Source organism: Chiloscyllium punctatum, chromosome 25 (genome assembly GCF_047496795.1).
Source record: "Chiloscyllium punctatum isolate Juve2018m chromosome 25, sChiPun1.3, whole genome shotgun sequence".
In the NCBI taxonomy this organism is placed as follows: Eukaryota; Metazoa; Chordata; class Chondrichthyes; order Orectolobiformes; family Hemiscylliidae; genus Chiloscyllium; species Chiloscyllium punctatum.
The window spans coordinates 25,341,038-25,466,502 of NC_092763.1; the positions used below are offsets into that span (position 1 = coordinate 25,341,038).

At 42.8% G+C, this 125,465-nt stretch overlaps 1 protein-coding gene and 1 pseudogene across 1 annotated transcript; one reads left to right on the forward strand and one right to left on the reverse strand.

Annotated features, from left to right (window-relative positions):
* Positions 1-3,439: 3,439 nt before the first annotated feature.
* Positions 3,440-25,261, forward strand: LOC140495764 (interferon-inducible GTPase 5-like). The gene is made up of 2 exons (XM_072594853.1): positions 3,440-3,547; positions 20,904-25,261. Exon 2 carries the CDS (start codon positions 20,911-20,913, stop codon positions 22,105-22,107), a length of 1,197 nt encoding a protein of 398 aa, XP_072450954.1. The 5' UTR covers positions 3,440-3,547; positions 20,904-20,910; the 3' UTR covers positions 22,108-25,261.
* A 16,356-nt stretch (positions 25,262-41,617) lies between these two features.
* On the reverse strand, positions 41,618-111,774 carry LOC140495628 (sodium- and chloride-dependent neutral and basic amino acid transporter B(0+)-like; annotated as a pseudogene).
* Between the last annotated feature and the right edge of the window lie 13,691 nt (positions 111,775-125,465).

Genomic DNA, 125,465 nt, shown 5'->3' on the forward strand with positions numbered 1-125,465 from the left:
CTGACAGAATTTGTTAAAAAGTATCATTCAGGGAAATTTATAGCTCTGAGTAATTAAACCAAAAGTGAAGGCGGAATAAACATGGGGAGATTTTTATCTTGCTGAATCTGGGGCATTTTCAGTGAGTTTGCTGTCTCTGCATTGTTGGTAATTCTCACTTGCCTGCAGGCAATCTGCACATCCTGCGTTTGATAAACACCACATCCTCTGATAAACACCACTCCCTTATCAAATAAACACCACATCCTCTTCTGATACACTCAGGGCCTTTAACATTTTGTCAATAGGCGCTTCCTGCAGCTTGTTCCCGTGAGAGGTTTGTTTTCAGCCAGAATAAAACTCCACACTACTCGAAACGAGTCTCTGAGCGCAGCCAGAACTTGAAGTAGAAAAGATGTAGGCAATGAAGGAAAATTTTAAAAAGAGGCTAAAGAAACATTCATGGATGCAGGGCACATAAATAAGTTTCAGTTAAAGTTTGAAGAACCTTCATTGGCTCTAATTGAGCTTTCTTAATGAAATAAATCACTTCTGGCTGACTGTGCTCTGTCCATAAAATATTGTTCAGACATGACATTGAGAAACAGACTGAGATCCCATTGCTAAGACCAGACCCCTCCCCACACCCAGCTGGCATCCGCTTTTCCACAGTAAACTCCACCTGCTCATCTGGAACCACATCTGGAACGTAACTCTGTCCATGTCACCTTCTCCGCCACTTCCCTGTTCAATTACTCCAGCATGGACTATGGTCACCAGCAACGTTGCGGCTCTCATGGTAACTGACACTGGCGGATGGGAGACCATAGACCTCACTCCCCTTCCTCACCCTCCACAGACTAGGAAGGTCATGGCTGTGAGTAAAAGAGGTGTTTTCACTCCTGACCTTTTTTAATTGGCAGGAATAGGCAGGTGCAGGTCTCCTTGGACCTTTCAAAATAAAACATTTGTCGTTCAACAGCTTATCCACACAACTCTATATGCACACACACACAACTCCACCCACACAAATACATACACACTCAGGATAAGATTTTAAAGGTAGCAGGTACTTATGTCCTTATGATTTGAAGATTCCTTTCTAATACATTCCCCAGGGGTGCAGGATTAAAGCAGTATTGTAAATTCTGGTCTGCTGAGGGAAAGCGAGTCCTTTAGGAGGGTAGATTCTCTCTAGTTTAACCTTCTTAGGAGCTGATTTCTGTTATCACCTAGTCAAGACATAATTGTGGATCCTGATACAGTTCTTCAGTGGAGAGTTCAAGCCCAGCTCACATCTCTGGCTACATGCTGCTGGGGAGGAGATCTTGCGGTGGGGTCTTTGCTCTTCATTGAGAGAGATAGTTCTAATGGTCTGACTAGATCATGCCTTATTCAGACCGTGAAAGCAAACCTTGACCCAGAGCTCCAGCTAGCTATAGATCAGCCATTCTCCAATACAAACGTACAGGAACTCCTTGGAATCCTCATGAATTCACCATGAAGTAATTGCCATTATCCTATGTCCAGAATTCTATGAAATGTCTCTAACCCTGACTTGGAGTCAGGGACTTCTGAAGCTTCCAACTCACTCACTTGGCTAGTTACCAAGGAAACCGGGTTTGGTTGCTAACTTTTCCCTGGGAAACTACAAAATTGACCTTAACCCTTTCCCAATCTAATAACACCAGACCTCTAAATTCTTCCAACTCCCTGTCCTGGCCCTTAAACCTTTCCAGCCCTCCAATACCTTCCCTTACCCTCAACCCCCCTCTAACTCTTACCCTCTTAGTCCTCTGAAGCTGCTCAGAACTTCCAACCATTCTCCTGACCCTCCAACACATGCTCTTAATCCTCTCACTCTACGTAACCCTCACAAAGTCAAAAAGTGTGGGACTGGAAAAGTGTGGGAGTGCCAGTCAAGCAGCATCCAAGGAGCAGGAGAGTCGACGCTTTGAGCATAAGCCCTTCATGAAGAAACGTTGCATTATGAGCTTATGTTCGAAATATCACATTCCTGATGAAGGGCTTATATCACTTTTAAGTCATGCCACATGAGTTTTAAAAATATCCTGGCTACAATCTATGGAACAATTTACAGCTGAAGTGCGCATGTTAAGTAGTCTATTGATACAATGTTGTCAGATATAGTAATACATGGGAAGAATATGTAAAGACACATTTAACTAACTACAGTTAGCTTAGTAATAAATCTCATGAAGAGCGTAGTCATGGAAAGAGAGAAACGTGTTTAGGGCAGGGGCAGTTTTGCACAAATTAGTGAAAATAAAGCTTCTGTTTCGACTGCCTCTGCCTAATCAAAACATAGTTCCTGAGATTTCTGGAAGAATATGTTTTGACAGAACATCGAGCCGAATTTCAGTGCGAAAGCTGTACCACTAACAGATTTCCTACAGAAACAGACGAACATGATATCCTTATCAGCATGCATTCTTTAAGAGAGCTAAAAACAGTTTTATTAAATGATCAGGTGTTTGTCAACTCTGACTTTAAAATAAACCTTTCAAATAAAAATTGATGCTCGTGACTTTGGGGTACATGCAATCTTATTATAAACTAATGAAACAAGGTTAGGGGAGCTAGTTAGGCTTTTCCAAGAAATTAAACTAATATCAGAAGAGATTCTCTGCAGTGGTAGAAGCAGCTTTGGGATTATTATTAGTTCAGCATTTTGGAATCTATACCCATGACGGTTACAAAGAAATTCAAAATGTCTCTCATCTAATAATCTTGTAGAGACAACGTAAGACTTAAAATATGAGATTATCCTGATGGAGCTTTTCAGGACAACTAAATGTAAAAATTGTTCATATTGCTGGGAATGGAAATACTTTAACTGAATCATTATCAAGAAACTGATTGTGCTTAAATTATTTAAGATTTTGGAAAGTAATTGACAAGAAGTTGTTTACATGCTGCATCAGGCACGAGTAATGGTGAATGAATGGAGTTTTCTTGTATTGTTCTGTACTTGTTTGTGTATCCTGGTGGATACATACCAGGATACATGAACATCAACTAGCCACAAAACGACATGACCCTCTCTCATTGGTATCCTTATATACAGATGAAGAAGGACACCACTTCGACTGGGACAACATGTCCTCCCTAGGACAGGCCAAACAGAGGAACACAAGAATTCCTAAAAGCATGACATTCCAACCGGCTCCACTTTAACACTTTACCTACCATGATGCCGAAACATCCGAACATCCCAGCTCAGTGAGCAAACCTACGTCCAGAACTACAAATCTTCTCAAAACTCACTATCACTGATTCTTTTTTCTGATGATAATAAACCCACAATACGGAGGTCAGAGAATCACAAACTATAAAACTATAATCTAACCAGCAACAAGTGAGCATCCACTGTGTGTGATTCCTATTGGACAGTGTACAGTAGTCAGCTGACTGAGTGCAACAGTTTCTGCTCTGTGACCGTCGGTGAGAGAGAGAGTGAAGCAGCAGGAGCAGTCTCTCTGCGTTAAGGTGCTGACAGTGGGAGAACTTCACTGATAGACTCTCCTCCTTCAAGGAAGCAGCACAGGTAAGGATCAAGGATCAAACAACAAACTGGCGGGAGATGTCAGTGAAATGAGGAATCCATCAGTGGGTTGTGAGCATCACTAGTAAGACCAGAATATATTGACTGTGTTAAAATGTCCAGAGGGCAGTAAGGGTCAACTTTCCCTTTGCTTTCCTCTTTGTAGGGGTCGACAGCAAGGGGCAGGGTTTTCAGGCCAGGAGTAGGCTCTTTAGCTGATTTGAGGAAATTTCTCTTCACCTTGGAGCTGGTGGGTATCTGGAAATCACTACTTAAAAGGGTAGAGGTAAAAAGAAGCTGGAACCATATGCCATTTTGAAACTATTGAGATGAAACACCGTGGGATGCAAGGTTATGGACCAAGTGCTGGAAACTAGGATTGGAATGGATAGATGCTTTTACTAGTAGAGACACGATAGATCGAAGGGACATTTTCTATGCTGTATAGATTCCTGAACTGGGAGAACTGGCCACACTCCTTCCAGTGTTAAACTAGACGTTTCAGCATCTCTGCCTTTACAACCTCGTAAAAAAAACTAAAGGACGAAATAATTTTTTAAAGTGACAGCTTCGTCTCACATACATACGCACACAAACATTACATACCAGAGATACTATACACATGCACAGATATCACACGAATGCATACACTCACATATACTCACACCGTCATGATTTCCAATCTCAGACACCTTCCTCTCCTTACTGACAAATAACACTCTTTCTGTAAATGTGCATGAAGCACCTATCCCTGACTGTGAAAGATGTTCTATAACTTTCTCCCTCTTTACCCTCTGAAATAGTTATTGTAAACCTTTCTTGCTGTCTCTGCAACACATTCCTTCCCGATGTAGGGAGTCACTAGCAACATAAATCGAGAAGACTCCCAGGGTCGGTCTGTCTCTGTCTCTCTCCCCTCCTAGTTAGAGGCAGTAGATTCAGTAGTAATATCTCTTCTCACTATCCAGCAATGATGGCTCAGTTCCAATTGCCTGTTGAAAGATAGAACTGGAAATATTTACATTTCACACTTTACATATGTATGCTGTCTGCCTGAAGGGAAGTATTTGGCTTATTATCTGATAATGTTTTATGGTCTTCAACTGTTTCATTAAATGACATACCCAGCACAATGTCAAAAATGGTGATGTTTGCTGATAATTGCACAATGGTCAGCACCATTTGCGAATCCTCAGGGGATTGAAGCAACCTATGTTCAAATGCATCAAGAACTGGACAGTATCCAGGCTTGGGCTGACAAGTGACAGACTATATCTGTGCTACCCAATTGCAGGCAATGATCATCTCTAAACAGAGAGAATCTAATTATTGCCTCCTTATTTTCAATGATCTAACTAATATTGAATCCCCCCATTATCAACGCTTGGGTTACCATTGACCAGAAACTGAACTGGTCTGGCTAAACACAGTGCTACAAAAGCAGTTCAGAGGCTAGGAATACTGTAGGAAGTAACTCATCTCCTGATATCGACAAGGCATAAGACAAGAGCAATGGATTATTCCCACTGGACTGGATGAGGTCAGCTCCAACAATATTCAAGAAGCTTGACACCATCTAGGACAAAGTGGACCATTGATTGGCACTGCATCCTCAAAGGTCTACTCCAATAATGCTTAGGAGCAGCAGTGTATAGCATCTGAATGATGCGCTGCAGAAACTTAGCAAGGCTTCCCAGAAAGGGGTCAAGTCTGCAGTGTTCAATGAATACGGTACATTTGTCTTGACTAAGGAAAGAGATGTAGCACAAGGAGCATTCAGGGAGCAGGAAATTCTGTCAGTAGAAGTGTTCAACATTGCAAAGGAAAACACATTGAATAGATTCTTGGTGCAGTTGGTTCTGATATAACATGATAGTTCCGTTCTTGTGAAATCTCGCATTTTAAGAAACAGCTGCACTATTTAAACTAATGGGGCTGGAATCACATTATAGCCAACAGGTAAGGAAAAGTTTGCCATCTACAAATAACGGTCTAAATTCTTCAATTGTATGAAAGCCAATTCACCGTTGAAGAAACATGTGTTACAGCAGAACTGACTGTAAATAAAATTGACAAGGCACTGGTCCAGATGAGGTGTATCTAAATATATTGAAGGAAGTGAGTGTGGAATTGCAGGGACACTGACTATCAACTTTCAGTCTTTGCTATACCTGGGGAGTTCGTAGAAGACAGAAACCTTGCAAACATCATGGCCTTGTTCAAGAAAGCTGCCGGGCATAAAACAGCAAATTACAGACCATTCAGTACACTCACTCTCTCAGCGGAGCAGGTAACGGCTGTCTGGGTGGTGTTTTTGTAAGTCACGGTATAGTCCAGTTATTGTTTTTTTAACGGCTAAAATTTAAAGTTTTTTAAGCGCCTAGCGGACCCGGAAGCTGGTGTTGCGCTAGCTTACCTGGGAAGGCTTTTTTCTTATAAAAGCACGCAGGCTACATAGGTAGGAAGAGGGGTGAGGATGTTAGACAGGCTTTCAGGGAGCTAGGTTGGAAGCTCAGAGCTAGAACGAAAAGAGTCGTTGTCTCTGGTTTGTTACCCGTGCCACATGATAGAGAGTCGAGGAGTAGGGAGAGAGAAGAGTTAAATGCGTGGCTACAGGGATGGTGCAGGAGGGAGGGATTCCGGTTTCTGGACAACTGGGGTTCTTTCTGGGGAAGGTAGGACCTCTATAAACAGGATGGTCTACACCTGAACCTGAGGGGCACCAGTATCCTTGGGGGGAGGTTTGTTAGTGCTCTTTGGGAGGGTTTAAACTAACTCTGCAGGGGCATGGGAACCTGGACTGTAGCTTTAGGGTACAGGACCTTGAGTGTAGTGAGGTTAGGAACATGGCATCGATCTCGAAGGAGGGTGCCTGTAAACAGGAAGGTGGCTTGAAGTGTGTATACTTCAATGCCAGAAGTATAAGAAATAAGGTAGGTGAGCTTGCAGCATGGGTTGGTACCTGGGACTTCGATGTTGTGGCCATTACAGAGACGTGGGTAGAACAGGGACAGGAATGGCTGTTGCAGGTTCCAGGGTTTAAATGTTTTAGTAGGGTCAGAGATGGGGGTAAAAGAGGGGGAGGTATGGCATTGCTTGTCAAGGATAGTATTACAGCAGTAGAAAGGGTGATGGAGGAAGACTTGCCATCTGAGGTAGTGTGGGCGGAGGTTAGAAATAGGAAAGGTGAGGTCACCCTGTTAGGAGTTTTCTACAGGCCTCCTAATAGTCCGAGAGAAGTAGAGGAAAGTATTGCGAGGATGATTCAGGAGAAGACTGAAAGTAACAGGGTGGTTGTTATGGGGGACTTTAACTTCCCAGATATTGACTCGAGTTCGTTAGATGGGTCGGTGTTTGTCCAATGTGTGCAGGAGGGTTTCCTGACACAATATGTAGACAGGCCAACAAGAGGTGAGGCTATACTGGATTTGGTTCTAGGTAATGAACCAGGCCAGGTGTTAGACTTGGAGGTAGGTGAGCACTTCGGGGGCAGTGACCACAACTCGGTGACTTTTACTCTAGTGATGGAGAGGGATAAATGTGCACTGCAGGGCAACATTCATAGCTGGGGGCAGGGAAATTATGATGCTGTGAGGCATGACTTAGGATGCGTGGATTGGAAAAATAGGCTTCAAGGGAAGAACACAAATGATATGTGGAGATTGTTCAAGGAACAGCTAATGGGTGTCCTTGATAAGTATGTACCAGTCAGGCAGGGAGTAAAGGGTCTTGTGAGGGAGCCATGGTTTAATAAGGAATTGGAATCCCTTGTGAAAGGGAAGAGGGCGGCTTATGTAAAGATGAGGCGTGAAGGTTCAGTTGGGGCGATTGAGAGTTATAAGGTAGCCAGGAAGGATCTAAAGAGAGAGCTAAGAGCAGCGAGAAGGGGACATGAAAAATCCTTAGTTGGTAGGATTAGGGAAAACCCAAAGACCTTCTATAAGTATGTCAGGAATAAAAGGATGACTAGGGTAGGTATCGGTCCAGTCAAGGATAGTAGTGGGAAGTTGTGTGTGGAGGCGGAGGAGATTGGTGAGACACTAAATCAATACTTTTCGTCAGTATTCACTCAGGAACAGGACACTGTTGCTGATGTGAATATTGAGTCACAAGTGATTAGAATGGATGGCCTTGAGGTACGTAGGGAAGAGGTCTGGGGAATACTGGAAAGGATGAAAATAGATAAGTCCCCTGGGCCTGATGGCATTTATCCTAGGATCCTCTGGGAAGCTAGGGAGGAGATAGCGGAGCCATTGGCCTTGATTTTTAGGTCGTCGTTGTCTTCGGGAACAGTGCCAGAAGACTGGAGGATAGCGAATGTGGTCCCCTTGTTCAAGAAGGGGAGCAGGGATAGCCCGAGTAACTATAGGCCAGTGAGTCTCACTTCTGTTGTGGGCAAAGTCTTTAGAGAGAATTGTAAGGGATAGGATTTATGAACATCTGGATAGGAATAATGTGATCAAGGATAGTCAGCATGGTTTTGTGAAGGGCAGGTCATGCCTCACAAACCTTATTGAATTCTTTGAGAAGGTGACCAAGGACGTGGACGAGGGTAAAGCAGTAGATGTGGTGTATATGGATTTTAGCAAGGCGTTCGATAAGGTACCCCATGGCAGGCTAATGCAAAAACTACGGAGGTATGGCATTGAGGGTGCATTAGAGGTTTGGATTAGGAATTGGCTGGCTGGAAGGAGACAGAGGGTAGTAGTTGATGATATAGGTTCATCTTGGAGCGCAGTTACTAGCGGTGTTCCACAAGGATCTGTTTTGGGACCATTGCTGTTTGTCATTTTTATAAATGACCTGGAGGAGGGGCTTGAAGGCTGGGTGAGCAAGTTTGCGGATGACACGAAAGTCGGTGGAGTTGTGGACAGTGAAGAAGGATGTGGCAGGTTACAGCGGGATATAGATAAGTTGCAGAGCTGGGCAGTAAGGTGGCAAATGGAATTCAATGTAGCTAAGTGTGAAGTCATTCACTTTGGTAGGAGTAACAAGAAGATGGATTACTGGGCTAATGGTAGACTACTTGGTAGTGTGGATGAGCAGAGGGATCTTGGTGTCCATGTACACAGATCTTTGAAAGTTGCCACCCAGGTAAATAGTGCTGTGAAGAAGGCATATGGTGTACTGGGCTTTATTGGTAGAGGAATTGAGTTCCAGAGTCCTGAGGTCATGTTGCAGTTGTATAAGACTCTGGTGCGGCCTCATCTGGAGTATTGTGTGCAGGTTTGGTTGCCATACTACAGGAAGGATATGGAGGCATTGGAACGAGTGCAGAGGAGGTTTACCAGGATGTTGCCTGGCATGGTAGGAAGATCATATGAGGAAAGGCTGAGGCACTTGGGGCTGTTCTCATTGGAGAAAAGAAGGTTTAGGGGCGATTTGATAGAGGTGTACAAGATGATTAGGGGTTTAGATAGGGTTGACAGTGAGAACCTTTGTCTGCGTATGGAGTCAGCTGTTACTAGGGGACACAGCTTTAAATTAAGGGGAGGTTGGTATAGGACAGATGTTAGGGGTAGATTTTTTACTCAGCGGGTTGTGAGTTCATGGAATGCCCTGCCAGTAGCAGTGGTGGACTCTCCCTCTTTATGGTCATTTAAGCGGGCATTGGACAAGCATATGTAGGTTATTGGGCTAGTGTGGGTTAGGTAGGCTTCGGTCGGCACAACATCGAGGGCTGAAGGGCCTGTACTGCGCTGTATTGTTCTATGTTCTATGTTCTATGTACACAATAAAAAATAAATGTCTGCAGTTTGTTCTTTTTAGATTAGATTACTTACTTACAGGTGGAAACAGGTCCTTCAGCCCAACAAATCCACACCGACCCGCCGAAGCATAATCCACCCAGACCCACTCCCCTACATTACCTAACACTACAGGCAATTTAGCTTGGCCAATTCACCTGGCCTGCACATTTTTGGATTGTGAGAGGAAACCGGAGCACCCGGAGGAAACCCACGCAGACACGGGGAGAATGTGCAAACTCCACACACAGAGTTGCCTGAGGCGGGAATTGAACCCGGGTCTCTGGTGCTGGAAAGATGGATGAACTTAGTTCTAAATACTAGCCAAAGCTCTATGTCATTATTGCGATTACGGAGACCAGGTGAATTGGCCAAGCTACGGAGACCTGACTGGATAAAGGACAGGACTGGCAGCTGAATGCCCTAGGATATAGATATTTCAGGAATGATAGAAAGGGGTGGGGAAATTGCATTATTGGTAAAGGAGCATTTTACAGCTGTACCAAGAGAGGGTACATCAGAAATAGGAAAAGTGAAACCACAATTCTGGGGGTATACTACAGTCCTCCCAACAACCAGCTGGAGTCAGAGGTGGGAATATGGACTGTGATTATGGAAAGATAGCTTTGTGAGTGGGTGATCATGCCTCACAAATTTGTTTAAGTTCTTTAATGAAGTGATCAGGAAGGTTGATGAGGGCAGGGCGATAGACGTAGTTTATACAGATTTCAGTAAGGCCTTTGATAAGGTTCCACATGGTAGACTGCACTGGAAGGTTAGATCTAATAGAATCCATAGCGAGTTGGTAAATTGGATATAAAATTGTCTGATAGCAGGAAGCAAAGGGTGGTCATAGTGGAAGGATGTTTGTCAGACTGGAGACCTGTGACTAGTGGAGTGCCTCAGGGATCGGTGCTGGGCCCATTGCAGTTGGTTATCAATATCAATGAATATGGAGGAGAATGCACAAGGCATGATTAGTAAGTTTGCTGATGACACTAAAATAGATGGTATCTTGGACAATGAGGAATATTATCAGAAATTACAGCAGGACCTTGATCAGCTGGGGAAGAGGGCCAAGAAATGGCAAATGGAGTTTAATATAGATAAGTGTGAGGTCTTGCATTTTGGAAAGTCAAATCAAGGGAGGAGTTTCATGGTGAATGGTCAGGCCTTAAGTTTAGTGGAACAGAGGGACCTTGGAGTTAAGCTTCATAGCTCTCTGAAAGTGGAGTCACAGGTAGACTGGGCAGTGAAGGAGGCTTTACACACATTGGCCTTCATTAGTCAGGGCATTGAATATAGAAGATGGGAAGTTATGTTGTAGTTATACAGGATATTGGTGAAGCTGCACTTGGGAGTATTGTGTTCAGTTTTGGTCACCTTGTTAAAGGAAGGATGATATTAAACTGGAAAGAATGGAGAAGAAACTTACAAGGAAGTTGCCAGGACTCAATGGTCAGAGTTATAGGGAGAGATTGGACAAGCGAGGACTTTTTTCTTTAACGTGTAGGAGACCGAGGGGGGGATCTTGCACAAGTATATAAGATCATGAGAGGCATGGATAGGGTGAATGCACTCAGTCTTTTTCCCAGAGTTGGGGAATCAAGAACTAAAAGACATCAGTTTAATGTTAGAGTGGAAAGAAGAAAAGGGAACCTGAGGTGTAGCTTTTTAACACAGAGGTGGTACACATATGGAATGAGCTGGCAGCAGAAGTGGTTGAGGTGGGTACACTAACAACATTTAAAAGGTATTTGGACAAATATATGGATATGAAAGCATTATGGAGTCATAGAGATGTATAGCACGGAAATAGACCCTTCAGTCCAACTCATCGATCTGACCAGATATCCTAACCTAATCTAGTCCCATTTGCCAGCACTTGACCCATAACCTGTTAAACCCTTCCTAATCATATACCCGTTCAGATGCCTTTTAAATGCTGCAATAGTACCTGCCTCCACCATTTCCTCTGGCAGCTCATTCCATACATGCACCTCCCTCTGCGTGAAAAAGTTGCCCCTTTAGCTCCCTTTTGGGCCAAGTGCAGGGAAATGGGATTAGAGTTGATGGATGTTTTGTTTGGCATGGACCAGTTTGCCTCCATGCTGTTGGACTGTATGACTCTTTGTAAAAACAGCAGGGGTGTTGTGGTGAGTGATTTTTACTTCCTGTACAATGACTGGGACTCACTACGTGCTAGTGGCTTGGATGGGGCTGAATTTATAAGGGGATTACAGGTAGGATTTTTGACACATTATGTAAACAGTCCTACCAGGTAAGAAGTTATACCAGACCTGACTTTGGGAAATGAGCCCAGCCAGGTTAATGAAGTTTCAGTGGGGAAGCATTTTGAGAGTAATGGCCATAATACCGTGATCTTTAAGATACTCATGGATAGAGACAACAGCAGTATTCGGGTGAAGGTGTTAAATTGAGGAAAGGTGAACTCCAAAAATATTAGACAGGAACTGGAGAATTTTGATTGGAGGCAGCTGTTAGAGGGTAAATCTGAATCAACATAATTCAAACTGCAATTGATAAGACTTCAGGAGTGGCATGATCCTGCAAGAATAAATGGATAGGTATGGCTTATCATGTGAATCCTGGATGGGCAGCGATGTCATGACCTTGGTTAGAAGGAAAAATAAATCATACGTAAGGTCTAGGAGGATGGGAACTGACAAAGCCCTTGAAATAATAACAAAAGTAGGAAAGAACCTATGCAAGGATTTGGAAGGGCTAATGAAAGTGTCATAAAAAGGCATTAGCAAACAGGATTAAAAGAGAATCCCAAGGCTTTTTATACATTAATAAAAGCAAAGAGGTGGCCAGGGAAAGGGTTGGCCCACTCAAGGACAGGGAGGGACTTTATGTCTGGAACCAGAAAAGGTAGGTGAGATTCTAAATGAATACTGTGTTTCGGTAATCACCAAATAGAAGGTAATGTTGGAGGATGATCTCAGGGAAGGGCGCGTCGAATTTCCAAGCCAAGTTGTGATTAAAAAGGAAGAATTGTTGTGCGTGTTACAACGTATTAAGGTAGGTAAGTCCCTGGGTCCAGATAATACTCGCAATAGATCCTAAGGGAAACAAGAGGACAAATTGCTGGAGCGTTGACAGACATTTTTCTATCCTGTTTCGCCAGGATTAGTTCAGCCACATTTGGAATATTGTGTACAGTTCTGGTCACCATCCTACCAGAAGGATGTGAATGCTTTGGAGAGAGTAGAGAATAGGTTTACCAGGATGTTGGCTGGTATTGGGGATTTTAGCTGTGAAGGAAGGTTGGATAGAGGAGTGGTTGTTTTCACTGGAATGCAGGAGGTTGAGGGGCAGGCGAATAGAAGTTTATAAGATTGTGAATGACCATGGATAGATTGGAAAGTATGAGGTTTCTTCCCAGGGTGGAGGGGTCAATTACTAGGGGACGCAGGTTCAAGGTGCAAGGGGAGACGTTTAAAAGAGATGTGTAAGGCACGTTTTTGATGGAAAAATTGTTGAGTTCTTGGGACACGCTACCAGAGGTGGTAGTGGAAGCAAGCACAATAGCAACATTCAAGAAGCACCTGGACGAATACATGAATAAGAAGGATTTGAGGGATATGGATCTTGTAAGTGAAGACAGTTTAAATGTGGAAGGCCAAAATGTGGCAATGCAGGCTTGAAGGGGCAAACAGCCTTTTTCTTTTTTTTATAGATATTTTTATCAGAAATTTAACATTTTTACAAGTTTACAAAAATAAACAAAACTCTCAAATACAAACATTGATATACAATTAAATCAAATATACAATAGCCAAAAGTTATCAAAAGAAAAAATATCGAGAAAGAAAGAAAAACAAAACTCAACTGTCTACTAATCTAACCTACAACTAACCAGAGTGTATATTTAAGGCTCTTACATGTGTTAACATCAAATGTAATAAAACTCGTATTCGTGCGGGATTCCTCTCCTAAGGGGCCCCGGACCAGCCAGGTTTGTAATCTCAATTAAATAAAAGCCCTTGTTAGGATAGCCGAAATATCTGTATTTATGTAATTCAAAAAGGGCTGCCATATTTTATAAAATAATTCGGTCTTTTGGTGCACCATATTGTAAGGAAGTCAAGGGGAATACATTCCATAATTAATCTGTGCCAATTTGAAAGTCCAGGGGGGCCATCAGCCACCCGGTTTACCAAAATATTTTTCCTTGCACAGAAAGAGAGAATAGAAAATAATCTCTTCCCGTGCATATCCAGGGAGGGAAAGTTCAAAAAGCCAAAAGGAGAGATACAGGGTCCTCTTTAATTTCCATTCCTAAAATTTCTGTCAGGGTACTTGCTACTTTAGTCCAATATCTATGGATCTTATGACAGGTCCATAGGCAATGTACAAGAGTGCCCACCTCTATTTTACATTTGGGACACATTGGAGATGCTCCTGCCTTAAATTTTGCCAATCGAACCGGTGCTATATGGGCCCTATGAAGTATCTTCAGCTGGATAGCCTGGGTTCTGTTACAGATAGTAATTCTTCTAGCGTTTTCCCAAATATCATTCCATGTTTCTATAGAGATTTCTAGTCCCAAATCCTGATCCCATGTTTTAAACAGATTATCCATATCTCCTGATACTTCATCATGTAGTAAATGATAAATAGTACTAACGGAAGATACCCCCACTGGTCGTAGGACACTACATTCTCTATCTGATTTATAAAGACTATCTAATAACGTAGTCTTCTTCTGTATATAATCTCGAATTTGGAAGTATCGAAAGAGGTCTCCATTAGGTAATTCGAATTTCTGACGCAGCTGTTCAAAAGACATCAAGACCCCATCTTTAAATAGGTCCCCTAGACATGAGATACCCCTGGATCCCCAGAGTTTAAAAGTGGCATCTGTAAACCCCGGTTGGAATCCCCATGCTCCCACTATCGGTGCATAGGGGGATGTTTTATGTGAATTACCTTCATTTTGCCGCATTATATTCCAAGCCTTAATTGTGTTTAGTATTATAGGGTTTTTACAGTGATCTGTAATGATTTTCCTCTTGTCTGAAAATAAAAGGTTAATAAGTGGGTATTTTACTTGAGAAGCCTCGATGTCCAGCCAGATTGGGTCTTGTCTGATCCACAATCAATCAGCTATGTAACTTAACAGGGAACTTAACTGATATTTCCTAAAATCTGGGAAGTCCAATCCTCCCCTTGCCTATGGAAGCTGTAGCTTCTTCAGCTTAATAAGGGGCCATCAATGATTCCAGATAATGGAACCCAGCCAGCCATATAATTTATGTAGAGCCAGCCTCGGCAGCATCACCGGAAGCATTCTCATAGGATATAGGAGACGGGGCAGGACATTCATTTTAATTAGTGCTATTCTACCCAGCCAGGAAATTGGAAGGTCTCCCCATCGCTGGAGATCCTGCCTTATCCTTTCCAGTAAATGCACAAAGTTAGCCTTATACAACTGACCAAATACTGGGGTAATAAAAATGCCTAAATATAAGAAGCCCTCCAGGGACCAACGAAAGGGTAAAAGAGGATCCGTCCACTAAGTGGGGTATCATAGCAAGGCCACCCATTGACATAGCCTCCGATTTTGAAAAATTAATTTTATAGCCTGAGAATGCGCTAAATGTATTAATAACTTGGATTAAGCGAGGTACGGACATCAGAGGATTACTGAGGAATAGAAGAACATCATCTCCATAAAGGGTAATTTTATGTTTACCTGTACCAATCCTTGGGGCCGTTATATTAGGATCAGCCCATATAGCTTCTGCTAGTGGTTCAATTATTAGCGTAAATAACAATGGCGAGAGAGGACATCCCTGGCGGCAGCCCCTACCCACACTGAAGCTATCCAAACCTAATCCATTGGTAACCACAACTGCTTTGGGATCACTATACAATGTTGAGACCCATTTGGTAAACACCTTTCCAATGCCAAACCTTTCCAATGTGTAAAACAAATATGACCATTCAACCCTATCGAATGCCTTTTCCGCGCTAATGAGACTACTAACCCTGGTATCTTTCCCTGATGGCAGGCTTGAATCATATTCAAAACCCTTCTAATATTAGTGGATGATCCACAGCCCTTAATAAACCCTGTCTGATCCTCCTTTATGATATGTGGCAGTACCCTTTCTAGTCTCAATGCTAACGTTTTAGAAAGGATTTAAAAATCTACATTTAGCAAGGATATTGGTCTGTATGACGTACAATCTTCTGGATCCTTTCCTTTTTTAAGGATAAGAGAGATATTTGCCTCTTTCAGCGAAGGCGGGAGACAGCCTTGACTATATGCATAGTTATACATGTCCATAAGTGGACCAGCCAATATTTCTGTAAATTCTTTATAGAATTCAGCTTGAAAACCATCTGGGCCCGGTGCCTTACCGCTCTGAAGTTGCCTAATTGCATCAAGTATTTCTTGGACTGTTAGAGGAGCATTTAGGACCGATACCTGTTCCAGAGTTAGGCCCGAAAAGGTCAAATTTTTTAAAAATGACAGCATCTTCCTAGTCCTGTCTTCACAATCCTGTGATTTATATAACTCAGAATAAAATTCTCTAAAGATCGCATTAATCTTTTTATGATCATGAGTCAAAATACCCGTACTTTTCTTGATAGACGTAATAGTCTGAGGGGCCTTTTCTTTTCTTTGCAAGAAATGCTAAGTATCTACCCGGTTTGTCGCCATATTCATATAACCTTTGTTTTGCAAATAATATTTCCCTCTTAGCCAATTGGGTAGGCGTAGTGTTTAGAGCTGTCCTAAGAGCCATAATCCTTTGCAATTTAATAATAGAAGGTCTATCAGCGTATGCTGTTTCAGCTGCTTTTAAGCGAGCTTCAAGCAGACGCTGTTGTTCTCCCCTCAATTTTTTCTGGGTCACTGAGTAGGAGATGATCAACCCTTGTGTGTAAGCTTTGATGGTCTCCCACATCATTGATGGGTTGCTAGCCATATCTGAATTAATTTCTAAAAAAAGTTTTAAATTCTTGAGAGAAGTACTTTACAAATTTAGTATCTTTCATTCGGAAGGGGTCCATACACCAATGCCAAGGGGATGTTCCATTGTTCCTCGCCTTAGTTTCCATATATACAGCAGCGTGGTCGGAAATTGCTATACTACCTATTTTACAGGATGATATGGAATTTTTAAAAATTGAGGGGGCAAAAAACATATCAATTCTGGTATGGCATTTATGTGGATTGGAGTGGAAAGAAAAATCTCTGCCCTGTGGATGAAGACATCGCCATACATCTACTGATCCTAATTCTTTGTTCAGATCCACCAATTGTCTAGATCTGGGAGATACTCCTGCAGTACTCTTGGGAATCCTATCTGTTTCCGGATCCATAATACAATTAAAGTCTCTCCTTTTAATTGTATGACGGGCACCAAAAGCCATCAATTTTGAAAAGGCTTCCGTTATAAATTTAAAGGGGTGTGCTGGGGGGCAGTACAAATTTAAAATCCCATATTCCTCTCCATTTATAAGGGCATTAATCAAAATATATCGTCCAGATTCGTCTTTTATCTGATTTAGGATTTTGAAAGTGAAATTCTTCCGAACAAGAATAACAACTCCCCTGCTTTTTGAGCTAAAAGAAGAAAAAAGGCCTGATCAAATCCACCCTGTTGTAATTTCAAGTGTTCTTTATCCGACAGGTGTGTCTCCTGTAGGAGAGTTATATCAACTCTTTCTTTCTTAAGATTTGATAATATTTTCTTCCTTTTGACTGGCGAATTACTCCCCTTGACATTCCAGGTGCACCACTTAACCGACTGATCAACCATAATCATCTGGGCATATCCGAGACCCCTCGTGAGGGGAAACCCTATCCAGAACATCCCGAGCATAGACCAAATAAAATTTACAAAAATAAAGGCTCTCTAATACACTCACAACAGTATAACAAAAAGCTATTTCTAAATTTTAAAAAATGTATTTAAATGGAGATTTTCCCCCTTGTTCCCAGAGGGTATCACTTCCTTTCCAAAGGTCCAGCGTATCCTCTCCCAATCAATGCCCCACCCTTGACCCAGACGCTCCTCAATAAAATGAGGAGAATTCAGATATAATACAAAGCTAGAGTTAACAGTGAGCACCCTACCCCCACCCTCCCCCCACCCACACCCACACCCACACCTGGATATATTTGGTAATGTTAATACCATATATAAATGTATAACTATAAAATTACAACCTCAACAAATAATAATTAAATATAATAATACAAAATAACAAGGGAAAAACAACCCCGCTCCTAAAGACAGTGGTAAAATAGAATAAGGTAACCACCTTCCCCCACCAACATTAACCAAACCCCCCGGCTTACATATATATATACATACATACATACATACATACATATATATATGTCTACACACATATACATACATACCCACATATATACATAGAATAATAAAAGAAAACAACCCCAAGGCGGGGGAGAAAATCAAATCCCTCTCCCCACCCCCCATGATAATATTAAACAGTAAGGTAAGAAAAAAGAAAAAAAGGGGGGGATATAAACCAAAGCGAGGGGGAAAGGCAAACCAACATCCATTATCTCTTACAGTTTATCTAAGAGAGTCCAAGAATTCCTTAGCCTTTTCTGGTGATCCGAAGTTATACACGGATCCTTCATGGTTAAAGCGTAGTGTCGCTGGGTAGTGTAAGGAGTACTGAATATTTAAGTCCCTTAAACGCTTCTTCGCCTCGTCGAATGCCTTCCTCTTTCGGATCAGAGCCAGGGAAAAGTCCTGGAATAACATGATCTTGGAACCTTTATAGATCATAGCTTGGTGGTCTTTTCCAAGATTTCTAGAAGCTTCTAGGAGTATCTGCCTCTCCCTATAGCTCTGCAGCCGGAACAGGACCGGGCGTGGGCGCTGGTTCGTGCCGGGCCCGCGTATTGCGACCCGGTAGGCCCATTCCACCCTTACCTGGCCTGATCCAGCTTCCAGATTTAAAAGCTGTGGCAGCCACTGCTCCAGGAATGCTGTAAGCTGGCCTTCCTCTTCCTGTTCGGGAAGGCCCAGCAAACAAATATTTTTTCGACGACCTCGATTATCGAGGTCATAAATGTGATTCTCTTAAGGTCCGGACTTGCTGTTCGAGAGTCCGGACCTGATCCACGGCCGATTGCGCTGTAGTTTCGGAGGTCGCGGCCTTTAACTCCGCCCCTCCAACTCGGCGCTCGATTTCCTGGATGTCTCGGTCGTGCTTCTGCAGCGTGGTCGAGAGTGAGTCCCATCGATTTCGGGATTCTTCGATAAAAGCGTCGATTTTCGCATCCAGTTAGGAGATCATTTCCACAAGGCTTGCCACTGTAGGTAAGTCCCCCGAGGCAGCTGTGGACACCACTGCTGCAGCTGGAGAGGGTGGGGGAGGGGGTCCTGCTTGCTGAGAGCTGCGGGCTCCCTTCCCTTTAGTCATTTTTACTAAATATTAGACTGTTTAAATTTAATACTAAGCAACTAATTAAATAAAACAGCTATTATAAATGATTTGGTGAGTGTGGTGGGGGTGGGTGACCCACTTTACCCAAGTCTTGGGAGGAGCACTATAGACTCAGACTTGCTGGGTCGCCGCCATCTTGGATCCCCCAAACAGCCTGTTTCTATGCTGTATTGTTCTTCTTGTTCTTTGAAATCTGAAAGCTGGAGAAACTCAACAGGTCTGGAAGCGTCTGTGGAGAGAAGGTTCTGAAAAAGAGTCAGTGGCCCAAAACATTGATTCTCCTATCACTCTACAGATGCTGCTAGACCAGCTAAGAATCACCAGCAATTTCAGATTTTGTTTCACTTGACTATCAGTGATGGGAAAATATCTAGAAACCATCATTTAGGCCAGAATTACTGTTTATATGCAACCATATGGGTTGATTTGGAAAAGTCAGCCTGGATTTGAAAGGGGAAATCATGTCTCACTAACTTGTTGGGGTGTTCTGAAGCAGCAGCAGAAAGGCTCCACGAAGATAATGCTGTTGGTGTGGAAAACATAGATTTCCAAAAGGTGTTCGATACAGTGCTTGACAACACACATATAAGCAATGTTATGCCATGGTATAAAAGGGTCAGTAGCAATATAGATACAAAATAGGCTGAGAGATAGGAAACAGAATGTAATGGTCAATGGATATTTTTTGAATTTGGAGGAAGGTTTGTAGTGGGGTTCCCAAGGGGTCAGTATTGGGATCTTAGCTTTTCTTGATTACCTTGATGTGCAGAGGACAATTTCAAAGTTTGAACTTAGACATGTTGCGAACTGCACGGAGGATCATGTGGAAGTTCAAATGGGCATAAATAAATTTGGGAGAGTGATGCACTTTGGTTGGAGGAGCATTGAAGAGCAACATAAAAGAGAGGGTAAAATTTTAAAGGGGCTGCAGGAGCAAAGGGACCTGGGTGAATATGGGCACAGATCATTGAAGGTGGAAAAACTGGAGAAAGCAGTAAGCAACACTTTCCGTATCCTGGGCGTTATTGATAGGAGCATAGAGTACAAGAACAATGAGGTGAAGTTGAGTTTGTGTAAGACACTTGTTAGACCTCCACTGGAATAGTAGGAAGGAGGTGAACAGATTGGACAGAGCACAGAAGAGATTCACAAGTACGTTTGCATGGAGGAGTAACTTCAGTTACGAGGATTGTTCGAGAGGTGAGGACTGTTCTCCTTGGAGAGAAGGGGATGAAAATGAGACCTGATTGTCATTTTTAAAATAATGACAGAGCTGAATAGTGTAGATAGGGAGAAACTGTTGCCATTCAGAAAAGGGTCCAAATGCAAGAATTTTCAAGAGAAGCGAGTGTGATGTGAAAAAAACATTTTTACAGCATGAACAGATTGATTCCTGAGTGCACTGCATTGAGGTATAATGGAGGTATAATACAGCAATAATCAGATGATTGTTTGATCAGAAGCAATATGAATAGGCAAAAATCAAGTGACTTACACTAGTTCGTGATGCTCAGTTGAAGAAGTGGTCCAGACACAATGTTCTGAATGGCTGAAACATTTCTGTGAGTTAGTAGATTGATCTTATTGAATATAAAACTATATTACATGATACAAAAAGAAAGGTTGGAAAGTTTTCATTTTAGACGCCGGAATAGAACACTATCCCTTCTTTCCCAGTAATAACCCTGGAAGTACTCAAACCTCTGTCATTGGGCCTGTTGCTAAACAACAACAAATCATTTTATTCTTTGCTATTTTTTAATGCACTGAACAGTTCAACTCAAGTGTTTAAAATATCATTAAAATACACCTTAAAGAAAAGAGATCTCCTGTCTACTTGGCATCAGTGTACAAACTCACAAATTAAATTCAAAAGATGAGAAACCAGGTTTTCCCCTTGTTAACCTATTAAATGCGAAATGTAATTTCAATCTTAAGTCATAAATTGGTCTTAATACCAGTCGCTTTATCGTTGAACTCTATGAATCTTTTGGCTGTTGTGAGTGAGTTGTGGCAGTCCCAAGGATTTCAGGTTTAGATCAATAAATTCTGATTGTAGTTTTTCTTCAATGTTTGACTAAAGATGCACACAAATTTAGAGAAATTATGCACAATGTGATTATATTTGTTTCTTTCCACAGAGATTAGATGGCTCAGTCTTCAAACTCTGCATTTTTCAATTTGAAGGAACTCAAAGATCTCAAGGCTGCTTATGAAACAGATGGGCTAAGTGCTGCTGTGCCTCTGATACAGAAGAAGGTAAATGATCTGACAAACACAGAACTACATATTGCAGTGACAGGAGAAACAGGGTCAGGGAAATCCACCTTCATCAATGTGATGAGAGGACTTCGGGATGGTGATAAGGGAGCAGCTAAAACTGGGCCCACAGAAACCACAATGAAGCCAACCTCTTACCCACACCCTAACCTGCCGACTGTTATATTTTGGGACCTGCCAGGAATTGGGACGACAAAATTTCCAGCTAATACATATGTAAAGGAAATGAACCTTGATAAGTATGATTTCTTCCTCATTCTGTCAGACTGCCGTTTTCGAGAAAATGATGCTCGACTTGCCAAAGAAATTAAAAAGCTAAGGAAGAAATTCTACTTCATTCGATCTAAAATTGATAATGATCGTGACTCTTTTCATAAGCAAAATAAACATTTTGACAAAGATAAAGAGCTGGACAAAATCAGGAAATATTGTATCAACAGCTTGAAAGAGCAAGGAATTATATCACCTGTTTTCCTGATCTCACATTTTGAAACAAATGAGTTTGATTTTCCAGAATTAAATGATGCCATCAAAAGTAATCTTGATGACATAAAGAAGCATGTTTTCTTGTTGTCCCTTCCAAACATAACACTGAAGATAATAGAAGAGAAGAGAAAAGACCTGAAGAATCGAATCTGGATGTTGGCCACACTTTCTGGTGCAATAGGAGCTGTTCCGCTTCCTGGCCTGTCCTTTGTTTGTGACATCGGGATACTGGTTACTGCAATTATAGATTTCCGTATTTATCTGGGTCTGGATGATGTCTCCCTTCAAAGGTTGGCAAACACAACAGGCAAACCTGTCAGTCAGCTGAAAGCTGTGGTGAAAACTCCCCTAGTGGGGGAAATAAATGAACAATTTGTGAAAAAATTGTTGGCAAGTACAACCTATTTCACCGTTTCAGCAATTGAGCTGAGTCTTGATTTTGTACCAATCTTTGGATCCATTTTTGGAGCAGCTTCATCATTTCTCATGACCTACAAATTTTTGCATGGTGTACTGGATGATCTTACAGAAAATGCAAAGAGAGTGGTACAGGTTGCATTTGACTCGGATCTTCATTGAGTTTCCAATAAATCAATCAAATACCAAAAGAAATAGAACCTTTTGTTTATGGCATTGTCCACATCCTAGGACATTCCAAATTGTTCCACAGTCAATTAATTTCATTTAAAGGGTAATCACTGATATGACCAAGAAAAACAAAACAGTTTGTTGGATTACAGCAAAATCCCAGAAGAAATTGAGATAACTGGTCAACTATTGTATTTTTACCGACTCTGGTTGAGGGATACTTATTTCCCAGGAAGCTCAGAGACCTTCCCTGCTCTTTATCAAATAATTCCAGGGATGGTTCATACTAAAAGGAACAAGCACATTCTTTTGGAAGACATCATATCAATATCGATGCAGTGGGCACTACACTATGTACCTGCCAAGATCATGTGTTCAATTCTCTGGAAAAAGTTAGGATAAATTGGAAAACTGAAGCACGTCCAGTCGTCATACAATTTGCTGATCTTTCCATTTTACTCTCCGGAATGTTCCTCATCTCTTCTTGATTTCTCTGATCAACACACTTATTTCAGAAACATGACCGATTCCTCGGTATATAGGAATTTCCCGACAGCCATACCAACACAGAAGAGGTTGCTGTGTGTAAAACAGCCTTTGTGTTCTCAACTTTCTGTATTGCTTGTCTTCATGTGGATAGCGTAGCTGCAATACTCTTGACCTTTGTCATTGAATATCAGATAAATACTCACTTAAAGATTTGAATATGTGTTGAACTCAGTGACAAATGAACAGCTAATCCAGGAGCGACTAAGTTTCAAGTTGAAGCCTTTCCTGAATAGGATACACCATTGAAAACCAAGGAAAATAAGAAGGTCTACAGAAATATGAAGGCCGACAAAAAGCCGCATGAATGAGTACATTTGTGCTACTCACTGATAGCCATGACGAATGTGGATTCTTCAGCACAGTTAGGATCATCTACGGCCCAAGTGCGCTAACAACCAGTTCATTGAGTGGTACAAATGGAGTGGTGCTCATCAAGGACAGAGAAAGATCAGTGCTCATTGGAAGCAGCTCTTCCAGGACTCAGTACTCAATGCGAGTATCCTTGAGCACAGCTTGCTACCCATCACTGTCTCAGCACAGCTCCAGCTCAACATGAGGTTGACAAGGCCATCTGGCAACTGAGAACCAAAAGGTCACCAGCTCAGATGGAATCCCGCCAAAATACTGAAATGCTGTAGTGAAACACCTTAATCACTGGCATGTGGTGTCATCACGCTCATGTGGAAGAAGGGAGCACACCAGCAGATCTGATATGTTGTAATTGTGACCATCTTCATGGAAGGAGACAAGATGGATTGTATGAATGACATGGCTTTCCTTCTGTCCTTTTAGCGCTGGAGAAGGTCCGACTGGAGTCACAATGTCAACTCTATCTATCAAGAGGCATGGTGAAGCAAGTGCAGGCAGCACCACAACTTTCAAACATGGCCTTCTTCAACCTCACAAAGGCCTGTAACTCTGTCAACATAGAGGGACAATGAAGCATCCTGCTCAGGTTTGGCTGCCCATGGAAATTTGTTACTATTCTCCATCAGCTGCACAACAGCATGCAGCAATGATCCTTACCAATGGATCCAGCACTTACTCAATACCTGTGCACAGTGGGTGAAATAAGGCTGTCATCTCACCAATACTGTTCCCCATCTTTCTGGTTATGACACTGCATCTTGTATCTAGAAAGCTTTCTGATGGAGTGCAGCATCTCAACAGCTTCAGCAGCAAACCAACAACATGAGCCACTTGCAGTCCAGAACCAAGACCACTCCAGCCTCTGTCATGAAGCAGCTGCAATTATGCATTTGGGAGCACACAGATTTACCGGCTGAGCCCTAGTCCATTGCTGATGCAGTCACAGGTTTATATGTGAGAATGAGCCATTGGTTAAACATTTGGAAGACCAAGACTTTTACCAGTCTGTCCCCAATGTACAAGGTTGTCAATGATTACCAAGATCCATTGTGAGCAACGGGATAATGTGGATCAATTCTTATGCACAGGCAACCTCCTCCCATGAGGGCAGGAATTGAAAATGAAATGTAACATTGCCCACAATGTAGCTGTCAGAGGAACAGAGTCTTTGATGACAAAGACCTCAAACCTAGCATCAAGTACTGCTACCTGCTACATGGACAATGTACAGCAGATATTTCAAATTCCTCAGGAAATATCACAGTAATGCTGTCACAAAAAAACCTGCAAATAAGCTGGAAGGATAGATTCTCTAGTAAACCTGTTCCCTCTTAAAATGCAAAACTCTCACTGGCTCATGGGAAACTCTTACCCAAGATCAACCAAAGTAGAGAAGCAACATCTACAAAGGTTCAAACTGTTTCGACCATCTCTGACAGACCTAGCTGGAGGTCAAACACAAAGATTGGAAGAAGCTACTGAGCATCCTCTCCCCTCACCCTTTCAAATACTACCTGCCCCACCTGCAGCAGGGTGTGCAGGACCATCATCATACTGTTTAGTTAAGTCAGGACCCACAACTTCAGCATGGGAGATAGTCATCCTCAGTATCTGACTATGGAGGTGAAAATACTGGGTGTCAGATTTAGCTTAAATCTGATTCACTCCAATTGCAGTCTATATTTCAAAATATATAATTGGTCCTTTTTTTTGGGATTGCTATGTTTTCCATTTCATCTGCTGTTGAAGAGCAGTGAAAACCCAAGTATAAATTGCCAACACTATGTTTGAAATTCTCTGAGATTTTACAAAGATCGAGTAAATTAATTGGAGAAGTGCTCATGGAAATTTAGGCCCCATGCCTATATTCTTTAAAAGTATCAAGCTCACTCATATCATCCTACAGTACAGCCAATCGCACTGTAATGCAATTTTATAGTCAATTGCTGTAGAGATAGAGAGTGGATTATATTTAATTGACTCTATTACTGGATAATATTAGAGTATTATCCACTAATACAGAGGTGATTGCAATGTAATCTAACCGATTAGAGGCAATTAGTTAGAGACAGACAGACTGCAGATGCTGGAATCCGAAGTAGATAGGCAGGAGGCTGGAAGAGCATAGCAGGCCAGGCAGCATCAGGAGGTGGAAAAGTCTGACGTTTCAGGGGTAACCCTTCTTCAGGAATGGAAGTGGGGGTACAGGGAGTTGCAGATAAAGAGGTGGAGGGAGGGTTACGGGTGGGAAGAGGGGTGTAGAGGTGAGGTGGTGATAGGCAAGGGGGAAGGTTATTTGACATTGGAACCCAAGCTATGCCACGACTCCTTTTCTAGCCCTACCTCCTCCCTTCCATCCCTCCAACCAACCCCTCTTTTTAGCTACCAACTGGATTAATTCCTCCTATCGAACAAACAGGTTATACCCATCACCTGTATTCACCTATCACCACCTCACTCTGTCCCCCCTCCCCACCCATACCCCTTCCCAACCCTCTCTTTATCTTCAACTCCCTCTTTCCCATCCCCATTCCTGAAGAAGTGTTGTTATACCTGAAACATTGGACTTCTCCACCTCCATATGCTGCCTGGGCTCACTGTGTACTTCCAGACTCCTGCTTGTTTTGAGACAATTGCCATGTAATCCAATAGTATACAGTCAATTGCATTACATTTCGATAATAGAGTCAATCTCTGATTAATATAATGATCTAGAGACAACAGCCTTACATTCCAATAGTACAGAGCCAATTGCTGTGTAATGATCCAGAGTCAATTACCTTGCATTCCAATAGTATAGTCAATTGCTGTTTAATCTAAGGATATAGAATCATTTGCTTTATATTCCAATAGTGTAGAGCCAACTGCTATGTAATCTGATGATATAGAATCACATGCTTTACATTCCAATAGTAGAGTCAATTGCAGTGTAATGTACTGATATAGTCAATTGCTTTATGTTCACTAGTATAGGCCCAATTGCTGTGTAGTGGATATAGGTGCAATTGCACCATTTACAAGACATTTAGGTACATGAATAAGAATGCTTTGGAGGGCTGTGGGCCAGGAGCAGGGAGGCAGGACTAGTTTAGTTTGGGATGATGTTTGCCATGCACTGGTTGGACTGAAGGGTGCTGTGTGACTCGATGACTTTATAGAGTCAAGAGTAAGGAGTGTGGTAATGTGGCAGGTGGGTGTAGGGGTACAGGTGGTAAGTAATTCAGGGAAAGATGTGATCTGTAGGAAAGGAGGTAAGATGTCTGATGAAAATGGAGATAGGTTGGCAGCACAGCGAGGGTGTATGTGTATCAAATAACTGTGTCAGACTGTCGATTGGACTGGGTAACTGGAGAAAGGGCAGGTCAGCTTGGGTATCTTTGGGGAGGTGTTCATGACCCATTGAGGGTGTGACATGGCCTCAAAAGCAGGGAGTGTCAGACATTTAAAGGAGGGTAGAGATAGTCAGTGTGAGTGATTGTGAGGACAGTGTTGAGTTGCAGAGCTGGCAATAGGTGAGTGGGAGTTGAGGTTTGGGGTGGTGGTAGTGGTTAGAGGACTTGGTGATGGGGAAAAGCTTGCTAGCCATGAGTTGTAACGATTTTAATCCCTCCAATTTTTCCTGCATTGTTCTACATACATGTAGATTAAATCTCCGACTCTAAGACTTGGTTGAAAAGATCCAGGCATGAGGTAACTACCTGTTAGCTATTTGAGCCAAGTGGGTCATTTACTGCATAGTCATTGCAATGGGACTTCCAAGATATGTCAAGACATTAACTGTCAGAAACTTGGAGATCTGAGCCCAACGGTCAGGCTCATTTCTGCTTGCTAACAATGATATTGGTCCAATTGCAGGAACCTGGTTTTTCCAATAAAAGTAATAGATTCAAGCCCTCTGTCTCCTGGTAATTACCTGGGGTCTGAAGGAGCCTACCCTTTCTCCTGCCTTAGCCTACATAAGTTCACTTTCCAACCAATAGGTTCCCCTTTCTCCTACAGTATAATAGATTGTTGATATTTTGAAATTTGGCATTTGTTCAGATGAATGTAAGAAGAAAAGCTTTAGCAACATGCCTCTCTTTTATGCAATATTAAAATGTCAATTGTAGTATAATATAAGTGCTAATAAAATACAAATGAGTTTGTGTGACTGCCATTGTAAGTTTGCATTTCTTGTTATGTTTTCAATAATTGTATTGAGCATTATTTTATTGGTCAATAATAATCCAAAATTATTGATATTGCACTGTGCCCTGCCCAGTTAAAGTATAACTTACAATGTCATGGCATATTGTAAATACTTCAAGATGTTCTGAATGCTTGACAGACAAAAAGGGTGTTTTCATCATTCTCTATTACACTCTCCTGATGTCAGAAACACAACAGTCAATTTTCACACAGTAAGCTCCCATAAGTGGAAATGTAATACTGACCAGCCATCTCTTTTCAGTGGTCAAGGTTGAGAATTACTTCACATCTGTCCTTTAGTATGATGCTTCCAACAATACACAGTCCTACAAGAGACAGTAGGGCAGTACTCCCTCAATCCAAATTCAGAGGCAAGTGTATTACCAACTGTATCACAGTTTATAATATCTATCCTGTAGACTGCTGAATGGTGATCCTATGAGTACTGTGCTGTCCTTTGCTGCTCGTGTTGTGCCAGCTTAAATCAAATAGAAATAATTAGAAGAATTTCTACATCATGGAATTTAAATTTCACCATCTCTCCTGTTTATAAACACAGATCCTATTCAATTTGTCCCAACGTTTTTAATATTCCACAAAACAAAATCTCACTCAGATAATCTGTGTTTCAGAGTGGGCCTGAGGATCTCAATGTGTCTCAGTGCAGTCAGGCATCATCCCCACAACACTGAGTGTTCTCTTTCTATTCTCCCATCAAACTTTCTATCTCATCCGACACAGACCACATACTTTACAGTCCCAAATAGTCCAGCATAATTTGGGAGTAATGCATCACCATATAGTCCTGACATAAAGTCTGAGTATGCTGCATACAGATTGAACAGGACTGTTGAAGTTAACCTGACAAAATGAACAGGAGTGAGACTGAAACAGTCATTATAGTTGGTTTGCATAAAGATTTTTTGGACTTTTCTTTGAAGTGAATGGGAAATAATTTAAACTCCAAGAACAGACCATATAAGGTGTGGTTAAAGCTGGAATGTGACCAATTGAAGGCATTCTGGTCTCATTGGAGGTCAAAGGCCAGTCTCAGTCTACTCAGGGTGGTAAATTCTGAGTGAACTGGGGCCTGACATTTCATCACCAACAGAATGAGTCAGGAAATCTAAATTCAGAGCTCTTGAATGATCAATCAAAGGAATAAAAATGTCTATGAACGAATGTAGGAACTTAGAGGTTCATGGGAGGTGTACTGCCAGTGAGCACAAGGGAGCTGAAGCAAAAGCAGACATTGCTGAAGAAACACAACAAGTCTGGCAACAACCATGGAGAGAAAGCAGAGAAAATGTAGCAGAAATAACTCCACAGAGGCTCGTATTCCGTCATCTTTTCCCACGTGGAAAGTCCTTGACTCTGACCCAACTTCCTCAGAGCCACCTGTCAGAGTAAACAGAATGACTGACAGTTCCTATTTATTTTTTAAAAATGTTATTAACCAGTACAAATTACAAACAAAAAAACAGCAATTTACAAGGGAAAGGGGCATCAAAGCTGAAAATGTGTTGCTGGAAAAGCGCAGCAGGTCAGGCAGCATCCAAGGAGCAGGAGAATCGATGTTTCGGGCATAAGCCCTTCTATGAAAATTGGGTAAGTACATGAAAGTTTTTGGTACTTACTGTCTTTAATTTCCGATATGGCTAGGAAGAACTGTTTGTTTAGTGTATGGATTCTTCTGTGGATGAAGAACAGTAGAGGTCCTTTGCAGGTCTGTGAGAGTGTTGTCCTGAGCTGGGGTAGGTCTAATTGCAGGGAATGTAGGTAGCGGCGCATGGCTGCAAGCGTGGAGCAAAGGATCCGGAAGGAGGTCTGTTGCTGGAAGCTTTGGATTTGTTGTAGGTACTGGTTGTCCTGGTTGGGTCCAAATTTTGTTGGTCGGAATGTAGTCCGGAGTCCGTGCGGGATCAGTCGGTTCCGTAGGCAGGTGCTGAGGAAGGAGATGTGGCTGTGGTAGCGAGTCTGTTTGAGAACGTGGCTGAAGAGCTTCTGTGCAGAGGAGAAGACCTGGGGTGTGCAGTGACAGAGGGACTCACTGAAACCCTTGCAGAGGGAGGAAGAGAGCTTCTTCAAGGAAGGCATCCTTGTAAGAGGACTAGCAGTAGGTTAAAATCTTCGAGGAGAAAGTGAGGACTGCAGATGCTGGAGATCAGAGCTGAAAATGTGTTGCTGGAAAAGCGCAGCAGGTCAGGCAGCATCCAAGGAACAGGAGAATCAACATTTTGGGCATAAGCTTATGCCCGAAACGTCAATTCTCCTGTTCCAAAGGGGCATCAAAGCCAGACCCCCAAATCCCACCATATAACCAGTTCACAGGGAAAAGTGGACAAACCTCAAATCCCACCTTATTATGTCAAAAAGGAAACGGTAAACACAATCACATACAGAGAATCCAAGAAACCAAAGAATGAACGCATAAAGGTGGATAAATCCCCAAGATCTGATCAGGTGTAACCTCGAACTCTGTGGAAAGCTAGGGAAGTGATTGCTGGGCCCCATGCTGAGATATTTGTATCATCACAAGTGAGGAGCCAGAAGATTGAAGGTTGGCTAACACTGGTGCCACTATTTAAGAACATTGGTAAGGAAAAGCCAGGGAATTACAGATGTTGAGCCTGCCGTTGGTGGTGGGCAAGTTGTTGGAGGGAATCCTGAGGGACAGGATGGACATGTATTTGGAAAGGCAAGAACTGATTAGGGATAGTCAACATGGCTTTGTGCATGGGAAATCATGTCTCACAAACTTGATTGAGTTTTTTGAAGAAGCAACAAAGTAACTGTGACGTCCAGGAATGTGAGTTTATTGTCAGTTTCTTCCTCCTTGGTGAACTTTATGTCTGTGAGCGTGTTGTTGATGATGTTAAATGTCTCTTCTATCTTGTTTCGTTTTGTGATGACAAAGGTGTCATCTACGTAGCGGACCCAGATTTTTGGTTTGAAGGTTGGGAGGATTGTTTGTTCTAGTCTTTGCATTACCGCTTCTGCTATGAATCCTGATAGCGGAGATCCCATGGATGTCACAATTGAAAGAACGGACAACGGAGAACTCCAAACCTGTATATTCAAAAAACCGACAAACACTGACCAAATACTTAACTACACCAGGAACCATCCCAACACATACAAATGAAGCTGTATCAGAACACTATTCCAACAAGCCACCACACACTGCAGCACAGACGAACTTTGGAAAATAGAGGAGAACCACCTATACAACGTATTCAAGAAGAACGGATACTCAAAAAAATACAGTCCGCAGATTCCTCAAGAACAAACCACGACAAGCAGACCAAACACAGCCAGAAACCCTAACCACCTTACCATACATCAAAGAAGTTTCAGAAATGACAGCCAGACTACTAAGACCCCTCAGAATCCTAGTAGCACACAAACCCACCAACACTCTCAAACAAAAACTAACAAACTTAAAAGACCCAGTACAACCCATGGACAAAACCAACGTCATCTACAAAATTCCATGCAAGAATTGCCACAAACACTATGTAGGACAAACAGGAAGAAAGTTAGCCACCAGGATACACGAAAACCAGCTAGCCACAAAAAGACACGACCCTCACTCCCTCATAGCCCTACACACGGAGGAAAAAAAACACCATTTCGACTGGGATAGGCTAAGCAAAGGCATGCCAGAGAATTCCTAGAGGCCTGGCACTCGAACCACAACGCCATAAACAAACACATAGATCTAGATACCATCTATCAACCCCTCAGAAAACGAACAGAAAATGACATCACCACAAACCCCAGGAACCCCATCCAGGAGAAAGATATAAATAGAAAGCAGGAGACAACAGCTTCGCTTCACTTGGAGGTCACCACTGATGATGTTACCTAGCCAGGTAATGAAACATCTGGATATCAAACCTACAACTCAGTGAGCAAACCTACACCCTAAATCTGTATGACTGTATAAAACAGTGCATATATCTCAGCCACCTATGGCAACCCAGCAATCCACCCATCACTCCCACCTTCCAGCCACTCAAAGGCAGCCCACCCCATGACATTTCCAGATCTCGGTCTGCACTGACAGACCTTCTGGACACCTCTGGAATAGCCCATCCACTTTTCATAACCAACATCCCCCCCCCCAGGGTGACAGCGACCAGGATGACCTACCCACATTTTGTCTTCCCTAAGCCATCTCTTAGACAGGCCACCCCGGGGTGACAGCGTTGAGGACGGCCTACCTGCCTTCCGGCTCTCAGTCTTCCCCTATGTACCATCTGGCACTCGCCCACCCCAATGAACCATCCAGCCTGTGGGCTGCGCTGATAAACATCCGGGCCATGTCTAAAAAGCTCGGTACACCCCCCCACCCTTCCTGGGACAACAGCGCACAGGGCATCCTACAAGCCATCTGGATGTTGGTGTGCCCCTACACATCTTCCGACTCTCAGCCACTCTGACAAACGTGATGGCCACCTCTAGGATAGTCCGCCCTGATTACCTCTTCGCGGGATGACAGCACTCAGAATGGCCTACCCACCTTCCGGTTGTCAGGGTGACTGGCATCAAGCCCACCTTCCAGCTCTCAGGGCAGCCTGCCCATCTCCCAGTTCTCAAGACGGCCTATCCAACCACCGGCTCTTGAGTAGAGTCCACTCTTGAAGGCAGCAAATGCATACCCCACAGCACACACACAGGTGTTCCAGTCACTGCAGAGGCCTTTGTCCACAGAGGACCAGGTACACTCTCAGGAACACAGTACATTTGATTAGATTAGATTCCCAAGTGCGAAATCAGGCCCTTCGGCCCAACAAGTCCACACCGACCCTCCAAAGAGTAACCCACCCAGCCCCATTTCCCTTTGACTAATGCACCTAACACTGTGGGCAACTTAGTGTGGCCAATTCACCTGACCTGCACATCTTTGGACTGTGGGAGAAACCGGTATACGTGGAGGAAACCCACACAGACACGGGGAGAATGTGCAAACTCCACACAGACAGTCACCTAAGGCTGGAATTGAACCTGGGACACTGGTGCTCTGAGGCAGCAGTGCTAACCACTGAGCCACCCGAAAGGTACAGTTAACTCACAGGGGTTTGGTCCACTCCTGAAGCCAGAGCCCACTCCAGGATGCAGCAAATGCTCACCTCCCAGCACACACAGAGGTATTCAGACTTTACAGAGGCCTAGTCTACCCACAGAGGGATAGTTCATCCGGAAAGGAGCAATATCTCACAGGAGCTCAGTCCAACACCAAAAAAATGAAGATACGTGAAAAAAACAAAGAAAACCAGAATGCAAGGGCTATGCCCTGCCACAAAATCAACATAGTCCTTTTCTCAAGAAAAAGAGTAACAGACAGACTGTAACCTTGCAACAACAATCCCCTAATGAGAACTGAATTACTCATTGACTGTGTAGAGTAGCCAGTTTAGAAAGCAATCCTCAATAAAAAGGAATACCAGTTAACAAACTGACTATATAATTCAGCCAGTTTCAGAATCAGGTTCCCAAAAAAAACCAGAGACCAACAGCAACTGGACGTGAGCAGCCAGCTCAGAGTCAGTCCCCTGACATGAATGGAGAGTTCACTGATCCAGCTCCCTCAGAGCCTGCTGTCAGAGTGAACAGAATGACTGACACTTCTTTTATATTTTCATTTTATTAAACTGTACAAAATACGGTTAATAATAAACAGAAAGCAGCAGTTCACAAAAAAAACTACATACAGGGGAAAGAGCAACAAAGCCAAACCCTATTTCTCACCGTTCAGCCAGTTTTCAGGGCAGTGAGGACAAACCTCAAATCCCGCTTCCATTCATCACAAAGAAAACAGTCACAAACACAGACAGGACAGAGCAATCAAATCAGAAACAGTGCATAGAACACAGACCCAATATAGCCACAAAAAAAACACCCGACACCCAACCGCTCAACACAGGCAGGCCGGGCATCGATGGGGAGGCTGAGGTAGGTGGCTGACTGGGGGAGGACCGGTCAGTAGGCAGGGAGGCTGGGAGCCAGACACCCGATGGCCGGTCTGTAGGAACGCTGACCAGGAGAAAGGGTCAGTGAGTACACAGGGTGGCCGGGTGCTGGAAGGCCAACAACCTGACGGTAGGAAAGCAGGTCGGGGGTGGTTTGGATCGTACATGGGGTGACCGGGAGCCAGAGAGTGGGCTGGGGAGGGTCAGTCAGCACACAGGACGGCCAGAGACCGGAAGGCTAGCCAAGGATGGTCTGATTGGTATGTTGAGCGGATGGGTGTCGGGTGATTTTTTTTTGTGGCTATATTGGGTCTGTGTTCTATGCACTGTTTCTGATTTGATTGCACTTCCCTGTCTGTGTTTGTTACTGTTATCTTTGTGATGAGTGAAAGTGGGATTTGAGGTTTGTCCTCTACGTCCTGAAAACTGGCTGAATGGTGGGAAATGGGGTTTGACTTTGGCTGTTCTTTCCCCTGTATATAGCGTTTTTTGTGAACTGCTGCTTTCTGTTTATTGTCAACTGTATTTTGTACTGTTTAACAAAATTAAAAAGGAATAGCCTCTATTTTGATTTCATCCCTAACCCCTCTTCACTTTTTTGATCACACAGCGTTGCCCTTTGATGTGAAGGGCACTGCTTGTCACTGGCCACTCGGGTGTTTCCTTTCTTCCTGGTGGTGGAAACTGAATAAAGATTTAAACACCCTTTGTCAAAACAAAAGAATACCGCTTAACAAACTGGCGATATAATTCAGAGAGTTTAGGAATCAGGTTTCCCCCAAAAGCAAAACAGAAACCAACAGCATCAGTACACACTGAATGTGAGCAGCCAGTTCAGAGTCACTTCCCTGACAAGTGAGTCCTTGACACTGATCCAGTTCCCTCAGAGACAGCTGTCAGAGTGAACAGAATGACCGACATTCCTATTAACCAGTACAAATTTCAAAACAGTTAACATTAACAGCTGTATATAAGAAACAACAATATACGGGGGAAAGGGATAGCAAAGTCAGATCCCAAATGCCACCGTACAATCAGTTCACAGAGAAACAAGGATGAACCTCGAATCCCACCTTACATCAAAGAGGAAACAGTAAAATGCAATCACGTACAAACATTTTAATAAACTGAGCAACAAAACTGGTGCATATAACAGACATTCCTGGCAACCCAGCAAACCACTCTTTCCTCCCACCTTCCAGCCACTCAAAGGCAGCCTGTCCCTACACCCCTTCCAGCTCTCCGTCCGCCCTGACACAACTTCTGGCCACCCCTGGGACAGCCCATCCCAATTACCTCTTGTCAGGACAACAGTGCTCAGAACTGCCTACCACCTGACAGTTGCCCCGAGAGCCAGAATCGGGATGGACTACCCACCTTCAGGTTCACAGGTTGGCCTACCCACCCCCCGGCCCTCAGGGTGACAGCTTTCGAGATGACCTGAGCCTCCCAGCTCACAGCAAGGCCTGCCAGACCCAGGGATACACAAGACAGTGCAGGTGATAACCCACCAACTAACAAGACACAGTCAATTACCAGCAGAGTCCTTTCTGGTGCACAGAGTCCATTACCATAAATAGTTCTCTTCAAGATGCAGAGTCCATTTCCAGGAACAGAATCCACTCCAGTATGCAGAATGCATTGTCAGCGATAGAGTCCACAACCAAAGACAGAATCCATGCTGTTATGCAGAGTCCACTCCTGAAGTCAATAAATAATACCCCACAGCGCACACACAAGAGTTCATGTCTCCATGGAGGCCTGGTTTAACCACAGAGAACCAGGTCCATTCACAGGAACACAGTACATTGTGAAGGTGCAGTTAACTCACATGGGTTTGGTCCACTCCCGCATTCCAGGACACGGCAATTTTAGAAATCAGCCCTCAATAAAAAGGAATGCCAGTTAACAAACTGGCTATATGATTCAGCCAGTTTAGGAATCAGGTTTCTCGCAAAAACAAATAAAAACCAACAGCATTAGTACACACTGACTGTGGCCCAGCCAGCTCAGAGTCAGTCCTCTGACATGAATGGAGAGACCTTGGTACTTATCCAGCTCCCTCTCAGAGCCAGCTGTCAGTGACTAGAATGACTGCCATCTCAAATTTTAGGAAATAGTACAGTTTACAAAACAGTTGACATTAACAGCTGTATACAATGAAACAGCAATTTTACAAGGGTGAGGAGTGGCAAAGCTAGGCCCCAAACTCCACCGTTCAAACTGTCTTCAGGGAAATGAGGACTAACCTCAAATCCCAGTTTCAGTCACCACAAAACAGTAACACTAGCAAATACATATAAGACAGTCCAATTAGATAAAACAGTGCATAGAATACAGATCCGCACCCCATCCCCCCCCTCCACCCCAGAGACATATTGACAGGGTAGATGAAGCAGTTTAGAAATCAGTCCTTAATAAAAAACAATACCAGTTAACAAACCAGCTTCATAATTCAGCCAGTTCAGGAATCAGGTATCCACCCAAACAAAAGCAGAAACCAGCAGCCACAGTAACACGCTGACTGTGGCCCAGCCAGCACAGAGTCAGTCCCCTAAACTGAGAAGACTCTAAATCTCCTGTTTTTTAAATTTTTTTTTCCATTCAACAATACACAGTTTACAAAACAATTAACATGAACAGCTATATACAAAGAAAGAGCAGTTTTACAAAGGAAAGGAATAGCAAAGCTAGGCCCCACACCCCACTGTTCAACCAGTTTTCAGAGAAATGAGGACAAACCTCAAATCTCAGTTTCAATCATTACTAAACAGTAACAATCAGATTTGTACATAGGACAGTCCAATTACATTTTTTAAAAGTGCATTAAATACAGAGCCCCAGCAACTCAGCAAGCCACCAGTCCCTTCCATCTTCCGGCCGCTCTAAGGCAGCCCACCCCTATGCCTCTTCCAGCTCTCCTTCCACCCTGACACCTTCCGATCACCTCTAGGACAGCCCGTCCTGCTTCCCCAACCTTAATAAGAATAACAAAGAGCAGTGGTCCCAGAACTGATCCATGCAGAACACACTAGTCACCAAGCTCCAGGCTGAATGCCTTCCATCTACTACCGCCCTCTGTCTTCTCTGGGCCAGCCAATTCTGTATCTAGACAGCCAGGCTTCCTGACATTCTGAATGAGCCTACCATGCAGAACTTTACCAAATGCCTTGCTAAAATCCATGTACACCACATCCACTGCTCTGCCTTCATCCATGTTGTTTTGTCACATCCTCAAAGAATTCAATAAGACATACCCCTCACAAAGCCATGCTGACTATTTCTAATCAAGCTATAGTTTTCTAAGTAATCATAAATCCTGCCACTCAAACTTCCCTCCAATAATTTGCCCACCACAAATGTAAGACTGACTGGTTTGTATTTCTCAGGATTATTCCTATACCCTTTCTTGGACAAGGGGATCCAACTTACCACCCTCCAATTATCTGGCACTACTCCAGTGGACAGTGAAGATGCAAAGGTCATCACCAAAGGCACAGCAATCTCTTCCTCAGCTACCTTCGCTAATGAGGAAAGCTGGAACTGGAGAAAGTAAGAGTTAAAGAAGAAGAAGACCAGACCAGCCATTGATCCAGAGCCAGTCCAAATTTTCAATCCCAATTGAGAACCAGCCCCAGTTTTCGTTCAGAGGAGGATCCTGGATGCTGTCCCGGAATACTATCCCTCTTGACGCCTCTTCCTCAGGAATTGAAGCATAGCTGGCCCCACCAATTATGGCCAGTATAGACAGGGCATCAGTGTGTAGCAGCCCTAAAGTGAAAAGGATGGTTAGGGAATGTCCACCCAACAAAGTGTCCTATGTGGTGGCTTCATCCCAGAGACACGAACAACAGGGGAAGGCAATGGTCTAATGGTATTATTGCTGTAGTGTTAATCCAGAAAGCAAGGTAATGTTCTGGGGACCTGGGTACAAATCCCACTGCAACAGATGGTGGAATTTGAAATCAATAGATATCTGGAATTAAGAGTCTAATGATGACCATGAATCCATTGTTGATTATCTGAAAAAACCCATCTGTTTCACTAATGTCCTTTAAGGAAGGAAACTGTGATCCTTAACGGGTTGGGCCTACATACCCACAGCAATGTGGTTGACTCTTAACAATTAGGGATTGGCAATCAGTGCTCATCGAGCCATTGATGCCATCATCCCGTGAATGAACCTTTAAAAATCCCTTTACGAAGGCAGTCATTCCAATGCTCCCACCATGACAAGTTGGAGGAGCAAGTCCCAGATAGCTAGAGCCTCCCCCCCGGCAGGGGACGCAATCCACTTGTACACACGTACACCCGCACGCATGTTTATGCAGACAGAGACTCAGACACAGACAGACAGACATGGGCACGCACACCCCAACCTGGTGCTCCATTAATCCATCATGTTTGTAGAGGAATATTACCATAAACCTCTCATAGCCCTGTAGCCTCAATCTGTCAGTCTATTGTGATCACACAGGGCTACAGAACCATACCGTACAAAAGACAGCCATCATTTTTGTCTTTGGCCATTGTCCATCGTGTCATTGAAATTTTAATCATCTGAACCTCTGACTATGCCAACATACTGACCCGTTTCTGACCCCAAACAACCCCCAACACATACACCCTCCCGACTCCCTCCCCCCAACTAATCTGCCCCCATTTGGATGAACAAATATCAGGTCTGAGCTGAGGCTTGGCATAGACACACAATGAAATCTACTCCTGACCCTCCATTCTGGTTTAAACCAATGTCAAGCCTGGGATAGGGCCTGACACACGTGCAGTCAACTGATAAAAATAATTGAGTGCCAGCTAATACTAGATAGAGTTAGAAAATATCTCCTCAGGTGGAGAAGAGTGGAGAGGTATCTAAGCTTGGTTTTTATATATATTAGGATAATAACAGATGCCTCTTTGATCCATTCTCCAGGATGATGAGATGCAGCCTGTTGGTCGACACCATTACCTGGATTGTCAGGATGCCAACAATGGAAGCACTACTTCAGCAAGATTACAAATCTCCCAGCTCTCTGTGGTCTGCCCCCACTGAAGGCAAGAAAGTGTGAGGATGGTGTTTTGTGGGTCCATCCCAAGAAATCCATGATGGTTGGGTGTGACAACCAGCAGGCTGTGCTGCATCTGTGGCCAGGGGATGAGCAAATCAGTTGAGGGAGAACATTGGGCAGGCCAAGCCGGACCCATCATGGATCCGCAATGAACGGACAGAACACTTATTCCACAGGAAGCATTGTCCCAATATTTCACATAGTCAATTATGGCAATTGACCACGATTTGGTTTAGTGATGATTTCGGGAGATCCAGGAAAGGCCGTGGTGATGGTACTGAAGATCCCAATCATTACACCAAATCAAAATCGGCTACAAGTCTTTGAGGTGGGAAATGGCGGCATTATCTGAGAGGGTGCAGGGTTAGAATACAATGGCATTCTTCTGTAAAAGAATGAGAAAGAAACAAGGCTCATAGGTACCACTTTGGATAAATGCCAGCAAACAAAAGAAGGAAATGTGTGCCATCATCTCGTATATTTAAATAAACATGCCCTGCACGGTTTTCAGATGAACACTCTTCTATACTGTACTGTAGAGATCCAGAGCCTGTACACTGGGTTAGTGGAGAGAAGAGGAGGAGAACACTGAATCACAAATTCACTGTCAGGACAGGACCTTCACATATAACATCCAAAGCACCACCTTTTGTATTAGACCACAAATGACAGCCAGGATAGGCCTAATCGAGCTCATAGGCATCCACAGGAGGATTAAGACCTTTGTCAATGTCAGTGGTGAACTTAGGCAAACATTAGGGGATTATTGGGAAAAGTACCAGACATTGAACTCTGACCAGACCAATTACAGCAGGTCTAGTCAGAATTGGCAAATGCACAGAAATTGTTTACTCCTGTTAGTTAGCAGACAGAACAAATTTAAAAGGGTATCAGGGAAATCAAAGTGGTTAATTAATGGTAAGACTTCTGGCTCTGGGGCTGAAATGTGCAGATACACCAGTGGTTACAAGTCCTATCACAAATGGCTGTGTTGAACATCCAGTTTGCTTTGATCAACCTGACCATTTTTACTGTTCAATTCATCCGTGTAAGCAAAGATTCATCCAGAAACCAGCAATGGACTCAATGGATCTACAACAGGAGCCAAGAAATTAATGAACCCAGACTCCATCGGGAATGGACTATGTTAATTGATGCATGGTATGTATATTATTCTATCGAGTACTACTAATCACCAAAGAGGCTTGAGGATGAGTCAATGTATGTAAATAGTGGCTAATTCTCCTTTGATATCTCTTATGGACCAGGCCAGACTCCCTCAAAGTATTTCAGGAAGCTAGTCCAGACCCTAACTTTTTCTTATTTTAAAAGCAGATGCATAGTGGATATCCCAGCTGTGATGCAGTTTGTCAAACCACTTGGCTTTGAGCAAAACAGAATTTATTTAAACACAACAGTTGAAAGACAAACAAAAGAAAACAGAATTTAGAATAACTAAACTATTTGAAGACTCAACTGACTCGATACCGCAATTTAACTAAGGAGCTGTAAAGATGTTACAGTTCCTGTAACACCCCATAAACGCACCCCTTGGAAAAGGTAAATTCAAACACAGCTTCTTACAGACAGGAGAGACTTCAGAGAGGAACATCAGCCAGGAAGCATCTGCTGAAGCATGGAACCTTTCATTTCTGCAGCTACTTTCAAAGAGATTTCAGAGAGAAAGCCAGTCAGGAACCATCTGCTGAAGCTTGGAACCTTTTTCCAGTGCAAGCAACCTCTCATTGTTACAGCTACCAAAGTAGAAAAATAAACTGAATTGAGAGAACTAGCCTCTCTTCTGCCATTGTTAAACTAGGCTCTTTCTGAGACATTTCAGCACCTCTGCCTTTACGAACTCTCTTAAAAAAAAATCAAGTACAAACTAACCTTGTTAAAGTGACAGCATCATCATATGTATTTGGGAATTTGAATATAGAGTTGTGAAGCTTATTATTGTGAGTAGGATGATAACTTCCGTATAGGGTATGGTTGCATTGTACAATGGAGAATTCAGACAATCAGGGAGTTAGGGTATCTCTATCAGAGATTTAGTATGTTGCTGCATGAGAGTGTGTTATGAACCTCTGATCCTATTTCTGTGAGACACTTCAAGGGATCATCAGGAGATACTGTGGACCATGCATCTAAAATGGGATATTCTAAATTGACCCACAGCTGGAGAAATCAGGCCTAACAGAAAATTAGCCAAAGTAAATTAAACAGCAGCCTGCAGCTATTAACTACAGAGAACTGTGGCAACCAAGGTCAAAGAGGTCACAAAGATTAAGGGGGAACCAAATACAAACATCCTGAGGATGGTGTACTGCAGAAGTATCAATCAGACGTTCTGGCACCTTGACTTCCAGCTGGTGCCTGAGGATGTGCACTTTACGTTTCCCTGGAATGGCAACAGTGAAGGGTGTGGGTGTGAATCATTTGGATCCTTTGAACACAGCTCATGACCCTATTGACCAAAGGCCACAGAACATTCTGTAAGATCTGGGGCAACGAGGGATAAGAACAGACATGGTCACCTCCCCTCAGTGAAGACTCACAGTGAAGATTCTCAGGGAAGTTTTGCAGTGAAGACTCATGACAGAAGATCATGCAGCAGCCCATGAAGACCCAGAAGAAAATTGCCCCTGACGTGAAAAACCCACCTTCATGGAAAAGAGCTAGCCATACGTCAGAGAGAAAGGATATTCCAATAGCACAGCTCAAACACATGGATCATTGTGGGCAATATCCTGTCTCAGATGGATGGAAGTTGACAAAGCATAAATATTATGGGAATTTGGGAAATGCTAACATTGTATTTTAATAAGGAATATTTTGTTAATAAGATCAAATTGAACTGCAAACTGAATTCTGTTTCTCTGTGTCGATCTCAGTGTCAAGGGCAAATGAGTATAGTATTTTTAAGATGTGTTTCTGAACAAAGAGTCCAAAGCATGGACAAAACCACCACCTGCAAGTTCCTCTCCAAGCCACTCACATTCTGACCATATTGCCCACTGTTCATTCAGAGTCACCAGCTCAATGCCCTGGAACTCAGTTGTGAATGGCATTGTGGGTCTATGAACAGCACATGGACTGTAGCAGTTCAAGGCAGCGCCATCTTCTCAAGGGCAACTAGGGATGGGCAATAAATGCGGGCACATCCAGTGACACTCATATCTTGTGAATTAATTTAAAAAAAACAGTATTGGGACACGCAACGGGGTGTACGTTTCAAAGTCAATGTTGGGTTGTACCAAACTATCATGGAGTCCCTCACTGCCCCTGATTGTTGTGGATTTTCTAAATGAGCAAGTGAGGTGAAGGCTCATTTTTATACTTGACAGGACACTGAGCTATAGAGCAGAGGTGATCATAATATCAATAGGTATCTGAACAAGAAGAGAAAAGCACATGAAGGTCAGCAGATCAAAGACCCAAGTTATGGACTGTCATTTGAGCCTATGGAAAGGGATGAGAATGAAGCTGGAAAGATTACGGTTGAAGATTTGGGAAAAGTGAATAATTTTAAGTTTCATGGTTCATGAATGGCAGAGGATAGATGCATGAAAGTGGAACTTAGGGAATGGATTGGCTTTGATTGGACAACTTTTATTTTAAGGTGGATTTTGTTATTTAATGTAGAAACTTGGGCAACATTAGGGAGAGAGGAACAGTCACTGGAATCCCATATATTAGCACAAGGTCTTAGGCAGGAGCCTCAGCTCATGTCAAAGAACTCATGATACAGGAAACGTAATGCTCAGTAATTCCACCACACTCCACCCTGCTCCAAATTAATGCCCATGTTTGCTGTTGACAGAGGAGATGCCAGCTGGTGTTACACCTGACTGAGTTTCTGAACATCCTTCCTGGAGTTACAGTGGTGTGCATCATCACAACAATAAAATTTCAGATCCATTGTTTACAAATCAAACAGAAATATCCCCATAAACGTTCACATCTCTGGTGTGGCCAGAAGTTGCACAGAGTTTGAGAGTTGGGCAGAATCAGCTCTGTCTCCGTATCTTTCCCCTTTATGTTGTTTCAAGAATGGACCCCAATCAGGAGCTGATGTGCAAGCGGCAGAAAGTTTCTGTGAAAATAACAAAGAAATGTTGAAGAAATCCTTCCTGATTTTAAACAAAATTTAACCAGGTTAATGCCTGATTTTATTGAGATTTTCCTTTAACACAGAGCATTTCATATTGTATTGAAAATATATTTAACCTGCGTATATATTCTGGAGATTACACTCCTGTGTGTAAACTCTAAATTCTTAAGCAGTGAAGTACACTGAAGGAATGGCTTATCACTAATAGTTTACTGTGAGCACTGTCACATTAACTGAAGCAGTGTTACTGAGCCATTAATTTCATCTCATTGATAGCTAAGGCTTCTTGATGTAGGATACATCACCAATTGACTTTCGGTAGCTTAAATATATCCCCTGACCATTCATTCCAGAGACATGGTGTGTGCTGAGGACACTGTGAGAGCACATTCACAAGGCGTGTTACAATGGTTCAGGAAGAGGCTTCACTAGAACTGATTGAAGAGTGAACAGGAATAGACAACAAAATGTCAAACACTGCAGCAACACCAACATTCCGACAGCATTTTTAATCTTTGCCTGCTCTGGGATGCAATTAATGTCTCTTGTCAGGAAAGCCATGTTGCTAATGAAAAAACAATGCATTCACATCTTTATAACAGTAAGATGGTTCTGGATGATTAGCAAGAGCGTGAACATATATTGTTGATAGTAAGAAATAAAAGGAAACATGAGAATGGATGACCAAAATCTTTGAAACTTTTAAGGCACTTTGGAAAGAAGAGAGAGGGGGAGAGGTAAAGATGTTCATGGAGGTAATTGCAGAGCTCAGAGCTCAGAAACAGTAATGAATAGTGAAGAGATCATAATCAGGTTTGAGCCAGATACAGAATTGGAGAAGCATAGTGACGTTGGAGTGTTGTGTGACAAGTGGAGGTCACACACAGAGTGAGGAATAAGGCCATGAAGAGATCTGAAACCAGAATATGAATATGTAATTGAAATATTGCCAGACTGGGAGCCAGCAGAGGTCAGTGAGCTCAGGAGTTATTCATGAACATGACTTTGTGCCAGTGTGAATACTTGCAGCAGAGTTTCAGATGAACTCCCGTTGACAGGGGATGATAGATAGAGGCCAGCCAGTGAGCAGTGGGATAATCAAAACTACAAGTGGCCCATTGTCAGTTTCCATCATGCAACCAGACAGACCCCAGCATCTCCTCCTCAACAGCAGCACCCACTCAAAACAGACAGACTGCTTCACAGACAAACTGTACTGTATGAGCACACACTTGCTCCAAATTACTGCTGGGATGACTGAAAATATTCTCTTCAGGATCCCACCATGAACTTCATATTCCTAGATACCAATTGTATCCCTCTCCCTGGAAACCAGACAGTTCAGAACCTTGGTGCCAGATTTGATTGGCCCTGGATTGATCTTCCAATCACATAACTGCAACATCACTATGTCTCCTATTTCACCCCCATGTCACCCAAATCTGCCCCACCTCAGTTTACCCAGTGTGAAAGCCTCCATCCATATCTGTGTGAGCGATAGACTCACCAGGATGTGGCTGTGTGGCTAGAGTTCCCACAAGCAGGAAATGTGGCCTCAAGGCTGACCAATTGATGGGATGTGAAATTGCTATTTCCTAATCAGGAGTTGAGATGGAGCGATACACGCAGGGGTATGTTTGTGGTGGGTCAAAATGCCCCACAGGCCTTTGGGAGGTTCCTCCTTGTTACACATTTGTGTGCCCTGAAGATTCTTCCATGAGAAACCGTTTTAATAAAGTGCTACCAAGGTGGCCATGTTAGTGGAGGATGAGCTACCTGCACATCCCGTGTAAGGGTTGTGTGCATTAATAAACGGTGTCCAATTGTGTAGAAGGTCAGTGGTTTGCCTTGTTGTACCTCCCTAGTCAGACTCCCTCTGGTCTGGTAACCTCGTGGTCCAGTACCTGCAGAATTTCTGGTTTTCCAAAGATCAGTTTTTGAAAATCCCACTATTTTTAGACGATACTTTCAAGGTATTTAATGCTTGTAAAGGCAGATTAAAGTGCAGCAAGCATTTGAAAAGAGTATAATGTCAAGGATATGATTTGGACACTAGCTCATGCCTGGCTAACAAAGTTACACCTGAGGACTGTCTTGACTGTCATTCATTTCAGAGGAAGTGGTCAGGTCTATGTCCACGACACAAAGGCAAATCATTAAAAAAAAGACCAGAACACATGAGACAAACCAAGCCACAAGACTGACTCAAGAGGATAGATGAGGTAGTCACCAGCCCTCTATAAGAACCTGTATAAGTGTGATGAACACACATTTGAATAGCCCTCCAAGAATTTCCAACAGAATCTTTTTCAAGGGAAATGCCATTCTCCAAGTCAATATCTTTGGGATAGTACAAGACAAGTGCGGAATGAAGACGGGATGATTGAAAATTTCTTTGCCGACCCTGATACAGTACCTCCTATGATTTGACACATTCTGTGGTTCTTTTAAGGCCCAGTCCAAAGGCTTCTGGGTAAGGGAAGGAAGCAGGCGAATGCATCCATATGTGTCACTGGTAACTGTGATTGGGAGATGAGGATGAAATAGTGTGGAATGGAGGGGTTAGGGAAATGGAGGTATAGATGCAGGAAGGGCCTGACTCCTGTGGGGGAGGGGTTGGTGAAAAGTCAAAGTAAGAAAATCCGCAACTGAAAAGGGCGGTGTCAGAATTGTGCAAATTCGTCTCTGTGCGTTGTTTGGCAGAGTACTTACAGGAATTTGAACTCAGCCACAACATTTCATCCACCGTGACTGAGAACAACCTGAAGGAGAAAGTGAGGACTGCAGATGCTGGAGATCAGAGCTGAAAAATGTGTTGCTGGAAAAGTGCAGCAGGTCAGGCAGCATCCAAGGGACAGGAGAATCGACGTTTCGGGCATAAGCCCTTCTTCAGGAATGAGGAAGGTGTGCCAAGCAGGATGGAGGATCGAGGATGGAGGATGCGATAGGTGGAAGGAAGTTAAGGTGAGGGTGATAGGCCGGGGAGGGAGTGGGGGCGGAGAGGTCAGGAAGAAGATTGCAGGTCAAGAAGGTGGTGCTAAGTCCGAGGTTTGGGACTGAGGTGGAGGATGAGATACCTGCACATCCCGTGTAAGGGTTGTGTGCATTAATAAATGGTGTCCAGTTGTGTAGAAGGTCAGTGGTTTGCCTTGTTGTACCTCCCTAATCAGACTCCCTCTGTCTGGTAACCTTGTGGTCCCCCTACAACCATAAGGGATGAATGTAGATTTCTTCAGCTTCCTCATTTCCCCTCTCCCCACCTTTTCTCAGTCCCAACCCTGGGACTCAGCACCGCCTTCTTGACCTGCAATCATCTTCCCGACCTCTCCGCCCCCACCCCCTCTCTGGCCTATCACCCTCACCTTAACCTCCTTCCACCTATCGCATTCCCAATGCCCCTCCCCCAAGTCCCCCCTCCCTACCTTTTATGTTAGCCTGTTTGGCACACCTTCCTCATTCCTGAAGAAGGGCTTATGCCCGAAACGTCGATTCTCCTGCTCCTTGGATGCTGCTTGACTTGCTGCGCTTTTCCAGAAACACATTTTTCAGCTGAGAACAACCTGAGACAATATCCATTCCAAAGAATAGAAGAGGGGCCCTGCCAAGCTGAGCCTGCAACTGCAGCTGTGTCCCACTGAGCAGTGAGTACAACACTGGACACTAACACCAACATTCAGGAAAGAATCAACACAAGACACAACATCGTTTCTTCCACACAAAAAGGGAAGTGTCCCTTAATCTCTGCCAAGCATGAGGCATGTGAGTACACTTAACTCTCTTGGCAAGATGGGATCAACAAATAATGATGATGAACACATGAAGAATTTGAAACCTATTCAATGTGAAATTTAACTTTGACAAACAGCCCAATTACCTGTCTGCTCTCTGCTCCCTGGCTTTCAGTGACTGGAGGTGAAAGAGTTGGAGAGGAAAGTTCTGGATGTGTTACAGACCCTCCCTGTTTGACCAAGAGATTCTCTAGTTGGCCGCCTGTAGATGCAGCATCATCACCTGATGTTGGGTTTTGTGGGATATACGTAAAGCAGTGTTACTTCTGCAACGATAGTTGCTTATGCAAGGTAAATGAACTCACACCAGTGTATAATTGTTTCAACCAAGAGCTGAGTCAACAAGAATGAAAACTATATGAAGGAAATATATAATTGTTTTTGCATTCGCGAAAATATGCATACAAGAATGAAATGTGCTTGCAAACAAAGGTAGATATTACAGACAAATAGATAAGGTGCTGTGAGGGGAGGGGGTTAAGCTAGATATGCTTGTACAAACATTAGTTATAAGCATCTATTTCCTGCTTCTGCAAAAGCAAAAACAAATCACAATCAAGCGGTCATAAGGGTCAGTATGGATGAAGAATGGGAGGAAATGTTGCTTTAGCAAAGAGCAGATGGCAGTGAAGGAGGATATACCTAACAATGGACCACAGCAGGATGTGGTGAAATGGCCAAGCAAAACTTGTACTTTGTTATGCACAAGGCTGGATAAGGCAAAGGATAAACAAGAGTAATGGGCACCAGCTTTAGAGAAGTGGGAGATGTAAACAGGGGAGGAGCAATGGAATAACTGGGGAGGAGTAAAAGAAAAATGAATTGTATATAAGATTTGTACTTGCTAAACTCTGTGTGCTTATTTTAGACACCACACTTGCAAGCATATAATAAACGATACTGCTGCTTCAGATCTTGTCTTGGACTGAAATTATCGAAGTGAGTGGGTTCTATTTCCCACAATTTTACCAATGAAAAGCTTACTGCTGTTAACTTTAACATTTTTGCATGCACGCCATTGGCATTTGGAAAGATAATTATACTCAGGCGGGAAAAGGGAAAAACAGAGAAAGTGGAGGTGGGGAACAGTGCAGTTACAATGTCAGGAATAACACACTATTGACAAGCTCCCAGCTGGTGAAGCTCCCACACTCGTGGCTGGTCTCCCACAGTGTGCCCCAAGGGAAGTTGACTGCTGGCTATATTTGGGGTGGCACGGTGGCACAGTGGTCACAGCGCCAGAGACCCGGGTTCAATTCCTGACTCAGGCGACTGACTGTGTGGAGTTTACACATTCTCCCTGTGTCTGCGTGGGTTTCCTCCGGGTGCTCTGGTTTCCTCCCACAGTCCAAAAATGTGCAGGTCAGGTGAATTGGCCATGCTAAATTGCCTGTAGTGTGGGGTAAATGTAGGGGAATGGGTGGCTTGTGCTTCGGCGGGTCGGCGTGGACTTGTTGGGCTGAAGGGTCTGTTTCCACACTGTAAGTAATCTAATCTTATTTGTACTCATGGCAAGTTCCTTTTCCAAACACCCCAGTGCTCACTGACCAAAATGGTCACATGGTCAAACAACATCTGGTCTTTAAATTCACATTGTTATTTTCAAATCTCTCCATGTCCTCATCTTTCACTCCCTATGAAACTTCCTCCATTTCTCTCACCTGGATATCTCTGGTTTGTTACCTGTGCCACGTGATAGTGAGGCAAGGAATAGGGAGAGATATCAGCTGAACATGTGGCTGCAGGGATGGTGCAGGAGGGAGAGTTTCAGGTACCTGGATAATTGGGGCTCATTCTGGGGAAGGTGGGACCTCTACAAACAGGACGGTCTACACTTGAACCAGAGGGGTACTAATATCCTGGGTGGGAAATTTACTGGTGCTAGCTCAGCAGCGGGATGGGAACCTGAGGTATAGTTCCAGTGCACAGGAGGATGAGAGTAGGGAGGACATGGTCAGGATTTCATGGTCACAGGAATGTGCTGGCAGACAGCAAGCTGATTTGAAGTGTCTCTACTTCAACGCCAGAAGTATCCAAAATAAGGTTGCTTAGCTTGCAGCATGGATGGGACTTTGATGTTGTGGCCATTTTGGAGACATGGGAGTAGGGCCAGGAATGGATGTTGCAGGTTCCAGGGTTTAGATCTTTCATGAAGAACAGGGAAGGTGGTAAAAGAGGGGGAAGGTGTGGCCTTGTTCGTCAAGGACAGTATAACGGTCGCTGAAAGAACTTTTGATGAGGACTCGTCTGCTGAGGTAGTATGGGCTGAGGTTAGAAACAGGAGAGGAGAGGTCACACTGCTCGGAGTTTTTTATACGCCTCCACAGAATTCCAGGGATGTGGAGGAGAGGATCAGAAAAACGATTGTGGGCAGGAGTGAAAGGAACAGGGTGTTATTTTGGGGGACTTTTAACTTCCCCAACATTGACTGGAAATGTTATAACTCTAGTATGTTGGATAGACCAATTTTGTCCAATGTGCGCAGGAGGGTTTCCTGACACACTACGTTGAAGGGCTGACAACAGGGGAGGCCACACTGGATTTGGAGCTTGGTAATAAACCAGGCCAGATGTTTGAGTTAGTTGTAGGTGAGCACTTTGGAGAGAGTGACCATAATTTAGTTAAGTTTAATTTAGCGATGGAAAGGGATAGGTACATGCCACAGGTCAAGGCTTATCAATGGGACAAGGGCAATTGTAATGCGATTAGGCAAGACTTAGGATGCATAGAATGGGGTAGCAAAATGCGGAGGATTTGAAATGTGGAGCTGGTTTAAGGAACAGATATTGCATGTCCTTGATAGGTATGTCCCTGTTAGACAGGGAGGAGGTGATAGGGTAAGGGAACCATGGTTTACTCTGGAAATTGCATCTCTTCTTAAGCGGAGGAAGGAGGCTTATATGACAATGAGACAAAATGGTTCAGATGAGGAGATGGAGAGTTAAAGATTTGCTGGGAAGGATTTAAAGGGAGAGTTAAGAAGAGCAAAGAGAGGACATGAGCAGAATTCAGCAGGTAGAATAAGTATGTGAGGAATAAAAGGATGACGAGGGTAGGAATAGGGCCAGTCAAATACAGAAGTGAGAAATTGTGTTTGGACCCTGTGGAGATCAGAGAGGTGCTAAACAAATAATTCTCATTGGTTTTCACTCTGAAAGAGGAGAATAATGTAGAGGAGAAGAATGAGGTACGAGATATTAGACTAGAAAGGATTGGGGTTAGTAAGGAAGAGGTGTTATAAATTCTAGAAGGAGTTAAAGTAGACAAGTCCCCTGATCTGGATGGGATTTATCCGAAGATTCTCTGGGAGACTAGGGAGGAGGTGTTGGAACTTTTGGCTTTGATCACTGAGTCGCCATTGTTTAGAACCAGAGGACTGGATGATAGCAAATGTTGTGTCCTTGTTCAAGAAGGGCAGTAGAGACGACCCAGGTAATTGTAGGCCAGTGAGCTATATGTCTGATGTAGGAAAAGGTTTGGAAAGGATTATAAAAGATAGAATTTATAATCATCTAGCAAGCAACAATTTGATTGGAGATAGTTAACACGGTTTCGTCAGGGGCAGGTCGTGTCTCACAAACCTCATTGAGCTTTTTGAGAAGGTGACCAAGCATGTGGATGAGGGTAGGGCAGTTGACGTGGTGTACATGGACTTCAGTAAAACCTTTGAGAAGGTTCCACATGGTAGGCTGTTGGAGAAAATGCAGAAGCATGGAATTGAGAAGTTTGGATTAGAAACTGGCTTTCTGTAAGAAGGCAGCGAGTGGTGGTTGATGGAAAATATTCAGACTGGAGTCTCGTTTCTTGTGGTTTGCCACAAGGATCTGTTTTGGGGCTGTTGGTCATTTTTATAAATGGATGGGTTAGTAAGTTTGCAGATGATACTAAAGTCGGTGGAGTAGTGGACAGTGTGGAAGAATGTTGCAGTGGGACTTGGATAAACTGCAGAATTGGGCTGAGAGGTGGCAAATGGAGTTCAATGCAGATAAATATGAGGTGATGCACTTTGGGAAGAATAACAGGAAGGCAGAGTACTGGGTCAATGTAAAGATTCTGGGTAGTGTGTACAGAGGGATCTTGTTGTCCATGTACTTAGATCCCTGAAAATTGCCACCCAGGTTGATAGTGCTGTTAAGAAGGCAAACAGTATGTTAGGTTTTATTGGTAAAGGGAGAGAATTCCGGAGCCATAATGTCATGCTGCAACTATACAAAATGCTGGTGTGGTCGCACTTGGAATATTGTGTACAGTTCTGGTCGCCCCATTAGAGGAAGGATGTGGAAGTATTGGAAAAGGTGCAGAGGAGATTTACCAGGATGATGCCTGGTCTGGAGGGAAGGTCTTATGAGGAAAGGCTGAGAGATTTGGACCTGTGCTCATTGGAAAGAAGAAGGCTAAGAGGAGATTTGACAGAGACATACAAGATGATCAGAGGATTAGATAGGGTATAGTCATCCTTTTTCCTAGGATGATGACTTCAGCTTGTATGAGGGGGCATCGCTACACACTGAGGGGTGATAGATTTAAGACAGATGCCAGAGGCTGGTTCTTTACTCGGAGAATAATCAGGGGGTGGAATGCCCTGCCTGCCAATGTAGTTATCTCAGCCACATTAGAGAGATTTAAACAATCCTTAGACAAGCACATGGATGATGATGGGATAGTGTTGGGTGATGGGCTTAGATTAGTTCACAGTTTGGCGCAACATCAAGAGCTGAAGAGCCTGTTCAGCTCTTTATTGTTCTATGTTTTATCTCCCTACTCTAATTATGTGCTCCTCACAATCTCTAATTTTTTGTCCTGCGACTGCCAAAACTTTGCACTCTTGAACTGCGCTCCAAATTGCTTTACCTGTCCTCTTCCATTTTGATCTTCATTAAAAGCAAACATTTATTTATATGATTTGCATCTCTTTATGGAAGCATGTGAAATTGTGCTGTGAAAGATGACTGCAAATTTCTTTTGGATGTTTGATGATATTTGCATTGCTGTATGAAAACATTTAATTGTTGTCAAACAGAGCGATTTGGAGGACATCACAGAAATTCTGCTCTTCAATTGTTGAAAGGTATCAAGGAGTTACCTGCCATAAGGTGGAGCCCTCAGCTTGAACAACTCTCACAATGACCACAATGGGAATCCACACAATACAGAAGGTGGTCATACACCAGCCCAGTGCTATTGCCCAGACAGGGAATTCAACTGGTCCATATCTTGGGGGAGCATATGTTACTAAGGACCAGAGCAAGATGATCTGAAATGAAGTGAAAGCACAAAACAATTTCTCAAAAAGGCTGAACAACTATAGCAGCAGTTATTGGCCATTGAGCCCCATTGATTCAATGACATCATGACTTACCTTTGACCTTACTCCATATGCCTGGTTTTGGCACAATATCCCTCGACATCTTTGCTAAACATAATTTTAAATCTGAGAAAGATAATTTTAACAACTGATTCAGTATCCACTGCTGTTGTGAGAGAGTATTCCAAACATAGACCATATTTCATGTATAGAAGTGTTTCCTCACACCCCTCCTGAATGGTCTGTCCCAAACTTTATACAATACCCCTAATTCTAGATTCCCAAACCAGGAGGAATAATTTATCTTTACCCATCATGTGTTGTGTTAATATCTTGAAAACTTTGAACAGATCAACCCTCCCCCTTCTAGAGTTTAGAGAAAACAGGCTTACATGGTATAATCTCTCTTTATAAGTTAACCCCTGCAATCCAGATATTGCTCTTGTGAACCTACAGTATGTTGTAACCCTTCCAAGACCAATGTATCCTTCCGAAGGTGTATGGTCCCCAGATCTGCCCACAGTACTTCAACGAGAATGTAACCCGCCTATCTGGAGTTTGATCATTGTCACTTTAGATCATTAAAATGTGTAACGTCTCCTTACTGCCAACAAACACGGAGAGATCAAAAGCCAACAGACTCTCCACCACAGCCAGAAGAGCCAAGTCCTTTCCCCAATCATGATCTCAATGTCCTTGATGAATCTGTTTGCCCCTGTGAACAACAAGAAAGCAGAATACAATCATATTGTCCATCCCGCACTGTCTGTATCTAATGAGCAGGTTCAACCAGGGAAGAGATCACTCAGGATTGCAAACAGGGTGAATAAACTGTTCCCAATCACCAAGGTGATTATCTGTAGGAGGAACTGTAAACAGACTGATGGAGAATTTGTTCTGTTTTTCCACAACTGCAGTGGGAGAAAATGCTGACTGACTGAGTCAAATGGCAAATAACTGTTGGATAAGGCTGAAGATGACTGGAACTGATAAGAGGCTTTACAATGGGCTGTTATGTGATCGGAATTATGATGAGTCATTCAGGTCTGCTAAGAGCTAAGGTTGGAGGACATCAGTAACTGCTGTCTCTGCCAAATAAGGACAAGACATTCAAGATTGGTCACTTGCACAGATAATTCCAAATGAGGCATACAATTGGCACAGAATCCTGTGTATAGAGAAACCTGAGAAAATGCTTTTGTCAGCAGAACTTCAAAGATTAACTTTGCAGGAGGTCCCCTATGTCAAGAGGCATGGTGAAGATACCGAGAAGAGTTCCAATCTGGGAAGCTGCCAACACTCCTGGGAAATAATGTTCGGGGTTAATCACAGAACACAGGGTAGTGAAAGAGCGATAGAGATATCTCTAGTACCTAAACATGTGTGAGATTCATTGAAGTTCTCAATAAATTAATTGAGTTTTCTAGAGTTCGAAGTATTTCTGCTGTATCTTGAACTATGTAGAGACAGTTGTCTGTCAGAGATGGGCAACAGAATTTGGCATTCCTGGTTGGGCATTGATAAGAAGTTGCTTTCAGTTACTCTGATGCTGGACATCGTACTGTCTGATTTTTCCAAAGCCCCAATGGAGAAAGTGAGTGCGGGAAGGAGAAGGTGGAAATTTGATTTTGAGAAAGACAGAAAAAGAACAGTGGACACATTAAAGAAGTTAGCGCTAACAGCAAGTGATGATTCAAGGGCACTCTAATTGGATGGGATTTCAGCAACATGGCTGGGAAACAGTTGAAGTAGTGTAAGTATAACGGTAGGATTGGTACAGGAATGAAAACACATGGGGATACTCTCTGGAGTTTGCCAGAAGAGAGTATGAGAGAAAGGTACTTTAAGAAAGTGCATAAATCTGTTGCAGTCGGTTGTGTGGTGCAAGTCTGGGCAGGAAGCCAGCACTGAGAGCTGAAGCTGCAAACAGAGGGAGCTCAGATTAGAGAAAAGATAAAGAGATTGACTGAGAAGATCAGGAATTTACAAAGCCACAGAGATTCAGACCTCATGCATAGGAACCCGTTTCATACGCACTGTGAGAAATTGATGAGGGAAAAGGTGAAAAGTGAAAAAGAAACGAAAGGGGCTCATGTGCAGACAGAAGGATTAAAGAAACAGTTTAGTGTATAAAATGGTTATGAATGTACTACATATGTCAACACAGGTCCCTTAGTGTAAGGGACCTCAGACAAACATGCAAAGTGTATGAAGCAGATAGAGACATTATAGGAGAGAACAGGCAGGAGGGCAACACCCATATTCCCCACCAACCCTCCAGATATTACAAGTACCACTCCTTATGATGTTCAGGGATACAGCCAAGTGTATGAGAGATTGTCAACCTGGGGATAATCCCTGGGAGCTAATCCAAGCTATCCACAAGCAACGAACCACACATGGGTTCGATAATGAGGAGGAGGAAATCACAAATACTGATCCCATTATTCAGTCAGCTTGGCCCAAGTCACAAAATTTGGGAGGGGGAGCATTAGATGTGTTATAGGAGGCTGTACTGATGGCTGTGGGAGCTAATAGAGGGCACCCAGTGGAAGCCCTGACTGAGTGTAGACACAGGAAAGGGGAGCACTGAACTATGTTTGCTGCCAGACTGTGACTAGTGTTCCAGAGTGTCTCCGACCCAGGGCTAGACTAGTGACATTGAGATGAACCTTTTAACAATCGGTGGGTGCATACAATGGTGTCCCATTGCACAGAGAAGTTGTGAAAGGTGTGTGATGTGTTTAACCCTCCAACAACCCACACATTGAGGCGGGAGTGTTGAGGAAAATGGCAGAATTTGGGAGGAGAAGACCAGGGGACGTAAGGCTCAGGGGGGATGAATGGCACCCCTTAGAGATCAAGGGGCAGCATGGAGAAATGAAGGAAAGGGACCAGTCCCAAGGGGACCACCACTGCCCTCTCAAATGGTAGGAAGGGGATGCAGGCATGAACGAGAAGACCCGGCTGTGGTCACAGAGAGTGATCAGATCCCCATGAAAGTGTTTTAATTGCAGTGAAGAAGGACACAATGCCAGAGATTGTCCAAACTCCCGGAGAGGTGGGATGAATCAGATGCAAGTCCAGCCCTTGCCATTAGAGGGACATCAGCCAGTGCCACATATGTCATCAACTGAGGCAACAAGTGGGTTGTTGGACTAACCCAACACGATGGTCTCAGGCCTCTCCAATATAAATGGGTAATACAAAACAGGATGGGATAGAGAGACAACTGTTTGCAATTGCTAAAGGGGCTTGAGTCAAAAGTGAATTCTCGGAAGACTCAAATAATAAGGTCTGTTAAGTGAGTTATTTAGGAGGAGTGTTAACTCGACGAAAAAGAAAGATAGACAAACAACAATTTAAAACAGCAACTAGACTTCCCATCCTGTGAGAGGTAATTTCGGTTTGCAACTTTAAGATGTGCCTAGACCACAGACTGATCTATAATAAAAGATAAAACTTTTGCTTCTTTTCTAAAACATTAGACTTTTGCTTTCTTAAAACATTTTGTATACTCAAAAGTAGAATGGTTTACAATTGTGCATGCAGTTTGTGAGCAGAGTGACTTCTTTTCTAAAAACATTAGACTTTTGCTTTCTTAAAACATTTTGTATACTCAAAAGTAGAATAGTTTAAAATAGTGCATGCAGTTTGTGAGCAGAGTAAAACAAGCAGGCCCTTGATTGATGAAACCATAAACACAGGCAGGGAAGGATGAGTCCTTGACTGATAAAGACTGCAGGACAGGGAAACGACTCGAGAGACATCTGCTACAGATTGATACAGAGACATCTGCTACAGCACAGACAGAGAAGAATAAGTCTTTGACTGATAAGACTACAGGGAGAGAAAAATAACACCTCTAGGGTCTGGAGGCATGAAGGGGAGGGTCTGAAGACATTTGTTGCAGACTTTATGATAAGGATGCAAGTTGGAGAATAATGATGTTTTTAAGAATGTGAACCTCATGGCTCGTTAAGAGCCAGGAAGGGGAGGGTCTGGAGACATTTGTTGCAGACTTTATGATAAGGATGCAAGTTGGAGAATAATGATGTTTTTAAGAATGTGAACCTCATGGCTCGTTAGAACCAAGGAGGGGAGGGACTTGTACTGTATATAATGAGAAACTTTGTAAGCCTCAGCGCGCCTTTTACTCAGAAGGCTGCCCAACTCTGCAGACTTGCTAATAAAACTTTGTTTTCCTGAATTTGTCTAGAGCGATTATTAAGAAGCGATTTTCATTTCTAACACATCCCCACAGATGTGAAGGGATTCAGATTTGTTTTAGACTTGACTGGGTATTGCAGAGACCATATTGATGGTTTTGCTACAAAGTCAACACCACTAATGATGTTAGTAAAGAAAGATGCCCCATGGGAATGGAGGGCAGAACACACACAAGCAATAGTAGTTTAAACCAGTGATTGGTGAGTGCTCCTGCCCTGAAAAACCCCAAACCCAGCTGAACCATTCTCCTTGGAGATGGTTACAACAGACTCTACAATATCGGCGGTCTTATTCCTAGAGGTGCATGCTCAGTTGAGGCCAGTAGCCTGTGCCTCGAACATGCTCACGCCAGTAGAGCAGGGATCCTGGGCATGTGAAAGGTATTTATTGGCAGCGTTCTGGGAATTACAAAATTTCATCTACATTGTAGGGTTGAACTCGATGACAATTTTGACAAAACAAATACCCATTCAGATGCTGCTGGATAGACATATTAATGTTGGCAGAGTGAGCCAAAACAGAATTGCGAGATGGACACGATGATTACAAGGATGAAACAGAGAGGTAAAAAGGGTTAAAACAAACTACCATGTTAGCAAATAACCTAATTTACCAGGGAACACCCCATGACTGTCAGGTGGTGATAGCAAATGAACCCAAGGGATTATTTCTATCAAAACAAAGAGGAGGGAATACTGGTCAAGAGATCACAGGGAATAGCCAAGACAAGAGACGGACAAACAGAAATAGGAGAACAGGAAGAGAATGTCAAATAATCCTTACATTTTTGTTGATGACTCTTCATCTGTAGAGGATGGAGAATGGAGAACTGGCTGTGGGATCTATATGGAAGGTGAACAAGGATGGGAGATGGATAGTATAGTCCTCAAAATGCCAAAGACCAGGAGTGCTCAAGCAGCTGAGTTGGCAGCAGTGATTGGTGAATGTTCCTGCCCTGAAAAAACCCAGCTGAACCCTTCTCCTTGGAGATGGCTACAACAGACTCTACAATATCGGCGGTCTTACTCCAAGAGGTGCATGCTCAGTTGAGGCCGGTAGCCTGTGCCTCGAACATGCTCACGCCAGTAGAGCAGGGATCCTTGCCATGTGAAAGGTATTTATTGGCAGCATTCTGGGAATTACAAAATTTCATCTACATTGTAGGGTTGAACTCGTTGACAATTTTGACAAAACAAATACCCATTCAGATGCTGCTGGATAGACATATTAACGTTGGCAGAGTGAGCCAAAACAGAATTGCGAGATGGACACGATGATTACAAGGATGAAACAGAGAGGTAAAAAGGGTTAAACAAACTACCACGTTAGCAAATAACCAAATTTACCAGAATCTACGATGTATTCAGACAGGATGTACCTGTGAAACAGTCCGACAGAACACCTCCCCTGATGGGAGGCGAGAGGCTTTGTGTCAGCAGATAGAAAGGTCCTACAATTTGCCCCATTGCTGAGGTACATCTTTGATCAGCGAAAGGGAAAGAATATGAAGTGATGAAAGTGAAAGCTCATTCGAAGTTATCACAAGAGAGAAATAGAAAAGCAGATGAATTAGCAAAATGAGGGGCAACAGCTGGAGAAGAATGGCAGCTGTAGATCACGGAAACAGGAGCACCCAAAGAGAAAGAAGTGGGCTCAACTGATCTAGCAGGAGAACAAAAAGGAATTCTTAAAAGTCTTGTAAGCGAAGGAAGCAGAGGAATACAATGAATAAAAAGGCATGTACGTGAAAGAGGCTGTGATACTGTGCGAAAGGGAATGTGTCGTACCAGGGAAAGAAAAGAATCTGACGATTTATTTGTCCCATAACATATATGGACACTAAGAGTTGGAAAACACCTTAAAAAGTTTAAGGAAGTATGTTGGCGGCCACAATTAAAAGGGCATGTCCGAACATTTCGTGAAAAATTGTTCGAAATGTGACCATATTAACCCTGACACACAAGATCAGTCGAAGTGGCCTGGATAAATCTACAAATTAACTGGCAATCAGCAATATTCCTTTCAACTGAACCATTCTCCACCAAATTCTGTTCAAGCCAGAACCTGGTGAAAAACTGCACATAACTCTATCTGTCCACCCAAATGATATAGAAGAGTATTTCCAGTGTTTCATAGTGATGGAACTTCCATCTATTCTACATTTCACTGAAGAATGGAAGAAGATTATTTCTGAGGCAAAGGAGGTTCTCTATAAATGGCTATAGACGAGAAGGAGATTAAAACCCACGCAGAAGTGACAGATAGGGACATACAGGCTCCAAGGTCTGGCAGTAAAATTTGGAACTGGGGACTGAATACTCAGGTCCATCCATGGATCAGAATCGTGTCGCACATGATTGTTGTACTGCCCCTTTTAAACCCAAGCTCCCGAAATGAGAATATAAATGGGTGAAGGTAATTTGAATTCCCATCAGTATCAGAGGAGAAGGATGAGGAATATCATTTCACCCAAAGTGTTATCATGCAGTTTTGAAGACACTGGAAGATTCACACAAGCCTTTCTGAATTTAATTATTTTATTTTATTTCAGTCTTGTTCCTGTTCTACTTACCGTAGATCCAGCTGAGACTGATCAGTTCGACCAGACCTATTGAAATGAGAAGCCATCCTGAACAGAAATGATCCATCAAATTTAGCCAGTAAATCCCAGCCTAAAATTAAATGGGAAGTCAGAAACTGTTACATCAGAATGTTAGAAAACTCTGACATTCAAAACAAGAGAATATTGGGTCATGAAGATTTTCCTTATCTAAATGACAGAACATCCAACACTAATCGGTCTACTCATTCCTTTACAGTGTGGAGTCAGTTTTGCTGATTTCCGTTCCCTCTTTTGAAATAAATAGACCAAAATTCAAATTAGTACACCACATGTGAATTCACAAAGTTTAAATATCCCATTGGATTTAATATGGATTCCTTTGAGTATCTCAATATCCTGTTTTCTGTTTTAACTGCCTGGTAACATTATGCTGTACAAAATTCTGATGCGGCCGCGCTTGGAATATTGCACACAGTTCTGGTCACCGCATTATAGGAAGGATGTGGAAGCTTTGGAAAGGGTGAGGTGGAAATTTACAAGGATGTTGCCTGGTATGGAGGGAAGGTCTTATGAGGAAAGGCTGAGGGACTTGAGGCTGTTTCATTAGAGAGAAGAAGGCTGAGAGGTGACTTAATTGAGACATCGAAGATAATCAGAGGATTAGATAGGGTGGACAGTGAGAGCCTTTTTCCTTGGATGGTGATGGTTTGCATGAGGGGACATAGCTTTAAATTGAGGGGTGATCAAAATAGGACAGATGTCAGAGGTAGCTTTTTTACTCTGAGAGTAATAGGGACATGGAGCGTACTGCCTGCAACAGTAGAAGACTTGCCAACATTCAGGACATTTAAATGGCCATTGGATCGACATATGGACGAAAATGGAACAGTGTCGGTTAGATGGTCTTCAGATTGATTTCACAGGTCAGTACAACATCGAGGGATGAAGGGCCTGTACTGCACTGTAATAGTCTATGTTCCATGATGCTAATAGTATTGATAAATTCATCAAAACAGGAACAGCTTACATTCAGAGAGAAATTTAATGTAATGAAATGCACAAAACAGCTTCAAACTCCCATGATCTCTCTCCCCTCCCATGACCTCAATCTACCATAGCCCCCTTTAAAGTATATTTCACATCTACCTTCCATCTGCTGACTCTCACAACGTTACATTTACCTTTATTAAATTATTTCTGTCATTTCTGATCCAATTTAAATATATTTCCGTGTGTTACATGAGTAACTGCACCAACCAATGTCGAGATTATAGCATTTTTGTGAATGACAAGGCTGTTTAGTCTATCTTTATTTCGCCGATAATCGTTTATTAACGTCCTAATGTTGTAGGGTCCTGAAATATCACCCCTAACGCCCCCATTATCCCTTCAGTGATTGCCTTTCGGAGATCACTCTTTGTCTCCCGTGAAGCCCAAAGCCAGCATGGTCCCTCTTCTTTCTGCAAGAGGTCACTGTCTGAGAATTAGGAGAGTACATCCTGATGATCCATCAGGTCCAATCACTTGATGCCTGTGTGTGTGGAACAGCCTTGCTTTACTGTCAGCCCCACTCTCAATCCACTTCCTGTCAGACCACAGATTCTCACATGTACTTCCCTAATTCAGGAGGGAAAATAACATCCAGAGAAACTGCACAGAACGTAGCAGCTGGGAGAATCTGACTGAAAATTCCAACTCTTTTAAGGCCCCAAAGGCTTCTGCTTAAAGCTAAAACTAAAAACTAAAGCTAAATGCTAAAGAAAAACTCAAGAACCTGGTCGGTGAGAGCTGGCTATACCCAGGCTCCTTCCATTGGTCCAACTTTAAAAATCACCCCAAGGCCTCATTAAATGGGTACTTTCACAGAGACAGCTCGGCACCTCTGCCTTACAACCTCTTTTCAAAAGAAAAGGACAAAATAATCTCTTAAAGTGACAGTAAAACATAAAACCAGGTGCATATTCTGGTCCAAAAAACCAGACATCCAGGCTCCAGAGCATATATGTCAAAAGGTTAATTGTTAACAAGCTTTGGAAAGCCATTTCAAGGTGATTCAAACCAATTAACTCCATGCCCCTGATTGGTCAGGTACTCGAAAGATTCAAGAAGGCAGCCAGGAAAGTAGAAGAGGCCGGCCCTGGCAGGGCTTGACCTGACCCCAATCTCCAGCTGAGGGACATGGCAGAGAGCAGGGCAGCTTATCCTCGGACTGTAGGCAGGGAGGGAGCAAGGGAGAGAGAGAGAGAGAGAGAGAGAGAGCGAGGGAGAAAGAGAGAGAGGTAGAGATCCCTCTGCCTGTGGGCTCATGTTGAGTTGCCATTTTCCCTGATACACACAGGGAGACCTGGGCAAATTAATCTCACATTCTGGTCAAGGAGCCCACAGGGTCCGAGAGACACCCTGAACCAAACAACATTCTAGTGAGTCCACAGAGTCTGAGAGATCCCCTTCATTCGACCAATATCAAGTGAGTCTGCAAGGTCCGGGAGAAATCCTGAATCAAACAATATTGAGGGAGTCTGCAAGGTCCATGAGGCGCCCTGTCCTGGACTACAGTTGTCCTCCAGGTTGCAGTGGGAGATGAGGAAGAAAATTTCAGGGACATAGAACCAAATTTTTAATTCCTCTCTAGCAACAGCGAAGGTGCAAAAGGACTAGAAGGCAGCTAATGTGGTTCATTTTCACAAGAAGAGTGTTTGAGATAAACAAGGGAATTACAGAACCAGTAAGTCAAGCATCGGTGGTAGGGAAACTGTGGGATATAGGTAAAGCAGTGTTACTTCTGCAATCGTAATTACTTGTGCAAGGTAAATGAACTCACACCAGTGTATAATTGTTTCAGCCAAGAGCTGAGTCAACAAGAATGAAAACTATGTGAAGGAAATACATAATTGTTTTTGTATTAGCTAAAATGTGCATACAAGAATGTAATATGCCTGCAAACAATGGTAGATGTTACAGACAAACAGAAAAGGTGCTGTGAGGAGAGGGGGTTAAGCTAGATATGCCTGTACAAACAGTAGTTATAAGCATCTATTTCCTGCTTCTGCAAAAACAAGAACAAACCACAATCAAGAAGTCTTAAGGTCATAAGGTAAGGGAAATGGATGGTAGTGAAGGAGGATATACCTAACAATGGACCACAGCGGGATGTGGTCAAACGGCATTGTGAGGCCAGAAAAATCATTTTGTCACAGACAGGGCCGGATAAGGCAAGAGATAAACAAGAGTAATGGGTGCCGGTCTTAGAGAGGTAGGAGATGTAAACAGGGGAGGAGCAATGGGAGGAGAGAAGGGAAACAAATTACATAAATTGTGTACTAGTTGAATTCAGTGTGTGTGTGTGAGACTGCCTTTGTACACAGTAGACACCACACCCCTCTTGCAAGAGTGAAATAAATGACACTACTGATTCAGATCTTGTCACGGACTGAAATTATTGAAGTGAGTGAGCTTCGATTCTCACTGAAACTATTGGAGAAAATAGTGAAGGGGAAAATTAATCCCCAATTCGAGAGGCAAGGTTTGGTCAGGGATAGTCTGCATGATTTTCCCAGATGGAGGTTGTGCCGAACAAATCTGGTAGAATTTTACATGGAGGTGACCAGCACATGGCTAAGAGAAGGATGATTGATGTCGTTTACATGGATTTCAACAGTGCCTCTAAAGTGGTCCCACATGGGAAACTGATAAGAAAGATCAAAGCTCATAGGATCCACAGTAACTTGACAAGATGGATCCAAAACGAGCTTTGTGGCAGGATACAGAGGGTGGTGAGAGAAGTCTGTTTGTGTGACTGGAGCATAGTGTGCAGTTGCATACTGCAGGATCAGTGCCAGGTCTCTTTTTAGGATATTCATAAATTACGTAAATGAGAATGTTGGTGGGTGGTAAGTAATTTTGCAGATGATACAAAAATTAGCTGGGTGCGACAGTGATGAGGAGAGTGTTAGGTTTCAGGGGGATATAAACAGATGGGTTAGATGGTCAGATCAGTGGCAGATGAAATTTAACCCTGATAAATGTATAGTGATGCACTTTGGAAGAATGATGTGGGATATAGGTAAAACGGTGTTACTTCTGCAATCATAATTGTTTATGCAAGGTAAATGAACTCACACCAGTGTAAAATTGTTTCAGCCAAGAGCTGAGTCAACAAGAATGAAAACTATGTGAGGGAAATATATAATTGTTTTTGTATTAGCTAAAATGTGCATACAAGAATGAAATGTGCCTGCAAACAGACAAATAGATAAGGTGCTGTGAGGGGAGGGGTTGTAGGTTAAACTAGAAATGCCTGTACAAACAATAGTTATAAGCATCTGTTTCCCGCTTCAGCAGAAACAAAAAAAAAGACCACCATTAAAAGGTCATAAAGCCCAGTGTGAAAAAAGGATAGAAGGAAAGATTGCTTTGGTAAGCACAGAAACAGATGGCAGTGAAGAAGGATAAATAACAATAAGACCACAGAGGGAGGTGGTCAAACGCCTTGTGAGGCCAGAGATAAACATTTTGTCACGGACAAAGCCAGATGAGTTCAGAGATGAACAGCTGGGTTTAGGTGAGAAACAGATGTAAACAGGGGAGGAGCAATGGGAGGAGAGAATAGGAACAAATTACATAAATATTGTGTACTTGTTGAATTCATGATTTGGAGATGCCGGTATTGGACTGAGGTGTACAAAGTTAAAAATCACACAACACCAGGTATAGTCCAACAGGTTTAATTGGAAGCACTAGCTTTCGGAGCGACACTCCTATCACCTGATGAAGGAGAGTCGCTCCGAAAGCGAGTGTGCTTCCAATTAAACCTGTTGGACTATAACCTGGTGTTGTGTGATTTTTAACTTTCTTGAAGTCAGTGTGTGTGTGTCCCTGCCTTGTGGACAGTGGACACAACACCCCTCTTGCAAGAGCGTAATAAACAATACTACTGATTCAGATCTTGTCTCGGACTGAAATTATTGAAATGAGTGAGCTTTGTTTCTCACAATGAACAATTTAAGTGAGCACTCAGCAGATAGCAAGGTACTTGGAAGCACAGAAGAACCTTGAGCTACTTGTCCACAGATCCCTGAAGGTGGCAGCTCAGGACAAAAGGGTAATTGGGAAGGCATTTGGGTTGGAGCACGGGTTATAAATTCATAGATTTAACTTTAATCCTACAAAGTCAGGTTCGGTTTCTTCCTCAGCCATTTTAACATTATTCATGAAATGTGTTTGACAATCTCAGAGTTCATCGGCTCCATCACGCTGACTTTCTCTGCCTTCTACTTCTCCTCCTAAGTCACTCTAAGTGCACTTAGAAACACCACCCAGCATTGAGAATCTGTATGAATTAAACTCATTGAGACTGTCTGTGACTTTCAGTTAGGATGAATTCATGAACAGTTCATTGAGTTTACTTGTACATCTTTGTTTGGAGAGGATCTGTTGTCAATGGTTCCTCTTGTGAACAGTTAGATACTGTCATTCCGCAAGGTGTTCACATTTTCTGTTCATCCTTCTGTCCAAGGACTTTACTTGTTTAGATTAGATTAGATTACTTACAGTGTGGAAACAGGCCCTTCGGCCCAACAAGTCCACACCAACCCGCCAAAGCGTAACCCACCCAGACCCCTACTCCTACATTTACCCCTTCACCTAACACTACTGGCAATTTAGCATGGCCAATTCACTTAACCTGCACATTTTTGGATTGTGGGAGGAAACCGGAGTACCTGGAGGATACCCACGCAGACACGGGGAGAATGTGCAAACTCCTGAGGCGGGAATTGAACCCGGGTCTCTGGCGCTGTGAGGCAGCAGTGCTAACCACTGTTGCCACCGTGCCGCCCACAAATGTGATGCTTATTATTTTTTTAAACCTCCCTGATCATATGTTGCTGTTTCATCTGGGCGTGCTGGTTTTAGGAATATATTTCCAGTTTCTAAATTGAACAGTCTTGTTCACATTCCCATCCTGTTGTAGCTCCCTCAGACCAGAACAGCCTCCAGTTCGGACAGTGCACTGCTCCCTCAGTAATGTACCGAATTATCACCAACACCTTGTGATTGAATCAATATTCACAAGTCACCGTATTCTCAACAGAGCTGTACCAAATATATTATCAGTACACTTGTTAGTTTTAGCCTGAACTATGTACGGAAACAGAGCAAAACATTTTAAAAAAATACATACCTGTGTCACACAAAGAAGGTTAAGGAAATAAAATATCAAACAAATACCAATTGTCAAATAAAGGCGTTTTGTTCGAAGAAACTTGGGGAACAGGTCAAGAAGTGCTGTTATAACTGTTTCTGAGAGAGAAAAAACAAAAGTTAAGTGAGATTAGGAATTCATGAATAATTTACACAGTCCCAGAGATAGCCAACACTGGAGAGACTGAAGCTCTGCAGACCAGAGGGACAGATCAGGACTAAGTCTTCTGTGCCAGGCAGAATCTAACGAGATGTGTGGAGGGAGGAATGGAGAAAAGAACAGAAGGCAAATTCAAAAGGTCACAGTCAGGTCACAGGCCCAGTACATTCTGCATGCAGGTGATTTTGCTGGAATTGGGTGAACAACAGAAATTGCTTCTTGCCCGGCAACAGTGAGTGCCATTTCCATGGCAACCTCGGGCCCGACAAGAGATGCTGCTGCAATCTTTCCAACGCTGGAAGGATTCCATGCTGTAGGAAACATAAGATCATAAGAAACAGGAGGAAGAATTGGTTATTCAGCCCCTCAAGCCTGCTCTGCTGTTCAATAAGATAGTTTCTGATCTGATTGTGGTCTTACCTCCACTTTCCTGCCAGTCCCCCAGAATCCTTAACTCCCTTGTTCATCAACAGTGTGTCTGAGTCAGTCTTGAATATATTCAATGGCCCAACTCCCACTGTTTCTGTGGTGGAGAATTCCAAAGACATAATGACATCTAACAGAAACTATTGCTCCTCATCTGTGCCTCAAATGGAGACATTTTCTTGAACTGTAATGCTCAGTCGAGACCACTTCACACTCACTCAGCTCATAACTTTCAATTCTCACAGAGAGTTGCATATTTCAATAGGATCACCTCCCATTTTACAAAACTCAATGAGTACAGCACTAACCTTTCCTCAAAGTAATTCATTCTTCCCCGGGGAGTCAATCAGCCCAGTGACTCTCTTTCTAACTGGCTCCAATGCAATTACCCATTTCCTGAAGCAAGAAAGCTAAAGTTGTATGTTGTACTCGAAGGGTGGGCTCCCCAAAGTCCTGTGTCCCCTGAGAAAGTGTTTGCTACATTTTTCTGTTGTTTCACTGGATGTGGTTATTGCTAGTTTGGTCAAGATTTGTTGCCCATCCCTAATTGCCCTTGAACAGATTGGCTTGTTCAGACATTACTATGGATTGAGTGTGTGGATCTGATTTCCTTCCCTGACGGACATGAGTAAATCGATAGATTTTTACAATAAATGGTAGTTTCATGGTCAGCACCACCGATGATTAACTTTATATTAATTACAATTCAAACCAACGCTCACAGGACATTAGTCTGGTCCTCTGGATTAACAGGCCAATGCCAATACCACTACAACACTATCTTCGCCATTTATACACCATCCATACAGACTTTGCATCCTGGTGACAGGCTGAACACAATTACCGACCACCTTTACCTATCCCCAACTGGAGCCAGTTAATCTTCAGTGGGACAGCAGCAATCAGAGACCATCCTGTGGAAGAATTAGTGATTTGGAGCTATGACTTCAAACAGTTTTAATTATTGTCCATATACCCTGAGAAACATTCTCAACCAGGCATTGGGGAAGTTTTTCTCTTACATTGCTGACCTGTACCTTGCTGATACAGACAGACCTTTGGGAATTCCCAGACTCTCACCTGCTCTTTTTAACGACAGTACTGATGTGGCTGGACCAGTTTAGTTTCTGGTGGTTGATAATCCCCTGGATAAGGGATCGTGGGGAAGCAGCAAAGATCAAATTTCAAGGAGAGCTGGTTAAATTCCTTTTATTGGCATTAGTCACGGTCTGGCACTTGTCTGGTGTAAATGTATAAATATGAGGTACTCTATATTTTGTCCAGGTTCTGCTGTATGCAAACACAGATTGTTTTAGTCTCTGAGGAGCTGAATGATCGTTGGTCATTTCGGAAAGTGAACCTAGATTTTCATGTCAGACTTCAGTGAGAAATTCCTTCCATAAAGGACATTACATACTAGATGGCTTTTTTCAACAATTTATTAGTTTCATTATCACCATTCCTAATATTTAATTTTCCTTCCAACTTTATTTCATTGATTCAATTCAAATTCTTCAGTTGCTGAGGTAAAATTTGACTTTGTGTCTCTGGATCATTGTAGTAACAGGAGAGTGTCATCATTCCTCAATGCATTTGATCTCATCCCGTTCCCGTTAGTCTGCCTAACACTGGGGAACATTTTCAAGATCTACCTCAAATTACACAGTGGTTATCCTCAGATGGTTACAGTGCCCGAGAACAAACTGAAAAAATATTAGCTAGTCTGATCAAAGAACAGGGAAGAAAGAGCAGCCTGAACAAAGTGGATCTGATTTCCTTCCCTGATGGACATGAGTAAATCGATAGATTTTTACAATAAATGGTAGTTTCATGGTCAGCACCACCGATGATTAACTTTATATTAATTACAATTCAAACCAACGCTCACAGGACATTAGTCTGGTCCTCTGGATTAACAGGCCAGTGCCAATACCACTACAACACTGTCTTCCCCATTTATACACCATCCATACAGACGTTGCATCCTGGTCACAGTTTTGTGACCTTTTATCAGGTTGCTCCACAGCCTGCGAAGTTCAACTGGAAACAAACCAAGTTTATCCAAACTCTCTTCTTAGCTAATACTCTCCAAACCAGGCAACATCCTCGTAAAACATTTCTGTACTCTCTCCAGTGCCTCCACACCCTTTTGGTCATATGGTGACCAGAACTGCTTAGAAGGAATCCTGAGGGACAGGATTTACATCGATTTGGAAATGCAAGGACTTATTTGGGATAGTCAGCATGGGAAATCATGTCTCACAAACTTGATTGAGTTTTTTTGAAGAAGCAGTAAAGAGGATTGATGAGAGCAGAGTGGTTGACATGACCTGTATTGATTTCAGTAAGGCATTTGACAAGGTTCTCCATGGGAGACTGGTCAGCAAGGTTAGATCTCATGGAATAAAGGGAGAAGTAGCCATTTGGATACAGAACTGGCTCAAAGGTGGAAGACAGAGGTTGGTGGAGGAGGGTTGCTTTTCACACTGTAGGTCTGTGACCAGCGAAGTGCCATAAGGATCGGTGCTGGGTCCAATACTTTTTGTCATTTATATAAATGATTTGGATGTGAACATAGGAAATGTAGTTAGTAAGTTTGCAGATGACACCAAAATTGGAGATGTAGTGGACAGTGAAGAAGGTTACCTCAGAGCACAATGGGATCTTAATCAGATGAGCCAATGAAGTGGCAGATGGAATTTAATTTAGATGAACATGAGGTGCTGCATTTTGGAAAAGCAAATCAGAGCAGAACTTACACACTTAACGGTAATGTCCTGGGGAGCATTGCTGAACAAAGAGAGACCTTGGAATGCAGGTTCATAGCTCCTTGAATGTAGATTTGCAGGTAGATAGGATAGTGAAGGAGACATTTGGTATGCTTTCTTTTATTGGTCAGAGAATTGAGAATAGGCGTTGGAGGTCATGTTGCAGCTGTATAAGACATCGGTTAGGCCACTTTTTGAATATTGCGCGCAACTCCTGTCTCCTTTTTTCGAAAGGATTTTGGAAAACTTGGAATGGTTCAGTAAAAATTTATAAGGATGTTGCCAGGGTTGGAGGATTTGAGCTATTGGGAAAGGTTGAACAGGATGGGGCTGTTTTCCCTGGAGCATCGGAGGCTGAGGGGTGACCTTAATGAGGTTTATAAAATCAAGAGGGGCATGGATAGCATAAATATGCAAGGTGTTTTCCTTGGAGTGGGGAAATCCAGGACTAGAGGGCACAGGTTTAGGGTAACAGTGGAAAGATATAAAAGAGACCCAAGGGGTAAGTTTTTCATACATAGATTAGATTAGATTACTTAAAGTGTGGAAACAGGCCCTTCGGCCCAACAAGTCCACACCGACCCGCCGAAGCGTATACCACCCAGACCCATACTCCTACATTCACCCCTTCACCTAACACTACGGACAATTTAGCACGGTCAATTCACCTAACCTGCACATTTTTGGATTGTGGGAGGAAACCGGAGCACCCGGAGGAAACCCATGCAGACACGGGGAGAATGTGCAAACTCCACACAGAGAGTCGCCTGAGGCGGGAATTGAACCCGGGTCTCTGGCGCTGTGAGGCAGCAGTGCTAACCACTGTGCCACCGTGCCACCCACATAGGGTGATGCATGTATGGAATGAGCTGCCAGTGGAAGTAGTGAATGCTGGTAAATTACAACATTTAAAAGGCACCTGGATGGGTATATGAATAGGAAGGGTTTAGAGGGATATGGGCCAAATGTTGGCAAATGTTTAGGATATCTGGTTGGCATGGACGAGTTGAACCGAACAGTCTGTTTCTCTGTCTGTACCTCTCTCTGACTCTATGTGGCTGAACTAAAATTCTATGAAGCTGCAACATGACGTGCCAATTTTTATACTTTCTGCCACAGCCAATGAAAGTAAGCCAGCATGACCATCTTATCCACAAGTTTTATCCCCTTCACAGAACTATAGACCTGATTGCCTGGATCTGTTGGTATGTTAATGGTTCTAAGGGTTCTGCTATTTACTCTATACCCCCCTCCTTCATTAGACCTTTCAAAATGCCTCAACTCACATTTGTTCTGATTAAATTCCATCTGCCATTTCTCTCCCAAGTATCCAGACTACCCATATCCTGCTGCATTCTTTGGCTATCCTTTCATTATCCACAGCTCTCCAATCATTGTGCTGTCTAATCAGACTTACTAATCAGACATCTAAATTCTGCTCCAAATGTTTTACACTTATTGCAAAAAACAGGGGTCCCAGCACTGATCCCTGTGAAATATCACTGGTCACAAATCTCCAGTCAGAAAAATATCCTTCTGCTACTATTCTCAGTCTCCTCTCACAAGGCAATGCTATATCCACCGTACTGGCTCACCGTGGATCCCATATGACTTTACCTTCTCCACCAGGGTATTGGTGTCCCTTCCAATTTAGGTGCAACCCACCCTTCTTATACAAGTCCCATCTGCCCTGGAAGACATCCCAATGATCCAGATACATAGAACCCTCCATTTTTTAAGACTCTCTACAGTGTGGAAACAGACCCTGCGGATCAACACGTCCACACTGATCCTACAAAGACTATCCCACCCAGGCCCTTCTACACCAGCTCTTCAGCCATGCATTCAATGATGTCATCTTCCTCTTCCAGGCCTTGCCACCATGTGGCAGAGGGAGAAATCCTGAGATTACAACCTTAGAGGGCCTGCTTTTCAACTTATTACCTAACTCCTTGAATTCCCTTTGCAGGTACCCGTCACTCTGCCTGCCGATGTCTTTAGTACCAATGGGGCATTTTGCTGGTCATTCCCCTCATGCAGCTGTGAAGCAAAAACAAAAATTGCTGGAGAAACTCAGTAGGTCTGGCAACATCTAGGCAGAGTTAATGTTTCAGGTCCAGTGACCCTTCTCAGAACTGAATGCAAAAATGTTCAATCACCTTTCCCTCCACAGATGCTGCCAGACCTGATGAGTTTCTCCAGTAATTCCTGTTTTTGTTTCAGATCTCCAGCATCCACATTTCTTTGTTTTTTTCGTTAATACAGCTATGTACCTATTTAACTCAAACACTTTGATGTCCCATTGAGACATTAAGCAGAGAATCAAAATAAGTAAAAGAATGATTCTTATCTGAAGGGAAGTCCACATTTGAGATGTGGGAGGCTTTCGAAGATAGGTTAATGGTAGTGCTGGGCATGCATGTCCTGTTGAAGGCAAACGATAGGAAGGGCAAGATTCGTGAACCGTGGATGACAGAAGAAATTGTACAACTAGCCAAGATGAAAGGGGAAATGTAAATAAGGTCTAGGCAGCTAAGAACAGAACGGGCCCTGGAGGAATATCGGAAGAGTAGGACAAGTCTTAAACAAGGAATCAAGCGTCTAAAAGGGATCATGAGATAGCTTTAGAAAGCAGAATTAAGGAAACTCCCAAAGCATTTTATTCTTATATAAGAGGCAAGCGGATAACTAGAGAAAGGATTGGCCCACTAAAAGATAATGAAGGAAGGTTGTGTGCCAAATCTGAGAGAATGGGTGAGATTCTGAATGATTACTTTGCATCAGTGTTCACTGAGGAGAGGACGATGATGAATGTTGAGATTAGAGATAGAAGTTTGATTAGTCTGGATCACGTTGGCATAAGCAGTGAAGATGTGTTGGGTAGGCTAGAGGTTATTAAGGTGGACAAATCCCCAGGACCGGATGGAATCTATTCCAGGTTGCTGAGGGAGGTGAGAGAGGAAATAGCTGGGGCCCTGACAGATATCTTTGTGGCATCCTTAAATACAGGTGAGGTGCTGGACGACTGGAAGGTTGCTCATGTTGTCCCCCTGTACAAGAAGGGTAGTGGGGATATTCCGGGTAACTACAGACCAGTGAGCCTGAAGTCGGTGATGGGGAAGTTGCTGGAGAGTGTACTGAGAGATAGGGTCTATTTATATTTAGAAAAGAATGAGCTTATCAGTGACATGAAACATGGTTTTGTGCAGGGGAGCTCGTGCCTTACCAACTTAATAGAGTTCTTTGAAGTTGTTAGATGAAGGAAGGGCTGTTGATGTCATATACATGGACTTTAGTAAGGCGTTTGATAAGGTTCCTATTGGAGACTAATGGAGAAAATGAAGTCACATGGTGTGCAGGGTGTTCTAGCTAGGTGGATAAAGAACTGGTTGAGCAACAGGAGATAGAGAGTAGTAGTTGAAGGGAGTTTCTCGAAATGGAGAAAGGTGACCAGTAGTGTTCCACAGGGATCAGTGCTGGGGCCACTGTTGTTTGTAATATACATAAATGATTTGGAAGAGGGCACTGTTGGTATGATCAGCAAGTTTGCAGATGGCACAAAAATTGGTGGAGTAGCAGAAAGCATAAGGGACTGTCAGAGAATACAGGAGGATATAGATAGACTGGAGAGTTGGGCGGAAAAGTGGCAGATGGCTTTCAATCCAGACAAATGTGAGGTGATGCATTTAGGCAAGATTAATTCTAGTGCGAGTTATACAATGAACAGAAGAGCCTTGGGAAAAGTTGATGGGCAGAGAGATCTGGAAGTGCAGATCCATTGTACCCTGAAGGTTGCTGCACATGTGGATAGATTGGTCAAGAAGGCATATAGTATGCTTGCCTTCATTGGACGGGCTATTGAGTATAAGAGCTGGCAAGTCATGTTAAAATTGTACAAGTCATTGGTTCGGCCGCATTTAGAATACTGTGCACAGTTCTGGTCGCCACATTACCAAAAGGGTGTGGACGCTTTGGACAGGGTGCAGAGAAGGTTTACGAGGATGTTGCCTGGTATGGAAGGTGCTAGCTATGAAGAGAGGTTGAGTAGGTTAGGTTTGTTTTCATGAGAAAAAAGGAGATTGAGGGGGGACCTGATTGAGGTTTACAAAATCATGAAGGGTATCAACAGGGTGGATCGAGACAATCTTTTTCCCCAGAGTGAAGGATTCAATAAAGAGAGGTCATGCTTTCAAGGTGAGAGGTCATGCTTTCAAGGTGAGAGGTGGAAAGTTTAAGGGGGATACACGCGGCAAGTACTTTACACAGAGGATGGTGGTCGTCTGGAACGCGTTGCCAGCAGAGTTGGTAGAGGCAGGCACAGTAGATTCATTTAAGATGCGTCTGGACAGATGCATGCGTAGGTGGGGAGCAGCGGGATACAAATGCTTAGGAATTGACCGATAGGTTTAGACAGTATATTTAGAGGGGCTCAGGCTTGGAGGGCTGAAGGGCCCGTTCCTGGGCTGTAAATGTTCTTTGTTCTTTGTTCATTCATCCACTAATATCATAAACAATAACTTCTACTTCAATATAATCATACTGATTCAGATAACTTCCTATCAAGAAAGTAGAAAATGATTAGTTCAGTGAAATAATGTCGCTCTTACCTAAACCTGCAAACTGAGTGTCCAGTCCCAGAGTGAGCAGCATGAAGAAAAATAAAATGGACCATAAAGGTGCCCATGGCAACTGGGCAAGAGCTTCTGGATAGGCAATAAAAACCAATCCAAAACCTAAACAGTGGATAGGATTTATATGGTAATGTTAGTGACGCTTACAATAGACAGATGGAACCTAAACTAAAGATTAACAGCATTGGTGCCAATGAAAACCCAGAATGGAACAAATGTCAGCAGGCACTCCTGCTGTGGCATGTGGCACGTTCTGATCATAAGTGTGATGATGGATGTGCTAAGCAGCACCCAAAGACTGTGATGTCAGGCAGGGTAGACTCCTTCGAAGCATGTCAGACAAGTGGCCCAGAGAGAGAGGATCAGCGTGGATCTGCTTCTGTGGGACCCCAACAGCTTCTCTGGGTTCCCAGGTCAAATGTGACTAACAGCTACAAAACAAAACAGCTTGCTAAAACCAAACCAAACCAAACCAAAACCTGAACTGGGAGAAGTGGACAGTCCCCTTGCATTGTTTAAGTGCTTTAAAAAAAATTACAAAGCTTTTTCAAGTAGATATTTCCAGACATATCGGAACCTCTGCCTTTATGACATTGCTGAATTCAACTGTACAAGCCCAACCCCGGTTTTGTGTTTGGGTGGATAGAGTCTACCACTCTTTAGGTCCAACTGTAGAAATTTCAACAGTTAAATATTCAAACATTTAAAACACTACTGTCATCTATAAACAAGTTACATGTATGCTTCTGCACACACCAGAAATCTTTCATGTCTCATGTCACGGACTTGAGTAAAATGGGTTAAATTAAATTATTTTAGTTGTTCTCATCTTCAGACTGTAAATGGATGTGTTTTATATTTTTGTTTGTTCCTTTTCAAACAGGTTGCTGGATGTTTTCTAAGTCCAATTTCCAAAGTCTCTCTTTAGGATTAAATTAGATGTACGATTTAATCATCCGTTCACATCAGGGAGTGGGTTTTGCAACACTTGCACATGCTCAAGCATACAAGGAAGAAACAAAAGGAAGTGAAAGAATTTGTTATCATTAATAACTTAAAATCCAAAAACATGGACATTCACTTGCTTTGTCTGAATTCAGAAAGTTAATGTCCAGGGAGGGTACATTTCTGATGAAGCTCAGACTGCAGCATATTTAGCTGATTATAAGCAGCAATTGCAGAATTCCTTTTAATTATGATTATGGGCAGCATAGTGGCTCAGTGGTTAGCACTGCTGCCTCATAGCACCAGGGTCCCAGGTTTGAATCCAGCCTTAGGTGACTGCCTGTGTAGGGTTTGCATATTCTCTTTGTGTCTGCGTGGGTTTCCTCCGGGTGCTCTGGTTTCCTCCCACAGTCCAAAGATGTGCAGGTCTGGTGAATTGGCCATGCTAAATTGCCCATCGTGTTAGGTCAATTAGTCAGAGGGAAATGGGTTTGCTTGGGTTACTCTTCAGAGGGTCGGGTTGGGCTGAAGGGCCTGTTTCCACACTGTAGGGAATCTAATCTAATATGAGATTTGATCCATTTTTTCCATTTCTAACAGGAAAATGTCTGGGAATTAGATTTTGTGGTAATTAAAGCCTGCGTTATGCCTGGCATCTGGCTATGGTCAATACTTAGAAGACTGCAGATTTGGTTGTACCAAAATAAGACAAGGAGACTCCATAAATGACAATGCAAATTTTCAGGATCAAGAGGAAATACACAAGTCAATTTTTATGACCTGGTTAGTAGCTACTGTTGATTGGCTGAGTGAGATGATAGTCCATCAGTACTTCTTCAGGTGTAATGAAGATTGATAGCTCCTTTTTGTTACCAAGTCTAACTGGGGAGATGGAGTATCTACTATTCTTTTCTACTTGTTGAATGCAACACCGACACAATGAAAGTTGGACACTGCAAACTGATGGTGGTTTAGCTTTATCTTTCATAATGATACTGGTGGAAGTTTTTCAAACTGGCAGGAAACTTGCACATTATCTGACAGGTAGCAGCCATTTTCAATTCAGAAAAGTCAATTTTAAAATAAGCAAAATGTATCAATTGTAAGAAAATGTGTTTTTTTCACAACCTGATACTCTCGTAGAGTTATTGAGATGTATAGTATGGAAACAGACCCTTTGTTCCAACTTGTCCATGCCAACCAGATACCCTAAATTGATTTAGTCCCATTTGCCAACATTTGGCCCATATCCCTCTAAACCCTTCCTATGCATGTACCTGTCCAGATGCCTTTTAAATGTTGTTATTGTATCTGCCTCCACCACTTCCTCTGGCAGCTTCCTTCATACATGCACCACCCTCTGCATGAAAAGGTTGCCCCTCAGGTCTCTTTTAAGTCTTTCGCTCTCACTTTAAAACATTGCCTCTTGCTTTAGCATTCCCTATCTCAGAAAAAGGCCTTGCCTATTTGCCCTATCCATGCCCTTCATGATTTTATAAACCTTGAAAAGATCATCCCTCAGCCTCCAACACTCCAGGGGAAAAAATCCCCAGCCTATTCAGCCTCTCCTTATCGCTCAAACCTTCCAGTTACAGCAACATGATTGTAAATCATTTCTGCATCCTTTCAAGTTGGACAATATCCTTCCTATAGTAGGGTAATCAGAATTGTATACTTTATTCTAAAAATGACCTCACCATTGTCCAATTCAGCCATGACATGATGCCCCAATTCCTATACTCAATGCACTGACCAATGAAGCCACCTCCCCTGTCAAATGCCTTCTTTATCACTCTGCAGTTGAGATAAAGACACATCAATTTATTATGGAATTAGACTGAGACTGTGAGTATAATCTTATTGAAATATTTGTTTGACTATCCATTTTGTCTTTCGGAGCATTGTGTTAAATTGTGATACAGAACCGTTACAAAAATATTGATGTGAATTTACAGCCAACATTCCTTCTTAATTGGAGACATTACAGTCTTTAATATTTACTTCCAAGTAGAGGCAAAAGCTGTTAAAATTTTAAGTTAATCTGATTCCTTAGTTTTCATGAACTCCTTGTTGAACAGTTAAATCAACAGTAACATTTTCAATGACAGAAAGTGTATTGTTTGTTCTAGTCTGACTGGATATCCAGTTGTGAACTGGTCTATATTTTGAAAACAGTCTCCAAAATGTCCAATTTTATATTTATCTTCATCCATCTCTCGGATTAAAACTTACTTGCTGTGAGATTTGGATGCCTTCCCTTTCTGTGTTTTTTTAAGTTTTCATCATTTTGACGTTAGAATTATTTTGCAGTAGTTAAGGAGTTCCTGCTCCTTCCTGCAGTAATGGATGTTTTCTGATTTTTTTTTGTTGTGGCTCCCAATCTGCTTAAAGCAAATCTCTCCGCAGGGCCAAATGTCATAGCAATGACATGCGATCTCTCGGCAAATTCCAATAAATCACTTCACTTCTCAGCCCAGATTTCTTGTGCTGTTAGTGAGGTTTGTTTTTCTCTCTACTCCAGTATAATTGGATTTGCTCCTGTCAGTTGTTTGGAGATAAGTAAAAAGTATTCAATTAGATTCCCTACAGTGTGGAAACAGGCCCTGCAGCCCAACGCGTCCACACTGATCCTCGGAAGATTAACCCACCCAGACACATTTCCCCGTGACTAATGCACCTAACACTATGGGCAATTTAGCATGGCCAATGCACCTAACCTGCACATCTTTTGGAATGTGGGAGGAAACCCACACAAACACAGGGATGTGCAAACTCCACACAGACAGTCGCCTGAGGCTGGAATCAAACCCATATCCCTGGCGCTGTGAGACAGCGGTGCTAACCGCTGAGCCATTGTGCTGCTCCCTGTGCTAGCCAGGTAGATCATACATTAATACATACATTAATACATCAGGATAATAGAACAGAATGTAGAATGTGGTGTTTCAAAAACACAGAAGGTGCAGAGAGAGATCAACTTTAATATTTGAGAGGTCCATTCAAGAGTCTGATAACAGCCGGGAAGAAGCTGTTCATGAATCTGTTGGTACATGTTTTCAAAGTTTTGAATCTTCTGCCTGATGGAAGAGGGTGGTGGAGAGTATAACCTGAATGGCAGGGGGCATGGATTATGTTGGCTGTTTTTAGATTACTTACAGTGTGGAAACAGGCCCTTCGACCCAACAAGTCCACACCGGCCCGCCGAAGCGCACCCACCCAGACCCATCCCCCTACATTTACCCCTTACCTAACACTACGGGCAATTTAGCATGGCCAATTCACCTGACCTGCACATTTTTGGACTGTGGGAAGAAACCGGAGCACCCAGAGGAAAACCACGCAGACACGGGGAGAACGTGCAAACTCCACACAGTCAGTCGCCTGAGGCGGGAATTGAACCCGGGTCTCTGGTTCTGTGAGGCAGCATTGCTAACCACTGTGCCACTGTGCCACCGTGCCACCCACAAACCTGAGGCAGCAAGAAATATAGATGGAATCAATGGATGGAAGGTTGGTTTGTGTGATGGACTGAGCTGAGTTCACAGCTCTCTGTGGTTTTGTGCAGAGCAGTTGCCCCATTCCAAGCTCTGATGCTTCCAGATAGGATGTTTTCCATGGTGTATCTATAAAAATTAGTAAGAGTCATTTTGGACAGACTGAATTTTCTTTGCCTGCTAGAGGCATTAGTGTGTTTTTTTAATTGTAGCATCGATGTGGATGGACCAGGACAGATTGTTGGAGATTGTTACTCCTAGTAACTTGACCATCTCCACCTCAGCACCTTGATAAAACAGGGGTGTGTATTTTGCTTCTCTTTCTGACGCTGATAACCAGGGCCTTTGTTTAGCTGACATTGATGGACAGATGGTTGTCTTTGCCCTATGCCACAAAGCTCTCAATTTCTTTCCTATACTCTTGTTGTTGTTTGAGATCCCACCTATTATGCAAACTTATACATTTCATTCACATTTCAGCTCACTGATTTTAACCGGACTGGTAGTACATACTACTGCCTCCAATGAAACAGTCTACATGCGCTTCAAGTTCCTTCTAATCCATGGGGTGTGTCCTTTGCTCCTTTGTACATACTGGGGGGGGGGGAACCTTTTGCTCCTCTTCCTGAAGCCGCTGACCAGGTCCTTTGTTTCGCTGACATTGATGAACAAATTAGAACAAAGAAACAAAGACTGCCTAAACCTTTCGCCTATTTTCGAAGGATCTGTATCCCTCCACTCCCTGCCTATTCCTGTATCTGTCTAGATAGTTCTAAAATGTCAATATCATGCCCGTCTCTACCACCAAAACTGGCAACGCTTTCTAGGTGTCCACCACTCTCTGTGTAAAGACCTTTCCACTCATAGCTCCCTTGAAGTTTTCCCCTCTCACCTTGACATCGTGACCAAGTAATTGAGTCCCCCACTCTGGGAAAAAGCATTTTGTTAGATGTCAATCAGGACCTCCTCAATCTTCACCTTTCTAATGAAAATAATCCTAATCTACTCAACCTCTCTCATAGCGAATGCCTTCCATATCAGGCAACATCCTGGTGGACTACCTCTGCACCATCTCAAAAACATCCACATCCTTTCGGTAGCACAACTGTATGCAGTATTCCAAATGTGGCCGAACCAAAGTCCTACACAACTGTGACCCGCTAACTCTTGTACTCAATACACTGGCCTTTGAAGGAATGCAGGCCGTATGCCTTCTTGACCACTCTGTCAACCTGCATTGCCACCTTCAGGGTACAATGGACCTAAAACACCCAGATCTCTCGCTCCATCAATTTTCCCCAGAGCTTTTTCAGTTGCCGTATAGTTCGCTCTTGAATTGGATTGTTCCAAAATGCATCACCTCACATTTGCTCGGATTGTACTCCATCTGCCATTTCTCCACTCAACTCTCGAACCTATTTATATTTTGCTGTATTCTCTGACAGTCCCCTTCACCACCTGCAACTCCACCAATCCTAGTGTCATGAGCAAACTTGCTTATCAAATGCCTTACTGAAGTCCATGCATGAGACATCTACAGAACGTTCCCTCATCAATCAACTTTGTCACTTCCTCAAAGAATTCTATTCAGTTGGTAAGACAAGAACTTCCCTGCACAAAACCATGCTGCCTATCACTGATAAGCCTATTTTCTTCCAAATGTAAATAGATCATATCCCTCAGTATCTTCTCCAGCAGCTTCCCTACCACTGATGTCAGGCTCACCAGTCTATAATTACCTGGATTATCCCTGCTACCCTTCTTAAACAAGGAGAAAATAGTAGCAATCCTTTGGGACCTCACCCATGTTCAAGGATGCTGTAAATATGTTGGTTAAAGCCTCAGCTATTTCCTCTCTTGTTTCCCTTAGTAACCCGGGATAGATCCCACCTGGAACTGGGGACTTGTCCATCTTAATGCCTTTTAAAATACCCAACACTTCCTCCTTCCTTATACCGATCTGACCTGGAGTAATCAAAGATCTATCCCTGCACTGCCAACCTTATTATCCTCTGACGGTAACCCATCTACATCCCTCTTGGACCTGAGATACGATTACCTCCCTGTAATGCTTCTCAATAACCCCCTCTGCCTCCCGAATGATCCGAATTTCATCCAGCAATAGCTCCAGTTCCCTAACATGGCTTTTGAGGAGGTGGGGTTGGGGGCACTTCCCGCAGATGCAGTCAGCAGGGACACTTGCGGTGACCCTTACCTCCCACATTCTGCAGGAGGAACATTCAACTGCCCTCACCTCCATTCCAACTATTCTAAATTCCCAACAAGCCATCTGAAAATTAAAGGAGAGGAAAAAAGACGAGTCACCTTATCAATCCAGCGCACAGGATGTTTCTTTGGTTAGAGGAGGAGGGTGGGTGGGAGACACTATCCGAGTTGCGTTTGGGGTAAAGCAACCACCCAAATACAAAGCCACAGTTAACCAAGCAGCCCACCACACCACTACCACCCCCTCCCCCACCCCCAGCATCTTCCCATTAGGCTGCTGGTCACCGCTGTCGCTCTTCCCACTGCAACCGCAGGAGAGAAAAAGACATGCTTGTCTTTATTGGTCAGTGCATTGAGTACAGGAGTTGGGAGGTCACATTGTGGCTGGACAGGACGTTGGTTAGGCCACTTTTTGAATACTGCATACAATTCCGGTCTCCCTGCTCCGGAAAAGATGCTGTGAAACTTGAAAGTATTAAGAAAAGATTTACAAGGATATTGTCAGCATTGAAGTGTTTGACTTATGGGCAGAACCTGAAAAGAGTGTGGCTATTTCCCTTGGAGCATCGGAGGCTATGAGGATTATAAAATCAAGGGGCATGGATAGGGTAAATAATTATGGCCTTTTCCACAGGGTGAGGGAGTCCAAAACTAAATGTCATGGGTTTAGGATGAGATGGGAAAGTTGTAAAAGGTACCTGATGGTCAACTTTTACATGCAGAGGGTGGTGCATGTATGGAATGAGGTGTCAGAGAAAGTGTTGGAGGCTGGTACAATTACAGTATTTAAAAGTCATCTGGATGGTTATATAAATAGGAAGGGTTCAGAAGGATATAGGCCAAATGCTGGCAAATGGGACAAGATTGATTTCGGATATCTGGTTGGCATGGACAAGTTGGACCGAAGTGTCTGTTTCTATGCTGTACATCTCTGTGATTCTATGACTATAACTCTAAGTGAATCCTTGTATCCATGCTTGAAGTATTCCTTGACTCTCCTCTGACATTCCCAGGCTTCTCCATTATCCTTACACCATTCCAATGGGTGGTGCTCATCATATTCCTCAGAAATGAAAACCTGCCACCTCATTACAACAACTCCAAACCCAACACCGGATCCTTGGGAGAGGGAGCAGGAGAATGATGAAGAGGTCAGGATGAGAAGGGATTAAATAGAGATATTTGATTCCTTTCACTCTAGAGAGTTATCTCTGAGCTGATACTCAGATCTTAGATTTCCAGGGATCTAATCCCCAACTTAGTTGTTGCAGAGTTCCCACCTCTCAATCCATCTTCTGTTGAACATCACAGTGTGCTATAAGACCGTACAATATTGGAGCAGAAAAATTAGTCTGTTCTGTCATCCAATTATATGCTGATATTTTTGTTGACCCCATTCTCTTGCCTTCTCCCTCCAACCCTTGTTCCCCTTTCTAATCTCTGTCTTAAGGCACTCACTGACTTGGCCTTCCAACCCTCTGTGGCAATGAATTCCATAGATTCACCACACTCTGGCTGCAGAAAATCCTCTTCATCTCACTTCTAAAGGCTCATCCATTTACTCTGAGGCTGTGCCCTTGGGTCCTAATTTCTCCGAAGCACAGAAACATCTTTCTCCATGTCCATCCCATCCAGGCACTCTGTTCCCTTTGTTATCAGCTCAGAATTCCATTGAGATCCACAATAAATATTTATAAAGTAATGAAGATAAGGATAGTTAACTAATGAGAGACATCATGTGATGCTGTACTCCTGCATTCACTCAGACCAGGAAGATTGACTCTGCAGTTACCTGACTGTACAACCTCTGCGATAGGCTTGTCTTGTACATGAGCCATGTGTCCAAGGACTGAGAAGATGGCGAATCCAGCATACACACTCGTAGCACAATTAACAACACAGACAACAATGGTATCTCTGTAACAGTTGTTATGGAATTTGTTGTAGGATGACAGAGTTATTAAAGCTCCCATGGCAACTCCAAGGGAATATAAAATTTGTGTTGCAGCATCTTTCCAAACCTGGTAAATAAAAGGAAGAATTAATCAGGGCTGAGAGATTTCCCTTCATCTCATCTAACTGATAAAATTACGTTATTGTGAGGAGTGTGGAGTGGGTTGGGGGTTGGTCCCACAATGAATGAGTAATCCTCCTCTCTCTTAATCACATACACATAGACTAACCTCACACTTCCTTCTTATCGGAGATCATCAGCGGTACATTTCACAAAAAAATAATCTGATTGGTGGATACGACTCTCCATCACTTTCCATGTTTACTCAGAACTCAGATGTTGATGAGAGTGAGGACAATGTTTTTCTCCAATTTCCCCCAATATTTATCCAGTCACTGAAAATGATTGATTCTTTTCCAAAACATTTCAGAAAGAAGCAATATGGAAGAAGTTTCAATGAATCCAGTTCCCTCTCATTCTTTCTGACCCAGTTTTCCAATCCCTTCTCCCCCATCACAACCCTTGCCAACCCATTCCATGACATTTTATCTTTTCCCTCCCTACCATAGCCCTCTCCAACCCTTCTCACCCCAAAGCAGCAGCATGATAGAAACTGTAAACTAACTCATTATGATTTATCATGGGGCTCTGTTAAAATTTGGCAACATCCAAACTGAGTGTTCTGTAGCATTTAAACAAGAGCCCCCTAAAGCAACAATCAGGTTGACAATTGACGATTCCAGGTTGTCAACAAAATCAAACTGAAATAAAAAGCAACTATATTAAACAATGTGAACTTCAGTCAATTCGAATATTACACTTACCTCAGCATCAGCCAGTTTGGAGAAGTCTGATTGGCTCCCAATGTAGAATTGAATTCCTTTATTGGCTCCGTCCAGGGTAAGCCCTTGGATCAGGAGTATGGTCAGAACCATGTATGGGAATGTCACGGTGAAATAAACCACCTGAGTGTGGAGAGTAACTTGTTAGATTTCCCTGTATTACTGGGACATCATTGACCACACTGAACTGTACACTAATAGGAGAGTAATCAATGTCGAGAATGAAACAGAAAGGGATATTTCCTCAACACTACACCAGACTCAATGTCCATTGTTCAACAGCAGTAACCCCAAAAGACTCCTCTCCTACATCCAGATACTCAGTCTAACTCTCATTCACAATCCTGTTACCAGGCTCACACCCAGGTCTCATTGTTCCCACACACCTTCAGCTGTTCAGCTGATCCTTCACACAATAAAATGGTTAGAACCAGTGAGATAATGATAATGTCTGCATCTCCTGAGTCTCCCGCAAGATGGATCACAGTACCACAGGGAACAATGTTGCAGGATCAGCACCAGGGAGTAAACTGAGTATGATGGTGTGTTTTTGCTTTCTGATTTACATTACCTCAAACTTGTTGCAGTAATTGGACACATTACGCAAAACAGAAGGACTATTCCTTCTGCATATTCTCAAAATACACCTCACTATCATCCTGTTGTCTGGTATAATCATGGTGATGGTTATAAGTGAGACTATGGATATCCTGCTACCCAGCCCATCCTCATCCCAACCTCATCTCTTTTCTAATTGTCTACTTTTAGGTCCCCAGCCTGACCGGTCTCAGTGTCCCATGGAGGAAGAGGACAGCATCTGTACCACTTTGATGAAGAAGCTCCTGATCTGACACTCAGACACCAACTCAAACATTGGCATGACACTTGTGTTGGAGGCTGGTATCAAACTAGGACCAACATTTGGTGAGTCACTGGGTGTGAGTGGACTACAGCCAAACAAGAATGATTCACATTCCAGCTCAGTGCAGGGCAAGGTCAACAGGAAGCCCTGCCACAGGGGACCCAGGTGAAGACCTCGATGGGGATGTATACAGAAGAATGCTGATGAGAGGGACGCTGCGATGCTGTATGTATTAACGGACCTGTCAGACACTCTTAAACCTTCAGGATGGATGGTGGAATCAATCAAGGCTTCATTGTAGCTGAAGACATTTTATGAAACTTGATCTCTCCACAACCTCTCTTCAATCTCCCTCAAATGGTGCACACCCACTCCCATTGCTGCCACTATATCACTGCCAAAGAGTTTGGTACGTTTTGAATGGGGCGGCACAGTGGTTCAGTGGTTAGCACTGCCGCCTCACAGTGCCATTGAATTGGGTTTGATTCCATCCTCGGGTGACTGTCTGTGTGGAGTTTTCACACTCTACCCATGCCTGCGTGGGTTTCCTCCGGGTGCTCTGGTTTCCTCCCACAGTCCAAAGATGTGCAAGTTAGATGAATTGGCCGTAGTTTATTGCCCATATTGTTCAGGGATATGTAGGTTAGCTACACTAGTCAGGGTTAAATGTAGAGTAGTAGGGGAATGGTTCTGGGTGGGTTATTCTTCGGAGGGTTGGTGTGGACTTGTTAGGCTGAATGGCCTGTTTCCACACTGTAGGGATTCTATAGTTATTCTGTCTAACAATTCCTGGGGAACTATCCAGCTCAGTACATTGGAACTAAGTTTAAATTATTATGGAAGGTCTCAATGAGCAGGGAAATTGTCCATCGGAATTTTCAATTTCTTGGTTATTTTACACATTGATCTGTGTGTCAGGGTTTCCACAAGATCCCAATGGGTATCTTCGGGCATATGTCTGCTCTCCAATGATACAGAGATTAAAGGCTTTGGACTAACATTTCCCTCAGGCCTGAAGTGTTGATGTATTATGGACCAGCTCCTCAATGAGACACTGTCAGCATCACCTGGGAGATAACCAGCTACTTCACAAAAGGGCTTCTAAATTCAAGTTTTATTGTTGCAGAAATCTGTATTTTGTCATTAGTTTTAACTCTATTCAAGACTTGCCTTTCCTGAAGATTTGATTCCGTTTGATAATGCTGCCCCCATTATCAGACAGACCAGGAGCAGACAAAGAGCTAAATACCAGACTATCTCCCCAGTCTCATCCATTGAACTGGAACGGCGTAAAACCACTTTACTAAAAATAAAAGACAACAGAAAAACATATTATACAAGGACACTGTCCATTACACACACTTACTATCAGACATAAATGATCTGGAAGAGGGCATTAATGATCTGATCAGTAAGTTTGCAGATGGCATGAAGATTGGTGGAGTAGCAGAAAGCATAGGGGACTGTCAAATAATAAGGAGAATATAGGTGGACTGGAGAGTTTGATGGAGGAGTGGCTGAGGAAGTTAATCCAGGCAAATGTGAGGTGATGCATTTTGGAAGTTCTAATTTTCAAGAGAACTATACTGTAAAAGGTAGAGCCTTGGGAAACATTGATGGGCAGAGAGATCTGGGAGTTCAGGTCCATTGTACTCTGAAGGTAACTGCATAGGTGGGTAGAGTGGTCAAGAAGGCATATGGTACACTTACCTTCATCAGATGGGGTATTGAGTATAAAAGCTGGCAGGTTATGTTAAAATTGTACCAGACTTTGGTTCGGCCACATTTAGAATACTGTGTACAGTTCTGGTTGCCACATTATCATATGGATGTGGACACTTTGGAGAGATTGCAGAGACGGTTTATGAGGATGTTGCCTGGGATGGAAGGTGCTAGCTGTGAAGTGAGGTTGAGTAGATTAGGATTGTTTTCATTAAAGAAAAGGAGATTGAAGGGGGACCTGATTGAGGTCTACAAAATTATGAAGGGTATGGACAGTGTGGATAGAGATAAGCTTTTTCCTAGGGTAAAGGATTCCAGAATGAGAGGTCATGCGTTCAAGGTGAGAGGAGAAAAGTTTAAGGAGGATACACGTGCATCAGGTACTTTACACAGAGGGTGTAGGTGCCTGGAATGCGTTGCCAGCAGACACAGTAGATTCATTTAAGGTGCATCTGGACAGATGTATGAGTAGGTGGGGAGCAGAGGGATATGGATCCTTAGGAATTGGGCAACAGATTTAGACAGTGGATTTGGATTGACACAGGCTTGGAGGGCTGAAGGGCCTGTTCCTGGGCTATAAATTTTCTTTATTCTTTCTTCCTTCTTTGTTCTTAAAACCATCAATTGATTATAATTCAATTCAGTTTTATTTCAGAATGAAATTGCCGACAGTGTCAACATTAAAATTCAACAAAGTACTTAATGGTTTACTTCAATTTCTATTCATTTCCTTTTAAATATCAAGCTTTTGGGATATTTTTGCAAGACAGATTGGAAAGTCTTCAGTGAGTGGAAAGTTAACACCAAAAAATGAATAATTGTCTTTAATCTTCTCATTGCTTAAATCTGTACTGACCTCTCATTGACCTGCTGGTGTTTGAGAACCATGTGAAAGGTCATTTTCTTTCTGCTAGTACTTTCTCCATGTTGCTTCATCTGGAATTTCTTGCTGAAAATGATCCTTCTTCTTGTAATTCTACTACCACATTCACAAAAGAACAATTCTGTGCCCAGTGTTGGTCTGAGTATTGGAAACAGGACTTTGTCTTCATTGCGGCCTTCGGATTACTCAGCTACAATTTATTTACTTGAGCAGAGACCTCACTGTCGTTACCTCTGACTTCTCTCGAGTTCTGTTCTGCCATATTCAAGGACAATGCTATTTCCCAAACTGTGTCAGGAGCTCAGTGGAAATTCTTGCACTTTTTCACCTGTTCACAAATCTGACTGCTAAGCTCTCTCTCTCTCTCGTTAAATTCTTTACAATTAAAATGACTGGACAATTTTCTCAAAGCTACAATGAACTCTCCAGTACCTTCACTGACCCCTTGTTCCATGCTGATAGCTTTCTGTAATCTCCAATACCTTGGAACTGTCATACTGTTCATCCTACACAATGTCTGACAGTGGAATACGTTTTGGTTTAACAAGGGGAGCAAATTCTTGAATGTTTCACCTGCTTCTGGGCCTGATTCAGTGAGAGATATCACCCAATTCCTCTCACTCATTGCCTGATTGACAGCCAGTATATCTGGAATATTCCGGATATTACGCGCTAGCTACATACGCAGCAAAAGATTCATGATCATGACTGTCCTCACCCAGTCTCCCAATAATACCCGTTAATGAAGACATCCTTAAAGGTCAGTTCACCTCTATGTACAAACAGCCCTCTTCACAAAGATAAGATTCTTTAAATTATATCTCAGCAAATAAAAGACACACAATTCCTCTCTGAACTTACTGGAAGCCCAATTTTATTTGGAAAGGAGTATCCACAATCCTAACCTTATCGCTAAATGTCTGAAAGGATCATGTAGCACATGGAGATTGAAGATTGAACTAAACCATTGCATTATGGTGTACGCATATTGACATAACCGGACATAAAATTGTGCTTCTCCACTTTGTTTAAATAGTGAGGAGTGTTGATGAAAATCCCTGGAGAGCTGATTGGATTTGATGGTGTTCCTGATAGTACTTTATTGACTGCCTTACCTTGCACTGTTAAAACTACCTGGGTCAGTCACAGAGTCTCCCAATCATTCAGCCCCATCACATTGTTGAACAGCAGAACTGTTCCCAGATAGTTTCCCTCAAATCCCCCTCTATGGATTAAACATAATACGGTACTCAATTAAAATCACAGAGAAAGGAATATCAATTGCAGATAATTTCAATCATTTAATATTTAGGAATTCCTATGTTGAATCTCTTCCTTAATAAACACATAAGCAGACATATTCAATATTCATAGAATCCCTACAGTGTGGAAACAAGCCATTTGGCCCAACATGTCCACACCAACCTTCCAAAGAGTAACCACCTAAGACCTATTCCCTCACCTTTTTACTCTAAATTTACCCCTGACTAAAGGACCTAACCTACACATCCATGAACACTATGGACAATTTAGCATGGCCAATTTATCATACCATTGGCCAATTCACCTAACATTCATTGTATAAGTGTTGCCAATAAACCTATAGTGTTAGAAATCAAGAAGCTGTTAATTAACAATGGGGCCCTGTTGTGATGTTATAAAGAACAAAGAACAAAGAAAATTTACAGCTCAGGAACAGGCCCTTCGGCCCTCCAAACCTGAGCCGATCCAAATCTACTGTCTAAACCTGTCACCAACTTGCTAAGCATCGCCACCTATTCATGCATCTGTCCAGATGCATCTTAAATGAATCTACTGTGCCTGCCTCTACTACCTCTACTGGCAACGCATTCCAGATGCCCCATCCTCTGTGTGAAGTACTTGCCGCATGTATCCCCCTTAAAATTTCCACTTCTCACCTTGAAAGCATGACCTATCGTTATTGAATCCTTCACCCTGGGAAAAAGCTTGTCTCTATGCACCCTGTCTATAATCTTCATGATTTCGTAAACCTCAATCAGGTCCCCCCTCAATCTCCTTTTTTCTCATGAAAACAAACCTAACCTACTCAACCTCTCCTCATAGCTAGCACCTTCCATACCAGGAAACGTTCTCAGTAAACCTTCTCTGAACCCTCTCCAATGTGGTAATGTGGTAATGGACATTTGGTAATGTGGCGACCAGGACTGTACACAGTATTCTAAACGTGGTCAAACCAATGTCTTGTACAATTTTAACATGACTTGCCAGCTCTTATACTCAATACCCCGTCCAATGAAGGCAAGCATACTATATGCCTTCTTGACCACTCTATCCACCTGTGGTAGGTACAATGGACTTGCACTCCCAGATCTCCCTGCTCATCAACTTTTCCCAAGGCTCTTCTGTTCATGGTATAATTCGCTCCAGAATTAGTCTTGCCTAAATGCATCACCTCACATTTGTGTGGATCGAAAATTATCTGCCACTTTTCCGCCCAACTCTCCAGTTTATCTATGTCCTCCTATATTCTCTGACAGTCCCTTATGCTTTCTGCTACTCCACCGATCTTTGTGTCATCTGCAAACTTGCTCATCATACCAACAGTTCCCTCCTCCAGATCATTTATGTATATCACAAACAACAGTAGCCCCAGCACTGAGCTGTGTGGAACACCACTGGTCACCTTTCTCCATTTGGAGAAACTCCATTCAGCTACTACTGTCCGTCTCCTGTTGCTCAACCAGTTCCTTATCCACCGAGCTAGAACACCCTGCACACCATGTGCCTTCACTTTCTCCATTCGTCTACAAATGGGGAACCTTATCAAATGCCTTACTAAATTCCATGTATATGACATCAACAACCCTCCCTTCATCTATCAACTTGGTCTCTTCCTCGAAGAACTTTATTGAGTGGTACGGCATGATCTCCCCCATACAAAACCATGTTGCCTATCACTGATAAGCCCATTCTTTTCTAAATATAAATAGATCTTATCCCTCAGTACACTCTCCAGCAACTTTCCCACCACCAACGTCAGGGTCATTGGTCTGTAGTTACCTGGAATATCCCTACTACCCTTCTTGTACAGGGGGAACAACATGAGCAATCCTCCATCTTCCAGCACCTCACCTGTATTTAAGGATGCCACAAAGATATCTGTCAGGGCCCCAGCTGTTTCCTCTCTCATCTCCCTCAGCAACCTGGAACAGATCCCATCTGGTCCTGGGGATTTGTCCATCTTAATAACCTCTAGCCTACCCAACACATCTTCTCTGCTTATGCCAACGTGATCCAGACTATTTAAACTTCTGCCTCTAATCTCAAGATTCATCATAATCCACTCCTCCATGAACACTGATGCAAAGTAATCATTCAGAAGCTCACCCATTCTCTCAGGTTTGACACATATCCTTCCTTCATTATCCTTTAGTGGGCCAATCCTTTCTCTAGTTATCTGCTTGCTTCTTATATAAGAATAAAAGGCTTTGGGATTCTCCTTAATGCTGCTCACTAAAGCTATTTCATGACCCCTTTTAGCCCGCTTGATTCCTTGTTTAAGACTGGTCCTACTCTTCCAATATTCCTCCAGGGCCCGTTCTGTTCTTAGCTGCCTCGACCTTATGTATACTTTCCTTTTCCTCTTGGCTAGTCATACAATTTCTCCTGTCATCCACAGTTCACGAATCTTGTCCTTCCTATCCTTTGCCTTCAACGGCACATCTTCTAGGAGAAAGTGAGGACTGCAGATGCTGGAGATCAGAGCTGAAAATGTGTTGCTGGAAAAGCGCAGCAGGTTAGGCAGCATCCAGGGAGCAGTATGCTGCCTGACCTGCTGCGCTTTTCCAGCAACATATTTTAAACTTCAACAGGACATGCCTATCCTGCACTATCTTTAACCTATCTTTGAAAGCCTCCCATATCTCAAATGTGGACTTCCCTTCAAACAGCTGTGTCCAATCCACATTTCTCAGCTCCTGCCTAATTTTGTTATAATTGGCCTTGGCCCCAGTTTAGGACCACCCTCATCTTTATCTCTGAGTATTCTAAAACTTACAGAATTGTGGTCACTGTTCCCAAAGAAATCCCCCACTGCAACTTCTACCACCTGTCCTGGCTTGTTCCCCAGTACCAGGTCCAATATGGCCCCTTTCCTCATCAGACTATTGACATACTGCTCTAGAAAACTCTCCTGGACGCTTCTTACAAATTCTACCCCATCCAGACCTCTGATGCTAAGTTTATCCCAGTCAATGTTGGGAAAATTAAAATCTCCCATTACCACTACCCTATTGCCACTACATCTTTCCATGATCTGTTGACCTATTTATTCTTCTACCTCATGCTCACTGTTTGGAGGCCTGTAATACAGTCCCAACAATGTAACTGCATGCTTCTTATTTCTCAGCTCCACCCATATTACCTCACTACCCAAGACCTCCATAGTATCCTCCTTTAGCACAGCCGTGGTATCATCCCTGTCCAGCAATGCAACTCCACCCACCCCCCAACCCCTTTTACTTCCCTCCCTGTCATGTCTGAAGCGTTGATATCCTCGAACATTTAGTTGCCAATCATGCCCTTCCTTCAACCAAGTCTCTGTGATTACAATAATGTCATACTCCCAGGCACCAATCCAAGCCCTAAGTTCATCTGCCTTACACACTATTCTCCTTGCATTAAAATAGATGCATTTCAGGCCACCTGTTCTTTTGCGTTCATCTGCTCTCTGCCTACTCTTCCCATTATTAATGCTATCTTCATGATTCTTACAGTCTCTAATCTCCATCTTGCTGCCTATTTGTTTTCTCTTCTGGTTCCCAGCCCCCTGCCACATTAGTTTAAACTCTCCCCCCCTCCAATAGCAGTAGCAAAAGATCCCCCAAGGACATTGATTCCAGTCTGTTGTATTGTAACAGGAGTATGATGTAAATAATAGCTGTACCAAAATCAAACAGCTCCTGTCTCATTAAACAGGACATTCACCAACTGACCTTCCCAAGAGGAGTTACTGGCCCAGCTATGCAGGTATAGGTGTAGATCTCTATAGCAATGTACTTACTCCCAATATTGCTCACTCGGACCCTGGTGAAGAATGGAGATGTTTGATCCGTGTGGACAACTTTCATTGTTTGCCTGCAGCCATGTTGTATTAACGATTTTAAAATATCCATCATCCAGGGTGAGGTTGCAGAATGGGTCTGGAAAATATGGAATGTGTTTTAGAATTACAGTTCATTGAAAATGATGCTCTGATTTCTAATGAAGAGAATCAGAGCCACTGTTTCACTCTGACTGACTCAGCACTATCTTGTTGAATCCATGGAGGAGGTTACAGAGAGATCACAGCATAACCTTGGAGAGGGAGAGTTGCAGACAGTTCCAATCACTGGGCTCTGTGCCTGCAAGTGGGCCCAGGTTAAACCAGCGCTATCCACATCAGTGACTTGTCAGAGCAAGATCATTCTCTTCAGGAGAGAGACAGAATCTCTGAGCAGCATCTCTCCCAATCACAGGCTGTTTCTCTCTCACATTTGCCATATAAGGGCTTAAGCCAATCAACAGCTAATGCAGGAGAGAAACAGCCTTTGATTGGACAAATAGCCAGGAAGGTAATTGATTGTGATGTGCAGCTCTGGGCCTCACTGGAAGCCCCAACACAACTCCACTCCTCAGGGACTGCAGTCAACCAATGAAAATCCAGGGGCTGCTGCCTGTTATAGGGGGTGGGGCAAGGATGGAGCAGGCTCCAAATGATGATATGGAGTTGGGAGGGCAGTTTACAGAGGGAGGCTGCAAACTGGGATGAGGAAGTAGGCAGAGAGGAACTACCAACAGAGATCCAGTCAGATCAAGGATCAAACTTCACATCCAAACTAATCAAGGACATTGTGGATAACTTGGGAATAAAGCAATTCAAATCTACTGCGTACCATCCTGAATCGCAGGGAGTGCTGGAGAGATGGCATCAAACATTGAAGACCATGATGATGGCTTATGGTCAGGTTTATCCAGATGATTAGGATAAGGGAGTTCTGTTTGTACTTTTTGTGATCAGAGATGCACTAAAAGAATCAACCAAATTCAGTCCATTTGAATTAAGTTTTGGGCATGAAGTAAGAGAACCATTAAAATTGATTCAGTAGAAATTAATAAGTCAGAATTCAGAGACTGCCCATTTGACCATGTATGAAATTTTAGAGAACGATTAAATAGAGCTGAAGAGTTAGCTGGACAGCATTTAAAAGTGTCACAGCGTACAATGAAACAGGAAGCAGATAAAAAAAATCACAAATTTGCAGTTTTGTAATTGGGGAGAAGGTATTGGTGTTACTTCCAGTAACAGATGAGCCTTTAAAATCAAGGTTTAGTGGACCTTATCAAATCAAGAGGCAATTGAGTGAGGTGAACTACTTGATAAGGACTCCAGACAGGAAGAAACCTCACAGAATGTGTCATGTGAATATGCTCAAAAAGTATTTTGAAAGGGAAGGAAAGCAAGAGGAGAAGATGTTAATGATTACAGCACAGAAGGAAGAATCAAGTTCAGAGGATTCTGAATTGGACATTCCTCACATCAAATTGGACAATGAGGAAGTTGTCAAAAATTGGGATAAATTATAGAGTTACCTTCCACAAGAAAATTGAAATGACCTGAAAGATTTGTTACTATCACGTGGGGAGATATGCAGAAATGATGTTCATGATGTAGATATAGGGATGCTGTTGTGATTGAGCAACATTCTTATAGGCATAACCCTCTATAGTTGGCACAGTTCAGAAGGAGATAGAGCGCAAGCTCCAAGATGGCATAATCGAAGTGAGCTACAGTGACTCGAGCTCACCCATTCTCATGGTGCCAAAGCCAGATGGTACGCAACGGTTATGTGTGGAATATCGCAAAGTCACCACCATTACAAAGACTGATGCATATCCAATTCCACAGTTGGAGCATTGTGTCAAAAAAGTGGAACAAGCAACTCACATTTCTAAGTTGGACTTGCTCAGAGGCTGCTAGCAAGTACCTCTGTCAGAGAGAGCAAAGGCAATTTCAGCTTTTGAAACACCAAAGGGACTCTGTCAGTTCAAAGTCATGCCATTTGGTATGAAAAATGCTCCAGCCACATTTCAGAGACCGACTAATAAGGTCATTGCCGGGTTACCCAATTGTGTGGTGTCCGTTGATGACCTGGTGATTTTTAGTCACTCCTGGAAGGAACATTTACAGCATTTATCAGACCTGTTCGATCGATTTTGGAAGGCAGGCTTGGTGGTTAACCTAGCTAAAAGTGAATTTGCCAAAGCACAAGTCATTTTCCTGGGCTATGTTATTGGACTTGGGCAAATGGCCACACGGGATGTGAAAATGAAAGTAACTGGAGAATTTCCCATACCATTGACAAAAAGAGCAGTACTTCGGTTCCTGGAATTGAGTAAATTTTACCAAACATTTATGTTGAACTTTAGCAGTGTGGCTGCTCCACTCATCGAATTGTTAAAAAAAAGGGCAAGAAGTTTCAGTGGACAGTGGATTGTCAAAAGGCTTTTGACAGCCTAAAAACTGTGTTAACCACTGCCGCAGTATTAACCACACTGGATTACCCAAAACCTTTCAAGGTGGCTATCAAGCCAGTGATGTGGTATCGGTACGGTGCTCCTGCTGGAGGATGACCAGGGAATAGTAAGACCCATCGGGTATTTTTCCATAAAGTTAAACGTTCATCAACGGAAATATTCAACAGTGGAGAAAGAGACTTGGTCTTGGCATTACAACATTTCAATATTTATATTACCAGCAATGCACCTGAGACAATCGTATACACTGATCGCAACTCATTGACATTTGTGAAAAATTTTAAGGACAAAAATACCAGACTGTTTAGATGGATCTTGTTGTCTCAGCTATTCAATTTGACAATTGTGCATGTGGCAGGTCGCAACGACGTTATTATCAATGCGGTATTGAGGCTCAAATGAGATACAGAGGCGTTCGGTGGTGCATGCGCCTCAGCCTGAATTTGCCTGTGGTTGCGCATGTTTGCACGTGTACAGTCAGTATAGTGTATATGTGTGTTTAGACTACTAACTGGGATTTTGATATTGATGGTTTATTTTTTTTAAGGTGGAGGGAGACACAAACCTGGCCCCTTTTTTCAAAAAGCTGTTCCATTTCTCAAGGATACTGTGTCCATGATTTTTTTCAGGGGTATTTCTCACATGTCAGCCCAAGCTTGGATGTTATCCATGTCTTTTCGTATTGAACATGAACAGCTTCAGTGCCTGAGGAGTCGCAAATGGTGAACACTCTGCATTCATCAGTGAACATCCCCACTTCTGACCTTACGATGGAGGCAATGTCATTGATGAAGCAGCAGAAGATGGTTGAGCCTTAGACATGACCCTGAGGAACTCCTTCAGAGCTATGCTGGAATGAGATGACTGACCTTCAACCACTACAAACATCCTCCCTTGTGCTAACCAGCAGAGATCCTTCCCGTCATTTCCATTGACATTGGACTCCTTGGAGGCACATTCGGTCAAATGTGGCCTTGTGTCAAATATAGTCATTCTCACCTCAGCTGTTTTGTCCATGATTGGCCAAGGCTGAAATGAGATCAGCAGCTAAGTTATTCTGTTGAAACCCCAAATGAATGCCTGGAGACAGTTTTTTGCTGAGCAGCTGCTGTTTGACATCACTACTGATAATGTCTTCCATCATCTTGTTTATGGAGCCAGAGTTCATCCTCTCTGACTGCTTTTCATTTTGTTGTCTTTCATTCTCTCTCTTGTTTTTTGTTCTCTCTGTACCTTTACTTACCTCTTGTCCTGAGCTCGGACAGCATTGAGGGTGGTGAGAGCCCAGTGCGGACTTTGAGTGAACCTATTGTGCTGACATTGAGCAGGCCCAGTGGTGGTTCTTGAGTGGATCCAGCATGTGGTCCTTGAGCGGGCCCAGCGTGGACCTCAGGCAAGACCAGCGTGCGGTCCTCAGGTAGGCCCAGCGTGAACTTCAAGGGAGCCCTTACATTTTTCTGGGGCAAGCACAGGACCAGCATCGGGTTTGGCCACTGCTACATCAAGCAAGGAAATGTTGGCGAGGGAGGTTCAGCAGCGAAAGATGGTGTCTGAGGATCATTAACTTGCCATTGGTTGGGTTCGTGCTGTCATAAGGGTATCATAGCAATATTGATGATGTGGGCCCAGCAGTAAAATACGTGACTCCGACGTTGGTTCGCCTGGCACAGGAGAAAGCAGAGGATTATCAGCCCAGCAGCAAAAGATGCGCTGGATGATTGACGACTTTGATGTTGGTTGAGTCTGATGCAGATGGTGGTGGAGTGGTGGAGGAGTGACAGTGATGCAGGCCTCATTGATGATGAGCTGGCTCAGGACTGATGGGCACGGTTCAACCTTTATCTACTCATAAATTAGTCAAAATAGCACCGAAAATTGGACACAGCTGAAAGCTTTTCAATGTATTTTGTTGTATTCTTCCATGTGATAATAAAATCGTTTATTCGTTCACTTTACTGATGATTAATTTTACCTTTTCTTGGTTCCCTCATAATTTGATGCAGACCAGGTCTAGCCGCTATGTCCTTTAGGAATCAACCAGCTCAATCAGTAACAGTGTTACTGAGTTACTCTAGAAATTGGACATTGAAGTCAACCAGCCAGAGTACATTCTGCACCCTCAGTATTTTATCCAAGCGTTCGTCAACTCTTTTCTCATTCCAGGTTTATTAACTGAATGTAAATGTCACCAGCTGAGGTGGTAGTATCTGAACCCATGGCCCAGGACTTTCATCTGGATCTCTGGATTTCTAGTCCATTCACAATATCAATACACCACCCACTCCCCATACTGTGCCACTGCCTTCCCCAGCTAATGTTTGCCAGAAACCAAAGGGAAAACAGAACAATTACAAACTATCATAACCTTTTGTTATCAGCTAGAATTCAACCAGAAATCAAAGGACTGCAACTGTTCAAGTCTCCAAGTTCAGCTGATATCCAACCTTCTGGCTACTCAGCTATGAGTAACCAACAACCTGCTGTGAAATCTACATTTGACACAAACTTTAATCCAGATTGAAGCATGAAATCTGTCATGGAAATCATTCGGCCGAACACATGGGGAGCTAATGAAAATTCTATAAAGAATGTTTTATGTTTAATGTAAAATCGAGATCATTGTATTCATTCCTTGTTTGTGTATGGGTACGCACGATGCGTTAAATTATAGTAAGCATTTGAGAACAAAACCTTCTTGAATTACTTAAACTGAACTAAGCACCACAACAGAATAAGAAACACAGCAATTTCCAAAGACACATCCTGATTATTAACCGAAACGTAGTCCATCTGTTATTAAATCAAAAGCAATAATCTCTATTTCATCCCTCCGATGGATATCAGTCCCTGAGGCACATTAACATGAAACTCTTTGCCCCTTTCTGTCTTCTCCCTACCTGGTCTTTACAGCATGAGGATCCAGCAATCTAATTGATGTTCCAGTACCTTTCAATCAGGCTAGGAAGCCTTTCAGGTGACAAAACATGACAGAAAATGTGAAAGAGAATACAAACAAACACATCACACAGCATTGACCTGGAGGTTGGAACTAACAAAGGCAAAGCTGACCCAGCAGAATTATTTCCAGTAACATGTGGGAACATTTATTAAAACTGGGAGAACTGCTTACAGATTAATCAAGTATTACTCTGACATGGTCATGTGCTGTGAATTATAGGAAGTAACAGTCCAGACTCCTCCTTTGCAGTGTTATGAAGGTGTAGATGTACTGTACCTTTAAGAGAGTTGAAAAGCTACCAAGGACAAAACACACAGAGTTTGGAAAAAGGGAACAATGTAATACTTGGTCGAAACAAACACAGCAGCTGGGTTGCAATGAAACAAAACATATTCAAATTTGGTCAATCATTTTAAATTATGCCCAAAGATACTAAAATCCAATCAAATTGGAATTTAGTATTTTGATAACATTAAAACCAATGAAACGATCCGCTGTTTTGCGGTATAAAGCCTGACGTTTTGAAAAGTTAGGAGGAGAACTGCCAAGCCACCAACAAGTACAGACTGCCAGCAGAACAGCTCTCTGAAAGGTATCTGTCTATAAGAAGTTTGCACAGCAGAACATCAAAAAGACGACAGAGCAAAATCTGCAGAAAAAGATACAAAAAGAAGATTTGACAGCTGACTGGTTTGAAAGTTGATTTTTTTTGTAAATCTTAATCGGGATATTTTAATTGGACTAGTATTGTGGAGTGGGAGGTAAAAGATAGGTTTAAGAGAAAGGAGTTGTAAACAGTTGTTGGTTTTAATATTCTCTGTTGGACTTAAAGAATAAAGTTGTTAATTTTTACTTTAAATAGTGTCCTCTGGGATAGCTCTTTGCCTCTCGAATTTAAAAGGTTATAACATGGGGTGAATCTTTTCTGTGTTGCTGCTTTACATTAGCAGAGGGGTTTACCCTGTGCTCTAACAACAGTGTGAAGGCAATGACCCTGGAAGTTTGCAAAATTGGTTTCAGACAACCTGAAATCTCTTGACATCTGGTGAAATATGGGGAAGGAAACCTCCAGCTGATAGTTACTGGGCGGCACTGCCAAAGAACAGCAGACAACATGATGACTAGTTCAAGTTCAGTTAAAGACATCATTGTAAAAAGCAAATAAGCAAACCATGAGCAAATCACCGGTAACTGGCTTGTGAAGCTTCCCTTGTCTCTTCACAGGTTTTGACACAGAATTATCTTTTCTGCTGATTCTTTCGAGGCTTATGGTCACAGGAACTCCTGTTTCTTTTCCAGAAACCGATGCTTCACACATGGAAGTATGTTCTGGTTGATACAGAGGTTTAAGAGGGTGCAGAATATTCTCAAAGGGAAGAGAGACCAACAGGAGGACATTGAACACATTGGAACCAGCAATACAGGAAGAGAAAAGGACAAGGTTCTGAACAGAGAATATAGGAAATTAGGCAGGAAATTAAAAGGTAGGTCCTCGAGGGTAATAATACCTGGATTATTCCTGGTCCCATGTACTAGTAAGAGAAGGAATAGGAGGATAGGGCAGATGAATGTGTGACTGAGGAGCTGGTGCAGTTGGATCGAAGAGTCTGTTTCTATGATGAACATTTCAATGACTCTACCACAGTCGGTGTCCACACTCTCCCCAGTCAAAGTAAGTACTGTACCTTTGGGAGTCCTGCTGCATGTTTCATCTGCTCCCCACCAACTGAAGCAGTCTGCCCACGGCAGGGGTGATTGGAAGGAAGCAAACAGGTAGTACAGACTGTAGGCGAGGATGCAGGCCGTGTAACCGATGGAAGCGGTAACAACAAGGATCATGGTGAGTCCCACACCTTCATATACAACAGGGAAGAGTAGATTAGTTTATGAACTATTAATTTGAAATAATTTCTTTGACATGGATTTGACTTGTCAGGAAAGCAATTGTATTTTGCTGAAATTAGATTTTCTCTGAAATTATTAGTGGGATGTGGGTGTCTCTGGCTGGCCAGCATTTACTGCCCTTGAGAAGGTGGTAGTGAGTTGCCATCTTGAATTGCTCCAATCCACCTGCCGAGGGGTGACCCACAATACCATTATGGAGGGAATTCCAGCAATTAGACCCAGCCATGGTGAAGGAACAGCAATCAATTTTCAAGTCCGGATGGTGAATGGCTTGGAGGGGAACGTGAAGGTTGTGTTCCCATGCATTTGCTGTCCTTGTCCTTCAGGATGGAAGTAGTTGTGTGTTTACAAGGTGCTGTCTGAAGAACGTTAGTGAAATTCTGCAGTATATCTTGTCAACAGTACATACTGCTGCTACTGAGGTTTGGTGGTGGAGGCATTGGCTGTTTGTGGATATTGTGCTAATCAAGCTGGCTGCTTTGTGTTGGATGGTGACAAGTTTCTTGAGTGTTTTTGGAGCTGCACCTATCCAGCTAAATGGGAAGTATTCCATCACACTCCTGAGTTGTGCCTTGCAGATGGTCAGCAGGCTTTGGGGATACAGGAGGTGAGTTACAGGCCACAGTAATCCTAGCAGCTGACTTGCTCCTGTAGCTACTATGTTTACATAGTGTTTATTTTGAAACTGGAAATACAGGAAGACCAGTGAGACTGTTCAGGATGACCAGAACAGGGAGAAATGTCACTGCTTCAACTCATTCCACATCAACGATTCAGAAACATGTAAAATGTGGACAGTTTAATTTCACCTCTCTCATAAGACTTCAATCAATTACACTTCTTGACTGAGCTCAGCAAGACAATCTATAAGTCTTTTAGTCCTGTACTGCTGCCAGATCCCTCTGGATGTAAATGCAATTCTATAAGTTTCACAGAATGTATTCATTTTGTTGCAATAAGTACAAAGATTTGGAGGTGCCAGTGTTGGACTGGGGTGTACAAAATTAAAAATCACACAACAGCAGATTATAGTCTACCAGGTTTATTTGGAAGCACTAGCTTCAGAGCACTGCCCCTTCATCAGGTGGTTGTGGAGTATAAAATTGTAGGACACTTTTGCTGTAAATTCTGTGTCCTATGATCTTCTACTCCACGACCGCCTGATGAAGGAGCAGTGCTCCGTAAGCTAGTGCTTCCAAATAAACCTGTTGGACTATAACCTGGGATTGTGGGATTTTTAACAAAGTACAAAGAGTAATTGTGAGTGCCTGAACTCAGTGACACAAATGCCTCAAATAATTTAACTAAAATGTACCTTTTTGAAAAGACAGAGCTTCCTTTGTTTGTTTTCCATAGAGACAGTGGTTACATGACAAAAATAATCAAGCCTTATTACTGTATTGAATGACAATCTAATTACAAAGCAGTGAATGTAAAGGGGCAGGTTATATATCCTGACTGTTTCTCTTTAAAGAATGTTAATTTCATTCAGTATTCTGGCAAATCTTCTCTGAATCACTTCCAACACATTTATCACCTTATTTAAACAACATAACCAGTACTGTGCACAATACTCCAGATAATGGTCTCACCACTGCTCCATATAAATAAAGCATAAACACCCCAGTTTTGAATTCAGTTCACCTCATGGTAAGTCATAACATGCAATCAACTTTCCTACTTACCTGCATACTGACATTCAGCGATTCTTTCATGAGGACACCCTTTGCATTTGTCACACCAATATTAGAGGCATAGCGTCACAGAGATGTGCAGCACAGAAACAGATCCTTTGGTCCAACATGTCCATGCCGACCAGATAGCCTAACCTAATCTAGTTCCATTTGACAGCACTTAGTCCCTATCCCTCTAAACCTTTCCTGTTTATATATCCATCCTGATGCCTTTTAAATGCTGTGATTGGACTAACCTCCATCACTTCCTCAGGCAGCATATTCCATGCACGCACCTCTCTATGTGAAAAAAGTTGCTTCTTAGGTCTCTTTTATATCTTTCCCTCTCACCCTAAACCTATGCCCACCTAGTTCTGGCCTCTTCTACCCCAAGGAAAAGACCTTGTCTATTTATCCTATCCATGCCTTTCATGATTTTATAAACTTCTATAAGGTCACCCCTCAGCCTCTGACGCTCCAGGGAAAACAGCCCCAGCCTGTTCAGCCTCTCCCTATAGCTCAAATCCTCCAACCCTGGCAACATACTTATAAATCTTTTCTGAAACCTTTCAAGTTTCACAACATCTTTCCAATAGGAAGGAGACCAGAATTGCACACAATATTCCAAAAGTGGCTGAACTAATGTCCTGTACAGTTGCAACATTGCCTTCCAACACCTCTACTCAATGCTCTGACCAATGAAGGAAAGCATACCAAACACCTTCTTCACTATCCTATGTACCTGAGACTCTACTTTCAAGGAGCTATGAACCTGCACTCCAAGGTCTCTTTGTTCAGCAACACTCCCCAGGAACACACCATTAAGTGTATAAGTCCTGCTTTGACTTGCTTTTCCAAAATGCAGCACCCCCATTTAACTAAATTAATCACCATCTACCACTCCTCAGCCCATTGGCCAAGACCTGTTGTACTCTGAGCTAACCTTTTTCGCTGTCCACTACACCTCCAACTTTGGTGTCATCTGTAAACTTAGTAACTATACTTCCAGTGTTCACTTTCAAATAATGTATAAAAATGATGAAAAGTAGTGGACCCAGCACTGATCCTTGTGGCACTCCATTGCTCACAGGCCTCCAGTTTGAAAAGCAACCCTCCATTACCACACTCTGTCTTTGACCTTCGAGCTAGTTCTGCATCCAAATTGCTAGTTTTCCCTGTATTCCATCTAACCTTGATGACCAGTCTCCTATGAGGAACCTTAACGAATGCCTTACTGAAATCCATATAGATCATGTCTACCGCTCTGTCCTTATCAATTTTTTCTGCTAAAATGGGCCATTTTACGGTTCTGTAGATTCCATTTATCAAATATTTGCTTTCACACTTAAACTTATTTTTATAGCTTTCTTATCTTCTCCATACTTTCCTAACTATCTTTGTGTCATCAGAAAGTTGGTATTCAAATTCAGTCCCTTCCTCTCATTAAGATCTTGAATATTATGAATATAAATTAATAGTAAATTGACTGGGACGGGGGTCCATTAAGTCAGCATCACTTTGAAGCACATTGGGAGGAGTGGTGCTCTTCATTTCAGGAGGGGAGCTGAGCAGGAATAGTTGGAGGCAGCCTGGGACAGTAAGTGATGTCAAAAGTTACCTCTGGGGTTTCCGGCCGACGCTTCAGGAGTAGAACTGAGAGGGAGCAAGCTGGAGAGCAGCCTTGGACGGTAAGTGACATAAATACTTACCACGGGCATATGCGGCCTTCACTTCAGAAGTGGAGCTGAGCAGGAATGAACTGGAGGGCAGACTGGGAAGCTAAGTGATATAAAAACTTACCATGAAGATTTGGGGCCTTCACTTCAGGAACAGGCCTGAGTGGGAATGAACCAGAGGGGGGAGCTGAAAAATAATGTCACAGGATGGCTATGACTTGATTGGCTAATAGGGAATCTGCTAAGTTTGAATCTGTGTTAACGTTGAGTCTGTGTTCAATTGAATGCATGCTAGCTTATTGTTTATAACTTATGTTAAGATTGAGATCATAAGCAGTTAATTTTTTTAAAAACCCCAAATTCAAAACTAATTTATTAAATGAGGATAGAAGGTCAGGTGATGTGTTGTTCCTGCATGATGTGGAAGCTGTTGGACCCCATTGTCGGTCCCAGTGACTATGTCTGTAGTAAATGTTGGTTACTCAAGGAAATCTAGCTCAGAGTTGATGTGCTGAATTCTGAGCTTTGGATGTTGTGACAGAGAGGGGGAGAGTTACCTGGACGCTGAGTTTCAGGAGACAGTCACATATCTTAATTGGGGGCATAGACACCTGTTCTCTGTGACCAAGATCGAGAGTCTCAAAGGTTGCATTGCCTACTCACTGCTCGGGTTCAGGATATTTCACCTGGGTTACAAAGGAAGTTGGAGAGGGACGGTAAAGATCAAATAGGTACCAACGACATAGATAAAAAGGGCAGAGATTTTGTTAAGCGAGCATGAAGAAGAGCGAGGAGCTAAATCTAAAAGCAGAACCAAAAAGGAAATAATCTCTAGGTTGCTACCTAAGCCACAAGCTAATTGGCACAGGGTCAATATGATTAAGCAGGTAGATGTGTGGCTTAAAGATTGGTGTGGGAGAAATAGATTTGAATTCATGGGACATTAGCACCAGTAGAGGGGACAAAGGGACGTGTTCCAACAGGACAATTTTCATCTGAACCATGCTGGAACCGGAGTCCTTGAGAATCACGTAAGTCGGGCTGTGGACAGGTCTTCAAATTAAATAGTTGAAGGGAGAGTTCAGTTGTAAGGGAAATTAGAAAACCTAAATTCAAGGAGGAGGTAAGAGTGCAGGTTAGCGATGTGGTGGATGGTTATCAGACAATAGTGGTGAGGGACAGATCAGGTGAACAGCTTTATACAACAAGGAGTTATTACATAGCAGTGGAAAATTTACCAGGAGATCAAATTCTAAAGCTTTGATTCTGAATGCATGAAGCATTCAAAACAATATGGGGAGCACGGTGGCACAGTGGTTAGCACTACTGCCTCACTGCGCTAGAGACCCAGGTTCAACTCCCGCCTCAGGCGACTGACTGTGTGGAGTTTGACATTCTCCCCATGTCTGCATGGGTTTCCTCTGGGTGCTCCGGTTTCCTCCCACCATCCAAAGATGTGCAGGTCAGGTGAATTGGCCACGCTAAATTGCCCCTAGTGTTAGGTAAGGGGTAAATGTAGGGGTATGGGTGGGTTGCGCTTCGGCGGGGCAGTGTGGACTTGTTGGGCTGAAGGGCCTGTTTCCACACTGTAAGTAATCTAATCTAATATTCATGAGTTAACAGTGTAAATAGAAACAAAATGGTAGAATTTGGTCATGATTACTGAGAGATGATTACAAGGAGACCAGGTCTGGGAATTGAATATCCAAGACTACTCAGCATTTCGGAAAGATAGACTGAAAGGAAAAGGAGGTGGTGGAGCTTTGCTGGTGAAGGAAGAGATCAGTGTTCTCATTAGAAATGACATAAGCACAGGAGATCAAGATGTAGAATCAGTCTGGATAGAAATAAGAAATAGCAAAGGGAGGAAGGAATTGGTTGCAATAATCTACAGGTCCCCAAACAGGAGTTCTGCAGTGCAGCACAGTATAAACCTGGAAATATTAGAGACTTTCAAGGAAGGTACAGCAGTAATTATGGGTGATTTTAACATGCACATAGATTGGAAGAATCAAATTGGCAAGGGTAGCCTGGAGGCAGAGTTCATTGAATGTATTTGAGATCGTTTCTTAGAACATAATGTTATGGAACCAACCAGGTAGCAGACTACCCTGGTTTTGGTAATGTGAAACGAAGAGAGATTAATTGATGACATCTTAGTGAAAGATCTTCCAGGGAGTAGTGACCAGAATATGGTAGAAATCAAAATTCAGTTTGAGGGTGAGAAAGCAGAGTCCCACAATAGTGTTCTGGAATTAAACACATGAAATTACATGGGCATGAGGACACATTTGGTCTGAGTAGATTATGCAGGAATGCTACATGATAAGAAAGTGGATGAGCAGTGGCTATTGTTTAAAGAGCTACCCAATTCCTCACAACTAAAACCAGTAAGGAAGAGAGATGGTAAGGAGGGTAAAAACATCTATGAATAAACAAGGAGTTCAAGGACAATATCAAGTCAAAAACTAAGGTATGCCAAAAGCAAAGGCTAGTGGCAGGCTAGAAGATTGGGAAATGTTCAAACATAAACAAAAGAATAGAAAAACATTAATAAAAAGAGCTAAGGTAAATTACAAAAGAAAATGAGTACAAAATATCAAAAAGGATAGCAAATGTTTCTACTGGTATATAAAAGTGAAGAGAGTCTCAAAGGTGAAAGTTGGTCCCTTGGAAAATAGAAATCGGAGCGTTAATAGTGGGGAGCATTGAAATGGCAGGGATGCTGAATCTTTGCCTCAGTTTTCATGATGGAGGATAATATTACCATTCCAAGTCAGAGGCAGTAGAAAGGGTAGAACTAAGAACAATCAACATCGATTGGGAAAAGGTACTCAGGAAACTACGAGAATTGAGGGCAGAAAGTGCCCCGGGTCTGATGGCCAACCTCCTAGGATATTAAAGGAAGTGGTGGCAGAGATAGTGGATCCATTGTTTACAATATTCCAAAATTCCCTGAACACAGGAAAGGGGACAGTGGATTGGAAAAATGCTAAAACAATGCCCTTACTCAGAAAGAGGGCAATACATGGGAAATTAAAGACCAGTTAGATTAACATCTACTGTTGGGAAAGGGTCAGAACCAATTATCAAGGAAGCAATGTCAGGACATTTGGAAAGTCAAAACACTATCCATCAGTATCAGCATGAAGGGCAAATCATGTATGGCTAATTTGGTAGAGGTTTTCAACGATATAACGAACAAAGTGGATTATAGGGATCCTGTAGATGTAATATACCTCGACTTCCTGAAGGCTTTTGATTAGGTGCCACACAAAAGGTTAATTCCCAAAGTTGGATCATATAGGATTAGGGGTAATTTATTAGCTTGCGTAGGTGACTGGCTGATGGACAGAAGACAGAGAGTCAGGACAAATGGTTTCTTTTCTGGATGGAAAGCAGTAACTAGTGGGATCCCACAGGGTAAGGTCTTTGGACCCCAGCTATTTACAATCTACATTAACAACTTGGATACAGGGATAGAAGGCTCTTTAGCCAAATTTGTGGATGACATAAGAATAATTTTGATGACATAAAACGGTCAATTGCAATGAGGACATAAGAACCTTATGAATGACCATAGATAGGTAGGAGAGTAGGCCAAAATGTGGATAAGTGCGAGGGCATGCATTTTGGTCGGAAAAATGGAAAGGCAACCTATTATCAATATGGGGAAAGATTTCGGGGTGCTATGGTACAGAGGGATCTGGGTGTCCTCATCCATGAGTCACAGAAAACTAGCATGCAGGTACAGCAGATCATAAAGAAACCAAATAAATGTTGGCTTTTGCAGCCAAATTAATAGAATATAAAGGTAAGGAAGTATTATTGCAACTACACCAAGGTATTGGTGAGACCACACTTGGAGTATTGTGCACAGTTTTGGTGTTCATATTTGAGGAAAGCTGTAATGATATTGAGACAGGTCAGAGGAGGTTCACTAGATTGCTTTCAGAATTAAGGGGTTTGTCGTATGAAGAGAGATTGAACAGTTTAGGCCTACACTCTCTGGAATTTAAAAAAATGAGGGGAGGTCAAATTGAGCTCTTCAAGATGATAAAAGGTGTGGATAGAATCGATGTGGAAGAGATGCTTCCTCTTGTGGTGCATTCTAGGATGAGAAGTCATAATCTTAGGATAAGGGGTAGCAAGTTTAAAACAGAATTGAGGAGAAACTACTGCTCCCAAGAGGTTGTGAATCTGTGAAATTTGATACCCCAAAATGCAATGGACGCTGGGACAGTGAGCAAATTTAAAGATGAGTCAGACAGATGTTTAATTGGTCATGGGTTGAAGGATTATGGAGACAGGGCAGGAAAATGGGGTTGGAGGAGCAAATCAGCCATGATCGAATGGGGGAGCAGACTTGATTTGTGGAATGGCCTAATTCTGCTCCTACATCTCATGAACGTATGCGGGGGTGGTTTGGGACTCCAGTGGCTAGCACTGCTGCCTTATAGCACCAGATATTGGGTTCGATTCCAGCCTCAGGTGACTGTGCATCTCCACACAGACATTCTGTCCATGTCTGTGTGGGTTTCCTTTGGGTGCTCCAGCTATCTTCCACAGTCTAATGATGTGCAAGTTAGGTGGATAGCCATTGAAAATGCAAGGTAGGGGGGTGAGTCTGGGGAAGATGCTGCATGAAGCAATGGTGTGGACTTGATTGGCCAAATCGGCCTGTTTCCACCCTGTGGGGTTTCGTTGATTCTATTTATGAAAAACCTTTGTCATGTAACATTATGGAAACAGGACATTCACCAGTTTACATTTATCCACAGTGCTTAACTCATGAATCAAGTGTGCTTAGATTAATCTGGGGTATTATGGTAATCTCACACAACAGCAGGAATAAAGGCGGACATGACGGCAGTTACTTATACTGGTAGATGAATGCCTCATTTGCTTGATAATTACAAATATCTGAACGCGAACCCATTATTGAAGGATAAGTGGAATCTTACAGATCAGGAGCTTTGATATATGGAACAAAGGGATTTTGATGTCCATGTACACACAATAATAAATGTAACCAAAATGCCGACTGGAATTGTTCACGGAGCTACAACACAGGAAGGAGCTGGTGTTGTATTGTCCAGAGATTTATTCTGATAGTGTCTGGTTTGGTTCATTCAGATTAGGCATCAGAACTCAGAAAGGTCAGTTCAGTGCCCAGCTAGTGTTGATAGGAATAGTGTCAGAGTTTAAAAGGTTGCATTTTGAAGAGTGATTATATTTGTTGTATTCATTGAGATGAAGATTAATTCAAGAGTCACCCTTTAAATAATTAGGAAATTCAGTTACGTAAATGTGGAAAATCTGTTTCATCAGGTTTCTGGGATTAAAAATAAAAGGAAACATTTTTTAAAAATTAGAGACCAGTCACTGTGTGAATGAGGAATGAATTTTTTTCACTAAGGACACTGGAAATCTTGAATCATTTGTCCATAAAGCTGTGGGTGTTACTGCTCAATCTGAAGATTGATTAATTCTCGTCAGACACAAGTAACAGGGGGGTATGTAGCAAGCACAGAATTGAGGGACAGATCAGCCATGATGTAATTGAATGGTGAAATAATAGACTCAGTTGAACACAACGCTATGTTAGCAGCCATGTGTGTGGTAGGGTGTAAAGTCTTCACTTGACAAGATTTCCACAGATTACTGCACTTCCAAACTCCAGTGTTGACAGGAAAACACCTGAAGACTTTGTATGATTCTCATGAAACCTCAAGTTATTTCTTTCTTTTCACCTGGTGTCAGATAATTGACATCATTTTTTTTATTTATAAAATTGAAAATAAACCCAGCTCCAGTATTACTATTTCACCAACAGGGCAGGTATTGAACAAGAAATGAAGACATTTCACTGATGATGCCTGTCTCTTCACAGGCTGCATTCACTGTTGTGAAGTGTGAGGAAGATCAGGTTACAGCCAATAATTCACCAAGTCTGCTTCTGCCTCCATTAGATCACAAGACAGAACCAGTGTTTCTTGATGAAGTGCCCAAGACCATTTAAATTGCCATGGAATAAACACCAACCTTGTAACATAGGCACAGCTTTCCAGATTGCCACAGGACTGAGGCTGGCAAACTGTCCAAAGGAAGTTTCCAAGAAAAACAGTGGCATCCCAACGAGTGCCAACATGAGGATGTAGGGAATAAGGAATACAGCTGGAAAATGGAGGAAACAATTTCAGGGTTGCATTAGATTTGAAAAGATGAGAACAATCACTCAAAGTAAACTTCTGAAACCAATCTGAAATATGTCTCTCTCTGTCTTGCTGTCAATTTAATTTTCCATCTGTCTATCTATCTAGAATCATTTATAATCACATCTTTTTCCCGACACTAGAAATCAATATTCTCCTCTTTCATTGATCCTGATGACAGTTTGTTTGAGAGGATATCTCTGTGGTATTGAGGTGACATTTCAGTCTCATAGGGCAGAGTGAGATACACAAAATGAATGTCCTTTAAGATTAATGTGGATTAGCTTCATCAAATATGTAGATTTGAAGATGTGCATATTGTTTAAGTTGTTAGCATTTTTACTTCAATGTGGCACTGGAAAAGGCACAGCAGGTCAGGCAGCATCCGAGGTTCAAGAGAGTTGGCATTTCAGGCAGGATCCTTCTTCAGTTTTGAGGAGGGGGACGAGGGTTGAGAAATAAATTGGGGGAAAGGTGTGGGGCTAGGGGAAAGGTAGGTGATAGGTGGGTAAAGCTGGTGGTACTGATAGGTCAGTGGAAAGGGTGGAGTGGATAGGTGGGAAGAAAGATGGACAGGTTAGATTTGAGTTGGAGGGTTGGATCTGGGATGGGGGGAGGGGAGATTTGGAAACTGGTGAATTCAATGTTCATGTCATGTGGTTGTAGGCTCCCAAGACGGAGGATGAAGTTTTCCCCTTCCAGTTTATGGGTAGCCTTGTGTCAGCAGTGGAGGAGGCACAGAATGGATATGTACTTTGGGGACTGAGCGAGGGGGTTGAAGTGGATGGCCAAGGGAAGGTAGGGTTGATTTGTGCATACAGAACAGAGATGTTCCCTTAACTATCCCGCAAGTTTGCACATGGTCTCTCGGATGCAGAGGAGACCACATCAAGAGCAACAGATACAACTGATGAGATGAGAGGATGTATAAGTAAATCTCTGCTTGAGTTTATTAATGTCCATGCAGCATGGTTGTAGGCTCCCTTTACAATGTCCATGCAGTGTGGTTGTAGGCTCCCTTTACAATGTCCATGTAGTGTGGTTGTAGGCTCCCTTTACAATGTCCATGCAGGGTGGTTGTAGGCTCCCTTTACAATGTCCATGCAGGGTGGTTGTAGGCTCCCTTTACAATGTTCATGCAGTGTGGTTGTAGGCTCCCTTTACAATGTCCATGCAGTATGGTTGTAGGCTCCCTTTACAATGTCTATGCAGTGTGGTTTTAGCTCCCTTTACAATGTCCATGTAGTGTGGTTGTAGGCTCCCTTTACAATGTCCATGTAGTGTGGTTGTCGGCTCCCTTTACAATGAACATGCAGTATGTCTGTATGCTCCCTTTACAATGTCTATGCAGTGTGGTTTTAGCTCCCTTTACAATGTCCATGCAGTGTGGCTGTATGCTCCCTTTTCAACGTCCATACAGTGTGTCTGTTGGCTCCCTTTTCAATGTCCATGCAGTGTGTCTGTAGGCTCCCTTTACAATGTCCATGCTGTGTGGTTGTAGGCTCCCTTTACAATGACCATGCAGTGTGGTTGTAGGCTCCCTTTTTTTTGTTGGAAGTTGTGGTTTTCCAAACCACCTGATGAAGGAGCATTGGTCCAACAGCTAGTGCTTCCAATTAAACCTGTTGGACTGTAACCTGATGCTGTGTGATTTTTAACTTTGTAAACCCCCATCCAACACCAGCATTTCCAAGCCAGGAAAACAGCAAGTTGAACTTTCAATTTTTTAAATGATTCTGACCATTTTTCATGTGCTTTCTCAAATTACTCCACTAAAAATAGAAGAAACATTCATGGAAATGAAGGAATGTTAGCATTTAAAGAAAAACATCACCATCATTCAATCAAAATGAGGAAATGAGAGTGTGACTTTTTAAAAATGTAACTGCGGAGCAATTGGAGCAACTTAATAAAAAGGCAATTCTCCAGTCTGGCATTATTTTAGCAGGAGAAACTTTGATCAACATTGTCCTCGTATCTCCTCGATTCATTCTTTTATTCTATCAAAGTAATTTCAATTTGCAATTTATCCTTATTTACTCATAGAATTGTAGAGTTTTGCAGCACAGACACAGACCCTTTGAATCGCTGGACTTCTGTGTCTTTTTATTCCAGTCTCATATTTAAAGAGTAAAGTTGGATGTGTTCGACCAGTGGTGTCTGCATAAAATCCGAGGCATAACCTTACCTACTACACAGTCTATACCCCCTTACCTCACACCCTGGCATACCACCCAGATGGCACCCTGCCCTCCCAGCACCAGGACATCACATTTCCTTTATATACTTACTGTTGGACAGCAGCTATCAAAGAGGGTGCAACAACCTTTACGTTTCAGGATACAGCAGCTGAGAGCTATGAAAGGGGACCATGGTTTCTCTAACCAGCCCCCGACTCATCAACCACCTCCACTACAGTTCTAGGCTGAGAAAGAACTGTCAGAATAATACCACTGCTCCACATTTCTGAAATAGTCATGATCAGAATCTCATCTCAGGAATGAAGAACTCCTTCTATTTTTAAATAAGGAAGGATCAGAGTGGAAATTTGTGGGAGATTGTCATTGTTTGGAAAATTGGGCCCCCTATAAACAACTTAAAGATGTCAGATTAAATTCACTGTCTTTTATGTCAACATTATTTAACCCTGCATTATTGACCGACTTCAATTAACTATTTTGAATTTAATTTAATTTAATATTATTTATAAACAGTTTATTCTTCCCTTTCTTTTTGATTTCTCTCTGCTGTGTTGTGGATTTGTTTATAGTACCTCCTCCATTTTTGTAAGCCAGGTAAGGGAACCTCCAGACATTGCCCAGACCCACAGCACAGCCAATCACTGAGAGCAAGTAATCAGTCTTCGAGGACCAGTTACCTCACTCCACATTCTCATCATCTTCACTTACAGCATCATTGTTGGCAACCTGAGGGAGAGTGGAAATGGCCGAGTCAGAGATTAGACCAGAACTCAAGCAAAAAACACATATTTCACCCATTAGGGAAAAACTGACTTGGATTTTATACCCAGTGCCAAAACAATCATCTCATCATTGGCCCTGACTTCAAAGAGATCTGCATTGAGAGATTTAACAACCTCACTGGTCAGCTTACATTTTTCAATGTCCACTTTGATGGTGGAACAGTTTATGTGGGAACCTATTGCTGAGCTGCTGTGAGACATCCAGATGTCCATGCAGCCAATCGAATTAAATAATTCTCACTGACACCCAATCAGGGAATGAAAATCAGAATTAAAGCACACTATAAGAAATTTAAAGAGTTGGGATATAACAAGCAGAACTATCCTCAGAAAGAGTCATTATGCAATGATGTAACAAGATGAGTTTAAAAATCACTGTAATTAAGCAAAGGGAACTGCAAGAACATTTCACATGTCGAATATTTCAGGGCTAAGTCAGTTGTTAATAGACAGGCAGGAGGCTGGGGGGGACACAGCAAGCCAGGCAGCATCAGGAGGTGGAGAAGTTGACATTTTGGGTGTAACCCTTCGTCAGGACTTGGGGTGGGTGTGGGGGAAGCTGCAGATAAAGGGGGAGGCATGGGCAGAGTGGTGAAGTGGGGAGAGGTGAGGACAGGTAGAGGGTACAACCTGGTTGGTCAATGGGAGGAATGGTGGCTGTGAGGAATGGAAGGGAGTGGCAGGGGCCACTCAGTTTTATACACTTCTGCCAACTCTAACTGGACCCCACCATCTAGAACATCTTTCCCTACCCACCCCTCTCTGTCTTCCACAAGGACTGTTCCTTTTGACAGTCCACTCCACCTCCTGATGCTGACTGGCTTGCTGCATTCTTCCAGTCTCCTCTCTGTCTCCTTTAGATTCCAGCAACTGCAGTTTTTTTTGTCTCTAACCAAGTCATTTCTTCAGCATTTACTACTCAGATTATCACAAGCCCAGTTATTTTGTTAAAGGCTGATTCTTACCTGGGATTTCTGACATTGTGCTGAGTGTAGAAAATGGAACCTTCTTGACAGTGCAATGAATTTCTCTGTTTGCTTCCGATAGACAGCTGGGGGATACAAGTTAACTTGTGCTCATTCAAGAAATGACCAATTGCAAATTCAGGGTTTCCACCTTAATCTGTAATTGTGCTAAATACTGAAGTTGACGTCAGAGTCAAAGGGCATTGTGTCAGTGCTATTAGTTTGCCCTCAAAGCCCCCATGTGTTCCAAGACCATGTCTAAATTGCAGCAATCAGATGGCAATTTGAAACACTCTGAAACCTAGAGAGAACCATTACAATTCACATAAATCAAAGTCCCCAGAACACCATCACACTCAGAATGTTCGGAGTTTACTATCATGGTTTGATAAAATACTCACCGTATTCTCTTGATGGTCAATCTGTGAGGACCTACAAAGAAACAATTGTCCCCTGTCCATTTGTCACCAAGGATGGGAGATTTTTCCACTTGCTTGGATGTTTGGGTTGGATGCAAAGATTAAGGAGAGTCGTATTGTCTAAACGTCTTCCAATGTATCCAGCCCTGGATGTCTGATTAAGGATGATTCAGCTCCACATCAGGTAAAGACTGTTCCTATTGTCTGACTGCACCATCCAAATACTTTGTATCTCATTGCAGTTCTACCGGATCAACAGGTTGGAGAACATTTGCATTTTGAAATGAAATAGCATCAAGTCTAACTGGAGAGGTCAGTAACTTGGAGGCTGAACACTGTATATCATTTACTTAAAATTGAGACACAAATTAGAAACCTGCCGTTACATCAGTGTCCAGACCTTTTCCCACCTCATCTGTCATTGGCAGGTAGGGAGTGAAGGCAGCGACCTCAGCAGCTGAGGAGGGATGGACAGTAAATCTGTTAAGCAGGTAATTAAGAACACAAAATCACAGTGATAGGCTGTGGTTGTATTCGGAGAGAGTGAGGACTGCAGATGCTGGAGATCAGAGCTGAAAATGTGTTGCTGGAAAAGAGCAGCAGGTCAGGCAGCATTCAAGGAGCAGGAGAAGGGCATGGGCCCTTCTTCAGGATGGTTGTATTAGTCTGTACATGCAGAATCTCGTCTGAGCTTGGAAACTAAGTAGGGACTGTTTAGGTGAATATTTGAATGGGAGATCGCCTCAGAATACTGAGGTTTCAGGCTTGATTATTGACTACATCACTGCCCTGTTGGAAGTTAGTATTTTCAAAATTTTTTTTCTGAAATTCACTTCCCAAGTTTATACTTGAATAAATCCAGACAGTTGTCTCAGGTGCTGTTTCTAACATCTTTATCAGTATCCAATGCTGGTGTAAAGGTGGCATTTTTATTGCCGTAGGAACAACAGAGCCATAGTTCTCTCACAGTTCATCACAGTTTAAAACTTACTTTGCAGACCGAGAGTAAACCTGTATCTCAACCAAAATTTTCCCGTCCTCCCTTCATGATGGGAAGGGACACAACACATTTCAGTAGAGTACGGATTTCTCCACCAATGTTGCACCCCATCAGCATCAAACAAACTTCAGTACAACCAGTTTACACGGATTAAAGTGAAAGAAAAGGTCAATTGCACAGTTCAAAATAGGTAATCAAAGTGAGCAAATAACGCACTGTATTAGACAGCATCTGTGTATCTGTATGTTTTTGAATATGTATGTTTGTTTGTCTATATGTACGCATATGTGTGTATGCTTGTGTTTGTGGATGTGTGTGTGCAGGTGTTTATGGGTATGCATGTATTTTGTGTGTGTGTGTGTGTGTGTCCAAACTTTTGTGTATACACATGATTCTCCCTTCCCAGGCAGGACCTAAATTTACATCCTCAGCCACTGACACATTTTGTAATTAGAAATTAAAAACGTCCACGGACCATTGAGACTCTGGTCATGACACTGATTACACAGGACCAGAGAGAATGCACTGAGGACCCAGTTAACATCCCATTGTAGTAGCCAGTAGGATTTAATTTCAATTAAAAATTCTTTTTAATAAAAATGCAGTGTTGGGGTTAATGGTAACTAAAAAACCAATGTTGATTGCTGTGAAAATGCACTTTATGATATCTCCTAGAGTGGGAAGTGAACATCACTGCCAAGGTCAGCACTTGTTACCCACCCCTAATGGTCCCTGAACCCAGGAGCTTGTTAGGTTATTTCAATGGGCAGTGGGATCAGCAATAGTGCAGTGGGTCTGGAGTCACATGGAGGCCAGACCAATGATAGACAGCAGATTGCCTTCCCTCAAGGATATGAGTGGTCCAGATGTGTTTTTGCAGCAATCTATAATGGTTTTCTGGTTACCATTGCTGAGACTGGATTTTTTTTCAATTGCAGGTTTTCAAATTAAATTTAAATTTGACTGGCTGCCATTTTGGCATTGACCCAGAACAGTAGCCTCTGACTCACTGTAGCTTGGTGGAAACTGTTACTGTTGCTATACCATTGATTGCGTTCCATAGCCCGAAGGAGTGTAACCAGCCCAGAGCAGGTCACATTCTTTTCATTAGAGGTTTTCAGAGTGTTTCATCTGAACATTAGAGGGCCAGGAGATCTGATTTGAAACCATTGGTTAACACATTTGGTCTTTTTCATTTGTAAACCCTCTCGTCATGTTTGCAACATTGCAGTCATCTATCACCATGAGATTGGGTCAGGTTTTCTACATTTCCTCAAGGGCTGCCTATTTGATGATATCTTGAATGATCACCTATCTCAGCCTGTACAAGCCATCCCCTTGGCTCTTTAGTGAAGAAACTAGTATGGTTTCTGCACTATATGCATCACCTCATTCCACATGGATGACATAAGTAGAAACCAAGACTCAACTAACCTGAACACACATTGATTCCCAATTCCCCTTGATGTGCCAGAGGCCTGTGTTTTAAATATCACCAGTATAGGGCCTCCAGCACATCTGGAATTAACAGTTAAAGAGAGGACAGTAATTGATAATCCCAGATACAGAATGAACTCATGTGAAATCCTCTAGATTAGATTAGATCAGATTCTCTACAGTGTGGAAACAGGCCCCTCTGCCCAACCAGTCCACACCGACCCTCTGAAGAGCAACCTACCCAGACCCATATCCATCTGACTGATGCACCTAACACTACGGGCAATTTAGCATGGCCAATTCACCTAACCTGCACATCTTTGCACTGTGGGAGGAAACTGGAGAAAACCCCACACAGACACAAGGACAATGTGCAAACTCCACACAGACAGTCACCCAAAGGCTGGAATCGAACCTGGGAGCCAGGCGCGGTGAGGCAGCTAACTACTGAGCCGCCATGCCGCATAATCTCTACCATTGACCAGAATAATTATTTTCCATGCTAATTGCCTTTTCCTTGATCCTTGCCTCGACAAATGGAATGTCACTGCCAGTCATGTACTCTTCCCTTTGCTATTCACCATTTCTGGGCTCTGATAAATTCTGAATTTTAGGAATAAGATTTTCATTCTTTTACCATGTCATTGACTGGGTAGACTTTGTCCCTCCTCACTGGGGGTGGGATATGTCTCCAGACGGGGACTGTGGAGGTTTGTAGAGTTCCTGTACCCTGCATGAGTCACACTGTACCGAGGGAGCTGCAACTTTGTGAATGTATTTGCATTGGTTGCAGAACACTTGGTGAATAAATGCATTTATTTTGCATTAACCAGTTTGACAGCACTGATGGGGTTAAAGGGAATGATACCAAGTGAACTTTTATTTATCAGAAGCTCATACAACAGAGATCTCTGTTAGTACTCAGTTAAAATTGTAACGGTCTCTTCCAACATCAAAAACATAAAAGCAGTCAAGTGGATTGCCTGCTTTTCTTTGAAACTGTAAAATTGCTCTTTCAATATTTAGTTTTGTTCCAGGGATATTGAGATTAACTCCTCCAAGTTAAAATTCATTCCTAGCAATAATATGCTGTGGGTAGGATCAGCAAATGATCCCCCAGCTCAGTACGCAATAAATCTTCACACCCAACAGAGAATATCAGACTGATGGCCATTCAGTTTTATTTGTAGGTCTTGTATTGTGTCACAGACACACAAAAGGTGCAAGTGAAAAACTGGGTTTATTTTAGTTTTAAGCTTTTTTAGAGAAAATGTTGCATGGGGAATGTGCAGGAAATGATTGAAATATCTCCCTCATTCACTGTTACATTAGCATGGTGTTTCTGTTTGATTGTGATGGTTCCCTCAACACAATTCTGTCCAACATCAGTGCATTAATGTGAAAGATTGTGTAGTTTTAGCTGCAGTGAGATTAAGGTCCACATTCAGGTAAATGTATGTCCACAGGTTTTACTGAACACAATTATATGAAAGGAATAAGACAAAATGACAACAGTTCCACGTTCCATGTGAGCATGTGTACACGAGATTGAAAGAATTACAAGTGAAATGCTCCATCACCATGAAGGTGTGTTTGGGGACTAAGACAGTGACTGGACAAGAAGTGACAGTGTTCAACCCCTGCAATTGCATTGTAAGGAGGGCATGTGGAGATTGAGGATATGATGGAAGAGTGGACTGGAATGTCATGGACGGAACATATCCTGAGGAATGCTGACACTGGAGGGGAGGGGAAGATGTATTTAGTGGAGGCATCCTGCTGGAGGTTGTCGAAATTGTGGAGAATAATCCTTGGAATGCAGAGTCTAGTGAGGAAGAAAGTGAGGACAAGCAGAATCACTGGATATCATTGTTCAGGAAAGGAGGGACAAGGCTGAGGGCAGAAATATAGCAGGTGGATTGGATAGAGCTGAGGGGTCTCTCTGTCAACCACAATGGATGGAGTCCTTGGCTGAGCTAAAAGGAGGGTGTGTTGGAGGTACACTGGTGGAAGGTGGCATCATCAGAACAGATGTGATAGAGACAGAGAAACTGGGAAAGTGGAAGATGCTTCTAGTCAGAAGCAGGTTGTGAGGAAGAATATTCAAAGGTAACTGTGGGAGACAGAGGGTTGGCAATGAATATTGGTAGATAGTCTATTCTCAGAAATGGAAACAGAGAAGTGAAAGGAAGGGAAGTGTCACAGATGGACCTGGTGAATGTGAGGAAGGATAGAAAGTGGAAGCAAGACTGATTAATGTTTCCAGTTCTAGTCAAGAGCAGGAAACAGCACCAAGGGGATAATCAATGCGTTGGAGAAAGAGTTGTGGGTGGGGAACCGAGTAGCATTGGAATGTTCCACATATCCCATAAAGAGACAGGAATAGTTGAGGCCCATGTAGTTACCCACAGTTACATATTTGACTTGGAGAAAGTGAGATGAGTTAATGGAAACACTGTTTAAAATGAGAATGAGCTCAGCGAAATGAAGGAGGGCTGTGGAGGATGGAGACTGTGTTGGCCTCTTCTCAAGGAAGAAGATGAAAGCATTCAGGCTTTCCTGATGGGGAATGGACATGTAGAGGGATTGGATATCCATGGTTAAGAAGAGATACCTGGAGCCAGAAAACTGGAAATAGTGGAACCGCCATAAAGGGTCAGAAGATGCACAAATTTGGTGAGGAACAGACTGAATAAGGAGGGAAGACATTGAGTCAAGACTGGAAGAAATAGATTCAGCAAAGGCAACAGAAGATTGGAGTACTGGGAACAGATCTGGGCACTACACCTTTGGAAGAATATATTAGCATTAGAGAGTATACCATGTATGTTTACAAGAATGATATCTGGAATTCAAGTATATGAAGACCGATTTTTACATATTAAGCTGTTTTCTCTAGAATATAGAAGGTTAAGGGTTGCTCTAATTAAAGTTTAAGACATTAACAGAAAAAGATGAAGCAGATAAACGATTTCCACATTTTGGGGATTCTACCCATAGAGGGAATAGTCTTCAAAGTTTGTGAGAAGATTTGTAGCTCGGGTGCTCGTTGTTGTGGTTCTGTTCGCCGAGCTAGGAATTTGTGTTGCAGACATTTTGTCCCCTGTCTAGGTGACATCCTCAGTGCTTGGGATCCTCCTGTGAAGCGCTTCTGTGATCTTTTCTCCAGCATTTGTAGTGGTTTGAATCTGCCGCTTCCGGTTGTCAGTTCCAGCTGTCCGTTTCAGTGGTCGGTATATTGGGTCCAAGTCGATGTGCTTATAGATTGAATCTGTAGGGAATAGTCTAAAAACTGGGTCCAAACCATTCAGGAGGGATGTTAGGAGACACTTTCACACAAAAACAGTGCTCGAGTTTTAGAACTTGTTCCACAAAAGACAGGCGATGCAAGATTTATTGTTAATTTTAAATCTGGAATAGATAACCTTTTGTTCAGCAAAAGTATTAAGGGGCATAGACCAATGGCAGTATATGGAGTTAGATCACAGATGAGCAATGATCCAATCGAATGGTGGAACAGCTTTGAGGGGCTGAATGGCCTACTCCTGTTTCTCTGTTCCGCTGGAACATCATGTTTGTCTGAAATTCATGAAGTAGGGAACACCAAGCGATAAAACCAAGTTCTTTTCTGAGCACAGATTATTCAGTATATTAATTGATTTATGATACTGTCTTGGATGTTTCTTTTAAGTTTATAGGTTGTTCTGCCATGTCAATATGACAATGTGACTGCTATGGTTCAGATGTTAACTTCAATTTGAGATAATGTATCCAAAAGTTCAATATAAAGCAGAATTATAAATTAAGTTGAAGATACTGGTATAACCATTCAATTTATTCAAAAATATAGCTGGGCAGCTGGAAAAAAGCACTGAATATTTTCTTTGTAGAAAAAAATCAGCCTTGAAGATGCTTCCCAGAAACCCAATTCAAAAAGTCAATGGGAAACTTTATTTTTAAACTCTCATCAAATAAAAATGAAATGTTCAAATTAATTTGAATTATTGAAAACATTTTGCTTTTATTTGACTTGTATTAAAAAGATCTGCCTTTGCCATTTTTGTGCTGACATCAAGCTAAATACAAATAATCCTAACTGGTTTTCCAATGTTTGTAACCTCTGAAGGTGCATGTTCAACCACCTGTACAGGTGTTCACTCAAAGTGCAATACACATGACCTGCCATCTCAAATATCCCGAATGTATCCGACTCTTCTACCCCTGCTGGCAATACAATCCGCTCTGGAAAAGCACAGCCAGTCAGGCAGCATCCGAGGGGCAGGAAAATCGATGTTTCATGCAAAAGCCCTTCATCAGGACTGATGAAGGGCTTTTGCCCAAAATATCGATTTTCCTGCTCCTCGGATGCTGCCTGACCAGCTGTGCTTTTCGAGCACCACTCTAATCTAGAGTCTGACTTCCAGCAACTGCAGTCCTCACTTTTGCCTAGTACAATCCGTGTGCCTACCACTCTTTATGCATAGAAACTACCTCTGACATCTCCCCGAAACCTTCCTCCAATGACCTTCAAATTATGCTCCCTCATGATAGCCACTTCCACCCTGGGGGAAAGCCTCTGGCTATCCACTCTATCTATGTCTCTCATCATCTTGTACACCTCTATCACGTCACCTCTCATTCTTCTTTGCACCATGAGCAAAGCCCTAGATCCCCCAACCTTTCTCCATAAGACATGCCCTCCAGTCCATGCAGCATCCTGGTAAATCTCCTCTTTACCCTCTCTAATGCATCCACATCCTTCCTATAATGAGGTGATCAGAACTGAACACAACATTCCAAGTGTGGTCTTTAGAGCATAACCTCACAGCTCTTAAACTCAACCCCCTGCTAATGAAAGCCAACACACCATATGTCTTCTTCACAACCCTATCAACTTGGGTTGCAGCTTTGAGGGATCTATGGACATGGACCCCGAGATGCCTCTGTTCCTCCACATGGCAAAGAATCCTGCCTTTAACCCTATATTCCACCTTCAAATTCGACCTTCCAAAGTGAATCACTTCACACTTTTCCAGGCTGAACTCCATCTGCCACTTATCAGCCCAATTCTGCATCCTGTCAATGTCCCATTGCAACCTACAACAGTCCTCCACACTATCCACAACTCCACCAACCTTTGTGTCATTGGCAAACTTACTATCCCACACTTCCACTTCCTCACCCAAGTCATTTATAACAATCACAATGACCAGAGGTCCCAGAACCAATCCCTGTGGAACACCACAGCTTACTAGTCTTCAGGCTGAATACTTTCCATCTACTACCACCTTCTGTCTTCTGTGGGCCAGCCAATTCTATATCCAGACAGGAAGATTTCCTCACTTTCTGAATGAGCTTACTGTGTAGAACTTTATCAAATGCCTCACTAAAATCCATATACACCAGATCCACTGCTCTGCCATTATCAGTGTGTTTGTCACCTCCTCGAAGAATTCAATAAGGTTTGTGAGCCATGGCCTGCCCATCACAAAGCCATGCTGACTATCTCTAATCAAGCTATGGTTTTCCAAGTAATTATAAGTTCTACCACTCAAAATACCTTGCAATAATTTGCCCACCACAGATGTAGGACTGGCCGATCTGTAATTCCCAAGATTACCCTTTACTCTTCTTGAACAAGGGAATAAAATTTGCCCCCTTCAAATGGCACTACTCCAGTGGACAGTGACGATGCAAAGATCATTGCCAAAGGCACAGCAATCTCTTTTCTTGCTCCCAGGAAAGTAAATTTCCCACTTAAAAGGGACTCACCTTGAGCTTCAGGCCTCGATTTTCTGGAGGAGCAAGAGAGAACGAGGAGCTGTGTAGGAGCGGTCGATTTGCGCTCTGGGAAGGTGATTATATTTGGGCTGTGGCTGAACCTGAGACGACACGTCTAGTGTCTCCCACCCACCCACCAACCCGTCCTCTAAACAAAGGAAAGGACTCTGTGGTGTGTTAATATGATAAGGATTTTCTACTTTTTTTGTATCATGTGACTGGTAAAAACTTTTCTTTCCTTTTTTGTTTACCTAAGTTAAGACTAAGTTAAGTTTCAGATTAAAAATGGCAGGAGATCCCAGAGCCGTGTTATGCTCCTTTAATTCAATATGGGAGCTCAGGGACACGGCTGATGTCCCTGACTCCTTCACGTGCAGGAACTGTGTCCAGTTGCAGCTCTTGTTCAACTGCATGACAGCTCTGGAGCTGCGGATGGACTCACTTTGGAGCATACACAACGCTGAAGGGGTCATGGGTAGCACATTTAGTGAATTGGTCACACCGCAGATTAGGATTGCTGAGGGAGAAAGGGAATGGGTGACCAAAACACAGAGAAAGAGCAGGAAGGCATTGAAGGTGTCTCCTGCGGCCATCTCCCTCCAAAACAGGTAGACCGTTTTGGACTCTGCTGGGGAGATGGCTCACCAGGGGAAGGCAGCAGTAGCCAGGTTCATGGCACCAGGTTCATGCTGTACAGAAGGGCGGGAAAAAGAGTGGAAAGGTTGTAGTCAAAGGGGATTCAATTTTAAGGGGAGTAGATAAGTGGGTCTGTGGTCGAAAACGACACTCCCAAATGGTATGTTGCTTCCCAGTTGCAAGGGTCGGGGATGTCTCAGATTGGCTGCAGAACATTCTGAAAGGGCAGGGTGAACAGCCCGCAGTCATGATGCATATAAGCTCCAATGATATAGGTAAAAAACTGGATTAGGCAGAATTTAGGAATTAAGGAGCCAAGTTAAAATGTAGGACCTCAGAGGTAATAATCTCAGGATTGCTACCAATGCCACGCGTCAGTCAGCGTAGAAATGAAAGAATAGGCAGGATGAACGCATGGCTTGAGAGATGGTGAAGGAGGTAGGATAGTGAAGAAGGCGTATGGTATGCTTTCCTTTATTGGCCAGAGTTTTGAGCAGAGGAGTTGGGAGGTCATGCTGTGGCTGTACGGGACATTGGTTAGGCCACTGTTGGAATATTGCCTGCGATTATAGTCTTCTTCCTATTGTGAAATTTGAAAGGGTTCAAAAAAGATTTACAAGGATGTTGCCAGGGTTGGAGGATTTGCGCTAGGAAAAGGTTGAATAGGCTGGGGCTGTTTTCCCTAGAACATCGGAGGCTGAGGGGTGACCTGATAGAGATTTATAAAATCATGAGGGGAATGGATAGGATAAATAGACATAAATAGGATAAATATTCCTGATGACGAGCTTTTGCCCAAAACGCTGATTTTCCTGCTCCTTGGATGCTGCCTGACCTGCTGTGCTTTTCCAGCACCACTCTAATCTAGACTCTGGTTTCCAGCATCTACAGCCCTTGTTTTTACCTAAATAGACAAAGTCTTTTCCCTGGGGTGGGGGAGTCCAGAACTAGAGGGCATAGCTTTAGAGTGAGAGGGGAAAGATATAAAAGAGACCTAAGGGGCAACTTTTCCACGCAGAGGGTGGTACATGTATGGAATGAGCTGCCAGAGGAAGTGTTGGAGGCTGGTACAATTGCAACATTTAAAAGGCATCTGGATGGGTATATGAATTGGAAAAGTTTAGAGGGATGTTGGCTAAGTGCTGGCAGTGAGACGAGATTGGGTTGGGATATCTGCTCGGCCTGGACAAGTTGGACTGAAGGGTCTGTTTCCATACTGTACATCTCTATGACTCTATAACTCTATGATATCGGTGTTGCAGGCAGGATAGAGGGGGAGGTAAAGGGGGTGGAGGAGTTACATTACTGGTCAGAGAGGATATCACAGCTGTGCTGAAGGAGACCAGTGTGGAGTTTTAAGACAATATGGCTAGAGCTCAGAGATAGGAAGGGTGCAGTTACAATGTTGGGGCTGTACTACAGACCTCCCAACAGTGAGCTTGAGAGAGGTACAAATATATAAACAGATCATGGAAAGATGTCAGGGCAACAGGGTGGTGGTGATGGGAGATTTTAATTTTCCCAACATTGACTGGGATTCACTTCGTGTTTGAGGCGTAGATGGAGCAGAATTTGGAAGGAGCATCCAGAAGGGTTTACTAGAGCAGTTTGTAAATAGTCCAACTCGGGAAAGGGCCATACTGGACCTGGTGTTGGGCAATGAGCCTGGCCAGGTAAGTTTCAGTTGGGGATTATTTTGGGAATACTGGTCACAATTCCATAAGTTTTAAAATACTTATGGACAAAGATGAGGGTGGTCTTGAAGGAAGAGCGCTAAACTGGAGGAAGGCCAATTATACCAAAATTAGGCAGGAGCTGGGGAATGCAGATTGGGAGCAGCTGTTTGAAGGTAACTCCACATTCGATACGTGAGAGGCTTTAAAGAGACGTTAATTAGAGGGCAAGAGAGATATATTCCTGTGAAAATGAGGAATAGAGCTGGCAAGATTAGGGAACCCTGGATGACAGGTGAAATTGTGACACAAGTTAAGAGGAAAAAGGAAGCGTACATAAGGTCTGGGCGACTGAAGGCAGATGAAGCTTTGGAAGAATATTGGGAATGTAGGACCAATCTGAAATGAGGAATTAAGGGGCCTGAAAGGGATCGTGAGATATCTTTCACAAACAGTGTTAAGGAAAACCCCAAAGCCTTTTATTCATTTATAAGGAGCAGAAGGGTAACTAGAAAAAGGGTTGGCCCACTCAAGGACAAAGGAGGAAAGTTATGCGTGGAGTCAGAAAAAATGGATGAGGTTCTTAATGAGTACTTTGCATCAGTATTCACCAAGGAGAAGGACATGACGGATGTTGAGATTAGGGATAGATGTTTGATTACTCTCGGTCAAGTCAGCTTAAGGAGGGAGGGAGTGTTGGGTATTCTAAAAGGCGTTAAGATGGTCAAGTCCCCAAGTGTGATGGGATCTATCCCAGGTTACTGAAGGAAGCAAGTGAGAAAATATTGGGGCCTTAACAGATATCTTTGCAACATCCTTAAACACAGGTGAGGTTGGAGAATTGGAAAATTGCTAATGTTGCCCCCTTGTTTAAGGAGGGTAGCACGGATAATTCAGGTAATTATAGACAAGTGAGCCTGATATCAGTGTTAAGGAAGCTGCTGCAGAAGATACTGAGGGCTTAGATCTATTCCCATTTGGAAAAAAATGGGCTTATCAGTGATAGGCAGCATGGTTTTATGCAGGGAAGGTCGTGTCTTATTAACCTACTAGAATTCTTTGAGGAAGTGACAAATTTGATTGATGGGAGAACGGCTGTCGATGCCATATACATGGGCTTTAGTAAGGCATTTGATAAGGTTTCTTATAGTAGGCTGATGGAAGAAGTTAAGGTGCTTGGTGTCCAGTGTTTACTGGATGGATAGAAAACTTGCCGGGCAGCAGGAGCAGGAGCCAGAGAGTAGCAGTGGAAGGGAGTTTCTCAGAATGGAAACCTGCAACCAGTAGGGTTCCACAGGGATCTCTGCTGGGACTACTGTTGTTTATGATATACATAAATGATCTGGATGAAAGTCTAGGTGGTATGATTAGCACGTTTGCAGATGACAATAAGATGGGTAGAGAGGCATATAATAAAGGGGACTGTCAGCAAATACAGCAGAATATAGATAGATTAGAGACTTGGGTGGAGAAATGGCAGATGGAGTTCAATCTGGGCGAATGCGAGGTGATGCATTTTGGAAGACCCAGTTCAAGAGTGAACTATATAGTAAATGGAAAATTCCTGGAGAAAATTGATGATCAGAGAGATCCAGGTGTTCAGGACCATTGTACCTTGAAGGTAGCAGCGCAGGTCAATAGAGTGATCAAGAAGGCATACGGCATACTTTCCTTCATCAGATGGGGTATTGAGTACAAGGGTTGGCAGCTCATCTTACAATTGTATAAGACTGGTGGAATTTGAATTCAATAAATATCTGGAATTAAGAGTCTAATGATGACCGTGAATCCATTGTTGGTTGTCAGGAAAATCCCATCTGGTTCACTAATGTCCTTTAAGGAAGGAAACTGTCATCCTTACCAGGTCAGGCCTACAGGTGACTCCATACCCACAGCAATGTGGTTGACTCTTAACAATTAGGGATGGGCAATCAGTGCTCATCTCGCCATTGATGCCATCATCCCGTGAATGAACTTTTAAAAATCCCTTTACAAAGGCAGCCATTCCAATGCTCCCACCATGACAAGTGGAGGAGCAAGTCCCCAAAAGCCAGAGCACTCACCCCCCCCCCCCCCCCCCCCCCCACCCCTCACCTCTCTATGGTTTGCCCCACTGGAGGCAGGCAAGTATGAGGATGGTGTTTTATGGGTCCATCCGAAGAAATCCATGATGGTTGGGTGTGATAACCAGCAGGCTGTCTACAGAAAGACAAATGGGAGCTTGGATGATTACTACCTGAGCACAGACACCACAGGAGACTGATGGTGTCTTTCCACAAACGGATATACGGAAATGAGAATTTTGATGACCAGTCCAGAAAAATTGGTAATATTGCCCCAAGAAGGTAATGAGGGAATTCAGAAATGGGTCAAAACCAGTCAGAAGTGCATCTTTTGTCTGAGGACAACCCCAGGACCACACAGTGGAGTGGTTGTAAAAGACACAGGCAAACCCTGTATCACAATATACACCCCAAATTGGTACTGATGGTGTTAGATATATCTGGAAAACAATAGACAGAATGGCTCTTCCAAACTTCAGACATTATACTTGTATTTGACCCATCGGCTCTTAGGATGGAAAACAGGGATTGACATGGGGGAGGCCAGACCCAGGCCAGTGGGATGTAATAAAAGAGAAACATTGAATGATGTGACACCAGTTTACAAAATGGGAGTGTTCACAGTCAATACCCTCAATTTGGCTAATAGTAAATGGATAATAAACTCAAACTCTTAACCCACCATGATGTACCATAAAATTGATCTGGATAGTTAGCAAGTTTCTGAGGTGGGGGGGGGGTGGGGGGGGAGTGGCGGGGGGGAGGGGGGGGGGATTAAAGAAACTCAAGCAGACCAAGACCGGCAATGGTGCTAGAAGTTCATGCCAGAAACATAAATAAGATCATTTGGGAAAAGATAGATGGTGCCATTAAGCATAGGACCCTGTGCAGCATCTGTGACCAGTGAATAAGCAAATCAGTTGTGGGAGAACATTGAGCAGGCCAAGCAGGACCCATCATGGATCAGTGATGAATGGACAGAACAGTCATTCTGCAGGAAGAATCGTCCAAATATTTCACCTTGTCAATTATGGCAATTGACGCTGTTTGGTTGAGTGGTGATTTTAAGGGAATCCAGGAAAAGACATGGTGACGGTGCTGAGGACCCCAATCAATACACCAAATCAAAATCAGCCACAAGTC

Excerpts from the sequence above, each read along its gene's own strand:
- LOC140495764 (XM_072594853.1), top strand. The coding sequence starts at position 20,911 with ATGGCTCAGTCTTCAAACTCTGCATTTTTCAATTTGAAGGAACTCAAA.